This window comes from Heterocephalus glaber, unplaced genomic scaffold, assembly GCF_053883595.1.
Source record: "Heterocephalus glaber isolate CG9 unplaced genomic scaffold, H.glaber_assembly_v1.0 deba00001538, whole genome shotgun sequence".
In the NCBI taxonomy this organism is placed as follows: Eukaryota; Metazoa; Chordata; class Mammalia; order Rodentia; family Bathyergidae; genus Heterocephalus; species Heterocephalus glaber.
The window spans coordinates 35,993,234-36,137,412 of record NW_028258333.1 but is presented as its reverse complement, the minus strand read 5'-3'; the positions used below and the strand labels follow the sequence as shown (position 1 = coordinate 36,137,412).

Here is a 144,179-nt window from a genome sequence, read left to right as displayed (position 1 = left end):
CCTCCTTTCCCAACCACAGTTCCTATTCTTAGGATTGCACCAAAGAAAGGAAAACAATTGCTTATTATTACTAAATGGGATGTCCATGTGCACAGATAATGCACACAATTTTATTTATTTATTTATTTATTTTGGGGGAGTGTGGAGGATTGAATCCAGGGTCCAATGCTTATTAGGTGAGCACTCTACCACTGAGCTGTATCCCCAGCCTGAACCCAATTTTAAATTGGTTAAAATAATTACTAACATGTATATAATACCAGGCACAGATCATAGGCACTTTACATGTATTAACTCACTTAATTCTGACAACATACTGCAGCATAAAGAGGTTAAATGAATTACCCAGTATTACTTTATAGTGTAAATGGATGGGGCTTGGACTCAACACTAGGCAGACTTTGCTCTTTTAACCACTATGCCATCTGCACAAATTGAATGGCAAGGACTTCACCTAATATATTATTTTTTATCTCAAATGTAAAATTTATGATAAATTAATGGAAATCAGTGGTCAAATACATGACTTGATCAAAGTTATTGATTGACAAACAGAAATAAAATTCGTTGTAGAGCTGTAGAGTTATGGTGTGTGGCACTAACAAATGAACATGTGTCTAATCTGGAAAAGACAGAAAAAGACGGAGAATATGAGCTAAGCATGTAATGGAAAGAACTCTAATGGAAGTGCTTACATGTTGTCTATGCCCATACCACCCCAAACATGCCTGCTTTCATCTCAGAGGCGAAGCAGGGTCAGGCCTGGTTAATACTTAGAGAAGAGAAATGCTTACTTGTATGAGAATTTAGAGATGAATACTAAGACCTTTGAGGCCTGGAAAGGGACAGAGAGGCAGAACCACTTTCAAATATCTGAGAAGTCTCTTATAACTTTCTTATAAATTATTCATAAATGAAAATTATCAGTCTCTTACCCATTTTCAATAAATGTTGATATCAGAGTTCACTTTAATTAAACATCTCTTGGGATCATAAGAATGAATTTTCAGAGATGATATTACTGTCAATTTTATTAAAAGAAATTTTCAAATAATGGACATTTTTCTGGTTAATACCAATGATGAGGAATGAAGTGGGGAAGGTGGGGTAGCCTAGGCTCAGGGAGAAGGAGTAGAAAAGAGGAGATGGAAAATTCAATAAAAATAACATGATAGATAAGGTTTCAACAAAATCAAAATCAACAATTGATACAAAAGATTGTGGAGATTAAGACAAGACCGTTGATCTTACCTAGTAGGTTTTTTTTCTTTAAATAAACTCGTGTCAAAACAGTATTTGGGGAAGTGCCCTATTGTCTTAGTCACTTTCATTGTTGCTGAGACACAATACCAGACACCCACAATTTAAATGAAGAGAGGTTAATTTTGGCTCACAGTTTTTAGAAGATCCAGTCCACAGTTGGCTGGCTCTAAGGCAGGAATGACACAGTGAGGAAAGTCTAGGGGAGGAAAGATACTCACATCATGACAGCCAGGAAGAAGAGAGAGACAGAGAGAGAGAGAGACAGAGAGAGAGAGAGAGAGAGAGAGAGAGAGAGAGAGAGAGAGAGAGAGAGAGAGAAAGAGAGAGAGGGAAAAGAGGTGATCCGGGGAGGGAGATACGCCCTTCCAAGTCACACTCCACCTGCCCCCAATAATTTACCTGTTCCAACCAGGTTCCACCTCCTAACAGCACATTTATCTCTGACTTCTTCAGTGGATTAATCCACTGATTAGTATAGCTCCCCCATGATCCAATCACTTTCCAAAACTCTGTCTCTGAGAGTTTAGGTGGGAGTATATTCTGGATCTAAATCATAACACCTTACATGATTGTGTCCTATAATCTTCAAATTATGTGGGATAATTTGTGTGAAATGCCTCACTTGGTGCCTTGCTCTCTGCAGCATCTCCATGTTCTACACAGGAAGGCAGGGTCAGAACCATCTGCAAAAGAGTGGTGGTTGCAAGGAGGTTTCAGGGCTGGGCTGCAGGCATCATCCTACAACTTTAGGTGCCCACAGAGCAGAGCACCTTACAGGTACCATACACTCCTGTTTTGAGGATGCCCTATGGAGGCTTTCAAAGACCTTTATATAGTTTTCATTTCCTGAAGTGCAACAAAGACTTTTGTCCCATGAAGAGTATTCGGGAAGTGACAGGGAAAATTCAGAATCATATGGAAGAGGATGTGTTGCTGCACCTCCTTTCTCTACAGCTCATTGGCTTCTCTTCCCTTTGTAAATTCACAGATGCCAAACTGTGTGTGTGTGTGTGTGTGTGTGTGTGTGTGTGTGTGTGTGTGTGTGTGTGTATGTGTGTTTGCAGTGCAGGGAGCATTGCCTAATGTCTCCACTGAAATCAACCATACCTCAATTTCTTGCTAAATCAAAAATATTCTCTTGCATTCTCACTTCCAAAATGCTGAGTGTGTACTTCTCCTATAGCTATGTAACCAAATGGGCCACTCAGGGGGTTTTTGCAACATCAAAGAAGACAACTTGATGATAAGAGGCTGTGTCTCTGCATTGGATCTGCATGAGCGCTAGGGTCAGAAATGGAAGATGTTGATGGGGCATATGCTGCTGGTGATGCTATAGCAGTGGACGCATAGCTGCTAGCTAACCAGGTGTCAAGAGCTATGAAAACTGAGATTTTGCCCTTCCTACAAGGCAATGAGTTACTCAGCCACAGTTTCATGGATACTAGTAAAAGGTATGGGATTCCTGGGTCAGAGACAGTGGCTTTATCTCTCCCAATATAGCAGGCAGCATGAGCTTTATGTTCCCATTGATCCTCCTTGCCTCCCATGTCTCATGGGGTGACATAAAGGCCAACAGGAAGCTACGGTGCATTGCAATTGGTTTGGAACATAGGAGAGGGATGCGAAGGCTAGAGAACTTGAACATTTTGTAATGAGCTGCCAGTCAAACTGCTAAGCTTTGTCCAAAAGGGATATTATGTTTATTAGACTAGTCAATTAACAGATTTGCCCTTTACCATGGAGGGAGCTATTATCTTTATTTTCCAAACCAGTTTGCTGTATAAATACCTTTGAAATAATAGTCTAAAGCAAAGTCAATCAGCAGTTCTGCTTAAAAAATGGGCAGAAATGTGAGAGAACATGGAGAATTGTCTCCCCAAGCTAAGGCTGGACCCAGAGGCTCTTAAATCAGTGAGAGTCTGGGCTAAATTCTTGAGAACGCCTGTCCAGTGATGGTCACCTCAGAGAGTTATACATGTCCTACATGACAGCAACCAAGTGAGGGAGGCTGAAACATAATTAGAGTTCTGTTTACCAGCTCAGGAATGGTGATGCATTTGCCCCAGGAAAGGGACATGTTCTTAGAACTGACCTACTTAAAAAGGAGCCTTCTGGTACTTGTCATAGAGATATTCAGAATGCCAGCAGAGTCCTACATGAGACTCTTGAAAACTTTATCCTGAGGAGAGTCTGTTAAAATATTCAATAAGGGCAACCCTGGAGCAAGAACTTGAGATCTACCAGGAGAGTCACTGGAGGAAAGGAGAGACTAGACAGCATAAATTCTCTGAGGGAATGGGCTACACTTTAGTTTTTTGATGCCTGGTTTTTCTCCATAGCCTAGTCCTGGGCCTATTCCAATCAGTATTTGTTGAATAAAGAGGGGAAGAAGAAAAAGATAAGAGGCAGCTACAGCTTCATTCTTTAGTGATGGAGCAGAGATTTCAGGATGGGCATTGAGAATGGTTTCAAATTGGAAGAAACCACTGAACAGGCAAGGAAAATAAAATTTAATGAGCTTTTCGTTTCCTTCTCCTGGATTACAAATGAATAATGCTGATGTTCATTTAACAAGTAGGTCATGTGTACATGTATGCATATATGAGCCTCAAATCCTGCTCCTCTGCCCAAGAACCATGACTCTAATGAACCTCCTCCTAAGACATATTTTTTCGACATCTTAAAAGGTCTGCCTGAAGTTTTTGAGAAATAGAAACTCCTCCAAGAAAAAGTCAGTGTTGTCTTTGAAATTAATTTATCATTTGATGATGTCAGAAGTCATTCTGGCAGGATGTGAGGGAGAGTGAGATTTGCAGTAATTCTAGATCTTCACAGCTTATTTTGCTATTTGCTGAGAGAGAAATAAAAAAGACAACAGCAAGTGATAGCATGATAAGATTTAGCAGTGGGTTAACAGAATTCCTCAGTTATCTATAAACATTTTTGATGCAAGAAATTTCATCTTACTGCCAAAGCTGGGGTGGTGATTTAGCAAAGAAATGTCACATGGAAGAGTTTGGTTAGCATTTTTTCTCACCTACCAAGTCATAACAAAGATTATAAACTTTGTATATGTAGGCATTTTTGTCTCTTTCATTTTCTCTTACATTCTAAGCATCTGGAACAGTTCTTGCCCAAATGATACACTCTCAAAAACTAGTTTATGAATGAAATAAGAATCTGCAATTCGTTTCTACAACTTGGACTCATAAGGCCAAAGGGAAGCAAGTACCAACTTCCTTTCAATTTCCAAACTCTTAAGCTTTATGTTTCTGATTTATGGATACAAGAGCCAGGGTCCACATTCTTTGACAGGAATCAGAAAAAAGGACCAAGTGTTCAATCCAACTTAATAGACAAACCCCAATATAGATTTGTAGATATATTGTCCTGACAGTGTAGAGCAGAGAGACCCAACATGTGCAAATACAAGGACTGCTTTTCAGTATTTAAAGTTCTGCATACCCTCACGTAAGGATTTTTAACCAGTGATTGCTTTTTGCCCCAATATATTTTTTTCCCTTAAATTCTTTTATTGGTACATTTTAAGTATACAATACCTTCACATTTATCACTGGGAACTTGTACTTTTACATGATGTATCTTGGTTCTTATTTTTTCCCCATTCTCCTGCCCTCTCGTCAACTCCTCCACCCTTCCCTATTTACAAAGACTTTGTTTCCATTTTTTTCCTTTTCTCATATTTTTTCCTTTCCCTTCTTTTCTTTCCCCTACCCCTCCCACTTCCCCTAACCTTTTTGGACTTTTTCTTACTATTTCACATTATCAATTATTCATTTTAATCCTTATTTACATTTTCAGTTTCTCACACTAGTGAAACTATTCGGTATTTACACATGAGTGTCCCATTTATTTCACTTAAGCGTACGGCCTCAATATGCATCCACTTAGCTATAAATGTCTCTAGTTTCTCATTCTCTATGGCTGAGTAGTACTCCATTTTATTTAAAAAAAAAAACACATGTTCTTTATCCAGTCTTCAGTTGATGAGCACTTGGGCTGTTTCCAAGCTAGCTATAGCTATTATAAACAGTGCCACTATAAACATGGGTGAGCTTATAACACTGTGGTATGATTCTTTTAATTCTTTTGGGAAGATACCCAGCAGAGGAATAGCTGGGTCAAATGGGACCTCTAATCCTAGTTTGTTGAGTTATCTCCATATTGATTTCCACAGTGGTTGCACCAGTCTGCACTCCCACCAACAATGGACAAGGGTTCCTTTCTCCCCACAACTCCCCCAACATTTGTTATTGGTTGATTTTGTGAAATCAGCTATTCTTTCTGCAGAGAGATGGAATCTCAGTGTTGTTTTCATCTGCATCTCTCGAATTACCTGTGATGTTGAACAATTTTTCATGTTTATTGGCTACTTTTACTTCTTTGTCTGAGAAATGTCTGTTTATTTCAGATGCCCATTTTTGAATTGAGTCATTAAATTTGGAAGGGCTGATTATTTTCAGTTCTTTATATATTCTAGGTAGTAGTCCTTTGTCTGAGGTACAGCTGGTAAAAAATTTTTTCCCACATTTTAGGTTGTCTCTTCACTCTGGTGGTGGTTTCTCTTGCTGTGCAGAAGCTTTTTAGTAACAAGAGATCCCAGTTGTTGATTCTTTGTGCTAGTTCCTGTGCTACTGATATCTTGTTCATAAAGTATTTTCCTATGCCAATATCTTCAAGAGTTCTACCTAACTTATCGTCCAGCAAGTTTAGTGTTTCTGTTTTAATATATAGATCTTTAATTCACTTCGATTTTAGTTAGTGCATGGTAATAGATAGGGGTCTAGCTTTAATCTTTGGCAGGTTGAAATCCAGTTTTTCCAACACCTTTTATTGAAGAGGCTATCTTTCCTCCAATGAGGGTGGTTGGCTCCTTTGTCAAAGATGAGGTGGCTCAGTATGTCTGGAGTTGTTTCTGCATCTTCTCATCTACTCCACTGGTCCTCGGATCTGTTTATTTGCCAGTACCATGTTGTTTTTATCACAGTGGCTTTGTAGTATAGTTTCAATTTGGGGGTTATGGTACCCTCTGTCACTTCTCTCTTGCCTAGAATTGCTTTTGCTATTCTACATCTCTTCTCATTCCAAATGAATTTTTGAATCGTTTTCTCTAGATCTGTGAAATATACTGTTGGGATTTCAATCAGCATTGCATTAAATCTATATAGTAGTTTTGGAAGTATAGCCATTTTCACTATATTGGTTTTTCCTACCTAGGTACAAGGGATGTCTTTCCATTTTCTTATATCCTCTTCCATCTTTTTTTGCAGAGTGCTGTAGTTTTCAGTGTACAGGTCTTTTGCTTCCTTTGTTAGATTGATTCCTAGATATTTCTTTTTTTTTTTTTTTTTGGTCCTATTGTGAAAGGAATTGGTTCCCTAATTTCTCTCTCAGTGAGTCTGTTATTTGTGTACAAGAAAGCTATTGATTTTTGAGTGTTGACCTTGTATCCAGCTACTCTACTGAACCTGTCAATTAAGTCTAGAAGTCTTTTAGCAGTTTTTTGGGTCTTCTATGTAGAGTATCATATTGTCAGCAAATAATGACAGCTTAACTTCTTCCTTTCCTACCTTTATTCCTTTTATTTCTTTCTCTTTTCTAATTGCTGTGGCTAATGTTTCGAAAACTATATTGAACAGGAGGGGTAATAGAGGACATCACTATCACCACTTGTCTTGTTCCTGATTTTAGTGTGAAAGTTTTCAGTTTTTGACCATTTATTATGATGTTGGCTGTTGGTTTTTCATAGATAGCCTTTATCAGGTTGAGATAAAGACCTTCTATTCCAATTTTCTGTAGGGTTTTTGTCATAAATGGGTGTTGTAGTTTATCAAATGCTTTTTTTTGCATCTATTTAGATTATCATATGTTTTTTATCCTTGGCTCTGTTAATATAGTGTATTACACTTGTTGATTTATGTATGTTGAACCATCCTTGGATCCCTGGGATAAATCCAACTTGGTCAAGATGTGTGATCTTCTTGATGACCCCCTGTATCCTGTTTGCTAGAATCTTGTTAAGGATTTTTGCATCTATGTTCATTAGGGAGATTGACCTGTAGTTCTCTTTTTTGGTTGGGTCTTTCCCTGGTTTTGGAATCAAAGTAACACTTGCTTCCAGGAATGAATTTGGAACTATTGCTGCCCTTTTAATTTGATTAAAGAGTTTAAAGAGTAATGGTGATAGTTCTTCTCTAAATGCCTTGTAGAAGGCCAGAGATTTAGCTCAGTGGTTCTGCTGCCTGCTTTGCAAGCACAGGGTCCCAAGTTTGATCCCGGGTACCAAAATAAAAAAAGACTCAATGTCTTGTAGATTTCAGCAGTGAAGCCCTCAGGACCTGGGCTTTTCTTTGTTGGTAAATTTATAATTATGTTTTCAATTTCACTGATTGTAATTGGAATGTTTAGAATTTTTATATCTTCTTTGTTCAACTTTGGTAATTCATATGTATCTAGGAATCTGTCCATTTCTTCTTTTTTTTCCATTTTATTAGAGTACAGGTCTTTAAAGTAGGTATTGACGATCCTCTGAATTTCTGCTGGATCTGTTGTAACTTCACCTTTTTCATTCTTAATTGCATGGATTTGAGCCTTTTCTTTCTTTTTTTTTTGATAAGGTTGGCTAAGGGTTTATCAATTTTATTTATTCTTTCAAAAAACCAACTCTTCAATTCATTGATTTTTTTTGTATCATTCTCTTATTCTTCATTGCATTGATTTCTGCTCTAATGTTTATAATTTCTTCCCTTGTATGAGCTTTGGGCTTGTCCTGCTTTTCTTTTTCTAGGAGCTTCAGGTTCAACATTAGGTTGTTTATTTGAGCTCTCTCTGTTTTCCTAATATGGGCATTCACTGCTATGAATTTTCCTCATAGAACTGCTTTCATTGTGTCCCATAGATTCCTATATGTTGTACTGACATTATCATTTAATTGTAGAAACTATTTAATTTCTTTTTTAATTTCCTCTGTGATCCATTGCTTGTTCAGGAGAGTTATTTAATTTCTATGAGTTTGTGGAGGTTTTGAGATTTCTTATGCTATTGATCTCCAATTTTATTGCCCTATGGTCTGATAATATACAGGGGGTAACTTCAGTTCCTTTGAACTTAGTTAAACATGTCCTAGGAGCTAGCATGTGGTCTATTTTGGAGAATGACTGGTGTGCAGCTGAGAAGAATTTACATTCTGATTTTGTGGGGTGGAATACTCTGTAGACATCTATTAACTCCATTTGCTCAAAAGCTTGGTTCAGTTCTGAAGTCCCCCACTACAATTGTATTAGTGCTTATTTGGTTTTCCATGTCCATTAATATTTGTTTTGTATAGTTAGGGGCATTTGTATTTGGTGCATATATATTTATGATTGTCATCTCTTCCTCTTGGATTGGTCTCTTTACAATATGTAGTGACCTTTGTCTCTCTTAATTAATTTTAGTTTGAAATCTACTTTCTCTGAAAATAAGATAGCTACCCCTGCTTTTTGCCAAGTTCCTGTTGCATGGAGAACTGTTTTATATCCTTGGGTTTTTTTTGGTACGGGGGATTGAACTCAGGACCTTGAACTTGAAGACAGGCCGCAGAATCACTGAGCTGAATCCCTAGCCTATTTTCCATCCATATACTTTCAGTCTACAAATTTCTTTTTGAATTAAGTGTGTTTCTTGTATACAGCATATTTTTGGATTTTGCTTCTTATCCATTCTGCCAATCTATTTTTTTCTTTTTTTGGATTTTTTTAACTGGAAATTTGCACCTTTACATAATCTCTATTGGTTATTATTTTATCCCCATTCCGATGCCCTCCCTTCATCACTCCCTATTTACAAAGACTTTGTTTCCTTTTTTTCATTTTCTCTTATTAATTCCATTTCCTACTTTCCTTTCCTCTACCCCTACCATTTCCCCTTCCCCTTTGCCCTTTTTTTTCCTATTTCACATTATCTATTATATCTTTTAGTCCTTATTTACACTTTTAATTCCTCACAGTAGAGAAACTATTCAGTATTTACACATGTGTGTCCTATTTATTTCATTTAAGAGTATCACCTCAATATGCATCCATTTAGCAATAAGTGTCTCTAATTTCTCATTTTTTATGGCTGAGTAGTACTCCATTTTATTTAAAAAACACAGTTTCTTTATCCAGTCTCCAGTTGATGGTCAATTGGGCTGCTTCCAAGTTTTGGCTATTACAAATTCTGCTGCTATGAACATTGGTGCACATATATATCACTCTGATATGGTTCTCTTCATTATTTGAGGAAGATACCAAGCTGGGAATACCTGGGTCAAATGAGACTTCCAGTCCTAGTTCTAAGGTATCTCCATACTGATTTCCACAGTGGTTTCACCAGTCCACACTCCCACCAGCAGTGGAGCAGGGTTCCTCTTTCCCCACAGCCCCGCCAGCAGGTTATTGGTTGATTTCATGATAGCAGCCATTCTTTCTGGGATGAGGTGAAATCTCAGCATTGTTTTCATTTGCATCACTCAAATTCCCAGTGATGTTGAACACTTTTTCATATGTTTATTTGCTATTTCTACTTATTTGTGTGGGAAATGTCTGTTCATTTCAGATGCCCATTTCTGGATTGGGTCTTTAAATTTGGGAGGTCTGATTTTTTAAAGTTCTTTAAATATTCTAAGTAGTACATCCTTGTCTGAGGAGTAGCAGGTGAAAGTTTTTTCCCACACTGAGGGTTGTCTCTTCACACTGCTGGTGGTTTCTCTTGCTGTGCAAAAAATTTTGAATAAGAAGAGATCCCACTTGTTGATTGTGCTAGTTCATGGGCAACTGAGGTTTAGTTCATAAAATCTTTTTCTACACCAATGTCTTCAAGAGATCTACTTAACCTCTGTTCCAGCCGGTTCAGGGTTTCTGTTTTAATACTTAGATTTGTAATCCATTTCAATTTTAGTTTAGTGCATGATGAGAGATACAGGCCTAGTTTTAATCTTTGGCAAGTTGAAATCCAATTTTTCAAGCAACATTCAGTTATTAAAGAGACTATCTTTCCTCCAGTGAGGGTTCCTTTGTTAAAGATGAGGTGGCTGACTGAGTCTAGGATTCTATCTGCATCTTCTAATATGTTCCACTGGTCCTTAGGTCTATTTCTTTGCCAATACCATGTTGTTTTTAATCACAATAGCTTTGTAGTATAGTTTCAAGTTGGGAATTGTGATACCCTCTGCCATGTCTCTGTTGCCCAGAATTGCTTTTGCTATTCTAGATCTCTTCTTGTTCCAAATGAATTTTTGGATTGTTTTCTCAAGGTCCATGAAGTATGCTGCTGGGATTTCAAGTGGGAGTACACTGAATCTGTATACCAGTTTTGGAATTATGGCCATTTTCACTATGTTGATTCTTCCTACCGAGAAGCAAGGGATGTCCTCCATTTTCTGATATCATCTTCAATCTCTCTTTTCAGGGTGCTATAGTTTTCAGAGAAGAGGTCTTTGATTTCTTTTGTTAGGTTAATTCCTAGGTATTTCAGTTCTTTGGATGCTATTGTGAAAGGAACTGTTTGCCCTGTTTCTCTCTCAGTGAGTCTGTCATTTGTGTAGAGGAAAGCTATTGATTTTTGTGTGTTAACGGTGTATCCAGCTACTTTATTGAATTTGGTTATTAAGTCCAGAAGACTTTTGGTGGAGTTCTTGGGGTCTTCTATATAGAGTATCATGTCATCTGCAAATAGTGACAATTTGACTTCTTTGTTTCCTATCTATATTCCTTTTATTACTTTCTCTTGTCTAAATGCTGTGGCTAATGTTTCCAAAACTATATTGAACAGGAATGGTGATAGCAGACATCCCATTGTTCCTGATTTTAATGTGAAGGATTTCAGTTTTTGACCATTTAATATGATATTGGCTGTTGGTTTTTCATAGATGGCTTTAATCAGATTGAGGTAGAGACTATTCCAACTTTTGTAGTGTTCTTATCATAAATGAGTGTTGGATTTTGTCAAATATCTTCTGCATCTATTGAGATGATCATATGGTGTTTGTCCTTGATACAGTGTATTACATTTATTGATTTGCTTATGTTGAACCATCCCTGCATCCCTGGGATGAATCCCACTTGGTCAGGGTGTATGATCTTCTTGGTGGTCTTCTGAATTCTACTTGCCAGTATCTTATTAAGGATTTTTGCATCTATGTTCATTAGTGAGATTGGCCTATAGTTCTCTTTTTCGGTTGGGTCTTTCTTTGCTTTGGGGATCAAGGTGATGCTTGCTTCCAGGAATGAATTCAGGAGTATTACTTCCCTTTCAATTTCATTGAAGAGTTTAAACAGTAGTGGCAGTAGTTCCTCTCTAAATGTCTTGTAGAATTTAGAAGTGAAGCCATCAGGACCTGGGCTTTTTCTGTTGGTAAGTTTTTAATTACATTTTCAATTTCATTGATTGATATTGGGTCATTTAGAATTTTTAGGTCATCTTTGTTTGGCTTTGGTAATTGATACGTATCTCAGAATCTGTCCATTTCTTGTGTGTTTCCCATCTTATTGGCATATAGGTTCTGGAAGTAGGTGTTTGTGATCCTCTGAATTTCTGCTGGTCTGTTGTAATTTCACCCTTTTCATTCCTAATTGCATGGATTTGGGCCTTTTCTTTCCTTTTTTTGATAAGGTTGGCTAAGGGTTTGTCAATTTTGTTGATTCTTTCAAAGAACCAACTCTTTGCTTCATTGATTTTTTTTGTATCATTCTCTTAGTCTCCATTGCATTAATTTCTCCTCTGATCTTTATAATTTCCTCCCTTGTATGAGCTTTGAGGTTGTCCCACTCTTCTTTTTCTAGAAGCTTGAGGTTCAGCATCAGGTTGTTTAATTGGGCTCATTCTGTTTTCCTAATATGTGTATTCACTGCTATGAATTTCCCTCATAAGACTGCTTTCATTGTGTCCCATAGATTCCAATATGTTTTACTGTCATTGTCATTTAATTGTAGGAACTGTCTGATTTCTTCTTTATTTTCCTCTGTGATCCATTGGTTATTCAGAAGTGGGTCGTTCAGTTTCCATGTGTTTATGAAATTCTTGTGGTTTCTTTTACTATTGATCTCCAATTTCATTGCACTATGGTTTGATAATATACAGGGGATAAGTTCAATTCCTTTGCCCTTACTTAAACATGTTCTACGAATGAGTATGTGGTCTAATTTGGAGGATGACCTGTGTGCAGCCCAAAAGAATGTGTATTCTCTTTTTCTGGGGTGGAACACTCTGTAAACATGTTAAGTTCATTTGTTCAAGAGTTTGATTGAGTTCTAGTATTTTGTTGGGTTTTTGTCTGGTTGATCTATCTATTTGTGACAGTGAGATATTGAGATCTCCCACTACTATTGCATTAGTGCTTATTTGATTTTTCTGGTCCATTAATATTTGTTTTATATGGTTGGGTGCACTAGTGTTTGGTGCATATGTATTTATGATTGTCATCTCTTCCTCTTGTATTGTCCCCTTTACAAGGATGTAGTGTCCTTCTTTGTCTCTCTTAATCAATGCTGGTTTGAAATCCACTGGATCTGCAGAGGATAGATACTCCTGCTTTTTGGGGGGTTCCTGTTGCATGGAGTATTGTTTTCCACCATTTAACTTTCAGTCTATGAGTTTCTCTTTGAATTAAATGTTTCTTGTATGCAGCACATTGGTGGATCTTGCTTCTTGACCCATTCTGCCAGTCTATTTCTTTTGATTGGTGAATTGAGAACATTAACATTGATGGCTATAACTGATACATATTGACTTATCCTTATCACGACTTTTTATTTTTGTTGGATTCTCCTCCTTTGCATTTAATTTCGTGTTGTGCCCAATGAATTCATTCTGCTGGGCTTCCCGAGGTTGTGATTCTCATTGTCTTTTCCTAGCATATTGTCTAAAATTTTTTTGGAGTACTGGTTTGGTTTCCATGACGTTCCCAAGGTGCTTTTTGTCATGAAAGTATCTTATTTCTCCACCAATTTTGAAGGATTGTTTTGAGGGTACATCAATCTGTGTTGGAGGCTGTTTTCCTTTAGGGCTTGGAACAAATCACTCTATGCTGTCCTTACCTTGAGGGTTTTCATTGAGAAGTCTGCTGTGATTCTGATGGCCTTTTCTTTGTATGTGATTTGTTTCTTTTCTCTAACTGCTTGTTGAATTTTGTTCTTCTGTTGGGTTTCTTGGAATCTTAACTATTATATGCCTATGTGTAGATTTTTTTTTTAATCAAGGTAGTTGTAGTCCTGTATGCCTCACTTATCTGTATGTCAAGTTCTTTTCCCCTGCTTGGGAAGTTTTCTGCCATTACTTCTGTGAATAGTTTTTTTTATGTCATCTGCACTCTCTCCTGTTTCTTCATTAACTCTGATCAGTTTTATGTTATTATCCTTTGCATCATCTAGCAGCTGCTGGATTGATTTCTCATAGTACCTTACAATTTTAAAGAAATTTTTCTTTTCCTGGTCACTAATTGCAATCTTATCTTCTATATCTGAAATTCTTTCCTCAGATTGGCTCATTCTGCTTTGTAGACTTTCATTAGAGGTTTTAATCTGCTGGGAATCTGTTTAGATTTGTTTTATGGATTCCATTTGTTTCCTATGTTGGGATTCCATCATGTTCCTGAGCTCCTCTATTTTTTTATCTGTGTGCTCTCTATATTTATTAATCATGTCTTGCACTATGGGCATAATCTTTGCTGTTATCTGAGAAATTATTTCTGATTTCATTTTTTCCAGATCCTCCTTCATTGCTAGTTCAGGGAGTCCAGGTGGTTGAGTATCAGAGTGTTCCATCTTGTTTCCCTTTGGGGTTTCTGTAGGTGATCTGAAAGTCTGGTTTTGAGACTTGTTTACATGTCTTCTCATTTCGATGGGCAGGTGGGTGGGGGGGGTGGTGAGGGGTTGGTGGTGAGGGGTTGTGGCTGGCACCTGTGTGGCTCACCTCCTCTGTGCTGGTACTGGTGGTATGGCAGCCTGGAAGCCTCCTCCTCTGCACTCAGAGCAGTGCTATGGCAGCCTGGAAGCTTCCTCCTCTGGGCTGGGAGTGATGCTAAGGTGGCCCACATGGAGATTTAATAATACCCTCTTGGATGATCAATGGATCATAGAAGTAATCAGGGAATAAAGTACAAAATTTGTAGAATCAAATTACAATTGAAGGATAACATACCAGAATCTGTGAGACAAAATGAAAGCAGTTCTAAGAAGAAAATTTATAGCTATGAGTGCTACATTAGAAAAACAGGGCAATCCCAAATAAACAATCTAGCAGTGCATCTTAAGAGCCTAGAAAAACAAGAACAATCCAAATTCAAAACTATGAAAAGAAAGAAATTATAAAGGTCATAGTGGAAATTAATGAAATTAAGACAAAAAAACCCATGAGGGATCAGTGAATCAGAATCAGTTCTTTGAAAGGATAAATAAGATTAATAAACTCTCAACCTAACTTACCAAAACACTCACATCAATAAAATTCGAAATGAAAAAGGTAAAATTATAATAGATACCAATGAATTCAAGAGAGTTATTAGAAACTATTTGAAAACTTATATTCCAATACATTGAAGAATCTGGAAGAAATGAATAAATTCCTAGACACACATAGTTTATCAAAATTCAACAAAGAAGATATAAAAACCCTGAATAGATCAGTAACAAGAAATGAAATTTCTGTGTTAGTCAAAACTCTACCAACTAAGCCAGGGATTTAGCTCAGTGGTTCTGCTGCCTGCCTTGAAATTGTAATGTCCCAAGTTCGATCCACAGTACCAAAAAAAAGAGAAAAGAACCACAAAAAAAAGAACCAAAAACTCTACCAACTAAGAAAAATCAAAGACCCAATGGATTCACCACTAAATTTCACCAGAACTTTAGAGAATAACTAATGCCAATACTCCTCAAATTTTTCCATGTAATTATTTTAAAGGGAAATTTGCTTCCAATTTTTTTTTTCTGTGAAGCCAGCATAACCCTGATACCAAAACCAGATGAGGACTCAACAACAACAAAAGAAAACTACAGGCCAATATCCTTGATGAATATAGACACAATAATCCCCAATAAGATACTTGCAAATAGAACTCAACAATCATTAAAAAGATCATATACCATAACTTAGCCAGCTTCATTCCAGAGATGCAAGGATGACTCAACATGCATAAATTAATACCTGTAATACACTATATAAATAGAATCAAGGATAAAAATCATATGATCATCTCAATAGATGCAGATAAAGCCTTTAACAAAATCCAACATCCTTCACTGATAAGAATCCAGATAAAAATAGGTATAGAAGGACTTTCCCTAAAACTGATAAAAGCCATATATGACAAACTCACAACCAACTTCATACTGAATAAGGGAAGCTGAAAGCTTTCCCTAAAATCAGGAATGAGAGAAGTGTGTCCATGCTCACCACTCCTCTTTAATGTAGCACTTAAAACTGTAACCAGAGCAGTCAGGCAAAAGAAATACATAAAAGGGAAATTAAAAGGATGAGACAAATTCAAATTATCACTATTTGCAGATGATATGATCCTTTACATTCAAGACCCCAAAACAGAAGACTCTTAAGGTTGATAAACAATTTTAGCAAAGTGATAGGCTACAAAATCAACACACAAAAATCAATAATGTTCTTATACACCAGTAATGAACCCACTGAGAAACAAATTGAGAAAACAACACCATTCACAATAGCTTTAAAAAAATATAATGCCAAGGAATCAACCTAACCAAGGAGTTTTAAAATGTCTGTAATGAAAACCACAGAACTCTGAAGAGAGAAACTAAAGAGAATATAAGAAAATGGGTAGACATTCCCTGTTCATAGATGGCAGAATTAATATCATAATGGCCATGTTAACAAAAGCAATCTATAGATTTAACACAATCTCTATTTAAATGCCAACAGCCTTCACATAACTAGAAAAAAATCCTAAAAGTTATATAGAACCAGAAGAGACTCAAGATAGTCAAAGAAATCCTAACTCACAAGAGTAAAGTGGAAGGCATCACAGATTCAGACTTCAAGTTATACTATAAACCTGGAGTAATAAAAACAGCATAATTCTGGCTCTAAAATAGACATGCAGACCAACAGAAAAGAACAGAAGACACAGAGACAACCCTATGTACCATCAACCATCTGATTTTTGACAAAGAAGCCAAAAACGTATATTGAAGAAAAGATAACCTCTTTAATACGTCGTGCCAGGAAAAATGGTTATTTATGTGCAGAGGATTGAAACTAGAATTATACCTCTTATATTGTACTAAAATCAAATCAAGATGGATCAAAGATATAAAAGCAGAAACACTGAATCTGCTGAAAGAAAAATTTGGAAAAAGTCTTGAGTCTTTAAGGCACACACAAGGACTTCCTGAACAGAACTCCAATAGCACAAGAAATAATATCAAGAATCAAAAAAAAAAAAAAAAAAGAATCAACAAATGGCATTACTTCAAATTAAAAAGCTTCTGCGCAGCAAAGGAAATAATCAACAGACTGAAGAGACAACCTACAGAACGGAAAAAAATTTGTCTACTAATCTTCTGATAGAGGACTAATATCTAGAATGCATAAAGAACTAAAAAATATTAACCCCTCCAAAACAAATGACCCAATCCAAAAATGGGCAAATTGACTGTAGACACTTCTCAAAATAAGAACAAATGGCCTATAAGTATATGAAAAATGTTCCTCATTTTTATCTATTGGAGAAATGCAAATAAAAACAACTCTGAGATTCCATCTTATCTCCAGTTTCTATTATCAAAACACACACACACACACACACACACAGCAAAAAATGCTGGCAATGATGTAAGGAAAAAGGAGCCCTCCTGAATTGTTTGTGGAAATGTAAACTAGCACAAGTACTATGAAAATTAGTGTGAAGATTCCTCAAAACAACTAAAAATAGAAATTCCATCCAACCCAGTCATACTCTTTTTTTTTGTACCGGGGATTGAACTCAGGACCTTGTGCTTGTGAGACAGGTGGTGGCATCAGTTAGCTAAATCCCAGGCTCATATCCTTCTTGGGCACATTCTCAAAAGAGGTAAAGACATTGACTGTAGTGATACATGCATACCAAAATGAATGTAACTACTATGTATCGCATACACTAACAAAAAAATTAAGAATAAGGGGTAGTATTTTTTTTTAAGTTATGTATGAATGGGGTTTATGGTTGCAAAACAATGTAAATTACTTAGAGCAGTGCAATTCACAAAAGCTAAGCTCTAGAAACAGCCTAAATGCCCATCAACAGATAAATGGATAAACAAAGTGTGGTATATATACACAATGGAAATTATTCAGCTATAAGAAAGATATTGCAGAAAAATGGATTAACCTTGAGATCATAATGTTCAGTAAAATAAGTGAAATAAGCTCAGTGAAATAAGTCAAACCAAAAGTTAAATATTGCATGGTTTCTCTTATATGAGAAACCTAAAATAAATAAATAAATAAATAAGAGTAAAATAGAGAAGTGGTAGAAAAAAAGGCAGACTTTTTGGAGGTGGGGAGAGGGACCAGGAGAAGGGGGGGGGGGTTAAGGAATTGAAAAGTATTGCAATATTATATACACGTACCAATTTCCCCAGTTGAACACAACTATTTATCACATACAGTAACCAAAAAATTAGGAATAAAAGGTAATATTTTTTGAAGTTATGTATGAATGGGGTATATGGTTACATAATGATATAAATTACTTAATTTCTATGAACCGTATGCTCAAAATGGTTAAAATGATAGAAGCCACAATTTGAGAGGTAAATACTTTTTAAAGAAAATGAATTACCATTTGGCAACCAAAATGTGAGAATTGATTCAATAATTGTTTCAACTTTTGAAATGAAAAAAAAATTGTTTTCTAGACATTTTTGTGTACAAAAACAGAATAAACCAAAGGGGGTAAAGACTGGAATCTCTGGGAGATTTCTGTGGCCACCGTTCCAGGCAAGATAAAGAAAAGCTAGGAGTTAGTAGGCCAGTTTCCTAGTTTGAACTCTTCCTCATTTCCCTTAAGTTATTCCTGAAAGGGGGGATGTCTAGAAAGTCATTCCAGCAACAAATAATTAATAGGAGCATAGACTAGTCTAGAAAGAATATTATGAAAGAGGACCTGGAAAATAATACAGAGTAGAAACAGGAAACTACAGGGTAATGTAGGGGACAAAAGAGGTTTGGGCTGTAGAAACTAAGTCCTGTTCAGCATGCAGGGAAACAGTGAATGTTCTTTCTGATCCCAGAAAGGACCATCTCAGAAATTCTAGCTTTCCATTTAGGAAGCTGGCACCAGCAGGCTTAGTGCTAGCTAGAGAATGCTCAAGGGCAGCAGAAACCCAGGCAGAACTGATGTACTTAAAATATATCTCTCCTGGGGAAGTGGGCCATCAAGGGAGGATCAGCAAGCTGACACTGATAGACTTCCAGAAACCTAGAAAGTGAAAAAAGATTGTGGGTCAAATGCCAATATTGAGAAGATAAAACAGCAACAACAACAACAACCCTGAAGTTGGATGAACTAAATTTATATGGGATTCTTACTCAATCTATTTTGATCCTGATTAGAGTATAGCATGCCCAGAGAAATCAACTACCACAACTGCAAATTCAACCAAAATATAATTCTCTAGTTTCCTAAAGAAATTATCAATATTAAGAAAATTTGCATACCTGATTAAGGAAAATGTCTCAAGTGCTGAAATAAGACAGTAACTGACCTAGGTTCCTAAATAGCTTGCATCTATGTAGTCCCTCTGCTAAGGCTAAAACAAGGGTGGATAATAACCTCACCATTTCATGCCCCTGATTACTTGAAGGCTGCAATTTAGAATGGTTACAACCCTCAAAGGTCACATTCTTCTGCTGGTAGATGAAGAGCTTACTAACTAATAAACATTTCTAATACGTTAACATAGCCCAACAAATGATGCATCAGAGCACCATTATGCAAATATTTCCTTTGATTATTTGCCTAATGTTCTGATTTACATCCTAGATATCCCCCAAAATGCTCATGCACTCATAAATGGAGCTTTTGGGAGGTGATTGGATCATAGTGCCATGATACTCATCAGTGGACTAATCTATTGATGAGTTTATAGCTAAATGTGATATTGGGAAGCGAAGCCTGGTTGGAAGAGGTGGGTCACTGGAGGTGTGGCTTGCAAGAGTATATCTTCCCCATCCCTGAATCTTTTTTTGCTTCCTGGCTCCCTGGCCTGAGGAAGTCTCTTCTGTGATGCCTCACTGCCATGCTACCCTGCCTTGGAGCCAGCCCTCTGGACTGAAATCTCTACAAATTGTGAGCTAAAATATAAACCATTCCTCCTTTAACTTACAAATGATGGGTATTTTGTTCCAGCAATGAGGACTTGCTCAAGCTTTTGCTAACTGCTCCCAAACTCAATTTCTTCACATGTAAAGTTAGGGCAATGCACTGACATGTTCAGCACTTTTGAGGTTTGGTAAACCCACAGTGCTATATAAATACTAGATTAAAGCTCTCAACAAATGCAATATAGAGGTGTGTGATATCATCCAGGGCTTTACCCTAAACCATATTGTATTACTGTGGTGTGGCAATGCTGTGAAATATCAACTTGTGTTCTTTGTCTATACTTTTCTCAGTTTCAAGGAAATGTCCAAACCCTTGATATTTAAGCACTTTTGTAGGGTGGGGCACACAGAATGGTTTTGATCCTTTTTCAGTCTTTTATAAAAATTAATACCATCATGGAGATTGAAGATACTTTTGAGGTGAGATAAGTAGTATTTGGGTGACAACAATAGGGAAGAGAGATTTCTCCAGAGATCAGAAGGCCAAAAAAGAAGGACAAATTATAATCAATTGTGTGGTAGTACTCCCCCCAGGCTGTACTGTTCACTATAACAGTTACTAGCCATATGTAATTTTTAAATTTTATATTAATTAAAATAAATTTTAATTTAAAATTGAGTTCCTCCATGATACTAGCCACATTTCAGGCATTCAATAGCTTCCTATGGCTAGTAGCTATCACATTAGATGGATCAAACATTGCTAGAACATTGCCATCATTGCAGAAAGTTCTAATGGATTGTGAGAACAAGACCTCAGAGTCTATGGTGCAACAATGAAGGCTGGCTCTTCCTAGCTTCACTGGAGGCTCCTCTGATCTAGAGTGGGGATTCACAGCTGAATTAGCCAGCAAGAGGCACACAGGTAAGAGCAAAAGTCTAGTGCTTCAATGGAAACTACAATGCACAAATAGTGGCCTCCCAATGCCAGAGTGTTCAAGACCCAAGGCTCTGAGCACAACTTGGAGGACTGGAAGGAGACCCCAATGGCTGAATTTGCATATCCCCCCAACATAGCAGGATGGACATTCAGATCATTTTTAAGGAAATAAAGAGATGTAATTACTTTTGCACATTGAAATATAGAGAACTAAGATTAATATCTGGTACCTTCATATACAAATACATACACACACATGCACACACTCACTAGTCATTCTTCCTTCTTTAACTGTTTATTTTGACACTGAATTCACAACATTGAAGGGAAATTTCAACATCTCAGGCTACTCCCTTATTCCAGTAAGTGTCAATGTACAAGTAAGTCACAACCCATTATTTAGAAAGCACAGTGCCCAGCCAGGGTAACTAAGTGAGACCTTGTCTCAAAAAATAAAACTAAAAAGGGCTGAAGATGTATCTCAGTTGTAGAACACTTACCTAGCATCCACAAGGGCCTGGTTTCAAATCCCCACTACTGAAAAAAATAATAATAAAATAAAAAAGACAGCTCTGGTGAGAAAATGGGCAAAAACTATGAAGAGGCATTTCACTGAATATATACAGATGATCAATAAGCATGTGAAAAAATATTTGATATCTTCAACCATAGAAAAAGACAAATTAAAACCACATTACCACAAATTTTTAGAAAGACTAAAATAAAAATAATGACAATGCCACATGCTAGAGAGGATACAGAGGAGCTGGATCAGTCATACATTGGTGATAGAAATGTAGAATGGTACTACTCTGGAAAAGAGTTTGGCAGTTTCTTAAAAATAAATAAATGTAGTAAGTGTTGCATGAGTCAGCAGTTGTATTCCTGGGCATTTATTCCAGAGAGGTGAAAGACTATGTTCACATAAAAACCTGTACATGAAGTTCATGACTGCTTTCTTTGTAACAGCTAAAGGCTGTAATACAAAAAATCCCCTTCAGCAGCAGAAAGGTTAAATTAATTTTGGGACATACATACCATGGAATACTACTCAGAAAGGAGTGAAATACCAATACATGCAAGAACTTTGCTGAGAATCCAGGGAGTTAAGCTGCTGTAGCCATCCTGGAGTAGTTGGAAGGACTCCTACCTAAGATTTTTTTCAAATGTTGATACCAATGACGTGACATTTGTGCCAAAAGGAAAATGGAATGGTTTTTATTGGACAATTGGACTGGCTTCCCAACCAGGTCCAAAAAATGGCTTCAGAAAGCAAGAAAAAGAGACTGATTTGAGTTTTTTATTGAGGTTAAAAGCTGAGGCAGAGGTTCACATGGTTGTAATTTCCCATCAATACCAAAAGAAGAACTCAGAGTTTTTTATGAGCTTGCACAGATGTGGGACAGAAAGCAAAGAGAGAAAAAGAATGAGATTTAAAAGCTATCACCAAGTATCAAAAAATTAAGTCTGACAGATTGAGTAGAGTAGCTGTATACAAGGTCAACACTCAAAAAACAATAGCCTTCTCATACACAAATAACAGACTCACTGAGAGAGAAATTAGGGAGATAATTCCTTTTACAATAACATCCAAAAAATGAAATATATAGGAATCAATCTAACAAAGGAAGCAAAAACCTCAACATTGAAAACTACAGCACTCTGCAAAAAGCGATCAAAGAAGATATAAGAGAATGGAAAGACATCCCTTGTTCTTGGGTAGGAAGAACCAATATAGTGAAAATGACCATACTTCCAAAACTACTGTATAGATTTAATGCAATGCTGATTGAAATTCCAACAATGTACTTCACAGAACTAGAGAAAACAATACTAAAATTCATTTGGAACCAGAAGAGACCTAGAATAGCAAAAGCCATTCTAAGCAACAGAGACATGGCAGGGGGTATCACAATACCCAACTTGAAACTATACTACAAAACTACTGTGATAAAAACAGCATGACACTGGGAAAGAAACAGACCCAAGGAACAGTGGAATAGATTTGAAGATGCAGAAACAACTCCAGACATACTGAGCCACCTCATCTTTGACAAAGGAGCCAACCACCCTTATTGGAGGAAAGATAGCCTCTTCAATAACAGGTGTTGGAAAAACTGGGTTACAACCTGCCAAAGATTAAAACTAGACCCATATCTATCACCATCCACTAAATTAAGTTCAAAGTGGATTAAATATCTAAATATTAACACAGAAACACTAAACTTGCTAGAAGATAAGTTAGGTAGAACTCTTGAAGTCATTGGCATAGGAAAAGTCTGTATGAACAAATCCTCAGTAACATGGGAACTAGCACAAAGGATCAACAACTGGGATCTCATCTTATTAAAAAGCTTCTGCCCTGCAAGAGAAACCACCAACAGAGCTAACAGACAATCTACAATGTGGGAAAAAAAATTTAGCAGCTGTACCTCAGACAAAGGACTACTATCTAGAATATATAAAGAATTGAAAAAAAATCAGACCTCCCAAATTAAAAAACCCAATTCAAAAATGGGCATCTGTAATGAACAGACATTTCTCAGACAAAGAAGTAAAAGCCGTAAATAAACATATGAAAAAATGTTCAACATCACCGGTCATTCAAGAGATGCAGATGAAAATAACACTGAGATTTCACCTCACCCCAGGAAGAATGGTTGCTATCAAGAAATCAAACAATAACAAATGCTGGCAGGGGTGTGGGGAAAAAGGAACCCTTCTCCATTGTTGGTGGGAGTGTAGACTGGTGCAACCACTGTGGAAATCAGTATGGAGATACCTCAAAGAACTAGGACAAGAGGTCCCATTTGACCCAGCTATTCCCCTGCTGGGTGTCTTTCCAAACGAATTAAAAGAATAATACCACAGCGATATATGTGTACCCATGTTTATAGCGGCACAGTTCATAATAGCTAAAGCTTGGATACAGACCCAGTGCCCATCAACTGGAAACTGGATAAAGAAGATGTGGATTTTTTTTATAAAATGGAGTGCTACTCATCCATAAAGAATGAGGAACTAGAGACATTCATAGCTAAATGGATGCATATTGAGGCCATCCTCTTAAGTGAAATAAATAGGACACACATGTGTAAATACCGAATAGTTTCTCTAGTGTGAGAAACTGAAACTGTAAATGAGAATTAAAATGATTAAAATGAATAATTGATAATTTGAAATAGGAAGAGAAGGTCCAAAGGGGTAGGGGAAGTGGGAGGGGAAGGGGAAAGGAAAGAAGGGAAAGGAAACATTATGAGAAAAGAAAAAAATGGAACAAAGTCTATGTAAATAAGGAAGGGTGGATGAGGTGAAGGGCGCACAGGGCATGGGGAAAAAATAAGAACCAAGATACATCATGTACAGGTACAAGCACCCAATGATAAATGTAAACGTATTGTGTACCTAAAATGTACCAATAAAAGAATTTAAGCAAGAAATAAATAAATAAATAAATAACAAAAAAATTAATTCAGATTTTATTATGTATGGTGAGCAAAAAAGGCTTATCTCACAAGGATACATACGGTATGCAACCATTTATGTATCATTTTTACAATGACAAAACTTCAGAAATGCAGCACACGTGTGTTACGTAGTAGTAACAGCTAGAGGGTAGCGATGGAATGGGGAGGAGATGAGGGACATGACTGTGGTTATAGTGAGCACTGTGAGAGATCCTAGTGGTGCTGGAACTGTCAGTACCTTGACTGTGGTGGTAGATACGCTATCCTATACACATGATAAAATCACATAGAACTTTATGCACATGTGCACACACATGATGTGTTAGTAACTTTTCTTATTGCTGAGATAAAATACCCACCACCCAAAGTTAAAAGAGAAAAGTTTTATTTCAGCTCAGTTTGTAGAGGTTTCAGTCCATAATTGGCTTGCTTCTAGGCAGGGTGGCATGGCAAGAAGGACACTGGAGAAGAGAAAAGTTCATGGCAGGAAGAAGACAACAAAAGCCAGCAAGAAGCCAGCCACTTTCTGTCCCTTGTATTTTATCCAGGCCACCTTAGGTGGGTAGCACTCACACCCTTAATCCTAGCAACACACCATGAATCAATCCCAGCATCACACACTCTAGATCCAGCCACCTCTGAAAAAGCCCCACCTATGACCACATGCGGCTTTGGGGAGACATCTAGATGTAATCCATAACACATGAGTACAAATAAATTGAGAAATGTGAGGAAATATGGAAGGATTTTATCAATGTCCTGGTTATAATATTATACCATAGTTTTGACACTGGGAAGAACTGGGTTTAAAAAGTACTTAGTCTCTCTCTGTATTATTTCTTTAAAATGCATGTAAAAGTCTAGGCACTGTTGCTAATGCTTGTAATCCTAGCACTCAGAAGGCTAAGGCAAGAGGATTTGAGGCCAACCTGGGCTACATAGCATGTTAAGGTCAACCTGGATTACATAGCAAAACACTGTCTCAAAAAAAAAAAACAAACTTGTGAAAATACAAACTGTCTAAATTAAAATCTCTAACTTAAAAAATACTTAAATCAGGAAAGGGGAATTTATTCTGTATTGCAAAACACCATGGGATGGCAAAAGGGGAAAGAGTAAGTGAATGACTCTGAACTGAGCTAACTGACTCATTGTCAGTACAAGGTTTCATGAAGTCATCATCAATAATATAAAGGTCAGCCATGAGTCAGACATCATAATTCTCATAAGGACCAAAAGCTTGGTAAATTTTGAAAATTTTCAGAAAAAGCCTTCTAATAATTTGAAAACTGACCATGTTTATGATATATGAATCAATAGCAAAGAAGGTTCACATAGGAATCATCTAATAACTGTCTATTTAGGGATGTCATCTACAACTCAGTCATTCTTAAACTTTTTCATTTAAATGTTCCCTAATAAAGATTAAAGTATACTAGCTATAGATATAAATTATGGAATTTTGGCATGCAGCAAGAGGCAGCTATCCAAAACCTAAAAAATCTATACAAATGCTGCAGTATACTCTATAATACATCTATATGTATGGCAATATAAAAGTATTGTTTCCAAATGGTAAATTTTATGAGTATTTTACTAGAATTCAAAAGAAGAAAAAGGGGAAGAGGACAATGAGGAAGAGGAGGAAGAAGAGGAAGGGAGGGAGAAAATGAGGAGATGACTTAAAGTGATGGAATAAAAAGGTCAAAAATAACAAAAAATCAGTTTTCATACTGATTACATGTTAAAATGATAGAATTCTAGATATCTTTGGTTAAAGAAATAGTAGTCTTTAAAAAATATTATTTGCAGAAAAAATAGTTAAAATTCTGTGAAAAAGTTACGTGATTTGAGCAAACTGACCTCCAGGAAAAAGACTACTGTGTGGTTCATTGTCCCTACTACATAGCACTCTACTGTGAGAAGCATAGCTATGCATTTTCTAAGACCTTAAAATTCAATCTTTCTTTAAAAAACAAAAAATCTAGGCCAGGCATGGTGAAACACACCTGTAATCCCAGCATTCTGGGAGGCTGAGGCAGGATGATCACAAATCCAAGTCTAGCCTGGGCAATTTAGTAACTCAGTGAGAACCTGTCTCAAAATAAAAAAGGACTGGGATGTAGCTTGGTTCAGAGGCCCTGGGTTCAGTCCCCAGTACTAGGGGAAAAAAGTCTAAACCCTTAACTCTGAGTCTTTGCTCATACTACCTCCTACCTGGAACAATTCTGCTAGCCTTCCTCCCTATGACTGTCTCTCTACTTACCAATTAAGTGCCATAAATCTGTCTTAAATTTCCATCAGAATATATGTCTTCCTTTTCTGCCTTTTAAACTTACCTCTATTTGAATCACCGTCTTCTCACTTAAGTGTGTAAACCTGAGATGGAATGTGTGGTAAGGTGCAGTGGTGCATGCCTATAATTCCAGTTACTCCAGGGCTGAGGTAAGATGGTGGCAAGGTCAAGGCCAGTCTGGGCAACCTGGGAAGAACCTGGCTCAAAATTTTAAAAATAAAATAAAATGAAAGGGCTGGGCCACTTTGTGAGGCCTTACTTCAAACTTGTCCCACCCTCTTGACTTCTCAGTCAAGTATGTCATGATCTACCCCTTTGCTCCAGTCTGAAACACTGAGAGGATATCCTAGTGTCTTTTTCCTCCCTCTTACAGCTGTGCCACTGCTCATGTTCAGCACATTAGGAAGTCTTGTCAGTTCTTCCTCCAAATACATCCCCAATTCATTCTGGGCTCAACCACCACTACACACACTAATTTGATAGTCTTCAAACTAGTTCTAGCTTTCATTTTCTGACTTACCTATCAGTAATCTATATAGCCCCCAATGATCTTATTAATCAAATCATGTAAAGCCTCCAGTAAATTTCCATTACAGTAGAACAAAGCTCAAATCCTCACACTGACTTCAAAAAGTACCTTGCTTACATCTTAGATCTTATTTTGACCATTCATTTCCCTCACACTTCCTCCATCCCCTGGCATTTCTGTTCCTGAAGTATGCCAGCCTGTTTCTACATTCTGGTCTTCACTGCAATCATCTCATCTTCTGGGAAATTTTTTTCCTTCTGATTCATTGTTGGCTCTTTATCCTTCACATTCAGACTCGGTTTCAATGACATCTCTTCAGAAAGGCCAATCAATCTAAAATCAATATCCAGTCACCCTGTTGCCTTCTTCTACTTACCAGCATGGCATTTTTTTTGTATGTGTCTATTTGTTCTGGTAAACTATACATAACATAAAATTAACCATTTTAACCATCTTCACATATACATTTCAGTGACATTAAGTACATTTACAATGTTGCACAACCATCATCACTATGCACTCTCAGGACAGTTCGTCTGTGACAAGGTCTCACATTGTAGTTCAGGCAGACCTCAATCTCACAGAGATTCTCTTGGCTGAGCCTCCTGAGTGATGGGATTACCATTGTGCACTAAAATGCCCGGCTTTCAGGACTTTTTTAAGTCTCCCCAAATTGAAATCCTGTACTCTCTAACAAGAGTTAACTTCTTCTCGCCCCTTCCTCCAGCTCTTTGGGACCTTTATTATACATTTTATCTTTATGAATTTTTCTATTCTAAATTCCTCATGTAAGTGGAACACATACAACATTTGTCTTTTTGTGTTTGGCTTACTTCATTTAGCATAATGTTTTCAAAGTTCACCTATGTTGTAGAATTATTAAAACTTCATACCTTTTAGAATAGAACAATATCCCATTGTATGAACATGCCACATTTGTTTTATCCATTTGTGTGTCAACAGACACTTGAGTTGTTTCTAACCAAAAGGCTATCATGAATAATACTGCTGCTGTGAATATTAGTGCAAAAAAATCTGTTTGAATCCTTGCTTTTAATTCCTTGGTTATATAGCTGGAAGTGAAATTGCTGGAACATATGGTAATTCTCTGTAACTTTTTGAGAGAGCATCATACTGTTACATGGCATTTTTACAATGTATTTGTGGGCTCCACTGGAATGAACCTTCATGAGAGCAAGAACCACACCTGATAGGCAGATAGATAAAAAGAGATGGAGAGACAAGCTCGGATGGCCTGGTAAGTGTTTAACAGCCAGTTCTCAAGCAATAAAAAAGAAAAAACTTGACTTACAATGGTTACCAATTTGATTTTCATGATGTATATATTCCCACCATGGCTGTTACTGGATGCAGAGCTGTGAAGAGGTGTTCTAGCATACCACTGAATAGGATGTATGGATAGATGGTGGACGGATGGATGGTTGATGGATAACAGGAAATTGTTCATAGTTCATCTCTTTTTAATCTACTTACCTGCATCTGGTCTAGAAACTTCTATGATCATCAGTCCCAGCTTTACTAATAACCAAAAGTCTAAAAACTACTGTAGGAAAGGCAGGAAAGAGGAGCTCAGCCATTCCTAATACAAGCCCTCTCATTATTATGTTTGCTGTCTCATAAAAATTTGTTAGGAAAACGGAGTAGGCATTATCTATCTCAGTGATAGATAAGAAAACTGAGACATAACACGCACTATGTGACTCTCTACCATCACAGAACAGCCAGTCAGTGACTATGGAAGGCCTTAGAATCCAGGTCATCTGGTACCTAGTCTGGAACAGTCCCCTGAAGCTGCTTTCTATTCTCATGGTCCCAGAGCTGGCAGTGAGAGGGAGTTTCACTTCTTCACTTAGAATCTTCTAGTTGCTAAGTTGGAAATGCTCCCACTGATATGCTACCTATTGTCCTGAAGTGAACATCTGGCAATCAAATTAAACAGACAAAATCCTGGAGTCAGGAAAGGCCTTTACTTCTTTCAGCCTCTTCTAGGACCCTCCAGTAGGGGTGCTTTCTTTATTCCCAGAGTCTTTTAGTAAATGTAGTTGGGGAGACATCAGAACATTCATCCTCAGACAGGAGAACAGCTTTCATGGTGTGAGGCAATTCCTTTTTAAAGTAGGACTATGTCCTAAGGGAAGTCGTATATTATATAAATTATTTTATCCTCTTTTTCATAGGTACTTGTCATTAAATGGGGCATACCAAGATCTTGGAACAGTTGCCTCCAACACCAGTGCCAAGAGTGAGAAGGAACTTTGTAGATTAAAGGTTTTTCCAGTTGGTGGTTGTCACCCACTCTGATCATAAGGCCAGTCTAGTTCTAAGAAATGATTTGAGAAGGAGGAAAGGGAAGACACCCTGAAGATTGTTATCATGTCCATTTGATCTCTCTGACATGGATCCCTGCTGGGGAGGGAATAGATGGATAGGAGAAAAACAGTTCAAGGGAAGTCTGAGTATCTTTAACACTTTCTGAAATCAAAGCCAAAGTGGGTAACATCTAGTCAAGGGGAAAAAAAAAATGAACATGACCTTGGTATCTGATTTCTTCTGGGTTGATGCCAAGTCACAGATTCTCCTTAAGCTCTTTCAATGGTGTCTCGTTTCTTCTCCCCACATCCAGAGACTGAGGTTGCTTTTCACAGTTCTTGGCTCTTAACCAGAGCTGGTGGAATGTACAGTGCTGAGAAAAGCCCCCTGTTGGAGCTAATGCCTACACTGGGAATGGCTCCTCTCTCCCCACCCACTACCCACTTCCAACCTGAGACAAGAGTGCCAGCACCTCATCACGCCAGTGGCCAGCCTGACAATCCCCTGGTGCTTATTCCATAGGCCAATTTCCCTTGCTCTCTCTTCAAGCTGCCTCATAAGCCTTGTTATTAAAATGCTATGATTTTAGTATTGTCGTTACCAACAAATATGAGAGAGGAATAAATATTTCACTGGCACAAATTTGGCCAGCAGCTCAGTCTGTCTCACTAAATTTAAACTAGAGATTTTTCTTAGGATATTGATTTGCTAAAGCCAGGTAATTTGCCAAGTTGAAGAACTGACCTACTTATCTTCAGGATTTCAGAAGCTGTAATTCTTCGAGACACCCTTGAGTATACACTGGGGCATAGGCCAAGAATAACCTTGACTTCAAAGAAGCCCAGGAAGTCTGGCCAATCTCCCTCTGGACCTGTTCTGAACTCCTGGGTTTTCTTTCCCAGTAGCCAAAATGGCAAAACAGAGCATTTCTTTAAGTCTTTGGCAAATATCTCTTAAAACAGTAATGCCTAAATGTATGTAAAAGTCAAAGCAATAAATACGATGTCTAAGTGTGGTTAGTACAGAAGATGGGAAGGAGTAAGAGATAAGGGATTAGAAATTCTATAGTTCAGAACAGAGGCAGATGTTGAGGGTTTAGTTAAAATTATAGTGAATGAAATTTCTATGAGGGGTCAGGAAGACATGGTCTCTACCCCACTCACTGTTGTCCTTAATTGACATTACTGAGATGTTACATAAAAGACAAAATTCCCCATTTTAAGGTGAATGGGGGGAGGGGAAGCCAAGGCCATCCTTACATTCAGAAATTAACTAGAAGGACTCAACTTGGCATAAAGTTGTATTCTAAGCTAAATACTTTAGGTTCAGATGTGGTTCAGTGGCATAGTAAGGCACACAGCCACATCATAAGGGGGAAAGGAAGCGAGTGCAGACTTCCCTTTCTTTTTTCTTTTCTGCTCTTTTCTTTCTTTATCTCTTTCTCTTTCTTTATTTTTATTTATTTATTTTTTTTTGGCATGTGAAAACTCTCCTATACTCTCTCCTTCCCATGAGGAATTACACAGAGCATGCTCTTTCTCCAGTAACAAAAATGCAGCAATATGTGTGTAATGTGTAGCCCTCATGAGATGTATCTATGTCCTAATTTCTGGAATTTGTGAATATGACTGTATTTGGAAAAGGGCCTTTGTGAAGTAATTACATATCTCAAGATGAAGAGATCGTCCTGAACACACCAACTTCAAGAAGCCAGGAAAGGATAATTTTCTGTGCATCAGGAGGTAACAGAGAATATTAGTAATATCTACCACAATAGACAAAAGGAGGTATCACTTTGCATGTTCTCACCTTCAACCAAAAAAAGTGTACAAGCCTTATCTTTCCTAGCACGATGCAGTGCCCGTCACCTGGTAGCTAAAGCTCTGGGTCAAATCTACCTCAGAAGGTCACCAAGAGCGTCAAGTTTAGGTGTTTATTCCCCTTATTATAGAAGCTGGTTATGCCTCTGAAATGGGCAGAGAAAAAAGAGGACATCAAAGGAAATAAGATAAAATGAGAAGGGGGGGGAGGGTCAGGGAGGCTGAACTTACTTTGCTTACTTCTCTCTTTAGCTTTCAATAAGCCAGGGCAGTAAAGGTAGCATCTATGTCAAATGACTTACTGATCACTCACCAAGTTTCATAGGTTAAGAGACAGTTGTGACATGCTTCTGTCCTTATAGAAACCAAGATCTAGGCTGGGGATCTAGCTCAGTGGGTCCAGCGCCTGCCTTGCAAGTGCAAGGTCCCAAGTTAGATCCCCTTACCAAAACAATAAAGAAAAAAAAAAAAGAAAAAGAAAAGAGAAACCAAGATCAATATCTAGAGAGGAAGGTAGAAAAAGAAAACCAAAAAACCCCAGTGAATTAAATGTTAGTGGTGTGGATGAGATGCCACAGCAGGAGTCTCTGGGGTGGAAAAGTACTTGGATTTATAAAATATCATCATAACTTAAAAAAAACTTCGTGGGGTACTGAGGATCACATATAGGACCTCACACATGCTAAGCATGCACTCTAACATTGAGCTATGCTCCCAGCCCTTTCATTATAACCTTTTAAAAAGTGTGTGTTCTCCCTGTTTGGTATCTGCTTAGTTTTACATTTAAATAAGTGTGCATTTTTTGGGAATAAAGACCAGAGATTGGGAGTGGGGCCTACTGGCCAATGAGCAAATGCCTCACATTTACTATCTACAATCTTGCCAGTAACCTAGCCTTGAAGGCAATGATCATATGTATCCATCCTGGGAAGACAGCCTGGTCTGCTACAAATTCTCTCTCCTAAAGAAACTAACATCTAATTTATGCTTCAGTGAAAAATGCCACTGAAATAAGAGACTTGGGGAAGCGACACTGAGTAAGATTTCAGCTATTTCAGTTACTGGAAATGCTCTGCTTCCAGAACCAAATAAATGAGACCCTGCTAGACTTAGCTTCTGCACAGCAGCAGATACACCTGAAGGCATTTGAAACACACTGTTGGATGTTAATAGCCAGTATCCAGGAGGGGATAGAATTCTTGTTGCATTTCTAGCTGCACAAATGGAGGAAGCCAACTAAGGAAGACCAGGTCTAATGGACTCAAAAGAAAAGTGGTGATCACTGCAGTTTGCCTTGGGAACTGGGGAGAAAGCCTCTCTGTGGGGCTTTGACATGGTGGGGCTCTGGCTTCCTGTAAATGCAGAATTCATTGAGTGGGCACATTTTCCCCTCTGGCAGAAGAGGGGCGGAGGTGCAGCATCTCCCCTTGCAAGAGCGGCATGGAGTGGAAACATCTTCTCCAAGTTTGTGGCTGTTGGACCCTCCTAGGAGCTTGGCTTCAGGTGTTTGGCTCATCTGAAGATTCTTGTGCCCAGTTAATTCTTTCAACTGCAAATTCTTTATTATGAAATGCACCTCTTTTTAAAAAAAATATTTTATTAGGCTTGTTAATTTTAAATGAAATATTGGGTTTTGATGTGGTATTTTCATATATGCATATAACATTTTGATAGTATCCACCCCCTATTACCCCCCCAACACCTCCCTTTCTCCCCAAAATGCACCTCTTAACATGGCTTAGAGGATGCAGCCTATTTGGCACCAAAGGTTGTGCCTTGGAACCATCACTCAGTTGTTCCCCAAAGAAAATGGGTTTTTCCTCTAAGTGAAGGCAAGTTGGTGGTGACAGAAGCACAGTCACCGTGCTTCAGGCTTTTCCACATAACCTGTAGTATTTCCCATACAAGCAACCACAGCCCTTAGGGAAGGTCTCCAAGGCAAGGTACTGGACCACTAGGGCAAAGGCACTGAGGTTTCTGGAAGGGCAGGTGGCAGGGGTCATGGAAGGCAATTGCCCCAGAGCCAGGAGCTAGTGAAATGGAACAAATTACCAGGGGGAAGGGAGAAATGAGAAAAAAAAGGGAAATAACTTAGAGGAATGGCCTGCGGTAAGGGGTCAGAAGGCAACAGCAGGGCAGGAAGCAGGGGGAGGGTGTGCAAGTGTGTATGACTCAGACAAAACTGCCTAGTCACTTTTTAATTTCTTTAAGTAATCTAAACCATCTATTAGGTACAAAACTGTCTACTCTTACAAATTTTAAATTGTTGTGGGTTAAAGACAACAGAAGTTAGTTTTTCTCTTACTTAAGCGGTCCAGGGCTAATGTGGATGCCCCACAGCAGTGTTTCTCAGATGATACTCAAAGCACCACAGGGCACCCCAATAAGTGTTAAATAGTTGAAGAAAACACTGATACTTGACATTTGTCAGACAGTGAGGGAACTACTAGCTTGAGGAGTTCAGAGTTTAAACTTTAGATCTCTTGATGTTCTCTTTGGTGATATATGTTTGAAAAGCTGGTTTTGATGGTTGCTCTTCTGAGAAAATGCAAGTAAATAACAGCATTGTTTGTCCAATGTGATGCCAACGTTTGAGAAGTTATGCAGTGCCCAACAAGTGCATACACCTTACTCCTACATGTAAGAGATATGGCTACTTAAAAATGGAAATCAGTATTTTTTTTCTTAATTTATTTGTATTAATTTTTAAATGGCTTCTAAGTCATTATGGTAGAAATACATATTAAATTGTTTAAATACAACTACTTAAAAAACAGAATTTTTATGCATTACTTTGACCCAAAAACAATGAGAAAAATTACATTACAGACTCTGCACTGTGAAATGCGAACATCTGGGAACTTCTGCCCCTGGGTAAAGGAGTCAGAAATCCAGATTTTCTTGATTTTGCTGCTTGGTTTCCCTAGGGGACTCCCTCCTTCCAAGCTTCTTTTCCCATGGAAAGAGAAGGGACAAAGAGGTACCCCCCTTTGTTTCACAGACACAACTTGGTGAGTGGACTCATCATCACATCTGTTCACAAGCCATTGGCCAGAAAGTCATCAGTGTTCACATCTAACTACAAGGAAGGCATGGAAATTCAGAAAACTATTGGGGATTTTGTTATTGTTCACAAAATGGGAGAATGGATACAGGGGAGGGATGATAATTGAAGCCCCCACTACACACCATATAAATAGCAATGGTTCCTCCACTCTTAATAAGTATTTGGTGTTTGCGACAAGACTCCTACAGATTGCTAAGTGAACTGAAGGACTGTAGCAGGCTCAGAGAGTAGAGGAGGTGCAGTAAGAGGGGCAGATGAACTGCAACACCAGCAAGGACTGTACGTGGTGTGCAGATGTGCATTGTTGGTCACCATGTAACAACAGGACGTTTAACAGCTGTGGTTTTGTTTCTTGTCTTTTAGAAGTTATCAGCAATTTTCAGTCTGCAGAAGATAAAAACTTTAATCTGCTTTTGGGACACAGTCCTTCATTCTGGTAGTAGGTATTCTTTGATCCAAGGGAAGACAATAATAGATTACATCTTCTTGGCTAGGACTTATTATTTAAATACTTTTGATGTGCTCTCTAACCACTTGTTTATTTGGATTTTTTAATTTAAAAGCTAATTATTCCATTTTTGAGATGATTCAGAATTATTGAAACATACTGATTTTATAAGGTCAAGGCAAGGGCTTCTCAGATGTAAATGATTCACTGTGAGAGTAGAGATTGACAGGATCAGTGCGTCAGCTGTTCTGCCAAATTCTGGAAACCCAAGGGATCATCTCTGTCAACCTGTGAGGCTTTAACTCTGGCATCTGGAGTTGAGAATGAAAGATTTTCTCAGCAGAAGCAGGCCTGTGCAGGAAAGAATCAAAATAATTTCAGTGCTCACTTCATTCCTCAGCAAAGTTTCCTTCATCTGCCACCTTTGTGACAGATGCTTATGACTGTTCACAAGGCAGGTCATACTTCTTTATATCATATGCTCCCTCCTGCCTTGGCTTACCCTAGCTTTGCTGCTGGCTTCACAAAGAATGAAGAGCATTCAATGAATGAAGAGCTTGTGATGAGAGCAAGCTACACCCCCATGACCAGCTCTGTCCCTTATTTCTCAACATCATCACACAAGGCTACAAATGTAAATAGCTGCTGGTGAAGGATCTGGAGGTGGCTTAAAGTCATTAGAGTGTGGGAGAAAAATCTTAAAATCTGGCACTAAATCTGGCCATTTCCAGAGTCCAATGAAAAGGCAAACAAACTACATAATATATGCCACAATTTCTAATTCTGCTTCTTGTCTTAGACAGGAAACAATAGAATTGTTCCCCTTTGGGAAAAACTCATCCTCCATCTTCAGAGGTTAGACTTCCCTTGTTTAGTGGGAGAACACTGGTCCATATTACTGTGTCCTGTGCATTTTGCTGCTGGGAAGGGCACATGCAGCTTAGCAGGTCCCCAGCCAGGAGGTTCCCCATGGCCCTTGGGCCTCTGGTTATGCCCCCGCCACAGTTACTACTTCACTGCTCCTTCACTTGGAAACCCCACATAAGCCATACCCAGGAAGTCAATCATAGTGAGCTCCTAACTCCAGTTCCTTTATTCAAGGTAACAGAGACCAATGGGACAGATGACCAATAGGAGAAAGCATGTCTGTGGCTCTCAATCCACCCTACCCACCCATTTCCCAAGGCTGCTCTGGAGGTACATTTGTGTCTCCTGATGCAGGATTCTGGGCTGCCACCCCAACTTGGCCCCCATGAAGAAGGCAGGGAGTGCATCCGGACCCACAAATCATAGTAATACACTTTGACCTTCTTTTTACATTTTATCCACAGAGTAAACGGCAAAGGCTTCAGGCACAGAGTTAAAGGTATGTGCTGATCTAAAACCTTCAGTCTAAAATAATCCCAAGGCATTTATTTCCCCAGGAAGGCCAGGATAGTTCTCTGACCTCCAGGTTTGGGCTTCTTCCAAGATCACCCATCTGTGGGAGGCTGTACTTTGTCTCCCCATCCTGGTGGTTAATTATGCGAACACACACACAAAAACTTTGCAGTTTGAAAGAAGAGAAATATTCCACTTAAATCCCACAAAGTCTATAACAATTCTCCTGCTTCAATTAAGCAACATAGGACCAGTTCATATTTCTGAGCCCAGAATCATACTCCACAAACTTTTAGTGCCTATAAAGGGGACTGTTGTCAACTTTTTTGAATAACAAGGTCATGATACCCATTGATCACCCTCCAGTTACACAAAGGCCTAATTAAAATGTTCTTGCCTTGTGTCAGGTCACATTTTTAGCTGAGGTATGCTCCTATATCAGTTTCCATAAACACACTAGGTGGTCTATAGATTTATGATTCCCCTTGACCCAGAGTAACTCCAACCAGTTAGGGAAAGTTCTCTTTTAAAACTCTGAGCCTTGTAACCAGAAACAGCCTCCTCCAGACCTGAGGAACCACTGTGGGCTTGACAGTGGCTGGGAAGGGCTCTGCTTTGGATTGCCCAAACCATGGTGGGTTTAGCAACAACGTCAGGCTCTGGCAGCAGCTGAACTGCAGCAGAAGTCATCTGGGTAGGCTGGAATTCTCAGTAGGGTGGGAAGAGCTGGAACTGACCCTTGACTCTGAGTAAGCACTTCTTAGTCCCTCCAGGAAGGGCTCCATAAAGAAGGAAAGGAATATATACCTTCCTACACTGGACACGTGGACTCTCAAGGGACACACTCAGAAACAGCCCATGGAATTGCATTATATACTTACCTAACTGGGAAAGTGGGACATAGTTCTACATAACATTTTATTCCCCCCAAAATATGGTAGGAGGTAGGTACTATTTTGATTCTCATTTTATATATCAGGAAAGTAGGCTTTGGTTAAATATCTTGTCCAATCCCACGTAGCTAGTAAGTGGAAAACAGGCTTTGGGCTTGGATTTGCTGGCCTCAAAGCCCTTGTTCCTTGTTCCACTGCTATGGATAGCTGTAAACAGTGATGAACTTCATCACACCTCAGATTCTTCATGTGGCAAGCCCTGGATCATGCCGGCCCTGAGCTCTTCCTGCAGCAAGGACACAGACTAGATCTGGCTCCTGAAATGAGCCACAACTAGATGCTCAATGTTTTCATTCATTTAGTGTTTAGCAAATACCTATTGGTATATGCTCAAGAATATGCTCGGCTTTAGGAGGAAAAAAAAAAAAAGAAGTCTTAACACCTGGGTAAGGTGAATATGTCATGATGAATGATACAAGGCAATCTATAGTGAAGAACTAAGTTGCACAGTACAGACTATATAATTTTACAGTAGCTCAGCAAGGAGATGAGCATGGATTATACTGACTCAGGCAAGGCTTTATAAAGAAGGGACTTGAGCCAGACTCTCAGGAATGGGGAGGACTTGGGTAAGAGAAGAGACTTAGACACACTTACAGACCCCCTCTCCAAAAACCAATTACTGTGAACCAATTTCTTTCAAAACTAGTGATGTCATAAAATTAGCTTTTATTTTTCTTCAAATCATAGAGATTCTGTATTTAGAAAAATGATATAAACACAAAATTTTAGAAACATGTTATCATCGAAAGAAACTAACATTGTGTCATGACCTTTTGTAGTCGCTCATGGGATGTCTTAGGATTTTCTAAGAGTGTTCTGGATTGGCAACAAATAGTTTGTTTAGGATATAGGCATCTATCTCCATCTGAGAGGCTTTTAGAAATATAATAAAGGAGAAGAGATCAAAATACCCAGTTCTAGAAACCTACATTATTTCCTAAGTTTTAACAAGATGACAAGAAGCCTTTAAACTGGAAGGGCAAATTTCACCCATGAGCTACAAATGTCTTTGGATCTGATCTGGCCATTGGCAATCAGATGTTTTGCTACACCCAACAATTAACTGAACAGAGACTGAGTTCAGTAAAACAGCCTCCACCCACGCAGAGGACTTTGATAAACAGGATGGTTTGAGGGAGGCACCATCTGGATAGGGCACTAAGCAAATGATCAGCAGCCAGCAAGCCTCACTAGTCTCTGCTGCAGTTACTAAAGGGAAATCTCCTTTTGCTGGTTGTTGATTCATGGTAAACATGGAGGTACAGTGCCCCCAGAATAACAGAAGGAGAAGGAAACCTTAGAGGCAGGTGAGAGCAATCTCCTGGGGAAAAGCTGAGCCCAGGGCAAAGTCTGATGAGAGTACCAGCATCTATCCTCATTCACTCCTAAGTGAAACCTGGGGCATGGGGTATGTCCTTTTTAACATTGTTTTTGAAATCTATAACCCTAGAGCAATACCAATTCCAGCTTAATTCCTAAAATACTCATTTTTTTTCCAGACAATTGCTTCCTCACTTAGTCCTCCCCCACCTCAAGTTTCTTCCTTTTTCTAATCTTTCCTACACTGTGGAACCAGATTAATCTTCCTAAATATAACTTGGCATGCCACTATATTTGTCCAGGATTTGTTCATTTTACTTCTTCACACAGAGTGGATATAGAAGAGGACCAAGACTCAGTCATGGAATTCAAAGGTACAACTCAACTTGGCCAAACACACCCCCTCATCCCGTCTCTCACCATCTCTTGAATGGGTCTCTGCTTCCTTGGGGCTGCTGTCAGCCTGCATCCCTTCCCTCTGCCTTTCTAACTCCTGTGCGTCCTCAGGATCATGGTCCAGTCCTACCTCCGGCAGTAGGGCACTTGGGGAAACCCTGGCCCCAGGTCCACATTACTTAGGGCAGTCGTTGCTCACTTGAAAGTTTCCCCAAAGCAAAGGCTTAATATCCTAAGCTATGTCCTGCTGTGACATGTGAAATTGATTTTTTAATTTATCCAAGAAATACACCACCAATCGTTTCCATCCTGGCAAGAGTGCCTCTGCTTGTGACTTCTATGCCCTCAGAAATTGTCCTTTATTCTTCTTAGATTTTTCTCGGAAAGAATGGTGCTTAGTATGCTTTGAATGAATATTTTTAGGAAAAAGGAAAAAAGTGGCCATTTTTTTCTGACTGAACTTGTAATTTATAAACAAATGTAGTTATGCACACTTGCAAAGAACCCTGGAAACTGTATAAATTGACTTGAATTCTTACTATACTTTTTTTTTCGTACCGGGGATCAAACTCAGGACCTTGTGCGTGCAAGGCTGGCAGCAGAACTACTGATCTAAATTGCCAGCCTGCTTTTACTATATTTTTTAAAATATATTTCCTAGTCTTTAGCTAAATAGAAGGTATGTGTTTTACTTATCCATGGAATGAATAACATAAGTTAAGGCTAGAACTGCCTGGATCCTAGGAAGCTTAAAATAATGAAAGTGAACCATAAAATTGTAAAAAGAAAGCTTCTAGCAAAAAAGGAGGGGGGAAGGGAGTCTCCTTCAAAATCTAAGTCTACTTCTTTTATAATCTACACATTCCTTAATTTTTTTTTTTTTTTTGTACTGGGAATCAAACTCAGGACCCTGTGCTTGCGAGCCAGCTGACAGGATCACTGAGGTAAATCCCTGGCCCTTTTTTCTTTTCTTTCCTTTTTCTTTTGTTTTGCATTCTCTAATTTTTTAAAGTATCATCAAAACATACCTTTCAGAGTCTGGAGGGGAGCTCAGTGGTAGAGTACTTGCTTAGTATGTGCAAGTTACTGGATTCTACTTTCAATACTGCAAAAAAGCAAAACAAAATAAAAAACAAAGCAACATCCTTCAAGACATTCCTTTAAATGTGACAGTCCTCCAAACCATATATAAAATACAAATACTAATCTCAGCTTGCTAAGGGAAAATAACAAAGGCTAATTAATATTTAAAGCTGACCATCACAAAGCTGTTTTTTAAAAGTTTTTATTTTATTGATGAGCTTTCAAATCCCCAACAGGCTAGTGCCTAATTTGGAGCTATTTCTTTCTCCTTCGCCCTCCTCTCCTCTCTCTGCCTCTCTTCCCACCCCCCAAAAATGCTTAATATGTTTCAGTCATCGTAACCTGAGCCAGCCTGAATGGATTCACTAAATGTGTCTTTATGTGAACTAAAGAAAATCATTACTGAGGCAACTACGGGAAGATTCTTTCCCATATTCGATTTCTTTTCCAATAGTGCAAATTTTGCTCCTAGAGAAAATATATTTCTTTTGTTCAATTCCTAAGTTTAGAAATTGCTGTTTGTTTTTTAAGAGGAAAATTTCCTTGAAAGGAAGGAAAATACACTTCTCAATATTCCTCAGGCCAACCACACCCTCCCAGGGCCTTTCCAGGCCAGGCCTCCTGGAAGCACAGGAAGATTCTTTCCCATATTTTATTTCTTTTTCAATCGCCAGTACTTTCAGTTGCTGAACACTGCTCAGTTTCTCCAAGAGCCTCACTTGTGTCTCTTCCTCTGGATTCCTACTTTCTGAACCCTCACATCACCTTCAACTTGGGTGGCACATGAAGCTTGAACAACTCTAGAGTCTTACCAACTTCGAGTGAACAAGAATCTACCTAGGAGGGAATAAAATAAATGTACATTTATTAAATAATCGAATTGGCTCCTCATTCTACATTCACTTTCACTGCCATTTAACGACTAATTATAATATAATTATTAGCTAAAATATGTCTGGTACTGTCCACTGTCAGGAGTTATAGAAAATATATATATGATAAAGTTTTTTACATTGATACATTTTCAGTTTAGGTAGAAAGGAAAGGTTAAAAAGCTTTGAATAACTGGTTAATAAATTCCAGCCATGGTAATACGTACCTATAATCCCAGCATCTTGGGAGGCTGAGGCAGAAGGATTGCAAGTTCAAGTTCCACCTGAACTGCTTTGTGAGACCTTGCCTTCAAAAAAAATTTTTTTAAAGGGGATGAGGATGTAATACAGTGGTAGAGAGCCCCTGGGTTTGATCACCAGTGTCAAAAACAAGAGGGCAATAATTAAGTTCTTACGTGACCTGATAAGTGAAAGAGGACATTAAATAAATGCGGATGCAAGTATGTATGGGGAAATAGAAGACATGGGAAGAAAAAGGACAAAGTACCTACTGATGTCAAACACTCTTGCCTCCCTGATACCACCTAGTATTGTGCACAGTAGGCTTCTTAATTAAGAGTGTTTGGTTGCAAGACATACAAACCCCTCAAGCTTACAAAAGTGAAGAGTAATTTATCTAAGGGTCCAGGGGCATTTTTCAGGACCAGAGAGGAAAGAACAGCTAGACTCATCCAGACAACAGGAAAGCATCTGTGTTACAGTTTGGATTTGAAATATCCACCAAAGGCCTCATGTGTCAGAGGTGGGGCCTCTTTCAGAATGTGATTGGATGTGAGGGTGCTATACTCATCAGTGGATTAATTGAGTTAATAGCTGAATGTGCTGTTAGGAGGTGGGGCCTGGTTGGAAGAGGTGAGTCACTGTGAGCATGACCTAGAATGATGTATTCTTATCCCTGGTTTCTCTCTGTTTCTCTTTCATATTCTCTGTCTCTCTGTCTCTCTCTGTGTGTGTGGTGTGTATGTGTGCGCGCACGCATTCACGTGCACTCTTCCTGGCTGCCACCATGGGTTGAGCAGCTTTCCTCCACCATGCCCTTCTCCCATGCTGTTTTTGCTTTGGAGCCAGTTAGGCTCCAAGGATTAAAACCATGGGCCAAAATAAACCTCACCTCTTTTCAGTGCTGCGTGTTGGGTATTTTGTCCTCATCACAGGAATGTAAGTAATATGCTCTGTCATCATCTGTCCCTGGAACAGTGGGATCACTTGATGCTGCTCTGGATTCTTTAGGGGGTCTCTGGAGAGCAGGTCAAACTGGTTCCCTATGTCAATAGCTCTTACTTCTGGGTCTTTGTGACCTTGGGCTGAGTGTGGTTGCCTATTCCTCTGTGTAAAGCTAGGGTCCTCACGGACTGATCAGCTGCTCCCTTTGAGATAGGTCTCTAGGGCCATGGTGCCTCTGCTGCTGTAGTGTGAGCAGGCAGGATCTTCAGGCAAGGTTCTAGGCAAAGCTTGGAGACAGGGAGGAAATGATTGGCATCTCCAGCACAGAAGACACTTGGATCCTAGCTTCTGTCTTTGATTTTACCAAAGGATAATGCCTTTGTTTAGAGAAAGGTTTAATTCTCCTCTCTTCCCCAGAGGTTACTACCCTGGCATATGGGAAGTAGAAATGTTTGTGAGGGATCACATTGCACTTGGCATGTTTGTGTCAAAAGAATATTGAGTCATCAGACTTGATTAATGGGCTTTGGTTGAAGAGTGTGAGTCATGGAACTCACCTGACATCCAGAAATAGTGCACTGATTTGCTCAGGGTCTTCCCTAGCTCCAGGACAAGCCCTTGCTGAGAAGCAAGCATTACAGATGGGGGGGGGGGTGGCCCAGCCAGCCTGGGATAGAGAGGACATCCTTGGGCACAGTGAGCAACTTGCTGTGTTTTACTTTCTTTGTATCAAGCTTGGATCCAACCTGGTTCACCTCTTCAGTGTGGACTCTCATAAATCTTAGGCTTCCCAACAATCACAAGCGATATTATAGCCACTTCATCAGTTCCTGCACACACCACCTAGAATAGCAGGGACAGGAGAGGGGAGGAAATGACTGTGTGTCACTTTGGCCCACCTTTCTGCTGGCCTTTGCCTCCCAGTTTCTGCATGCCTTCAGGAGAGCTAAGCCTATAGCTTTATTGGATCCCATCCCTCCATTTGTGTTAATCTCCTGAGTCTCTTCACCCGAGTAACTTTGTTCTGCCTGAAAGAATAACAGAGATGTCAGTTAGGGCTCACCAGAGGAACAGATTATGCATATGATTCTATAAAGGATTTACTAGGTAGGACTTACAAGGGCCACCTAAGGAATCAGGAATAGAAGAATTCAAAATGGCCATCTGCACATTGGAGGGCCAAAGGATCCAGTCAAAGGTCAAAGCCCTGGAGCTTACTGCAGAGTTTAGTGCAAGTCCATGTTGGAAGGTCAAAGAATCTGTGTTAGAAGGCTGAGGAGTCTGCACTGGAAGCCTGGAGACAAGTGTCTAAAGGCAATGGCAAAGGCCAGAGCTTCTTCCAAAAAGAAAAGGGAAGACTTCCTTCTTCTTTTCCTTTTTACTCCATCCAGACTAAAAGTATATGGGTAGGTATCACCCACATCCAGAGTAGGTCATCCCGTCTCAGTTCCAAGCCTACAAGTCAGTCATCCACAGACACACCCAAAGATTTACTAATCTGTTAGGTGGTTCTTACTTGAGTCAAGTTGACATTTCACAATTAATGATCATTTACGTACTAATTCAAGCTCTGCCATGAAGTTCCAGTATGGTTGTGGTCAAGATGCTTACCCACTGTGGGCTGCAACATATTCCCTCAATAAAAAATAAGCCCCTTCTAAAAGCAAAAACCTAGACCAAGGATCCTGCTCAGTATCCCAGGACTGACTCCAGATTTTACTCTCCAGGATCCTGCAGTCTGATGGTTTATCCTAATAGCTGCCAGAGCAGTAAAGTGGGTCAAATGGGATATTTTAACACGTATTCATGAAGCATCTCTGTGACCCTCATCCTCATACTCCTGTAACATTTCCTCATAACATAGATTTTCTAATCTTATTTCACTGGTGGGAAACACTTCCTAGGGTAATAAATGACTGGACAAGCCTCCTTGGCTAGAAATTGATGGAGTTGAAGCCTTGAATGTCTAAACTCAAGCTCAAAATTTAGTCCTATACAGACTAGCACAGCCATTGGCTCCACACACAACATATATATATATATCAACCAAGGTTGCTGTGGCACTCTGGGAGGGAAGGAATGATGGTGGCAACAACCAGCCTTGGATTGAAGTTCACACTGCCATGCTAATGAATAGGATGGTGTCAGGAATATCAGTTAGAGAGGAAAACACTTAAGAAGCCAAATATCATCACTATGAAGATTCAGAGCCAAGACATTCTGTATTTGGTCCCCACCAGAACCATTAAAGCAAAGGCTCTAGAACAAAGTCTGGTGTATGCTGCAGTGGGACCCATCCATTTTGTACAGATTGGGCTTCAGAGGTGAAACACTCCATGAGAAATTCATTCCCATCAGCTGCTCTTCTGAAAGATCCCAACCATTGCCTTGAAAGAACTCTAAGCCTCTGGGAGACCTTCCACTTATACAGGCTTCATTTTCTTTGGTATCCCAGTTATTATGGTTACAGAGCAGCATAGGACAACTGTTCACTATGTTCAGGGATCACAAGGGCCAGGAATGGCACAGAGCATGGGGGAAGCTTGTCTCAGATGCATCTAGTCTGGGCCTCCCACTGGAAGGCTAGAGGTTGGATTCACCTGAAGCCACACTCATCCAGATGTCTGACATTCTGTCTAGTGCTGGGGAAAGAATAAGTTCTCTTCTCCTCTTTTAAGAGGTCTTCAGGTGGACCTAAGAATTAAACGTACATGAGAAAGATTAACAGGAAAAAAATCATACAAGTTTTATTCATTTTTGCAAACTCAAGTCCTAAAAAATGAAAAAAGCAGAAAAGCTTTTATACTTTTTAGATGAAGAAATGATAAATTTGTGAAAAAATGACAAGACAAAGGGTTTTGAGCTAGGAGCAATAAATTATGGGGAAGTCACTAGGAGATATAAGTGGGGTAAAACTAGTAGAAGATAAGGGTGGGCTTAGTAGTTTTATTTGTGAAAATCCATTGAAGAATCAATTTCCAGGCACTGGTGACAAGGGTGTTCTCATCTTGGGACAAGGAGGACAACTTTATCATGGGAAGTCTTATGGCCTGCCTTAGACAAAAAAGGCTCAGCCCTTTCTGTGCCTGTGTTTCTCAAGTGCTTTCAGCTCAAAACAACCACTATGCTAAATTGATATTTTTGGGAGTAATGTGCACTTAATTCCTTCACTAGGAATTCTCAAATACCCATTGGGGCTGCTTGGGCACCTCTTTCTTTCCTGCATGGTGGTTGTAGGGGAAGCTGGATTCCTTGTGTGATACCTCAGGACTCCGAAGGCCTGTGTCCCAGGAGAGCCAGAGCATCCCTCTCTGACCCAGCCTCAGAAGTCGCACAGTGCCTCCTTCACCACATTCTGTGTATTGATCACTCATAATGTTGGAAGGAGTGTCATAAGGTGCTGGAGAATCAAGTAGAACTAACAACCTTCTGTGGCCATTTTAAAAGCACTATAATCTGCTTTAATATTAAAATTCTTCTGAATCTGTCCCTGGGCTCTGGAAGGGTCAAATTGGTCTTGACTAATGTCTAAAACCTCAGCTAGTACCAGACTGGCCCCAGAAATGGAGTGAATATCTTGCTAGATATTTCATACTTGAACACATCCACAGCCAAACCAATCCTCACTCCTACCCCTCACCCCTACATAAATGGCAGCCCAAGTCATCTCAAGCCCTACTAATTCTTATTTTTTATTATCTCTCTCCCCCTTCCTTTCTATTTCATTACCTGCCACACTAATTCCAGCTTTAAGTCACTTGTGGTTTGTTGTCAATTGCAAAGAATGCTAATTATCCTTAGTATCCATTTTCTCATTTCTCTATGGTAATAAACCTCTTATTTTTAGCTAGGCCTCCTATCCATAAAGATTTCATTTTCCAGCCTTTGTCAATAGAGATGGTTCTAATGCTAGGTTCTGACTAATATCATGCAGGGTGGTTTCAAATCATGACCATAGAATCCTTCAATGGTCCTGCTATTGGGAAGTGAAGTTTACACCATTGAACCTGAATACAAGCTCTTTGACTACTTGGCCAAAAGTGATTCTAGGTCCATGTTGGATCTAAATCTTAGGAAATAGAGATTTTCCACTTTTTATCTCTTTCCCACTCCCCTTAGCACCCAGCTACCATACTGGGAAGAAGCCAAGTAGCCACTTGTCAGTATTTCTGACCACATCTCACAAGGTCCCAGCTGACAGCCAGCATTTACCATCAGGTGTGTGGGTGACCGAGTCTGTGTATGGTTCCACACCCCAGCTGTTGAGCCCCCACAGCCTTCAGGCTACCAAAGTGGGTGAAATAGCGAGCACAGTGAGTTGACCTCACCATGCCCTGCCTGCATTGCAGATTCATGAGGAAAACACGATTGTAACTGTGTTCAGACACTGAATTTGGGCTGTTTGTTGTCCAGCCAGCAATCATTGGAATAATTTGAAGTGGCTAAGTTTGCTGACTTCAGGCCCATTTATTGCCATCTCTTGAGTAAAGAGTAAAAGTCCTTTTGTTTAAGCTGTTCCTTTGTCGGTCACTCATAGCTGAAGTTTATCTCATTCACTACAGCAGTCTCTTACCTGCTGTTCCCATGTCTGGGTCTTACTCAGTCCCAATCTTACTTCCACATAATTGTTGGAAATCTTGGCTTTGCACAATCTCTTTGATGTTCTGTGTTCTGTGGCATATTCCACTTCTAAAGGAGTTTAGTTCTTATTCTTTACCCTGATACCCACAGGCCATGGGTATACAGCTCCACCTACCTCCTTGTCTCCTCCAACTCTTTCTGCTTCTTCCATTGGCACTTCCCAAACTGCAGTATCTGTACCCATAGAGGATGGGCAGAGTGTCAGGGATACTCAAAGCCCTAGGAAAAACAATCTACCTCTTTCTAGAGTATGAATTTTACAAATAGCAGGAGAAAGGATTTTAAGCTTTTATTTCTTCATGACAATTTCAGTATTTTTATAAATTACTACAAGCATCACTATGTTACAAAATAGAGTGCAACAGGGAAAAAATGTGAGAGGAGGAAAAAAATGGAAGCAGGGTCTTTGCAGGTAGGGAGGGGTGGGGGGCGGGGGTGAAGGGAGGGCAGGGGAAGGGGAAAAAAAAATAAGAACCAAGAGACTCATGTAGTGGTACAGGATCCCAATGATGAATGCAACTGTATTTTATACCTAAAATGTACCAATAAAGTTAATGGGGAAAATAAATAAATAAATAAATAAAAATAAATTGGCAATCCAAAAAAAAAAAAAAAAGAGTGTAACATTTATTATATTATGTGTTAAAGATAAAACATTAGGTCATTTCTTGCTGAGGGGAGGCCAATTTACCCCAGGCTACAGGTACAAAGATGGATCTCCTTTTTACTAGGTTCAGAGTACCTAGGTAATAGTACTATAGCATAAAATTTGAGATGCATTCATTTATTCCCTACAAATGCATTGAGCTTTGTGGTGATCAACAAAGTAAGAGTAATTTAAATGGCAAAAAGGAAGGAGTTAGACGGTTAAATTTCACTGATTCAGGGGCTTCCTGACATGACAGCTGGTGATTTTGAGAAGCTCTTAGCTCTTCCTTCATGCCTATGCACAGGTCTTTCTGCCTTTCCTTCCTGTTGTCACAAAATGGCTGCCATAACTCCAGAAATCAAGTCCTGAGGTAGTTTTTTTTTAAAGGATAAAGTGTTGATAGTCTCATATCCCATTTTTATTAGTCAAAGTACAAACCTTCTCCAAGCTGTTCAAAGACCTGAACATTCCCATGGGCGTGTCTCTGTAAAAAGGAAGCTCTCACCATGAATAAATCAATCACCTAGGGTTCAGCAGTCTTCTTCCCTCATTTCAAACAACACCAACACCAACAACAAAATCAGGATTCTGTTAACAAAGAGGAGGGGACTAGATTTTGGGAAGACACTGCAATGTCAGCTTGGTTTTCTGGTTGATCCTCCAGCTGACACACAGTAGGGGGCCAATAAACAATTCCTTGTGTTTTGTGTGGGAACAGAAATCAGCAATGTGCAGCATACACAGTCTCTCCACAGCCCCCATCCACACATGTGCTCTCCATGGCAAGACCTCCCACCAGCTGAGAGTCAGCACAGTCACAGGCTGAAGGCATAGCCCTGCCCACCCAGCACAGAACTCAGCTCAGGGAATGGCAAAAGCAACTCTCCACCCAAGTACCAAACACATCTCCACTCACCCAAGAGAAAAAGGGAAGTTCTGTGAAGGCAACTCTCAGGACACAGCCCCCGAATATTCAGAAAATGTGAAGATCTCCACCCAGTCCCAGTCCAACAGCTGGACTTCTGTGAGTCCCTACTCAAGCATGATTTCTTGGGGTTTCTGTACTGACATCAGAACTAAGCATTTTTTTCCATGCTCCACATAGTTGTCCAGACAGATGTGTTTAGAGCACAAGGAGACCCTGAAATTTGCAAAAGTACAGCCAGGCATCTAGAATTTAAACATGCTATATTTCCCTACAGGCACATTTTTAGGAGACTCTTGGGCCTGTAAGGCTTGAGGCCTCTTCACTGGCAGCTCTGACTTCACACCCCAAGTCAGGGAGGGGCCCCCTGGCTCCTCTCCAGGGTTACCCTCTGCCTGCTTACCCTTGGGTGTACAGGAAGTCACAAATGGGACCAAAAGAAGAAAAGAGAGACCTGAATTTGAGAAGAAAAACACAAGAGGCCTCATTCAACCCAGACATCACAAAGGAGCAACAGGAAAGATCCAAGAGCTCCAAGGCCTGTGATCCACCGAGCATGTTAGCTGCCAGGAGAGCATTTCTGAACCATTTCTTAACACTTGGCAATGAGGCATGGATGTTTTAAACTGCGCTTGTGGCTGAAGAGCTGAAAGTATTACATCTGTAAACAACAATGGACCTTAACCTTCTTGTACTCTAATGATTTTCACTTAAAATACTGGAAGTTTTAAGGAACACTCTTTGAGGCTAAAGTTTTTTACCTGTTCCTTAAGTCACCTAACAAAGCAAGTCTCCAGAAGAAACAAAATCTTCTTTAAATTCTTAATATCCTTTTTTTTTTAATGGTACTGGGAATTGAACTCAGGGTCTTCACACTGAACTACATCCCTAGCCGTTTGCTGTATTATTTATTTTGAGACAGGATCTTACTAAGTCACTAAGTGGCTGAAACTGGGCCTGAACTTCCAGTCCTCCTGCCTCAGCCTCCCAGAGTGCTGGAATTAAAGGCATGTGTAACCACACCTGGATCTTAATGTTCTTAAAATTTTGAATCCTTTGGTATTATGCCTGTATGCAATCAGCCTTTGTATTTTCTGATAAGCTCTTACATGTGGGGACACGTTAATCAATATTTACTGAATGCTAACTCTATACCAGTGCTCTTTCCAATGGAAGAAACAATGAAAGTCTATTAGAAACATCATGAGCCATCCATTTCATTGAACAGGTTATGACATCTTGCTAATTAGGGCCTCATTTCTTAGCCCTACTTAAGACTGATTACATATATGAAGATCAGCCTTCAATGGATACTGTATACCTATCGAATGATGAGGCAGATCAGTATGTTTGTTTCCTGTGGGCACTGTAACAAAGTGCTTGTCACAAACGACAACAGCTGAAAACAGCAGATGTTTATTCTCTTACAGTTCTGGAGACTAGAATTCCAAAATCAAGGTGTCACCTAGGCCATGCTTCCTCTAAGGACTCCAAGGGAGGGTTCTAACTTGGCCCTTCCATGCTTCTGGAATTGCCAGGAATCCTTGGTGTCCTCCCTTGCCTTATAGAAGTGTTCCACCAATGTTTGCCTCCATCATTACATAGTATTCTTTCTCATTGCGGGTCTGTGTCCAAATTTCTCTCTTCTAAGGGCAGCAGAGATTAGGTTATGGCCCACCCTAATCCAGAATGACTGCATTTCAAATTGATTACATCTGCAAAGACCATATTTCCAAGTATGATCACATTCACAGATACTGAGGGTTAGAAACTGAACATATCTTTTTGAAGAGATGCAATTCAATGCAGTACACTGTCCATGTTATGTAAAAAAATAATGAAATGCTGCCAGAGTTTTAAAATACACCTGCAAGTTCTTTGGCACTTCTTTTGTAGAGAGTGAAATCTTGTGTCTGCCCCTTGAATCTGGGTGTGATTGTTACTGCTTTGACCAATATAGTATGGGAGAAGTGACATTATATGGCTTTCAAGTTTCGATCATAAAAAACCACACAAGTTCAACGTTGTTGACTGAAACACACACTCTTAGATCCTTGAGGCACCATATAAGAAGACCAGGTACCCTGAGGATACCATGTTTTGAGGACACCCAAGCCACTTGAAGAGGCCAGAAACAGGCACTCCAGTGCCATTTTGGTTTTGCCAGATGAGACTCCAAACTTCATATTCTATTCTATTCTTTATATTCTATTCTAGCAGTAAACCAGACCTTTGTCCTCTAGCTCAACCTCTCACTCAGAATTCATATGATAGAATGAAATGGTTGCTCTAGGTTGGTTTTACATGGCAGCAGATAATAGACCAAGGTTTACAAAACATCATGAATAGTACAGTCACACTTTTTTAAAAAAAAGTATGAATGAGTGTGCATGCACAGGACAAGTCTAGAAGGTTTGACCCCAAACAATGAAAAATGATTATTTGGGAAGTAAGTTGGAATTAACCCTCTTCTTTACAGCTTTTTGATTTTTCTGAATTCTTTACATTGATTTCATGTTGTTTAATAATTCATTTTATATGGGGGAAAAGGTCCCACTGAAGTATGGTGCTTGTGTGTCCACAAGCAATGAAGGACCCCCCCAAAGATGACTGGACCCTTTCTGTCCTGTATCCATAATCAACATAAATGCTTTTGAAACCAAAGTTCAGGTGAGTTTACGTCAGAGGTTAAATGTGATCTCTTCAGGGGTGAGTCCAAGAAGCAAAGTAGCTAAAAAGGAGGCTCAGGAACTTTTGTACAGGAGTTTGGAAACAGGAGATGGTGGAAGGGCAATGAAAAAGGTGGGAATGTCCATTGGGGGCATAGTTGAAGGCCTCAGTGCTGTAATGCCTTTCTGCTGGCAAGGAAAGAGACAGCTTATGCATCCCCACTTGCCAAATGGGTGCCCTCTTGCCCCACAGAACTTGGCATGTGTGCCTTCGATGTCATTTCTACTACTGCTAGCAAAGTTTCTGACACAAAGTGTGTCACTGGAGCACATCTTTTTCTGTCAGGGACATAGTATTCAAAGGTTAACAACACTTTCTGCCAAGAACACAGGCACAAATCTTGGCATGACAAAGGCCCTCTTAAATGGTCACACTTTAGAAACCAGGGAGAAAGCAGGGAGAAGCAAAAAGGCCACAACTGAACTGAACAGACCTTGTGACTTCCACAGAAAAATATGCTTGAATGAAGCCAAGGGTGAGTTAAGCATTATATGCATGGTTTCCATGGAAATGCTAAATGCAAACAGAGCATCAAGGAGGAAGGCATTCATTAAACAGAGCAAAAGTTCCCAAACCCTGGGACCAGCACTTTCTTTCCCTGCAGCAGCTTTCCCCTTCTACAGAACATTCCGGACAAGGGACACCAGGCACAATAGCCGCCACAGAGCTAGAGGAAGTCCCCAGAGACCAGACAGGAAGTGGTTATAAGTGCACTTTGAGCAATACTGGGGCAACCTGAGATCCTTTGTGAGTATCCTCCAGGGTACAATCACTTCATTTATATCCCATCCTAGCCACTTCTGCTAAACTTGTGATCTTGAGTGTGCACCCATCGGCCTGTTAGTAGATCCTCTGGTTGCTTAGAGTTAACTACTTACTTGGCTTGGTGTGGTTTTTATAAGGCGCCTAAGACACACAGGTAGAAATTGCAGTCATTCCTGCCAGCTGCCTCCTTTTGTCCTTCCTATCACAAAATGAAACATCTTCAATTCCCAGCCCCTAAACCTCCCAACTTTAAGGATTATGTGATATCTTCTCTCAGAAGGGTTCATGTCCCTTCCAATTAGCCTTTGTTGTGTGCAAAGCTCTAACTAGATTTTCCATACTCTCACCCTCAACAACTCTCCTGGCTCAGAAAAATCTCCCTCTAACTCTTTACTTCATCATGCTTGTCATGATATCCAGGGCACACTACTTCCTCATCTTCACTTCCTACACACACACACACACACACACACATACACACACAGAAGTCCATTCCTATGCCCCAAATGACTATATATAAGTATGGCAGAAATTGATTGTTCATAGCACAAATTTGACAAAACTGAAGAAAGAGTGTTGGGTAGAACAGAATGCCTTCTCAAGTCCTAGAAAAGACAAGAACAAAAGAAGTTATATTTGGTCATGTTCATACAAGAGCTGGCAGGAAGGTGAGGCCCTGCTATGAACTTTGGTGGTTTCTGGAGCCATAGAGTCCAACAGAGAGACTTCCCTAAAGTGGAGATGGGGACTAGCAACAGACTTAGACTATTTCTAGTACTGCAGCAACACCAGTTGTGGAGGAGAAGGCTAGGTGTTTAACAATACCAGCCCTCTTCCTCTACAGTGAATCCTTTGATGGGAGACCTGGGAGACACCTGTTTTCAGGCATCCCTACACCTAGGTGTTGCTGTGTGCCTTAGTCCTCTATGGAAGGTAAGGGGAAATGTCTCAGTTTCAGCCCCACCCTTAAAACAAAGCACATACACTCTTCTACAATTTCCCCAAGGATCCTAGGACCCAACTTCAATCTTCAAATGAAGACAACACCCCATGACAGATGGGAAAGAAACTCCAGATTCCTGAGTGACTATGTAGAGCTAAGAACCCTGCAACCCACTCTGGACCACTCCATGAAGGAAGAACAAACTTTTGTATTCTTTAACTCTGTTCTATAAGGTCTCTTTGTTAGGGTAACAAAACTAAGCATCCGTGACAAAGCTCCCAATGTTTACTGTATCCAGCCCGCTGTAGCCCCTTGTCCACACCAGCTGAAAAGCATCATCATCAGACAATCAAGATGCCCAATACTAGCTGGCATTGAATCATTAACTGCTTTAAGTTCATCATTTCATTTACTCCACATGACATATGAGATAATTTTCATATCCTATCTCTACTGGCCAGAAAATAGAGGCTTGTGTTCATAGGTTTGTTTTCATAATAACAGTGTGGCTCATTTGATGAGTAAAAGCCAAGACAGATTTAGATTGTACAGAGTTAAAAGTAAAAAGCCACACCTCATGCTGACCAATCTCAACGTCCCATTCCCTCTTAAATGATATATAAAGTTTATATATATAGGATGATACAATTTTTACAAAGAAAATATAAACAGTATCATAGGCATTTATATTTATAAGCAAAAGATATCTATTTTTAAAAAAAATTGTTTTCTAATATTTTAACTTTATATTTAATATTTAATAATTAAATGCTTTGAAATGATAACAAATATTAAAATAAACTATTTATAATTACCTTTGTTCTAGCAATTTCACTTTTAGCCAGTTCATCTATAGAAATACTCATGTAAATGTACAAAGGGGTGTATAAATTTAAATCTGCACTAATATTTGCAAATATATCCAAATAATAATCTATCACATTATATTCCTATGAACTTTATGACTGCATTTATATATACATATATATTTTTTTGGTACTGGGGATCGAACTCTAGTCCTTGTGGCTGCACAACAGGCAGGGAAACCACTGAGCTAAACCCCTAGCCCTACCTTTATATCTTTAAGCCATTACCAACAGTGCTTATTGATATTGGTTTAATTTTGACAAATTTGACAGGTTAAAAATTCAATATCTTAGTAGATACTTTGTTAATCTCTATTGAATAAACATTTAAAAATCATATGTATTTATTTATTGTATTTCTTCCTCTATAGAATTGTCAAATAATACTGGCACATTTATGAATCAACTGGCATATCCTTTGTCTAATTTTTCTTGAGTTGTCATTTTCTTATTAAAATATAGGAGTCATTTACAAATAAAAATAGAAGGTTATTATCTACAATATATCGTAAATATTTTTCCAAGTTTCTCATTTCTTTTCAAGTCTGGTTATAGTGGTCTTGCCACACATAAAGTTTTAATTTTTAGACATTCAAAGCCATCAAACTTTTCCTTTGTGAGTCCCATGGTCATTTTGTGTGTGGAAAGACTTTTTCTTCTTCTCTTTTCCCAAGACTATACAAGATTACAATCTGTTCCCAAGACCATAAAAGTATATTCTAGCAAATTTCTTTCATAAATGTTTATGGTTTTATGTTTTGTAAATAAACCTCATATATAAGGATTACTACTTCATTGTAGAATACTAATTTTTCAAACATGGAACTAATTGGTCCTAGTTTATTCATGGATAATTACATGTTTTAATGTTCACAAATGTTTATTGTTTGAATATAAAAAACCTGAGTTGAATTTCTTTCGTAGTGAGACCTTTTTTTCCCATCACTACTATTAACTTCCAGAGCATAGTTGGAGAACACTACAGAGAGTTTCAGAAAGTATTAGATATAGTGGCAGTATAATTCTTTATACAGTAGTGAAATCTACCATATTTTACAGATTGATACTTCACATTATTAAGTTTTTCTCAGCTAGAAACAGCTAGTTTTTTTATTACAAACATATCATCCATTTTACAGGATAAACACAGTACTGAATGCTGGAGTCATGTATGTCTCTTCTAAGATTGAATTTGTTTCAGTATGCCTGTAGACACTGAAACTTTGCAGCTACCAAAAGTAGAGTTCCAATGTATTCATGCTTTTAAGTAAAAAATGAGAAAATCTCTATACAACCTATCATTCACAAAATAAAATAAAGCACAATTCATCGTGGCTTCCTTGTAAAATATAGAACTTCTAGATCAGAGGCAGTATATTTATCTTCCCACATTGATCATATTTGAAAAGCCTAAAAGGATATGTGAATAATGTGTACAGTACACTACCATTGTATAAAAAGGAGGAATACAACCTCATGTGCGCTTATATATACACAGAGCATCTCTAAGCAACATATCATCCTGGCAGCCATGGTAGCCTCTAAGGGAACTTGGAGGATATAGGTGAGTAGATTTACTTTCCACTGGGTACTCTTTGAACTCTAAATTTTCTATCATGTGCAGATATTATGTTAATAATCTCCTGAGCCAGAAAGATTTTGAAAAGTAGCAATATTCAATACTAGGGATGATGTGGTGAGAATGAGATGGGAATTCCTTAAATTTGCAAGTGGGATATAAACTGGTACAATATTTGACATGTCAGAGCCTTAAAACAGAACTTCCTTTATCTGCACCTCTGATTTTTTTCTGTAGGATGGACTCCTAGAAACAGAATTATTTTGTGTTTGACAGTATAATGGCACCCCAACTAGTCCTCTCAAGTCCTAATCCCCAGAACGTGTGAATATGTGATGTTATATAGAAAGGGAGAATTAGGTTGCATGCAATTGAGATTTCTATAATCAGGTAATGATAAGGAAATTATCCTGGATCATCCAGGTAGACCCAATATAATCACTAGGGTCCTTATAAGTCAAAGAAGAGGGCAGGAGAGTCAAGATGAGAGTAATGCAGTATGAGATGGACTTAACCAGCCATTCTGGCTTTGAAGATTCATGAGTCAAGAATGTGGGCAGCCTCAAGAAGATGGGAAAGGCAAGAGAATTTATTTTCTCCTAGGCCCTGCAGCAGGACCATGGCCCTACCAACATCTTGATTTTAACTCAGTGGGGCCTATTCCAGAATTCTGGCCTCTAAAACTGTAAGATAATCAATTTAAGCTATTTTAAGCCACTAAATCTGTAGTAATCTGTCACAAGACTAATGGAAAACTAATATACTCTGTCAAAGTACCCATCTGTGCAAGTAAAACATAGAAAAAATTAAATGTTTTTCATTGGAATAGAAAACAAATGATGGTACGTTAATATTCAGAAATATGAAATAAGTAAACGTTTGGTTTTACAATCTGTGAAATATTGATGAGGAAATATGAAGTTGAAAAAGGCAATTTAGAAGCCTGGATCTGATTCTAATTATAAACATTATACACTCATAGGAGAGAGCGAGAGAGAGAGAGAGAGAGAGAGAGAGAATCAGTTACGATTCAGCTGCAAAAAAAGCTATTTCAAACAGATAAGGAATATAAAGAATCATATCCACACCAAATCTTGGGAAAAACCATAGGAATGGGTTCTCTGAAAGAGCTGCCAGAGTTACAGCTATATATACTGGATCAAAACTGTGAAATGACAGATGGAGTCACTAAACTGAGGACATACATTGACAAGGCAGTAGAAATGAGATGGGCCCTTTCCTGACTATGCCCTCTTCACATGGTGTGGCATTAACCTTGACTGTAAACTTGATTGGATTAACAGATGCCCAGAGAGATAGACTGGGAGGGCAGTAACCTTGTCAAAGGATAAATACACTGAAAAATTCATGGAGGGATGGGCTATGAGGAGGTGAGCCTAGTTGGAGGAATTAGGTCACTGGGTGTGTGCCTTTGAGAAGCTTATCTTGTCACTGTTCTCTTCCTTTCTGGCTCTTTCCTTCTCACTCTGCTTCCTGGAAGCCATGAGTTAAGAAGCTTTCCTCTGCCATACACTTCCAACATGATATTTCTGCCTTGGAGCCAGCTGACTATGGATTGAAATCTCTGAAACCATGAGCCAAAATAATCCTTTCCTCCTTTAAGCTTTTTATGTCTGGTATTTTGTCCCATAAACACCTTAAAGGAGGAAAGGATTACTTCAATTTAAACTCACCTTAACCTTTTCCTACCATGGCCCTCCAGCAAGTCACCCCAGCACCTTCCTCATTTGCAGGGATAATGTGAGTGTTCATTCCAAGAGCTGTCTGAGCACCCAGAGAGAGAATGGAGGCCAACCTCTCAGCCAGGAGTCTCATAAAATAACCTGCCTTAGCACACAGTACCAGTTGTTTTGTGTTTTTTTAAAATCTATAACTTTATTATCATTCACTAAACACACACATATACAAAAATTAAAATTATTCAAAGAAAAACAATGCAAGGGAAAAAAACTATAATAATATTCAAATATAATAGAACTCAACCAAAGCAAAACTGAAAAGTACTTAAACATTTTTCCATATAATTTAAAAAAAAAACTCAAGCATTAACAAGGCATCAGAAGATGTGATTTATTTTAGAAAGATTTTCAAAACTAATACTAAACAAATAGTGGTTTGGAGAAAAAATTCTAATTAACTAGTAGACTCCACATAGGCCAAATTATTTTTTGATTTAAATTTCAACACAGTCATGAGACACGCGATGGAAATATAATCTGAGAAATATGTTATTAGGCAATTTCATCCATGTGTATCGCAAAGTACCACACAGAGTGCCAACTTCTAACTGCAAACTGAAAAGGTATACATCAGTCATCTGTGATGGCCCCTTGATATTATCCAAATACACAGTTAAACATGAGATACATGAGGCTACCACTGGCATAGCAGCACACTGTTTTACAGTAAACTCTTTTATATAAGTAGGATTATGCTCTAAATGATGAAAAGCACAGCATGTTATGATAAGTACCTAAAACAGTAACAGTCATTTATCACACTATCAAATACTGTGCACTGTACATAGCTGTATGTGCTTCTTCTGGAAACACATACTTCTCTCCTTTGATCTCAGTGACTCTTGCTTCCCAACCCACTGATGAGCTCCAGCCTAGTCTCTGCATCTCTTCTTATAGTTTTAAGCACAATCTACATATGGATTCTTTCCAGATTCCAGCCTGTACCTCTGATCTCTCCCCTTCCCCTCCTGCCTCCCCTACTCCTTTGAATATTTTCTCATATTTCAAATTATCCATTATTCATTTTAATCATTTTAATCCTTAATTACACTTTCAGTTTCTCACACTAGAGAAACTATTCGGTATTTACACATGTGTGTCCTATTTATTTCACTTAAGAGGATGGCCTCAATATGCATCCATTTAGCTATAAATGTCTCTAGTTTCTCCTTCTTTATGGCTGAGTAGCACTCCATTTTATAAAAAAAGAAATCTTCTTTATCCAGTCTCCATTTGATGGGCACTTGGGTTGTTTCCAAGCTTTAGCTATTACAAACTGTGTCACTATAAACGTGGGTGCACATATATCACTGTGGTATGATTCTTTTAATTCTTTTGGGAAGATACCCAGCAGGGGAATAGCTGGGTCCAATGGGACCTCTAGTCCTAGTTCTTTGAGGTATCTCCATACTGATTTCCACAGTGGTTGCACCAGTCTGCACTCCTACCAACAATGGAGAAGGGTTTCTTTCTCCCCACAGCCCCGCCAGAATTTGTTATTGGATGATTTCTTTATAACAGCCATTCTTTCTGGGGTGAGGTGGAATTTTAGTGTTTCATCTGCATCTCTTAAATTACCAAATAACATTTTTTTATACATTTACTTGTTGCTTTTACTTCTTTTTCTGAGAAATGTCTGTTCATTTCAGATGCCCATTTTTGAATTGGGTCTTTGAATTTAGGGGGTCTGATTTTTTTTCAGTTCTTTATATATTCTAGATAGTAGTCCTTTGTCTAAGGTGCAGCTGCTGAAAATTTTTTCCCACATTGTAGGTAGTCTTTTAGCTCTGTTGGTGGTTTCTCTTGCAGTGCAGAAGCTTTTTAATAAGATGAGATCCCAATTGTTGATTCTTTGTGCTAGTTCCCCTGCTACTGAGGTTTTGTTCATAAAGTATTTTCCTATGCCAATGTCCTAAAGAGTTCTACTTAACTTATCTTCCAGCAAATTTAATTTTTGTCTTAATATTTAGATCTTTGATCCACTTCGATCTTAGTGTAGTGCATGGTGATAGGTATGGGTCTAGTTTTAATCTTTGGCAGGTTGAAATCCAGTTTTTCCAACACCATTTATTAAATAGGCTATCTTTCCTCCAGTGAGGGTTGTTGGCTCCTTTGTCAAAGATGAGGTGGGTGAGTATGTCTGGAGTTGCTTCTGCATCTTCTAATGTATTCCACTGATCCTCGGGTCTGTTCCTTTGCCAGTACCATGTTTTTATCACAGTAGCTTTGTAGTATAGTTTCAAGTTGGGGCTTGTAATATCCCCAGCCATATCTCTGTTGCCTAGAATTTCTAGGCATTAGAGACAGTAGCACTTGTTTTTAAAACACTCTCTTGTACTTGTCAGATATTATGTATCATATAGTAGTCTTCTCATCAGAATAACAAGTCTTCATTGTGAAACATTATTGTTTTCATTGTCCCATACTGCACAGGGCATCTGCTTCAAAGTGCCATCCAAAGTTCATAACGACAACTACCCTTTTTAATCTGTTTTGAGATTTCCAAACTGATTCCAGTTTTACTTATTTCAAATCTTCAGCAAGTTTGTGGGTTGGAAATACACTCAACAGAAAAGAACAGTCAGTAAACCATGACTTCACTCAAGTTCAGCTTAGCACATTTTATGACTTGTTCATTTTCTACATCAAACAACTTTTTAGTCCCCAGGGAAAGAAAAATCATCCAAGTACATGACCTTTAAGGAACCTAAGTATAAATCTCAATAGGAAGTGATTTTACTTTTATTCTTAAATACCATACACACAAGCAAAGGAAGTAAGACCATTAATTCAGTTAGCAGTAGAGATAAGGAGCAAGCAGGAAATGATTTTTTATATGATGTCACTGAGGACCACGCCAGAGGAGAAGTAGGTGGGGCATGTCCTTTGTCTGATCTCTTGCAGACTTTTCCCTGTTCTCGGAATGGAAGAATGGCATGGTCAGGAGTGAATTTAATTGTTACTTTAACATGGATTGTACTGCTGTGTGACTGTAATTTAAACAATCCTCTTGTATTGAAGGAACGAAGGAAAGAGAAATGGGTAAAGAGACAGAAAGTTGAAGAGAGGAAGGAAAACTCTAGTTATTTAGTAAGATAAAGTTCAACTTTGGAAGTTGGTGAATATTATCGGAATTTTATAGGTAAATAGTCCTGTCCTATCATTTTTAGTTAATATTCCATAAATCTTAGCTCTTTATTTTATAACCATTTATCATTTTTAATATGGTAATTTCTACTTTAGAGAATATGTGGGAAAATAGTTGTAAATTACTTTGATTTCACTTGCACATCTTTTAATTACTAGGCATGAAAATATAAGAAAAAGGTAAATTGAGCTGGAATCCCACTTTGCGTTATTCTGGGCAAGTTATGGAGTCTTTTTCACCTGCAAAACAGTCAATTAAGACCTAACTCAGGAGGTTGTTGGAAGGATTAAAAAAGACCATCCATGGAACTGCCCCACAGAGCTGGATCTCAAGTGTTTGCAGTAACCTCCTTCTATGAGCACTTAGAAGATAACTGTCTTTAAAGATTTTTTTAATTTGTGGTAAAATATTCATACATAAATTTTACTATATCATTTCAATGATTTTTAATCATATAGCTCAATAACATTAAGTACATTCACTTGTGCAACTGACTGACCTCCTGAACTCTTTTCTTCTCATAAAACTGAAACTGAAAATCCATATTCATTAAACAACTCCTATTCTCCCCTCCTCCACCCATGGCAATAATCATTTTAACTTCTGTCCCTAATAGTTTGTCCATTCTAGATATCTCATGTAAGTGGAATCATACAGCATTTATTTTTCTTTTTGTAATCGGGCTTGAGCACATTTTAGATGATCAGTTTTTAGAGTATTCTTTAAGGCTTGACATATTTTTGCACAGTGGTTTTGGCAACCATTATGTTATACTGAATGAATATCTAACCAGTTAAAAACATGAACTTTTCCAAAACAAAGTCACTGTAACAAGTTAGATCACATAAATTTCAAAAGATGGATTTTACACAAGTGTAGTCAATTTTTAATTTACCTGTTGCATTCTTGTTTTAGGGACAAATACCCAACACCCACAACTTAAAGGAGGAAAGATTTGTTTTGGATCATGTTTCAGAAATTGCAATCTATGTTCAGCAGGGTCAAATGCAGAAAATAGCATGGTGGAAGGGCCTGCCAAAGAGGAAAACATCATGGTGTCCAGGAAGTAGAGAGAAAACGGAGGAGCTGGGGAGGGAGACAGACCTTTCCAGGCCATGCCCCTAGTGACCTGCCTCTTCTGACTAGACCCCACCTCCCAATAGCAAGTGAACTATACTGGCCCTGTGATTCAGTCACCTTCCAAAAGCCTCACTTATGAATTCCTGAGGGCTTTGGGGGACATTCTTGATCTTAACCAGAACATCCGCTATGTATTAGCACCTATGTCTTATCCCTTCTACTGCTTTGTAAATTCCTGGAGGTTGGAACATTCATTAGATGTATGATAAACACCAAAGAGCAAATTAATAAACTAATAAATCAGTGGATTCAGAGTCTACTTTATGAATTGCTAGCAGGTAAAGATCCATCACAATTTATTTTACTTGCCACTGATTCTGTGCCTTATAGTTACTCATCAACTTATGGTGCTTACAGAATGAAAAATTATTTAAATGTTAACCTGAGCAAAATACAGTTTGAAAGGAAAAGCAGATGAAAAATATTGTATAAGTCCTTTGAAAGGCAAACCAAGTCAGGCATGGTAGCCCATTTTTGTAATCCCAGCTACTCAGAAGGCTGAGGAGGGAAGAACACAAGTTCAAGGCCAGCTAGTCAACTTAGCAGAATCCTGACTCAGAAACATATAAATAAACTAAAAGCGCCTGGGAATGTAGCTCAACACTCTCTGGGTTCAATCCTCGGACCTCAAAAAAACAAAAAGGCAAATTCAATTGACATGCTGGACCATGGATAGGTACTTCTACGTCCTATCACCATGGTACTGTAAGTGAACATATCAGGCTTGTTTAGTTTTCGAATTCTGGAATACTGACTGACATTTATTTATTAGGTTGCTTGTTTGCTTGTTTGTTGTTTGTTTTGCTATATGGGGATGAGCCCAGAGCTTTTGAATTGAACTACACCCTCAATATTTTTCTACTTACTTATTTTGTTAAAAGGTCTGGGCTCGAATTCGGGATCATCATGCCTCAGCTTCTGAGCATGCTGGGATTACAAGTATGCACCACTATGCACTACAGGAATACTAACTTGTTTTTAACAGTAAGATTGGCAGTGATCCAACACTTTGAAATAGTCAGGCTGGTTAGGTTGAGTAAAATAGAGGCTCACATTTAGGGAAGGTAGAAATCTAAACTTTAATGAAGGTAACTGAAGTTTTTGTACACACTCTCCATAATCCTGCAAGTTCATTTCAAGGTAATTTATTCCACAGAGATAAGCATACAAACATTCAAAGACATGTGACCATGGTAAAACAAAGAAAGACCCCTCTTGAAGATGTTCATATACTAATCCCCTAAAGCTGAGGATCCATGAGTATATATGTTCATTGCAGAGGTGAATTAAGGTTGCTAATCAGCTGGCCTTACTATAAGAGTCTCCTACCTTACACCTAGTAGGCCCAGTGTAATTCCAAGGGTCCTTCCAGTGTAGACAAGAAAGGCAGAAGAGCATGTGTCAGAGTGATTCAGTGTGGGAAAGACTGGACCAGCCTTTGAAGGAAGGGACCAGAAGTTGAGGAGCAAAGGTGGGCTCATGATGCTGGAAAGGACAAGAAAATGGATTCTTCCTTAAAAATCTCCAAAGACAAACATATCCCTGTGAGATATTAATCTTTAGCTCACTAAATCTCTTGGATTTCTGACCTCTTTAATTATAAGGTAATAAATTCATGTTATTTTAAACCACTGAGTTTGTGGTAATTTGTAATAGCAACAATAAGCAATTTATATAATGACTAAAAATGCTCATTGCAGTATCATTTGTAACAAAAAAATGTGAACAACTATATTACCATGTTTCCCTGAAAATAAGACCTAACCAAAAAATAATCAGCCTGGAAACTAGAGATCAAAAATGCCAGTTCCAATCGCCTTGCTTTACCTATTACAGAGTAGCCACCAAGTAAGAGAATAGTGAGGTATAATCTAATGCACGACACTGCTCATCACTATGGTAATGACCAGGGCTTATTTTCTGGTTCAGCCTTACTTTCAAGGAAACACAGTAGTCAGTTTTCTGTTGCTAAAACAAAATACTTGAGGGGTACTTTTACAGAAAAAAAGGGGTTATTTGGCTCACAATTTTGGACTCTGGTGAAGGCTTCATGGCTAATGGCATCACAAATGCAGGAACATGTGCAGAAGAAATCATTTGGTGAAACAGGAAGCCAGAGAGAAAAAGATTCAGAAGCCAGGCTTACTCTTTTTCTAATAACTAATTCTCCTGAGAACTAATTGGAATGTCCAAGAGCTACATTAATTCCTTCCAAGGGCAGCACTCTCAGTGACTTAAGGATTACTGTGGATGCTGAAGATCTTAGGCTTCCACCAAAGAGAGAGCTTATGGGGTTAACCTTTCTTTCTGATTTTTTCTAGTGCTTCCCAAACAAATTAAAAGAGAAGGTAGGGAAACTATAGCAAAGAAATTCATCAAAGTAAGCTGTGCTGCTTGTAAACACACACCAAATATACCACAACAGTGAAACTGTATTACTTGTAAGCCAATCTTGATTTCATTCTTATTATAAATCCATAAATATGCCAGGAAGAAGCCACCTGAATGGTGGAGGAAAAGAAGAGAGCCAGAGAGTTATAAGTACAAACATCAAGACAGAGGAAAGCCAAAGATATAGAGACATGGGGAAGGACACCTGAGCAACACAGGGTGGGCAGGCAGGACCGGGACATCTGCCAGTGGGAGGTAATGCCTGAACCCAGTCCCAAAGGACAAACAGAATTCAGTCAAAGAAGACTGGAAACCCAAACCAGCAGAGGGAACAGTCTGCAAAAGGCCAGTTGGCCAATGTGGGTATGTGGGTGGGGTGGCATGAGAAGGCCAGGAAACTCTGAAATGCTACACAGAGGATTAACTCCATTAAGTTCTCTGACCCTCAGTTTCCCTACATTTGTAATAGGAAAATCACAGAACCTTCCCTTCAGGGAGGATTTAGAGAACTTTCCACAGTCTCAGGGCCAGAAAAGGACAAGACAGCTCTGGAAATCCCTACCCTGTTCTTCCTCCTGGCCACAGCTGCTCCTCAAAAAGACCCTCTGCCCCAGCAGGCTGGGGCTGCCTCTGGGATTTTAAGTCCCACTACCTTAAATGAAAAACATTCTGTGACATATTTTAATCATTCATATTTAACAAGTCATCACTTCTAACACATACAAAATACAATGTCATAGAAGGTGCTATTTAACATAGATTATAGACTAAGACTATATTAGTTTGTAGTTCACTGTAAGTCACGTATTCTGGTAGTGGAACAGAGTTAAATTTATATAATGAACGTTTTCTTCTTCTATGCCTTCACTGACTGTCTGTGAGTCTCTGTAAGGGCTCCCTTAGAGAGAACCTTTAAGCCCCATGGTGAAAGAGAAGCCTAAACAGTCTGTAGTGCCAGGCTCTGTTTATATTTACTCTAAGAAAGAAAGTGAAATTGTACACCAGAATCATCTAGGAAGCTTTGAAAACATGCTAAAGCCTGGGTCCCACCCTCCAGATACTGGTTCAATTGGTCTGAACTGGTGTCCAGGCATCATATTTTTTAAAGCTTTCTGGGTGATGCTAATGTAAAACTAGGGTCCAAAAATGCCACAACCAAAAGTAAGAGAGATTGAGAAAACAATCCTTTATAGTTTTACCAGCTATTTGCTAGAAGAAATGTGATGGTAAAAATAGATAAATGGTACAAAAGGAAGATGAAAGGCAGACCTCACCAAGGACAATCTGGTGTTAAGAAGCAGAGGGGCCCTGAAAGACCAGAGCAAGAGTTCAATGGAGGCCCTGCCATGAAAAGCAAGGAGTTCAGTGTGTAAGAATCCACAAGAGCTTGCTGATTCAGTTTGCAAACATCATGTCGCAGCATCATGATGAGGCAATTAGGAAGTTCTCATGGGAAGGCCTTCACTTGACCCCTGCATTGCAGATCCCAGAACTGATCAGAGCTAATGTCTCCCCTATGGAGCTGGATTGACATAACTGGATTTAAAGACAGGGATCTCAGGGGACTGGGATGCCCAATCTGCTGCTGAAATACAGGTGCATGCACCTGGCAATCTAGAAAGCAATTTTCTGTTTCTGGTCTCCAGTCAGGGGGAAGTGAAGTGGCTCCAAGAATTTATAAATAAAATAACTCTCTAGGAACTAACACAATGAGTACTTAATAGATCATGTCTAAGGAAAATACATAAGTCAGGGACAATGATTACTAAACTACAAAGAAGTCACCAATCAAAAGGTGGTGGCCGTCAGCAATGGAAGCAAAAATTACATGGGAGGAAACTGTTCCAGTGCTTGCCAAGGTCTGTAGTGGGGACATGATGCCTTGGTCAAAGGACTCAGCTCAACCTTCCTGTTTCTACTGCCACCACCCTGGTATGGGCCAGCACTATGTGTGGATGATCACAAAACCTTCTAACTGCTCTGTTTCTGCACTTCTTGTCCACTCCCTCGGAGCAGCCAAAGTGCTCCTATCACAACATGAAGATCATAATCCCTCCCAAACTCCACAAGGATTCCCCATCTCACTCAGAGAGAAAACACAAGTCCTAACAGACTGTGTTAGCCTATGTTAGTCCTAACAGCCTATGATCTGGACTCTTTCCCCGCTCATTTCTTGGCTCATCTCTTACTCAGCTTTGCAGCAGGGCCACTGTCCCTATTCCCACCACATCCACCCTTCTCCACTCCAGCCACACAAAGTGTGCTCCTGCCTCAGGGTCTTTGTACCTGCTGTTCATGCTCTGCAATGTTCTTTCTCTGATTATTGACGTGACTTGCTATCAAATCCTTCAGATCTTTTCCTCAGGTTGGGAGTCTGGTATTGACCGCTTCATTTAAAATAACAGATTCAGGGGTGAGCTGCCAGAGTGTGATGCGGTGGAGTCCTAGCCATGCTACTCTTCGGCCTGGGGTTGTGGGAATGGGCTGATCGTGGAGGAGGGGCAGCGCTGTCACCACTTTGCCTGCAACACTTGCCCCTACATGCACAACATCACCCGCAAGGTAACAAACCGGAAGTATCCAAAGCTGAAAGAAGTGGATGATGTACTTGGAGGATCAGCAGCCTGGGAGAATGTTGACTCTACTGCAGAACCATGTCTCAGATTCGAACATCCTCGTGCCTACTTCATGCAACTTCAGACCCGCTCTGCAGATGAGCTAATGACCACCTTCTACAAGTGCTGCAATGCCCAGTGCGGACACCGCTGGAGGGATTAGGCTGGTGCAGCTGCCTCAGTATCTGCTGGGAGTGGGAACTGTTTGTCCTGGGGGTGTTTATCGGTATAGTGAGAAGCTGACCCTTTTGGGATGAGGGCCAGCCTGTCAGGAAATGTAATCATCTGCCAATTAGAGTGAGTGAAGTCATTAATGTCCAGGGAGTTTTTGTGTGTCGGGAGGAGACCTGAAAAGAAGTACACTCAGGGGCCAGGGATTTAGCTCAGTGGTTTTGCCACCTGCTACGCAAGCGCAAGGACCTGAGTTTGATCCCCGGTACCAAAACAAAAAAGTACACTCAGTTTAAAGTCCTGTTCCTTCATCTTTTAGATTTACTGGGAGGTTGACATTTCTTTACCACCATCCAACAGTCTGCACTGTTGCACACTAAATAGCCCTAAATATTTAACTTATTTAATCAAAATTTATTCTGAGCGTAGGGTCCCGGGTTCGATCCCCAGTACCAAAAAAAAAAATTTATTCTGAATATTTCATAAAAATTGAAAGCTAATACTGTTGTTTCATTGTTGTTGTTGTTATTGTTGTTTTAAGTCCTGGGGATTAAACTCAGAGACACTGTTGCACTGAGCTATATACACCCAGCCTGTTTTTAATTTTGAGTCTAGGTGAGGCTCAAAATTATAGTCCTTCTGTGTTGGCCTCCCAGATTGCTAGGATTATAGGAATGGGCCACCATGCCAAGCTAGCATCACTACTCTTGGGTTTGGGGGCTCTTATTGAGTAAAATAGGGATCGCTTGAACACAGGCATAGGGACACCAGGACAGTTGTTCTGATAACTGAGACAGCAGCTGAGTTACTCATGGGTGAGAGTAGTGTAAAACATGACATTCTGGATGGGGAACATTCACATCCCAGGCAGGATGGAGGGGACACCATAAGATTTCATCACACAATTCAAATGGTGTGCAATTTAAAACCTATGAATTGTTTTGGGTGTGGTGGCACATTCCTATAACCCCCAGCTCCATGGGAGGGTGAGGTAGGAGAATCCCAAGTTCAAGGTCAGCCTGGGCAACTTTGAGAGACCCTATCCTAAGACAAATAATAACAACAAAAATAACTCCTGAATTGTTTATTTTTAGGATTTTCTATTTAATATTTTCCAAGCATGAAATCTTGGAAAACAAAACTGTAAATAGTTGGAAGACTACTGTATGTGGATTTTAAAACTGCTAAGAGTAAACTTGGAATGTTCTCACCACAAAAAATGGTAAATATTTCAGTTGATGGATATTTTAAATAGCCTCATTTAATCATTCCATTTTATAAATCATAACATCACCTTATATTCCATAAATATATACAATTATACTTTGTCATTTTATAGTTAAACCATATTCCAACTATGGACTGGCAAGAGAGTTCCTTGGTCTTTGTGTTCTTTTTTAAATGTATGCAGTACATTTCATTGGAAATCTTGGGTTCTTGAAGAAAGAATTCGGTTCAGACAAAAAAGCATTGTAAAAACAAAGGCAGAATTTCCTGGAAAGTGCAAATAGCACAAGGCGAAAAGGCAGGCAAGAGCCAAGGTGGCTGTTGCAGAGTGGCAGTTTGGATTTCTTTTTCTACACAGGACACTTCAGGAGCTTCGGGGAGCTATAATGATTATTGTTTCAATGGTGATCATGCTGATCAATAGTTTACCTTAGAAGTTACCTTGGAATGTCTTAGCTTTTACTGTTGCAAAATGTATTCTCTCCAGGTAATGTTTTCTTTGAAGTGTACTATATTGTCCTAGGGGATTTAATCTTTTTGTTTGTTTGTTTGTTTGTTTGTTTTGAGACTGGGTCTTGCTATGTAGTTCAGTCTGGCCTTGAACTATGTAGCCCAGGCTGGCCTCGAACTCTCAGGGATCCTCCTGCCTTACCCTCCTGAGTGCTGGGATTACAGGCGTGAGCCACCACACCCAGCTAATCATATATATATATATTTTTTGGTACCGGAGATTGAACTCGGGTCCTTGCGCTTGTGCAGCAGGCGGCGAAACCACTGAGCTAAATCCCCGGCCCCCAGCTAATCATATTTTTAAAAGAAACCTAAATGAAAAAATGTTTAATCTAGGTCATTTTAGTGTAAGCCACAGGTAGCTCCTGAAATATTACTTTTGTGCTTGTTTGTGTTATCAATGGGCATTGGTTGTAGCAGCCATGAATGCTAAAGGTCAACGACCCTGAAATCTTGGCTGATCATGCAGTGCAGCTTGGCACAGCTCTGATCTAAAGGTTGCATCATGATATGCAGGGATAATTTTTCTCTGAGACCTAATAGATGATTATGTTATTATACCCTGAGGTCTTTATTTCTGTTTTTTAATTTACCTGTCATTTGCAAAGCATATTGTTTTAATACTCTTTGTCCCTCAGGCTTGCTAATCCCTAATACAGCCATGTTCTATTTACAGGAATTAAGATCTAAAGACAAAAATTAGATGAAAGTGAAAAGATGGGGAAGACATGCCCTGTAGTAGCCAGAAGAGAACAGAGGTGGCTATGTGTAAACCCAGTCATAAAATTAGGGATCTCACTGATATGAGGAACCTAGAGTAGTGAAGTTTGTAGAGACAGAAAGTAGAAGGGTAGACACCAAATATTTGTCAGGTTGGGTAAGGGGGGAACAGTGAAGTATCTTAGTGGGTATGTAGTTTTAAGTTAAGTATATTTTAGCACAATAAAAAATATTTATTGACAACTATCCGGCCAGGGATTTAGCTCAGTGGTTCTGCCGCCTGCCTTGCAAGTGCAAGGTCCTGAGTTCAATCCCTGGTATAAAAAACAAAAACAAAAACCCCAAATCTCCAGGTGCAGTGGCATATTCCCTTAATCCCAGCTTTTTAGGAGGCAGGAAGAGTGCAAGTTCAAGGCCAGCAGGGCAATTTAGTGAAACCCTGTCTCACAATAAGATGAAAAGGCGGGTGAAGGTGGGAATGTACCTCAGTGCTCCCTTGGTTCAATTCTCAGTACTGCAAATCAAACAGAAAAAAAGCCAAATGAAACAAAATAGAAAGAAGGCAAAATGCCACCACCACCACTCCCCGCAATTGTTTGAAATTTATATTATTTTCATGTATCTCACAATCCATGAAAAAAATTTTAGTGGGCCTGAGGGTGTAGCCCAGTGCTAGGGTTTGCCTAGCAAGCATGAGGCTCTGGGTTCAATTCTCAGCACTGTTAGAAAAAAAATGTACAATCCATTCTAAAGTCACTGGTTTTAAAAATTGTGGTCTGTGTTTGACCTGTGTATTTTGCTGACCCCCTTCAACCTCATAAGAGTTGTGACAATTTTATGTAGTTAAGCATATATTAAATCCTTATATATCTGTCATTTTGCTGGGTTTTGTTTTTGTTGTTTTGAGACTGGATTTTGTTGTGTAGTTCAGGCCGGCCTTAAACTCACTATGGCCTAGGCTGACCTTAAACTTGGGGCAATCTTCCTGTCTCAGCTTCCCAAGTGGTAGGATTATAGGCATGCACCACTATGCCTGCCTTGTGCTGGTTTTCTGCAGGTATCTGGTTGTGTACTCTTTGGTGGTTTCTCATCTGTGGATGTTGTCTGTTTCTGTCTCCCCTACACACACTTTTTTAAAGTGTGGTGCTGGAGATTGAAGCCAGGGAGCATTGAGCTACATTTCCAGTATCCCCCTCATTCTTTTTTGAGTTTTGAGACAGGGTCTTGCTAAGTGGCACTAGTGGCTGTGAACTTGTCATCCTGCTTCAGCCTATCAGGTGGCTGGGATTACAGGCATGTGCCACCTCATCTGGCTGGATGTTGGTTTTTTATGTATCTATCATGGGAGAAGGGCAGGAACATCAGGCAGGGTGTTCTGTTAGTGCATTTTTTTTTCTTTCTCATCTTCCAACAGTTTATTAGAACATAGACATTTAAAACTGTCATAAACATAAATTGAGGATTTTCAACCAGGGTATAAACTGAATCAAAAAACAAAAAATCCAATTGTATAGTAACTTTTTTTTTTTTACTCATTTGTCATACTGACAGTGCAAATTCAAATCTGGCCTAAATGTACAGGCTAAATTAACAACATACAGTTTTCTTCCTCTATACTGAGAGATGTAAAAGCTTAGAGGCCAAATAATGTCTAAAATTTGGTTACCTTTCCCTAGGCTGAAAGTTTCCTGCCATGTCAGTAACTATGTTATAAAGTAAAGGAGACTTAGGTGAAATGTTCTTCCTCATCACAACTGCTCTATCAGTTGCCTAGGACCTCGGCAGCTTCGTGGAAGCCTGGGAAATGTTCATACAAGAAGATACTGCTTTAGCTGATTTAAATTGCACTATAAAATGGTATATTTTCAACCCCATCTCAGTGTGAAAAAGATTACTCAGAGGTGAAATTTAGTTCAGTCACTGAGAGGCTCAGAGGGGCTGATTCCAAAGACTCAGGAAAACAGTGAGCTGAGACCTCTGTGGTTATTTATTTGTAACTCAAGCCGGGGATTTATCTCAGTGGTTTCGCCACCTGCTGCACAAGTGCAAGGACCCGAGTTCGATCCCTGGTTCCAAGAAAAATAAAATAAAAGTGACAATATTTGTAACTCAAGGACATGAGAACAAAGATATAGAAGGGAAGCATCTGCGACATACTGTATTGTGTAAGAGTTTTTATCAGTGACAGAATGGCCAGAATGGGATGGTTTGTTGTATGACACATCTCAGCTTAGTTTGGGCAGTCTTATTGGGGCAGAGGGGACAAAATGGCCAAAGCAAACATCTCTGAGAACAAACTGCTTTTAATTATGCTGACTCTTGTCCTGTATATTCTGCTCTATACTCTAACCATGCATTCTGGGAGCATGGGAACTGTTCCAGTGCCTCTTCCTTATCACACTAAGGAAGTCACTCCTTTGGCCAAAGTCTCCCCACACAACCCTTAGTGAAGTCTTAAATAAGCAGGTTTAGCTAGATGTGGTTGCATATGCCTGTAGACCCAGCACCAGGGAGGCTGAAGCAGGAGGATCACCATGAGTTCAAGGCTAGCCTGAACTACAAAGCAAGACTCTGTCTCAAAAAGGGGGGCGGGTGGCAAAAGAGGCAAATATAGCATCTACTTTTTAGAGTTATTAACTCAGGAATTCATTTCAATTGTGAAATCTTACAGAGAAGTGTTCGTTTTTGTTTTGTACCTCAGATCAAACTCAGGACCTTGTGCTTGTAAGGCAGGTGCAGTGCTACTGAGCTAAATCCCCAGCCCGAGAAGTTATTTTTATTTCTCAAAATCCAGGTGATGACATACCAGTGTTAGTTACTTTTCTCTCATTGCTGAGGCAAAATACCTGACACCCAGAGTTAAAGGGGACGAGTTTATGGGCCAGGGATTTAGCTCAGTGGTTTCGCCACCTGCCTCGCAAGTGCAAGGTCCTGAGTTCGATCTCTGGTACCAAAAAAAAAAAGAAAAAAGAAAGGGGGGATGAGTTTAATTTGGCTTACAGTTCATAGAGGTTTCAGTCCATAATCAGCCTGCTCCAAGGCAGGGACTGCAGAGGAGAAAACACTGGTGTGCATAAGGTAGCAACAAGGGAGCTTTAGTTCATGGCACTGGAAGATGGCAAAAGCATCAAGAGAGAGCTTCATCATATCATTCTGCCTCTTATCCCATCCAGACTACCAGGAGTAGGACGGTGCTAAATCACTCCTGTGTAGTAGTTTAGTAATCACACTCCCTGAATCCCAGATTCAGCTCCCTCTGACCGAATGAGGCTTTGGGGGGACATCCAGACCCAAACCATAACAATACCTTATCCCAGGTCTAGCATTTTTTTCATCATCGCTGCCTTGTAAATCATCCTCTGCTCCATCTACTTCTGGTCAGTATACATGCTCATCACCACCTAGGGTGTTCATCTCAGAGAAATGATCAAAATATATGTGTTCATTGGATTTAGTCCTACTCTTTCAGTTATTGAAGTCCCACTAAGCTAATTAAGCTTTGCTCTTTTGTTAACCTAGGCCAATGATGATGAACTTTTTAGAGCTTTCAGGGGTTACAAACAGCTGGCCGTGACACACATGCCATAGGTTCACTACCACTGATGGGCCATGGCTGGCCAGATCCTCCCTTTTGTCAACAACATAAAATTGATCTGTCCGTTCTTTTATGCTTAGAATCATTTAGATCAATACAATGAAAAAGATTAATTTCATTTAAATGTCTAAAATTACCACTTCTTCCAAGACAATTTAAAGTAAATTTGGATTTTTCAAAATTTATGTTAACATCTTTACTGTCTTCAACACAAAATTCAATAAAGACAGTGAAGAGCTGGGGATTTAGCTCAGTGGCACCGAGCCTGCCTTGCAAGTGCAAGGTCCTGAGTTGGATCCCGGTACCAGAAAAAAAAAGAAAAGACAGTGCCTTTGGCCATGTCACTTTGCAATCACAGGCTGCCTGGTAGTGGCAAGCCTCTGGTGGTGGCTGTTAGGGACGCAACTCGTGTGTGTGTGTGTGGCGGCCTCAACCTGGACCCCAAGGGTGCACTGAGAGAGCAGGCTCTGCTCTAGAAGTGGAAGGGTAGGAAAGGGGCACAAGGACCAGGAATTCATCCTCAGTGGGAAGGGGCGCTGACCTTGGTCTAAGCAGCTGGCCTGTGGGTGGATTCCTAGGTGTGGCAGGTGCAGAGTCAGTTGGAATGAGCTGGGCGGCTTGGCTGCTGTGAATGCAGGGCTTCTACCAATCCTGCCCACTATCTAGGACTCTACTGAGCTCCTCTTGCCCAGGGAAGATACTGTGGCAGCTCTCACAGACATCCTCTCTGGTGTTTTCGGATGTGGATTCCTTTGACTACCCAGCCAAATCTCGATTGCCTGCCTACCTGCCTTTAGGGGATTCCATATAGTCAGTGCTTCATTTTGTTTTACGTAATGTTATGATTTATTACTTTTATTTAAAATGTATTTTCTCTTACATTCCTTCTGGCTAATTTTTTTATAGTTTTTATTTCTCTGAGATTTCATATTCATTGGGTGTATATTTTCCTTTAGCATAGTTAGAGTAACTGCTTTAAAACCATTTCTATTTCTGCTGGGCACGGTGGTGCATACTTGTAATCCCAGCATTCGGGAGGCTGAAGCAGGAGGAACTCTGCAAGTTGGAGGCCAGCCTGTGTTGTACAGTGACTTCAAATCCAGTCTGAACTGCAAGATACCCTGTCTCAAAAGCAACAACAACAAAAAAAACCCCTTTTCTATTTCCAGCAACTTGATTCTGGGAGTCTCTATTGTTATTCTTCTTAAATATGGTAACATAGTTCTGTTTCTTCATATGTTTAATAATTATGTATTTATCTTGGAATTTGAGAATGATAAACATTGTTGAAACTGTGGATTTTGCAATGTTAAAAAAAAAAATAACAGATTCACCCATTCTCCCCTACTATTCATATTCCCCCCCTTCTTCCCTCATTCTTTTTTTCCTCACAGCATTTATCACTTTCTAACTGCCACCTTTCACTAACACATTTAGTATGTCTCCACACACACTCATATAACTAGAATGTAAATTTTCAATGCTGCATTCCCAGTGCCTAGAATATCACAGGCATATTTAATAAATATTTGTTGAATGAATAAAGGAATCTTTCCATCAGTATCCAGGATATCTCTAATGTGCTTCAGCAAGATTGCAAAGCTGAGGCCCTACCGAGGTCCTGAGTCATGCAGAAGACGCCAAATCAGCCCACTGCAGACAGGCAGGTCTGCCCACCCCCTACCGAGGTCCCCAGTTGCACGGAACATGCCAAATCAGCCCGCTGCAGACAGGCAGCCACCTGGTTCCAAACAACAAAGACGCACAGGACACCAGACCACCAGACCAAGGTACTGAGTCCCACTGCTCCCAGCCCAGAGGTAGGGGCTTCTGAGCCGCCGTCCCACTGCTCCAGGTCCACAGGAAGGGGTTTCCTGGTCACCATCCCTCCTGCTGCTCCCAGCCCAGAGGAAAGGGCTTTTGGGACACCTTCTGTCCTGCTGATCCTGGCCCAGAGGAAGGGGCTTCCAGGCCACCATCCCTCCAACTGCTCCCAGCCCACAGGAAAGGGCTTTTGGGTCACCATCCCTACAGATGCTTGCGGCCCCTGTCCCATCTTTCCCAGCTCAGAGGAGGTAATCTGTGCAGGCGCTAACAGCCCCCCACCCCAGTCCAAATGAGAAAACATGTAAATAAGTCTCAAAACCAGACTTCCAGATCACCTACAGCAACCCCAAATGGAAATGAGATGGAACACTCTGATACTCAACCACCTGGACCCACTGAACTGGCAACAAAAGGGGATCTGGAAAAAATGAAATCAGAAATAATTTCTCAGATAACAGCAAAGATTGTGCCCCTAGTGCAAGACATGATTAATAAATCTAGAGAGGAGCTCAAGAATATGATGGAATCCCAACATAAACAAATGGAATCCATAAAACAGATGCAAATAGATTTCCAGGACATGAAAAACTCCATTGAAAGTCTACACAGCAGAATGAGCCAATGTGAGGACAGAATTTCAGATAGAGAAGATAAGATCGCAATTAGTGACCAGGAAAAGAAAAATTGCTTCAAAATTATAAGGGAACATGAGAAATCAATCCAGCAGCTGCTAGATGATGCAGAGAAGAATAACATAAGACTGATTGGGCTCAATGAAGAAACACGAGAGAGTGGAGATGACATAAAAAATCTCTTCACAGAAATAATGGCAGAAAATTTCCCAAGCAGGGGAAAAGAGCCTGACATACAGATAAGTGAGGCATATAGGACTCCAAATAGCCTTGATCAAAAAAAATCTACACATAGGCATATAATTGTTAAGATTCCAGAAACACAACAGAAGAACAAAGTTCTCCAAGCAGTCAGAGCAAAGAAACAAATCACATACAAAGGAAAGTCCATCAGAATCACAGCAGACTTCTCAACACAAACCATCAAGGCAAGAAGAGCTTGGAGTGACATATTCCAAGCCCTAAAAGAAAACAGCTTCCAACCCAGATTGATGTATCCTGCAAAACTATCTTTCAAAATGGATGGAGAAATAAGATACTTTCATGACAAAGAGCACCTTAGGAACTTCGTGAATACCAAACCAGCACTCCAAAGAATTTTACACAACATCCTAGGAACAGACATTGAGGATCACAACCCCAGGAAGCAAAGCAGAAGGAACTCATCTGGCATGACAAGGAATTAAATGTAAAGGGGGAGAACCCAACAAAAAGAAAAAGTCATGGCAATGACAAGTCAATATGTTTCAGTTATACCATCAATGTTGATGGTCTCAATTCACCAATCAAAAGAAATAGATTAGCAGAATGTGTCAAGAAGCAAAATTCAACAATATGATACATACAAGAAACACACTTAATTTGAAAGGAAACTCATAGACTGAAAGTTAAAGGGTGGAAAACAATACTCCATGTGACAGGAACCCGAAAAAAAGCAGGGGTAGCTATCCTCTTTGCACATCAAGTACATTTCAAATCAACACTGATTAAGAGAGATGAAGAAGGACAATACATCCTTGTAAAGGGAAGAATCCAAGAGGAAGAGATGGCAATCATAAATATTTATGCACCAAACACTAGTGCGCCCAACTATATAAAACAAATACTAACAGACATGAAAAGTCATATATGCACTAATACAATTGTAGTGGGGGACCTCAACACCCCACTGTCACAAATAGGTAGATCAACTAGACAAATAATAAGTAATGAAATAATAGAACTCAATCGAACTCTTGAACAAATGAACTTAACAGATGTTTACAGAGTATTCCACAACACAAAATCAGAATACACATTCTTCTCAGCTGCACATGGGTCATTCTCAAAAATAGACCACATACTCACACACAGAACATGTTTAAGGAAGTGCAAAGGAATTGAAGTTATCCCCTGTATATTATCAGACCATAGTGGTATGAAATTGGAGATCCATAGCAAAAGAAACTCAAAAAATTTCATAAACATGTGGAAATTGAACAACACACTTCTGAATAACCAATAGGTCACAGAGGAAATTAAAGAAGAAATCAGACAGTTCCTTCAATTAAATGACAATGGCAATACAACATATTGGAATCTATGGGACACAATGAAAGCAGTCTTATGAGGGAAATTCATAGCAGTGAATACACATATTAGGAAAACAGAACGAGCCCAATTAAACAACCTGATGCTGAACCTCAAGCTTCTAGAAAAAGAAGAGTGGGACAACCCCAAAGCTCATACAAGGGAGGAAATTATAAAGATCAGAAGAGAAATCAATGCAATGGAGACTAAGAGAACCATACAAAAAAAATCAATGAAGCCAAGAGTTGGTTCTTTGAAAGAATCAACAAAATTGACAAACCTTTAGCCAACCTTGTGAGAAAAAGGAAAGAAAAGGCCCAAATCTATGCAATTAGGAATGAAAAGGGTGAAATGACAACAGACCCAGCAGAAATCCATAGGATCATCAATACCTACTTCCAGAACCTATACACCACTAAGATGGAGAACACAGAAGAAATGGACAGATTCCTAGATACATATGAATTACCAAAGTTGAACAAAGAAGACCTAAAAATTCTGAACAACCCAATATCAACCAATGAAATTGAAAATGTAATTAAAAACTTATCAACTAAGAAAAGCCCAGGCCCTGATGGCTTCACTGCTGAATTCTACAAGACATTTAGAGAGGAACTGCTGCCACTACTGTTGAAACTCTTCAATGAAATTGAAAGGGAACCAATACTCCCAAATTCATTCCTGGAAGCAAGCATCACCTTGATCCACAAAGCAGAGAAAGACCCAACTGAAAAGAACAACTATAGGCCAATCTCACTCATGAACATAGATGCAAAAATCCTTAAGATAATGGCAAACAGAATGCAGAAGATCATAAAGAAGATCATACACTCTGATCAAGTGGGATTCATTCCAGGGATGCAGGGATGGTTCAATATATGCAAATCCATCAATGTAATACACTACATCAATAGAGCAAAGGACAAAAACCATATGATTATCTCCATAGACGCAGAAAAAGCATTTGACAAAATCCAACATGCATTTAGGATAAAAACCCTACAAAAAATTGGAATAGATGGTCTCTACCTCAAACTGATAGAAGCCATCTATGAAAAACCAACAGCCAATATCATACTAAATGGTCAAAAACTGAAATCCTTCACACTCAAATCAGGAACAAGACAAGGATGTCCACTATCACCACTCTTGTTCAATAGAGTTCTGGAAACATTAGCCATGGCAATTAGACAAGAGAAAGAAATAAAAGGAATAAAGATAGGAAATGAAGAAGTCAAACTGTCATTATATGCAGATGACATGATACTCTATATAGAAGACCCCAAGAACTCCACCAAAAGTCTTCTAGACTTAATAACCAAATTCAGTCAAGTAGCTGGTTACAAGGTCAACACACAAAAATCAATAGCTTTCCTCTACACCAATGACAGACTCACTGAGAGAGAAATAGGCCAAATCATTCCTTTCACAATAGCATCCAAAAAACTGAAATACCTAGGAATCATCCTAACAAAAGAAATCAAAGATCTCTTCTCTGAAAACTACGGCACTCTGAAAAGAGAGATTGAAGATGATATCAGAAAATGGACAGACATCCCCTGCTCCTGGGTAGGAAGGATTAATAGAGTGAAAATGGCCATACTTCCAAAACTGCTATATAGATTTAATGCAATTCCAATTGAGATCCCACCAGCATACTTCATGGACCTTGAGAAAACAATGCAAAAATTCATTTGGAGCAAGAAGAGACCCAGAATAGCAAAAGCAATTCTAGGTAACAGAGACATGGCAGGGGGTATCACAATCCCCAACCTGCAACTCTACTACAAAGCTACTGTGATAAAAACAGCATGGTACTGGCAAAGAAACACATTTGAGGACCAGTGAAACAGATTAGAAGATGCAGAAACAATGCCAGACATACTCAGCCATCTCATCTTCGATAAAGGAGCCAAACAGCCTCACTGGAGGAAAGATAGCCTCTTTAATAAATGGTGCTGGAAAAACTGGGCTTCAACTTGCCAAAGATTAAAGCTAGACCTGTATCTCTCACCATGCACTAAACTAAAATCAAAATGGATTAACGATCTAAATATTAAAATAGAAACTCTGAACCAGTTGTAACAGAGGTTAGGTAGAACCCTTGAAGACATCGGTGTAGGAAAAGATTTTATGACCAAAACCTCAGTTGCCCGTGAACTAGCACAAACAATCAACAAGTGGGATATCTTCTTATTAAAAGGCTTCTGCACAGCAAGAGAAACCACCAGCAGTATGAAGAGACAACCCACAATGTGGGAAAAAATCTTCACCTGCTCTTCATCAGACAAAGGTCTACTATCTCGAATCTATAAAGAACTGAAAAAAATCAGACCTCCCAAATTTAAAGACCCAATCCAAAAATGGGCATCTGAAATGAACAGACATTTCTCAGACAAAGAAGTAGAAATAGCAAATAAACATATGAAAAAATGTTCCACATCACTGGTCATTCAAGAGATGCAAATGAAAACAACGTTGAGATTCCACTTCACTCCAGAAAGAATGGCTGCTATCATGAAATCAACCAATAACAAATGCTGGCACGGCTGTGGGGAAAGAGGAACCCTGCTCCACTGCTGGTGGGAGTGTAGACTGGTGCAACCACTGTGGAAATCAGTATGGAGATACCTCAAAGAACTAGGACTGGAAGTCCCATTGGACTGCGCTATTCCACTGCTGGGGATCTTCCCCAAAGAATTCAAAGAATCATACCACAGTGATATATGTGCACCCATGTTCATAATAGCACAGTTTGTAATAGCTAAAACTTGGAAATAGCCCAAATGCCCATCAACTGGAGACTGGATAAAGAAAATGTGTTTTTTTTATAAAATGGAGTACTACTCAGCCATAAAACATGAGAAATTAGAGACATTTATAGCTAAGTGGATGCACATTGAGGCAATACTCTTAAGTGAAATCAATAGGACACACATGAATAAATATCGAATAGTTTCTCTGGTGTGAGAAACTGAAAGTGTAAATAAGGATTAAATGTATAATAGGTAATGTGAAATAGGAAGAAAAGAGGCAAAGGGGAAGGAAGTGGGAGGGCTAGGGGAAAGGATAGAAGGGAATGGGATTAATATGAGAAAATGGAAAAACAGGAACAAAATCTTTGTCAATAGGGAGGACTGGAGGGGTTGAAGGGAGGGCTGGGCAAGGCTGAAAAATAAGAACCAAGAAAGACTATGTAAAGGTGCAAATTTCCAATGATGAATGTCATTATATTGTATACCTAAAATGTACCAATGATTAGAATGAATAATCAATAATGTAAAATAGGAAGAAAAGGTCCAAAGGGGTAGGGGTAGTGGGAGGGGCAGGGGAAAGGAAAGAAGGGAAAGGAAAAATGATGAGAAATGGAAAAAATGGAAACAAAGTCTTTGTAAATAGGGAAGGGTGGAGGGGGTGAAGGGAGAGCTAGGAATGGGGAAAAAAATAAGAACCAAGATGCGTCATGTAAAGGTACAATTCCCAATGAGAAATGTAATTGTGTTGTATACCTACAATGTACCAATAAAAGAATTTAATAAAAAAAAAAGATTGCAAAGCTGAATTATTCAACTGTGTATTTCCATCAGGGTAACTGCCTTTTCACAGCAACTCTTTGATGAAGATGATTTGGTTTTTCACAGAATTTGTTCACAGCAGAGAACAGCTGGTCAGAAGTCTGGTCTCATGGGAAGTTTCTATTGAAGGAGTAAAAGAGTCAGAATAGCAAGTGAGTGTTTTTTCATGGCATTTAGAGCTTCAGACTCCAAAAGCTTTGAGGGTGATGAGTTCCCCAGTCTTGACCTCTTGTGAGACTCCTCAGCCACCCAGCTTTCCTCTTGATTTCTGGAGTAGGATATGAGCCTTTCTTCCAAACTCTACTAGCTTCCTTCAGGAAGAACAAACAGCAGAGACTTGGCATACATGAATTTGACAGTCAAAACGACAGGCAATCCCAAGAGCTCAGAAGGGTGTGATGTGTGATACCAGGTCAGGTCACCAAGGCACAAATTTGCATCCCCCAGGCTGGTTCGCAGAGGCAGGGCCCTGCTGAACAAAGCTGCACTGTGGCTGCTGGCTCCTCCTTTCACTGCCCAGCCAGCCACTCTCCTGGAACCAGAACAGAGGTCTGTCTTTGTGAAAAGCTCCCCTCATAGGAAGGCAACTGCCTGGGCTGGTGATGCCAACATGGAGGGTTCACATTTCATTTTATTTCTTTCATAAAGTTCAATTTATTATTCACAAACCTGGTGAGTCACAAAGGTCTTCTGTTTTTAAAACCACATTTGTCGTGTATTTACTGCCTCGTGCCTGGTATGAAGCTGGGGCTCCCAGGGAAAGTGTAAGATAGGAATGGGCCTTGTCCTCAAGGAGAGAACCTCATAACCTACTGATCATGTCATGTGTGTTCACCTGGTGTTCTCAAGTAAGTGGAAAAGAATAGGAGCTGTGGAGTCAGGCAGTCCTGGGACCAGGTGACCTGCATTCTAATCCTAGCTTTGCCACTTTTGTCTACATGACCATTAGGCCTCAGTTTCCTTGCTTGCAAAATGGACTAGTAGGGGAGGTCTGTAGATAAAATAATAGAAGTGATGGCAGGAAATGGCACTGTACCTATAATAAACATTTCATATATAAATAGTAAGACAAAGAAAATGTTATAAGCTCTAGATCTATAGGTAATTAGTTGCTAAATGCCATCACAAAAATGAAGGAGTACAGAGAAGGGACAAGATACTGGGGAAACAGTATTGTGAAAGCTTTCACAGGACAGGGAGGAAGAGAAAGGTTTTTGATTTAGAAGACAAAAGAATAATTTGTGTCATAAAACAACAAACCATGGTCTGGTCATATGTGTTTTTACAGACTATTGTAAACATCTTATAAATAGTACACTCCTAATGTTCAGTTTCAACAAAGATAACACAATGAAGACCAATTTGGTCACTACTCAGAGTCCATTGTTCCTGTGCCTTGTACAGTTTGCTTCCAAATCTCAAAGGGGTTGCCATAGGGCTATAGCTCCACCCATCTTTTGACTCCTTGTAAATTTTTCTAGACCTTCCATTAATTTCAAATTTTAACTTCAGCTGTTTCGTAAATAGCAAATACATTCAATCACTGAAATATAAGATGTAATAGTGCAAGCCATGAAGTCTTCCAGCCACCCTCTCCATCCCCATTTCCAGCTTCAGAAGCAAACAAGGCTGTCTTATTGCCACTTTTGATATTCAGTTTCTGAAATAATCTACATAAATGTAAGCAAATATTGATTTTGTTTTACTCAAAGGGTAGCTTTATGAAACATTGCTCTGCCCCATTTTTCACTCACAACTTAAAGGAGAGGTTTAATTTGGCTGCAACAACCGATACCTATACCTATAGCTTTCAATCTTTTAGATAACTGTGAAATTTGTTATGAGACTATCTGTCAACATAAATACCTCAAAGGTCAACTTTTCTTTCCATGGAATCTACAATAAGATCCATTCAAAAGTAGCATTTGTCAGCAAAACTCCTTTTCTTTAAAATTACAGGATTTACTTTTTTTGAAGGTACTGTGGATCACATAATACAGATCTGTGGACTGGACACTTACACTGTTACAGCCTGCTACTAAATATGGCCTTAGTACATAGCTGCCCCAGTAGGCTTAAACAAGAGACTACACAGGCAGCAGCCAGGTGATTTTTTTACAAAAGTGATTAAAAGTAGATGTGACTCCCAGAATAACTATCAGTTTTAAGCTGAGCCTAATTTGCTAAATCCTAAAATGCACTCCAATGTTTTAAAAGGTTTTTTCTCAAGGGAACTCTCTGAATCAAAAACTGAGACTGTATTTTCTAAAATGATTAGGTTGAACAAAAGTAAAACAAACAAGTTGTGTTTCTAATCTGCTCTATACCAGTATTTTGATTGAAGGCATTGGTTTCTCCCAAGGCCACTCATAGCACCGAATTAAACTTCATAGAACGGTTTCAAAACACCTACATGCAGCATGAGGTCAGAGCTAAGATAATGACCTTGACCAGGCTGTCCTTCATTCTAGGTTGCAAGCTCATAGTTTTAAGGTGTGAAACAATTCAATACAATCACTATTAATTTGGTGAAGCACAACAGAATTCTGAGCTGTCTTCAGATATTCCTACTACAGGAAAACTTCCTAAATATATTGGCTCTTAGCTCTTGAAGGCCAGGGGAGGTCTAACTTTTAGGGATTGTCTCAGGAGACCTGAGCCTCTCCATTCTCTCAGGAGGAGACTAACAAGCAGTGGGGGATTGGGCTTCCAGGAAGAATCTAGAAAGTGGCTATCCTAACAGCTTTGCTGTTGCTGGAACACAAAATCCAACACCCACAACTTAAAGGAGGAGAGGTTTAACTTGGCTCACATTTAAAAAGCAAATTCAGTTTGCGGTAGGCTGGCTCCAAGGCAGGAACATCACGGCATAAGGGCATGGAAAAGATGCTTAGTTCATGATGGTTGAAAAGCAGGAAAAGGGGAAAGGGATCAGATACAAACCCCAAGACCATGCCTCCATGACCCGCCCAGAAGTGTGCTCGACCAATCCCCGGGGAGGACTCCAGAGCCAATCAAGTCCATAGACCACCCTACCACCACAGCTGTGGTTCTAGGTGGCAGGAAATTACAATGGGGGTTGGTGTTGCAGCCTGGCTGGCAAGGCAGGACTAACGCAGGACCAGGATACAAGTATGGGTTCCTTAATTTTCCATGGCTGAGCTGACTTGCTGTTCTCATTAGTTAAATCCTTCATCTCATCCCTTCTCACGTAATCACAGGGCATCTTTATAGTGTCCCTAGTCTTCTCATGCTTTGGGTTCAGGGCTTTTCATCTGCCACTTAATTCTCATAAATGGGATACTATATCCCATTACAAATGAGAAAACTGACTGAGAGGTTAAAGCAACTAGTCCAAGGGCACTCAAAGTTCAGGATCATAGCTATCAAGTATTCAATACCTAACTGGAAGTTTTATCTTTTTGCATGCTTGTCAGGGAGTATTGCTAAATGGTTAAGGACTTTTAAATGATGGTTAAGCTAATGCCCTCAACCTACCCCATATAATGGAGGAAACTAAAGCACAGAGATAAGTCATACACAGTGAGGAAATTAGGATCTGACCCAGGTTTCTGGTTCCAAAGTGTTGCTTTTCTCACTAACATGCTGGCTCAACTTGCACAGCCTATCAACTCAGCAATTACTAAGTTCTGAGAGTCATTTCCTGTAGTGACTGAAAATGTAAACCACAGGGAAAACAAGGGCTGACATGTCTGACTGCTTGAAACTTGAGATCATTTCTGGGAAAACTGGCAGGACACACAGCAATAAAAGCCAGAGATTTTGAGTGTTTGTAAGCCCTTTTGAAGGTAACTTCATATGGACAACTGGCCTTATCCTCGGCACACTACTGGAATATGTTCACTCAATGAAGTTAGACTGATCGTCTTTTTTTGGTACCGGGGATCGAACTTGGGACCTTGTGCTTGCTAGGGAGGCGGCAGAACCACTGAACTAAATCCCTGGCCCCAGACTGACCGTCTTTTAGAACAGGAAAGGCAATGTGGCATTTTTGGAAGCTCCACATCTGCCACAGGAATGATGTGATTAGGACATCAAGGGATGAGGACCAAGTGAGAAGAATTTGTGATCACTAGAGCCATGAGCCAATCCTGGATTAACTACTTCTCACCTCAGAAGCCCGGGACAGGGTGGGGAGGCCTGGCTTTCACTGTTGGGTTTTTCTGGATTCTTGCCCCTGGAGCCCAAGCACAGCAGCACCCTCTACAGCCCCCACCATTGCTTCTCAGACTCCCAAGAGCTTACCAGTTTGGAACTCTCTAAAGGTCCCACCTGTGACCAAGTGGTACTCATCACAACATGTAGTTGAGTTGACCAAAGGCATTTTTATGGTAACTGAAATGTGCTTATATTTGCATGGAGGTGGGAGCTGAACAATACCACACAGTCCCACATGACAAGCTTCCCAGTCTATGTTAGGCTGAAGTCATCCCTTTCCGCTAAGAGGCAAAGCAGCATAGCTCAGACCCTTATCTTTCCCAACAGAAATGGGTACAAAGAACAGACTGTACCTTCATGTTCAGTGTCCAAAGAATGATAAAAATCCTATCAATCCAGCAGACTTGGGAAGGTTTAGCCATTTCTAAAATGAAAAAAAAATGGCATCCAGTGCAGTCTAGGCTTGAGTCAATTTGAATCTCAGCTCCATCACTTAGCTTGTATGATCTTGGGCAAAAGACATGAAACCTCTCTGGTTTTTTAAAAATTCATCTATTAACTAGAGATGGAGTCTTCCTCAGAGGCTTGTTTCATGGACCATTAGGTAAAGCTCATATTGAGAGGAACTATTTCTTTTCTTCCCTGGCACACCCTTCTCAGACTATAGAGTATTTGTCCATCTTGAGATAGTGTCCACCACTGGTCCAAACAGACCTGTGAACCAAGAGATGGCAAAGCCACTATGGACACTGGAAGATGCTAGGAAAGCCAAGCCACAAAGAGAAAGGAGGATGGGAAGGGGAGGAAGAGGGAGAAGAAAACAGATCTGCAAAGATAAGCAGATAGCAGATAAAATCCCCACAAAGTGGGGAAGCTTCATTCCAGGGACTTTGGTCACCTGTGGGATACTGGAGGTCTCTGTGCCATTATCTGTTGCTCAGGCAGGTCTGAGGTGGCAGCCAACAGAGACGGCACGTGAAGTACCTAAGGACCCACTCTGGGTCAGGTCCTGACACATGGTAGCTATTTTTTCAAAACATCTTACAATTACTATGTACTTAAATACTGATGTTACTAATAGCAGCAAATACTGTGTGGGACTACTTGAAAGGTCTATGGTTTTAAATACAATTAGGTCCAGGGTGTAGCTCAGTGATGCCACACCTGCCTGGCAAGCACGAAGTCCTGAGTTCAATCCCTGGTATGGTGTGGGGGGGATATTAATACAAGTAGCTACAGTTTCAAAAACAATTTACATCACAACTATAGACAAAAGCTTAATTCACAACATATAAGCTTCCATTTCTCTGTGTAAATCTCACACTAAATAAATTCATCCTTAATGGAGAAACAATCATTATAATATTCCATTGAAGCTGAAAAATAAAGCAACATTTGTTATTTTTAAAAAGATAAACATGGCTGATCTGAACTAATCATAACATTTTGAAGGAATTAAAACAATATTCAACATTTCTAGTGTTCAAATAAATACTGTTTTACTTCTTCTGTTAACCAAAGATAAAGCTGGAAATGAAAAACTGAATAATGTTTATGGATTTAAAGATATCAGACTCAGACATGGTATTTGATTCTGAGAAAATAAAGACAAATGAGAAAAAGGGGCTATAGCGATGAACTTAGTAAAGAATGACATGTGAAAATACATACATAAACTTTACATGCTTGACTTGATAAAAACATTTTTGAAGTCCTTAATTTATCAGCAGAAAAACTTAAAACAACTAAAAATCAGCATTTAAGAATCTGAATTGTTATAAATAAATACAACCTATAAGTGAAGCCCAAGAAAATTCCAACCACTACACTAATGCTAGCCAACATGTACTAGTTTGTTTCACTTTTAAATGTGTTCCTTCATCCTGGGTGTAAACTGTACCCTCAGATACAAAAGCCTGGAAGGATAATGGGATGACAGTGTTTGGCTGCAGAACCAGCTTCACAATGTTACAGCTACGGCACATGAACAATGCTGCAAAGAGCAAAACCAGGCTCAGGTGTACACCCCTCATGTTAGGAACACATCACATAACAGAATTAACAGATTCTAGAAATAAAGACAAATGATGGCTTCAAGGGCATGATAGTTTATTTTTTAAAAAACTGTACCACACTGATCATGATGACCAGTATACACATAATAATGGCTTTTCTCTTGGATATTAACATTGCAGTATTTTTTATATACTGAAATGTTTCAATAGGACCAAGAACATTAGAGAATAAAGATCTTGGATGAAAATGGACACTAATATTTCTGGTATTCTAACCCACAGAATTAATTTAAACCCCCTATGTATCAGTGGCATAATGTTAATCAGTTATGAAGAACATATGTTCTCTTAGAAGTAGGCAGCATGAATTTATACTTCTTTGTACTTTAATCTTTAGTTTTTAAAATTTAAGCTATGTCCACCCTGGCTAAAGCACAATCATACAAGACACCTCAGATAACTTCCATGCTACCATTGCACAAGTTTAGTGATTTTACTTAAAAAAAAAAAATCAAACCATCATCAAAATAAAGAGGCAAGTAAACGTGACTTTAAAATCATTTGAAAAGCATAGTGCTTATTTGTCCAATACAGACTCAAACTTAAATGCTATAATTATAACCTCCAAACTTCTGCAATAAAATTAGTATTTCATATATATGGGCTTTGTTTATAAACAGTACTTTGCAATCAAGAGAAAGTTATTTTTTAGAGAATAATGTATTTGGAGATATTCTACATATCTGTGGTAGAAACAAAGCCACATGGTGTAAATCTGGCTCTATTTACTCTAAGGTACCAATTTTTTTTTTTAAGGTACCAAGTTTTGACCAAAGATTAAAATTATGAAAATTTGCTCTTAAAAATTCAACCCATATGAGATTACTTTTTACAGAGTAACTGTGCTGTTGGGTAATTATTCCAATAACCTTTTCTTATGACTTTCTGCAAACAGACCCTTTTCTTTAAATATTGTGACTCACCACTACTTCAAACTGACCTCTCTGTTTCCATGTTACCATTTTAGTACCTATGGATTTCTGAGGCAGTATAAGTTTGACTTCTTAAAAACAGTAGACACTTTTCGCTTTTAACCTTTCAGTGACAGTTTTTAAATCTGTGAACACAAGTATCACATTATTTAGCTCAGCGACTATAAAAACATTGAGATTTCAGCACTTCAAGCTAGAACCTCTTTGTGCTTTTTAAAGGAAGCTGCTTTTGAAACTTTTTGGTATGTTTTAGGCATACGTATTTCCCATATAATAATAAAAGAATATATTTAAAATAATTTTTAAGATTAAGTGGCCTTAGGGTGGGCTTTATCAATATTTTCTTTTTTTAAAACACAGTATAAATCAATAATTCCTTCAGTACTGGAATAGTAGAAATTATTTCTGGTCCCTCCTTAGATCAACCAACACCACTTTCATCACGTATAACACTGAAATTTACAGACATCCCTGAAAAGTTTTTGATTACGTAAACGAGTGAATCACAGTGGAGTCTCAATCAGTTAACAGTGTAGATCCATTTAAAAACAAAACACTGAGTATTAAAAAAAAATCTTCAAGCTAAAAGAAAATCCTCTTAAGAACTAAAATAGAGTTTGTGCGGTTGATTCTGTACTTGTATCCCCTGACTGATCAGACTCCTACTTCTCCACATAAGACATGTTTGCTAAAATCCTCACACCTAGTTTTCAGTACACCTGTGTGAAGAGGCTATGCTACTGTAGCATCTAAGAGAATATAGTGCACCATCTCTTACCCAATAGACTTCATATCCAAGGATGAGAATGAGTCTCACTCTTCTCCATTCACCAGCATCTTACCAGGAGATAATACTTGCTGTGCAAACTGATGATGACTGATCCTCGCCCTACCCCAGCCCCAACAATATGAGGCTATCATCAGTTTGTCATCATATGCACTGGCCTTTCATTCTTTCGATCAGAAAAGCTGGGGCTTACTTAAAAGAGGGGCAGGAGCAGAAATAAAAAACCAAGAGTCTAAAGGCACAAAGTCGCATAGCTGCTCTAGTTGGAGTTTGTAAACACAGAATAGGTTGAATTTAGGTAATCCCAATCTATGAGAGTAAAAAGGCATCCATAGCAGGCTTTTATCCAGCCAGCTTCTTTGAGACCCTTTGTGGGTTTTGAGGTCTACAAAGTATGCACTAAAATACCCATACTTCAAAAAGCAATAAGGCAAATAGTATAATCATTATTCCAAAAGTTACAATGGTAGTGTAGGCATACATAGTATAATTTAGTTACAATGTGTGGTACTGTTTCTATTATATAACCATATTAACTGTTTCTCTTCTACATAATTATATATTCAGTTGGGTTTCAGTTGAACACAAAACCATCCTTGTACCACCACTGATAGTTGGCAACAGTTCTTTGATAGCAGTTTTTATTCTGCTGTAGAAATTATCCTTGAATTGAAAAAAGTCCACAATCCAATGTCCAGTTATTAAACACTATCATATTTGTGAAGAGCTTCCTCCAACTTCTGGGTTACTTTTTGGAAAAATATTATTTGTTGTTGTAAGAAATGCTGCATCTGTGATTTAAAGTCTCTTACTCGAATTTGATGGAAATGGTGAATTTCAGCCAAAGTGGCAAAAGAAATAGTGTTACAGCGATCTTGAATGCCATCAGCCTTTTGGACCTCCATCTTCCCTTCTTCCACATGTCGCCTACTCTCCTTTACTTTCGTAAGAGCTCCTGTAGTTAAAAATAATAATTATTAATTAAAATATATGTACATATCTTAATGATATAGCCACATATTACACAGAATCTTGAGTACGTAAAGACTTGCCTATTTTAAACAGGTAGAATTGGAATTTTTAAAGTGGTGACTATAATCACTCATTTAAAAACATAAGGAATTTGATAGTGTTTCTGAAAGCATTTCCACTGCTACAATTTCACTTTATCAAATACTAGTATTTGCCATATTGGCCAAATATTTATAATTTTCTTGGGAAATGTTACTCTTAACAAATAATAAACTACAAAGAATTCTCCTTAAAAAGACAAACCAAGGGCCAGGGATTTAGCTCAGTGGCACTGTGTCTGCCTTGCAAGTGTCAAGGTCCTGAGTTCGAACGCCAGTACTGAAAAAATAAATAAAAATAACAAAAATTAAAATTTAAAGACAAACCAAGAAACTAACCAGTTTTCACATGCTTAAAATGTGTGAGACCATTATATTGACACATTAAAAGATTTATATATAAAAACAATACCCCAGAAAATATGCAAACCTGATTCTTCAAAAGTAGAATTATTGTGTAAGATTTTAGAACCAGTCTCTGAATTGTTAGTACCAACTCTGGTTGTCTTTTGGAAATGATGCTGGGTGGTGGAGGGTGCTTAGCAAAGCTGCTAGTGTAAAATTAAAGGCTGCCCTCACTAGGGCTGGCCTAGCCAATCCTGGTTCATCCTGTGTAGATACTGAGCTCAAGTACCTAGCAAGGAGGGGTGAATTATGCACACATGCCTGGTCCTGAACTCATCTATAAGGACACCCACACCTGGAATGCTAGGGACTTGAACAACTAAAATTCATTTTATTTTAGGGATGACAGAGATAGTCTGCCCTAATATGACTTCAAAAGGATGCCAGAGGGGCTGTAGCTTCTCCTCAAGAACTGTTACCAGAGGGTGCTGCAGGAGTGAAGGTGGGAGACTGGTCATATGGCAGGTGCCACATGTGGGAGAACCTTTCCCAGGAAACATAATTGTCTTATGAATACACAAAAGGCTGGGATATTTGGCAGTAGGCAATTCAAAGGTCTCTGGGAATGAGTTATGATAAAGCTCAGATTGCCTGAACACAACCAGCTTAAGAATTCAGATTTTTTTTTTTTTGGTACCGGGGATCGAACTCAGGACCTTGCGCTTGCAAGGCAGGCGCTGGAACCACTGAGCCAAATCCCTGGCCCGAATTCAGATTTCTTGATTGCATCTAGTATTCATTATACTAAGGCATTTTGAAAGACAAGCTAGAAACTCAGAGAAACTGCCAGGACATGACCTGGCAGTCTGGGAAGAGGTACTCCAGAGTGAAAAAGGCTGCCAGTTTAGGAAGTAAGGAAGCAAACAGACTTTGCTTTACAAATGTTGTTTTACCTATGGTAACATATATAAAGGAAGCTGCCCTATATCTAAATGTCCTCAAATCTCTTGCAAAAATAATACAGAATGAACAAGTATTAAAAAAAATTATAGGTAAAATGATGTGCTTTTTTTGCACTGTTCAAAGATCTGAGAAATAGTATGGTGTGGTGGTGCAAGCCTGTAATCCCAGCACTGAGGCAGGTGGATGGCTTCCAGTGAGACCCTGTCTCAAAAACAAAGACCTAAGAAATTTAAAACTACTGATGATAAATTGTATACAGATAAGCACATATTTGTATAGCAATGTACACAACCATACATTTTTGTCATGTACTTATTCTAAATGAGATCTTCTGTGAAGAGGAACAGACCTGGGGCAGGGAGGGCATGACCACAGGGCAAGGACACAAATACCTCGCATATAGTACCTCCCACCTTGCCCATGGACAGAAGTGTGCCCTGCCAGTCAGAGGGGATCTATTTAGGCCACAGGGCTCTAGGGAAACCCCTGCCTTAAAGGCTACGAAAATGTCATTATCAAGGTACAGCACTTTTAGCATTTCTTCTGTGGCTGACAGTAACAATGAAGCACTGAAATCTGCCTACTCTGTATTTTTGAAAAAGGACTTTTCCCAACAACAACAATAAAAATTCTTGTAACACATAATCTGTTATATTTGTTAAGTTTCACATTTTATATATAGAAATTGAAATTGGAAAGACCAGGAGACTTATAGGAGGTGGAATGTAAGGAAAAAAATGTTTTTAAAAGACAGTGAGAAGAAAATTAGAAAGGAAATGTCTCAGGCAATTTGTCTCTTTTTTTCATCTGATTTCGATCCAGGTACCTGAGGAAGGCACAGAAAAGGTTCAAACACCAAGGACAAGCACACAGGGTGCCACCCTGCTCAGATGCTGAGATGTATAACACCTGTAACCTGCACTGTCCTATTGTGGAAGTATGACTTGCTGAGGTTATTAGAGTTGGGCTTTCACTACAAAGAACACTGTCCAGCAGCAAGATACTCTGAAACCTGGCCAGGAGTTGTGTCAATGTCAACTAAATTGCAGCTTGTCAAACACCAAATTAGATCACAGTATTTTTAGAAACTACATTCCACTATATAGTCTTGTAGATATAAATCTGAAACAACTAATTTAACAAATAAACCAGTTTGAGGTTTTCACAACTTATATCAGCAGCCATTTTCAAAACAAGTATTAAAATGTCTCAGGCCCCAGGACCTTTTGGCATTTAGTTCTTTTAAGTTTTCTAAGTGTAGATACTAAAGAACAAAGGAAAAATTTAAGATTCATTTTACTGCCTAGTATAAATCTATTAAGTAAATAACACAATACCACTATTTTTAAAGCCCTAAAAAGGTTGGGCTCTGGGGCAAGAGTTTTAACTCATTTAAAGAACATTCATGGTGGGCCTAACATGTATAGAGCACATTGACAGCACGAGAACAATTAGATGTGTATATGAGGATGCGGCTCCACCCTCTATAAATTCATGAGGAAGTCACATGACAAGACACACTCAAAACAAGGGTACCACCTGGATACAACATAAAGTAGGACCACAAAGTACATAATTCTGCATGTGTTGCTTTCCCCAAAATAACACATGAATTGTGTCCTAATAGGAAAACGAATGTTCAGAGGGCCTGCTATACTGTGCTAAAGATAGTAGAGAGCTGGGGGAGTAGGGAAGAGGCACAGGGAACAGCAATATACAAACAGTAACAGTAGCTGGCAAAAGCAGTGATCTATGTTGGGTGTGGTGGTACACATCTGTAATCCTAACACTCTGGGAAGCTGAAAAAGGTAGATCTCAACTTCAAATCCAGCCTGGGCAACTTAGCACCTTAGTAAGATCCTGCCCCAAAATTTTAAAAAAGGGCTGGTGATATAGCTTAGTACAAAGGCCCTGGGTTCAATCCCCAGTATCATGGCAAGAAAAAAAAAGTCATGATATATGCTAGATACTTTCCATGGAGCATCTCTAACCCTTACCAGAATTCACCATAAACATTATTCCTATTTGTACTATGAGGAAGTTACTCTATCTCTTCGAGCCTGAAAGTCATCCAGGTAACCCAGTAAGAGGACGAGATGATTTGAATGCCTGACTACAAAGCAAATACTACAAATATATGAAAAAGAAACTGATGCCTGAACAGGCAAGAAAGTAAAGGGTAGAAGGGTGCTATGATGCAAGGTCAAGTACCTGCTGCTGCCTGTCCTCTGCCACCTGTGCCCCCCACGCCTTTCTCACATTCCTTACAACTTTCCTATTTTTAAACAAGTAATTCGTAAGGCACTGTGAATGTGAAAAAGAAACTAGATTTGAAAATTTCCCTCTAGCATCTCACTAATCTCATTCAATTCACTATCTGCATGTTGTAGAATGCTGTAATATTTATAAGATACACAATTTTCTTATCTTTTTAGTAATATGAGTAAGGTGCCATAAACAAAATATTATAAAAGCAGCAGCATGCTTCATTATTTTGAAAATCTGAGCCCAAATGTATGGCTAAGGAAGGAGTTCCCTCTTTCTCTTTTCTTCTTTTTGCTCTCTTTCCTCCCTCATCCCTTCCTTCCTTCCATCTATCTACTTCTTCTTGGAAGATGAAATAAACTGTGAACTACCCAAAAATATAACATACAATTCCTTTAGGATATACGGGCTTTGTCCCAATTTTTGTGTGGCTAGACATCCCAGCAAAAAAATTATTTATTTTGTAAAATTAGGAAGAACATAACTAAGCACCCCAAAAATAATTTCAGTTTGACTCACTTAATGCAATTCACATCTAATAAGGTGATGTGTCAGGACTGCAGTGGCAGGGTGATGAAGGGACCATATGCATTTGAAAAAGAGAGAAGGCCCCTGTTTAAGGGGCCTGACTCATTCTCTGAGGTGATGAGGTATACCTGCCCGAAACAATTAAGAACCTATATAAACCAGGCATGATGGCTCAAGCCTGTAATCCCAGCACTTGGGAGGCAGGAGGATCACCAAGAGTTCAAGGCCAGCCTGGATTAAACAGCAAATCTTATCTCAAAAAAAAAAAAAAAAAAAAAAGAAAGAAAGAAAGAAAGAAAGAATCTATATAAAACAGCACATTATATTAAATAAGTTCTGCAAATATAAAAAGTCCTAGGATAGTAAGAGTTGTGTTTAATGGAATATAATGTCTCCATAAAATTGCACCCACAATTTACAGCAAAAATTTTTAAAAGAAGACCTCCTTTAACTGAAATTAGCTAACCTGACTTTCTCCCAGATCCACCTTCAAAAGAAAGCAAGATACTATATGTACGTATTTTGTACAAAAAAAAGGCCATTTTTCAAAAAAATTCATTTTAGAATCCTTCAATTACATAGTTTTTCCTAAAAATATTCTAATAAATAGTAAGCATATAACATGTTGTCCTACCTATAAAAAAGATATTATGGAAGTTTACTCATGGGGAATAAACAAATGAACGTGACATCTTTTAAAGAGCTGAGCTAAGCACACTGGCAATATCAAAGATACAAGGTATGGTGCATAAATTACTGGGGCTGACACACAGCCACTTTTCAGGGTTCCCAGGAAGCTTCTCTCTGCCCATCTCTACCTACTCACCGCTAATGAGTTCACACCAGAGCAAAGTGGAAATATATCTTTCCAACAGAAATAATACAAGTGTTGGTAAGAAGTGAAATACTATTATTATTAATACTTGAGTTTGGGTCTTGTTGCAAATACGAAGTTGTTTTCTCACAGTTAATCTGGTAATTCTCAAGCAGGCATTCATCTTATACATTTCCACACTTCATATCTTTTCATATTTAAAAATGTAAATACAACAAGAAAGTCAGAGGTTGCAACATTTTCAGTAAGGTCTAGCAATGAAAGGAGTAAAAACTATTAGGGGAAAATAGCCACTTCTAGGATAGCTTTAAAAATTAATTTGTAGTGGCTTCAGAACAACTGCAGAGGTATAATACAACCAGCCGCAGGGCTACAACACAACATTACAGTGGCTGTGGAGCATTCTCTCAGCTAAACTGCATTTTTAAACCAAACCCAAGAGGAGAATAAAATAAAAGCTAAAAACATTGCCCAGAATCTAAACAACAAAAGGGGTCACACATTTTTATCATGGAATCAATATAAAAAAAGGCAAAGGTTTCAAAAGTGGTTCTTTGTAAGTGCCTAATTTAGAAGGAACTAGCCTCCTGCCAGTCCCCCTCCCCTCACAAACATCATTATTGCAATACTGCTTTCAAAATTGAAAAGAGAAATGAAAGAATAAGGAGGAAAAATTAAACAATGAAGTCCAAGGTCTAAAAGATACACTGTAAGAATAAACAAAAGATCCCATGATGCTCATGGTTAGGGCAATATTTTTAAAAATAATAATAATATACAGGAATGATCAGAGAGAAAAATATTTTATAAAAGGGATGTAAGAATACAACTATGGCATTGTATTTTGGGCTAACAGGCATTACCTAGTTGCATCTGGAATATGATAGGCAGATGGAGATTTTATTATCAAGTAAGAGCAGTGTGAATATATTCTTTTTTTTTTTTTAAGGTAGAAACATTTCTGGTTCAGAAGAAAATACTACTTCCAAGAAGATAACACCAAGTTCTGCAGCCACCCCAAGTTATACAACTGGAAACAAATTCTTGACATGTACTTGAAGTACAGGAAAAGATATTACTCAAAATGAAGCAATATACTTCAGCCACAGCCGCAACAGGCAAAAGAATGGCAGGCTGCCCTACAGGACACCAGGCCAGCCTCTACAACACGCCAAGTGTTCCTCCCCGGGAATCTCTGTGAAGGGGACAAAAGGGACAGAGATAAAGCCTCTCATTAAGTTTACGAAACATTTCAGTTGAGCATTCAATTTAATTATTAAATTAGCTTGGTGAAGTATTAGGATTCTTCCACAGAACAGCAAGTTATCCAACCAAGAAATGGATAACCCTGAAATTACCCTGAAAGGAGAGGGAGCCCTGAGTATTCAGTGGCTTCCAACCTGACAAGAAACCCTACAGCTGATCCTCAGGTGAGAAGGGTACATCCAGAGCCCAGAGGCATTTATTTTAAGCTGAAAGAGCCTCTAAACAGTTTTTGGTACAATTCTTGGAATCTTACAAACAAGACACTAAGTTATTTGTCCAAAGTCCCACAGCTAATCTGTGGCAAAGAACCCACTGGCCCCACCTACCTACCAATCCTTTGGCCCTTTTGCATAAGATGTCTACAGTGTTGACAGGGTCTCTTCTCTTTTCACATAGGCAAACATAAAAGGAAAACTAAACCCATGTTTTTACTTTGCTTTCGGACCTGTCACTAGCAAAATTTCCTAGGTCCAATGCAGATTCTGTCCTCACAAAATTCCTAACATGGTTCATTTTCATAGTTACTGGAACTGCCCAGGCTCAAAGACACTTAGCTCCATTTCTCCATCACCAAACCCAGCTCCACAAAAATCTAAGATCCTAAATTTCCTTCACCCCTCTCCTACCTTTTCTCTGTCTCTTAGCAGTGTAAGTCATCTCGAATAGCTTTACAGGCTGGAAGGAGTAAAGCAAGAAATAATTGTCTTTGTTTATAATACATATGTACTCAATTTTAGGTGGATTATACAAACCATCCTCACAGTGCGTAAAAAACAATTAAGACAAAATAATCTGACAAAATTCATTAATATTACTACCTTAAAAGGCTCAAATTTAAAAAAAAACTCATTTTATTAATTATGATCCAGGAAGTCAGATCCATTGGCAAAAGTATCACATTATTTACACAGCATGTCACTAAATTATTTCCATCAATAAAAACTAATGTTTAAGAAGCATTTCAATGCTTCTTATTTTCAATAACTCTCTTATTTTGTTTTGTTTTTCCCTAAAATGAAAGCAGTGGTGCTCTGCTGTCATCTAGCCCCTTCACCCATATTGAAAACCCACTGCAGGCTAAATAAACAAGCATTCCAGCAAATGCACTTGCACTCTACTGAACTGTACTGTTCCATGTTCCTCTACTTCTGATGTGCAGGGAAAAACAACTTTCCTGGCAAGTTCTGATCCAGCAAAACGAGACAGAGAAAAAAAATTCCCACATGCTGTACTGCTTCAGGCATTTTAACCAGGGCAGCCTCACATTCCTTTTAAGAAAGTTGCTTGTCCTTTCCAATTTTTCTTCTTAATGCACAGCCGGGCTTCTGTGCTCCAAGTGCTGCTAGCCCCACTGGATCAGCTTCTGCACCTCAACTCAGCCTTCCTTTGCTCACCCACATCTCTTCTTCTCAATGTGTTTTGTCCCTCCCAAAATCATTTACACAAAAGGCCCAGTCACTAAGCAACATGGATCCAAAGACTATGTTTGCTCCCTTTAAAAAAGCACCTTATTTATTTCTGAAATTATGAACGTGCCAAGAACATTAGGTAGATTTTCATTCTCTCTAGGACCTTTCCCCAGAAAAACCAAAGCCCTGGAGTGAGGGACATTCAGGAGACAAGTTGAAGGGCACAGGGACAGCTGGGTGGCAATTGCTTGTCTTGAGTGTAGCCTGCTTTTCTTCATTCACATGCACAAGTGCAATGTAGAAAGTAAATGCTAATTTGGTCAGTGTGGCCTAATTCATTCTTACCCTCTTATCACAATATCCATACCTTCAAAGTCCCTGCTAGCTCCCTATTAACTCCCCCACCTATCTTCCCTTTCCTTCCTCCTTTTTGGTCTCCACCCAACTGTTGATAACCTCTTCCCCCCTCTACCACAGTATTTACTTTGTGACAGTCTTTTGAGTAAAAAGTCTCAAAAAACACAGGTCAACATCCACTCAGCTCAAAGAAGTGAGATGGTGGTGTTCCCAGGCAGCAGTCACACAGAAACACCTACTTTGTACACACCAGTCCCTTGTACTTTACACGTCTCATTTTTTTCTCTTTGACCCCAAAAGGGAAGCAATCGTCACCCTCGTTTTTCAGAGGCAGAAAATAATGGTCAGCTGGATGCAAACCTGATATGCCCAACTTAGGCAGTTTCCTTGAACTTGGCCCAACGGGGACAGCCTGGCCCACAGAGAACTCAAACTCCGGAATTAGGCCTCAACAAACAGCATATGCCAGGCCTATCAGTAGCCCCCATCTCAGGGAAACATGACCCCAAATCCCTTCTGCGTCCTGAGAATTCTATCCCTGCACCAAGCTGTACTAAGTGGGCTCCGGGGGAGGACCATACTAACAAATACGGAAGAGTGCAAATATTAATATTGACCTCCAGCCAGTGAAAGCAATGTTTTGAAAGGAAAAAAAGCCCCTAAAGCCAAGAACTATCAAAGATAAATTAAAAAACTTTACTTTCAATTCATAACTGTAACAAATGACTGAGAACTTAGGAGCCATTTTAAAAAGAAAGGAAAAGGGTCAAGACAAGGAAAATAAACTACAAAAAAACCCCTGGTGGCTTCTTGATGAAAAACATAAATCATTTAAAGAATTCAGGTCTCTATGCTTGATTTGGTCCTGAAGATACAGTTAGTTTGATTTAGGTAAAAGCTTTGCTATATCCTGGGTAAGTAACTCTTACAGCTTCATTCAACAACCACCTAATTAATGTCTAAGAACAGAATGACATTCAGTATGAGTGAAAACATTCACAAGTATACATGTCTTAAAACATGATTATTTTTATTCACTATGCCTATATATCCACATAGTTCACCTTGTTCCAAAAATGAAAAACCAAATCATATATCTCATGTAGCTTATCTGGTAAAACAAATTGTTCATCATGGAAATTAATAAATATACATATATTATATATATTTATATATGTATATGATGGTTCTTGTGTTGCAGCTTATTTTATAATAAATATCAAATGTTTTGGGAGTGCACTTTACTGGTAGAGCCCAAACTTAGCATGCAAAAGGCTGTACATTGAATTCCCAGCACCAAAAAAAGAAACAAATTAAGTGTTATAAAATTACTATGGTGATAGTTTTAAGACACAATGTGTTTGGATACAATGGTGAACATGCTGACTCTCCTACAGCTAAGTAAATATAGATGACAACTTTAAATTGAAACCCAAGCATAGGAAAACAAAGGCAAATATTAGTCCTTAAATATTTTATACTCATGGAATCTTAATGAAGGAGCATCACATGTTTGTAACCTGCCAGCATTCTGGGTTTAAATCAACCTTTTATCTATAACATAGTTATTCCAAAGACAAGAGTGAACTTTGGAAACTACTTTTAACAAGGTAGAACCTTCATTTCTTTTGTTGTAGGAAAATAAAGGAAAGTCTAGGCAAAAACAGAAACAAAATACCTAAATACAAGCTTGGAAAAAGAACCCGACCCTCCTCACTCCACCCAACCCAGGCAGAGTAGGAAAAAGGCACCAGCTCTTGACAAGAGCTACCAGGAGCATGCCATCGGGCCCACGCCTTCCAAGAGTAGGGGTCATTGAAGGCTTCTTTCTGAGATGACTGTGTTTTAAGAATAATTCCAAAGAATATATTTCTTGCTTTCAAGCACTTTTCCCAAATAACATCTACTTTGTAAGTAAAATTCTAATCTCAAGCTATGGGAGTACCAAGTGGCAGGGAGCTCAAGTGTTCTTGTTTCCTTAGGGCTGCCCATTGTGTCATGCTGGCTGGCATCTCACCTTACTTGATGATCCTAGGCTTTGGAGATAATTCCTCAATTAGCTGTTTTAAATTTAAGGCCTCTCTCCCCTGGGTTTTTTCCTGCTTCCTGTAGCTGGAGTGGACCAGGTATCCAGTAGCTGTGAGTCCTTTACTCTGGCTACATCCAGACTTCCTTAAATGCAATCATAAACATAACCAACTAAAGATAAAACAAACCACCTAGAAACACATCAAGTTTTAAAATACGTGAAAAATATGAGTCTTAAAACATAAAAATTTAGAGATGACCCACACTGACAACTGTTAGTGTTTAAAATGTCTTGCTGCAGACCTCGGGTATTTAAGTTACAAGTCCTTGAAGGACCTGGCTGGGGGCATACAGCTCACAGCTCCCTGGTGGCTCTTGTCAAGAGCTGTTGTCACTTCATGCTCTGCCCCTGCCCTGTGTGGAGGGGCTTCTCCATTCAGCAGCTTCTATTTAACAGATTTATTTTAGCCTGGGCATCCTTGTACTTTCCTAGAACAAGGAAACAAAGGTTTTACTTTAATTAAAAACAATAAAAAGCCCAGAAAATAGGATTTCCTAAAACCCCCTTCAGCATTAGTTCCTCTCTCTCTAATCCTACTCCTCTTTTTATCCTGCCTACTCCCTATTACTGGCTTTACTATTTTCTATCACCCAAACCTAAAACCCAAAAGTAACACTAGATTCCTTCAGACAGCCAACATCTCACCAAGTCCTGCCATTCTATCTAGCAGGTGTCTCAAATTCACCTGCTCCTTTCTGAAGTCACCCTCTTGCCTGCACTACTCTAACAGCCTCCTCCTGTCTGCATTTACCCAGTAGGAGGACCTTCCTAAAGTCCTTCCTTGGGAGTCAGACCACACACCCCAGAGGATGCCACCAAGAACTCCAGGCTTAAGATTCTGTAGCTTAGCTCCTGTCTGCAAAGCAGGCATAGTAAGGGTACTTACTTCAAAAGCTCCCAGAAGGTTTAAGTAAATATAATATAAAACATGAAGCACCATACATGGTACATAGTAAGACCTCCAAATATATTGGCTATTTTGGATATAATTAAGATATCACACTTAAGTTTAACACCTTTAGTGACTGTTGACTTCCTACAGAAAAAAAGTAATTCTTCCACAAGCATGTTACTTACTGCAGTGTAAGAAGCACCAGTCCTAAGTCTCAAAGCCTGCCTCTTCTTATTAGCTGTGATCCTAGAAATCACCTAACTTCCCTCAGCCACCAAATGGGGATAATATCCCTTTTGGGAAAGTTAATAACTGTACTAGGTTGAATAGTATCCCCCTAGATTGATATCTGCTTGGAATCTGTGGCTATACCTTTATTTTTGAAACAGAATCACTGTATAATCAATTAGTTGAGGTGAGGCCATATTGGATTTGGGGTAGGCCCTAAATCTAATGTGATGGGTGTTCTTAAAAAAAAGAAGGCATAGAGCCAGACACACAGGGAAAATGCTGTGGGACAACAGAGACACAGGTTGAAGAGATACACCTACAGACCAGGTAACTCCAAGGATGGCCAGCAATTCGCAGGACCTGGAAGTGGTAAAAGAGAGCTCTCCTAAAACATCTGGGGTAACCATGGCCCTGCCAACACTTTCATTTTGGACTGCTAAACTCCAGAACCTTTAAGTGAATAAATCTTTTGCTTTAAACCACTTAGTTTGTGGTAATTGGCTACAGCAGTACTAGGAAACCAATACTAATAGCTAATAACTCAAGTTTTAACAAACACTTGGCATTAAAACCAAAAAAAAAAAAAAAAAAAGTTATTCCACATTACACAGAAGAAACTGAGGCTGAAAGAAGTCCATAAGCAAAGCTGACAGGAATGCAAACCCACACGGTTTTTGTCCATTCTCAAAAACCACTCTGCTGTCATACTCATTACTGCATAGGATCAAGACAATAGTTATAATGTAACTATTGTGCCTGGGATATTGATGAGCACATAGCAAGTGCTCAATAATGAATGGCCACTCCTACTGCCACTAACCATCCCACTAACCTGCCTGTCCTCCAATTCAGTCAGCAAACATTTTCTTTAAGGACCAGATAGTAAATACTTAGGCTATGCAGATCAACAGACAAAAATCAAGGCTATTATGTAGGTACTTACATAATTTTTTTTTTTTGGTACCAGGAATCAAACTCAGGACCTTGCGCTTGCCAGGCAGGTGCTGCGCCACTGAGCTACATTCCCTGCCCTACATAATTGTTTTAAAAACAGAATTGTTTTAAAATATAAAAACCATCCTTAGCTCAAGTGCCACAAACAGGTTGCCTAGGTGGATCTGGTCTTCAAAGTATTGTTTGCAGACTGTTGTTTCAAACCATCTCCGAGCATGTTCACTGGTGGTCTACAGTCCCTTTTCTGCAGGTCATTTAATACTCCAGTACAACAAAAGCACATGAAGTACTCTTTTGAAAACCACCAACATCGTGGCAACATAATCCTGACATTCAGTTTCACCATATCCAGCATGAACTCCAATTTATATTTGTAATCACTCAGCAGCTGATTCTGAGAAGCAGCCAGAATTGAGCCTTTGACTTCTGTACACATTTCAAACTGGAATGCCCTGTCCAAAATTCTACAAGCAGTTAGAGAAAAGAAACAAATCACATACAAAGGAAAGCCCATCAGAATCACAGCAGACTTCTCAATGCAAACCCTTAAGGCAAGAAGAGCTTGGAGTGATGTATTTCAAGCCCTAAAAGAAAACAGCCTCCAACCCAAATTGATGTAACCTGCAAAACTATCTTTCAAAACTGATGGAGAAATAAGATACTTGCATGACAAAGAACACCTCAGGAACTTCGTGAATACCAAACCAGCACTCCAAAAACTTTTAGACAATATCCTAGGAAAAGACAACGAGGATCACAACCCCAGGAAGCACAGGAGAATGAATCCATCAGGCACGACAAGAAATTAAACTCAAAGGGGGAAAATCCAACAAAAAGAAAAAATCATGACAAGGATAAGTCAACACGCATCAGTTATAATCATCCATGTTAATGGTCTCAATTCACCAATCAAAAGAAATACACTGGCAGAATGGGTCAAGAGGCAAGATCCAACAATATGCTGCATACAAGAAACACACTTAATTCAAAAAGAAAACTCATAGACTGAAAGTTAAAGGGTGGAAAACAATACTCCATGTAACAGGAACCTGAAAAAAATCAGGAGTAGCTATCCTCTTTGCAGTTCAAGTGGATTTCAAACCAAAATCTGAAACACTTCTGGTCCCAAGAATTTCAGATAAGGGATAGTCAACTTGCATGTAGAAATCTATTGTGAACATATTCTTTCATCTCTCTTAAGTAAAAACTTAAGAACAGAACTGTTGGTTCTTAACAGTAATACAAGAAATTACTATATTGTTTTCCAAAATGGTTTTATCATTTTACATTCACATTAAATGCAGTAATAAAAAGTTCTAACTCGTTCACACCTAAGCTGACATTTGTTCTTTTAAAATTTTTAACTTAATCTCCCTAATGAGTGTATAATACTATCTTGTTATTGTACTGATTAGTATTTTCTGATTCTAATGTTATACACATTGCCTTGTGTTGTGCTGGCTATTTATCATCTTCTTGTGTCTACTTTTTAATTGGGTTTTCTATTAATGAGTTGTAAGAGTTCTTTATATATTCTGGTCATAGGTTATATGTATTATAAATATGTTCTGTTTAAGGACTACTTTTCATTTTCTTAATGATGTCTTTTAAGGTTCTAAATTTTAATGGAATCTCATTTATCAATTTTTTTCTTTTATACATCATGTTTTTTTATCCTAGGAAATTCTTGCCTACCCTAAATTCATGAACATTTTCCCTTATAATTTCTTCTTAAAGTTTTATAGTTTTAGTCTTTCATATTTAGGTTCATAGATCCTCACAAGTTATTTTTAATGTATGGAAATAAAGAGTTGAGGTTAATTTTTTACATATGGATACCAGGTGTTGTAGTACCATTTGTTGAAAACACTACCTTTCTCTCTGCTCTTGAATTGAGTTTATGTTCTATAAAATGTTAATGTTAAATAATCTTTCAGAAACCAGTGGACCATATACATGTAGTTCTATTTCTAGATTCTCTGTTTTATTCCATTGATCTGTATGTCTTTCCTTATGCCAACACTGCCTTGATTACTGTAGCTTTAGAGGAAGTCTTAAAATCAAGTAATAAATGTCTTCCAACACTGTTATTTTTTTTCTTTTTACTTTTCTAGGTCTTTTACTCCTACATAACTTTTAAATTTCAATATCCAATTCTTCATTTATAGCAAGTATACATAGACCTGAATTTTTATATATACTTTGTGTTTTCTAATCCTGCTAAATTCAAATACAAGTTCTAGGGGCTCCTAGAGATTTCTTAGTATTTTCTCTGTAGATGATCATTTCATCTACCCACAAAGATTTTACTTCTACCTTGCCAATCCTACACTATTTGTTTCTTTTTATTGCCAGACTATTTTGGTTTGGGCCTATGTTTCAAAATTTAATGGACAGATGAAGAGTAGGCATATCTGCCCTTGTTCCCCACCTTAGGGAAAAAGCACTGTAACTTTTCCATTCATATAAGGCATTTTGGCTGTAAGCATGGAGTACATATCTTTTATCTGTTGAGAAGGTTCTGTTCTACTTCTAGACTCCTGATAGCTTTTACCATGAATGGCTGTAGAATTTAGTCCAATACTTTTTCTCCAACTACTGACAGGCTTTTTAAAGAAAGGCTTTTTCCTTTCTTCTGTTAAAATGATGACTTCTGGGGGGTGGATCTTCCAATGCTGAACCAACACTGCCATCCCTATAATAAAACCATTTTCTTCATACTGCCAAACCTGACTTCTAACAGTTTGTTTTGTTAAACAAATTTTTATCTAAGGTCATACTTTTTTCTTCTATTAACCTTTATCCAGTTTTATTTAGTATTAGCACAATGCTGATTTCCTAAAATGAGGGGAGAAGTGTTCCTTCTTTTTTTTTGCTTTAAATTTTTGATACAATTCATCAGTTAAAATGCATATGAACCTGTTGTTGTCATATAGGCAGGTTTTTTTTGTTTTATTTTGTTTTTGTGTTTTTTAAATTTTTTTTTGGTACCAGGGATTGAACTCGGGTCCTTGCGCTTGCAAGGCAAGCGACGGAACTACTGAGCTAAATCCCCGGCCCAATAGGCAGGTTTTGAAGCTAGGAATATACTTTATTTAATAGGTGCGATTCAAATTTTGTATTTCTTCCAGAGTCAGTTTCATTAATTTGCTTTCGAAGGTACTTCATAGAAGTTGTCAAACTTATTTCAAAAAAGATTTTTGTTACACGCTTTCTATATCCTTTTAAATTCTATAAAATCTGTGGTAATGTCCTCTAAATCTTGATATTGTAATTTAAAAAATATATAATTGATATTGTGTAATAGGAAGAAAAGGTCTAAAGGAGTAGGGGAAGTGGGAGCGGTAGGGGAAAGGAAAGAAGGGAAAAGAAAAAATATGAGAAAAGGAAAAAAATGGAAACAGTCTTTGTAAATAGGGAAGGGTGGAGGGGGTGAAGGGAGGGCAGGGGAATGGGGGAAAAAACAAGAACCAAGATACATCATGTAAAGGTACAAGATCCCAATGATGAATGTAACTGTACTGTATACCTAAAATGTACCAATAAACTTAATGGGGAAAAAAGGTATCATAAGACATGTAAGATTAATTTTGTGGCACATAAAACATTTTCAAACTTTCCCTCCCCTCTGCAATGAATTTTGGAAAGTCACTTCACATGTTAAGTCTAAGACTTTTAAATCACTCACATATTAATGGCTTCATCCATAAAATATATCCAGATCCTATCCTTACTTCCTGTATACGTTTAAATTGCTATTCATCACCATAAAAAATAGAAAAGCCAAAGTATAGTATAAATCACTGAAGACAACTATTTCAAAATCAAACCATGAAGTTACTAAGTGCCTACTTCATTAATTCAACAGCATTCATTACGTACTTACTATGCATGTATAAATTAATATAACTATATAGTGCAGATCACAAAAACATGACCCACACACACTAACCAATGACCAAACACTGCATATGTATACCTGGAAAAGGACCAGGCTCCAAGTGGGACACCTGCAGGAGAGGATGTGATCTGGGATCTGGCTGTTGTGCTTATGTTGGGTTGTAGGGGATGCAGTTGAGAATGCAGGAGCCCAATCTATCTAAGAGGACTAAATTAACATCCTGGTTGTCCATCCCACTTTTGTAACTAGCAATTTTTATTGCTGGTCAGGCCAAAAACTGTGGAGTCATCTTTAATGACTCCTTTCTCTTACAGGTCACATCCAGTCCCTCAGAAAACCCTGACTGCACCTTTACCATATATTCAGGATGGGACCCTTCCTCACACCTCCACTGTCTTCATCTCAGCTCTCACCCGGATTACCGGAGGGAGGAGTCTCCTATTGGCTCCCTGCTCACATCCGCTCTGTCCCCCACTCATTCTATTCTCATACAGCATGGAGGTAGTCATTAAAATGTGCAGTGGGATGTTATCTCTTGGCTCAAAATCCTGCAATATCTTCTGTCTCACTTGTACTTTTATTCTAAGTCCTAACAATGACCCACAAAGCCTTAGAAATTAACTTTCTATGACCTCCTCTTCCTCCTAGAATCTCCTTAGATCCAACCACAGTAATTGCTTGCTGTTTCTCAACCTGGCATGCCCACCCCCACCCCAGGGCTTAGCTCTGGCTGTACTTCTGCCTGAAAAGCTCTCTTCCCAGATACCTGTTTGGATAACTCCATCAGTCCTTCAAGTCAGCCTAAAATCTCATCTTCTGAACAAGATCTATTTTGACCAAACTTTGTATTACTTCATCCTGCCTCCCAAGCCCCCTTTTTTTCCTGCTCCACTTTATTTTCCCTAAACACACCCCACACTCCAATATACATTATAATTTACTTACTGTGCTGGTTTTTCATTTTGTGTCCCTTCCCTGTTAGATCGCAAGCTCAAGGGTGGTGATCTTTATGTGGGCCACTGATACAGCCCTAGAAGCTTTAGTGCTGTCTGGATTATGAAGGGCATTTAAATATTTCTTCAATAAAATCAAGTTTAAATCTATGAATAGATTATTTATAAGTCTAATGATTTTTAGCATCCCTCCCTAACCAGTCTTGCTTTCTGCTAAATAATAAAATCTTTTAGCAGAAAAGGAAAAGTCAAATCACAAGGAGAGATAAAAACTTCTAAGAAAAAGACAAAGCTGACACTAAAACTTATTCACACTAAAGTTTAATCAAGCATATATATAAAATGAACCAGATTATTTTTACTTTGGAGAGGAGACAGCATTTAGAACTCAAAATGAAGCTCACTTTGCAAGAGGAAAAAAAATCAATAATGTATCTTTTTTGGTGGCCTTATTAATTCCATCCCCCACATAGGTCACAGAAGGTACTCCAGCTGTCCACTGCAGTGTAGCTCAAAACACCTGGGGACCCTCAGCAGCAGCAGGAGGCAGGGTATTAATCACTGTCACACTGGAACCACCTAGGCCAGTAAGTCATGTTTGCTGAAATGAACTAGAACTTTGTAAATGTTCTTTTACATCACTTGATAGAGGATTTTCAAACTTCCAGCTTACAGTCACATACACAGACAAAACACTATTGAAATCAGCCTGAAACAATGTCCAAATATTGACTGCATACTTAAAGAGTTATTTTATTTCAATGTAGAAATGATGCTATTAAAAAAATTAACCAACAAAATAGTATCTAGGAAAGCACGAACCTCGTATTTACACATGATGAAAATAAAGATCAGAAATGTTGAACTGATGTGCCCCAGAACAGAAGTAACTTAGAGGAACAGGAAGGCTGGCAAGAATTTACATAAATTCTTTAATGTGAGCAACAACAAAGTGATCACTCCACAACACCTGTATTTATCCCTCTGTTACCATTAATTATTTCTTGCATGCAATATAGGACAACCTGACTAAAACTATAGTATCTCACTGCTATACTAATGATTCCTTGGGCCTTTGTACTTTTGCCTGAAATTCTGGGGGTAAGAGGTTGCTGGTGGGATAAGATTACCGGAGTCATCTTTTAATGGAAGATACCTCCCATTTTAAAAGCACCTTTATACCTTATAAAATTAAACACTTACTGACTAGTGACTATGAATCACATTTAATCCTCATAAGGACCTTGTGAAGAAGTGTTCCCACTTAGCCAATAAGAGAACTGAACCTTATAGAGGTTAGAATAACCAATTAGAAGTTCTTCCACTCTACCATCCATGTACTGGACCACCAGACCTTTGCTGGTCCACAGATGGGCCCTGCTCCTACAGAGAGGACACTATGCACACCAGACTTCTTGGCTAACTCAGCTCTTTTGTCAAATCCAAGCCACCCATCTCCCCTGGGAAGCACAGGATCGCCAAGAGCAGACTGTCCCCCACCTCTGGCTCTCAACAACATGGCACACATTACCATGGCACTAGTCCAAGGACTTACTGAGGCTCAAAGAAAGTGCCAGCTACCCCTCCAGAATCTAGTGTGTGCTGTCAAAATGTGAGGTAGCAAGTTATACAGGTCTGTCTTCTAGATATAATCTCACCAAACAGAGCTAAGTATTACTGTCCCATTTTATTGGTAGTAATCATTTAATGATATGACTGGAGCTTCACAAATAGATAGCACATTAAATCTTATTTGGTATTAAACTTTAATTTACACATGCTTACAGATAATTGATTTTTATTCTGCCCAAAGAAAAGGAACATAGTTTAAGGGAAGTGTCATACTTTTAAGTGAATCACAGAATTTCTCAAATCTCTGGATTCCACCATCATGCATGGAAATCCCAAGATAGTCAGGAATGACATTTCTCAATAAAAAGGAAAGTCCAATGGAGGCCACTGGGTGCCAAAGTTCCTGAGAGAGCTGGGGTGGAAGCGCAAATCTGTTTCTGCCTCCTTTCAGCTCTGCTGCAATCAGTTTATCAGTCTGGGCTTCCAGTTTCATTTGGAGAAGGGACGCATGGCTCAAAAAAGAAATCTAGACACCACTATCAAGACACCCACCTAGCTTCCTCACCAAGACTGCCCCGGCCAGTCACATTTAACCAAGAAAGTGAGTCCTCTATTTCAAAAGCCCCAAAAGTTACCTTGGTTCCACTGAGAAAATACAAATGTGACCAAAGGTTACAGCTGGAGGCAAGTCTCGGAGTACACAGGAAGCCTCCTTGCAACCCTGCCTTACCTTGGGTGCCTGACAGGGACACTGGCTATCTTTAATTAATGTCTGAGGGAAAGAGCACAATGGTGAAATTCTACCCCACAGGACTGACAGGCCCACTACTGGTGTACCATTCCTGAGGTCCTGGGGCTACTTTCTGGCTGAAAGGTGCTCCATCTGGAACATTTAGAGAGCAAAGAAATAGATTCTATATGCTTAATTTAAGAGTACAGAAAACAGAACTGCCTGTTTATTTACCTAGTCCTGCCCCCATTTCACATGGCTCAAACTAGGTAGGCTTTACCAGCAAATCAATTAACATGACTGTATATCCTTACTTTGGAATAAAGCAATTTGACTTTAGGTGACTCATTCCAGCCATCTAGCCCATATTTATAAACAAGGATGAAAAGTATTTCTTATAAACAACTTTTATAGTCTTTCCCCTTTACAATATTTCCCAAGAGAGAAATGTAAAACTTTTAAATCATAATGATTTGCTGCCATCCATATTTAGCTTTACTAAACTTTAGAAACTAATCGTATGTTTGGAAACAGAACTGAATATCCTATGAAATTGATAGTGAAAAATATTCTATATATTATCCTACACTCAGGAGCAACAGTGTTGTAAAGATACACTGTAAGTGGTTTAGCCGCCTGCTGTGCAAGTGCAAGGACCCGAGTTCGATCCCCGGTACCAAAAAAAAAAAAAAGATACACTGTAGGCCATGGTAATAAAAAGTGAAAAGATAAAATGCTACCATTTCAATAAAAGAAAATTGAAACCAAAGGGGTTCCAGATCCGTGACAGACCTGTGCATACTGCATACTCCCAGATCAATGAGCTACCTATAAACAAAAAATTTAAGGAACTATTAGGTCAAAGCAAAATACACATAAAAATTCAAATAAATTCTGAATTCTCATCTAATGTACTACAGACTAGAACAAAAATGTTCTTCCCCACTCTACTCTATTAATATAAACAAGCCTGTTTATCTAGGACTCCATTAGTTGGTTTTAAAAAAACAGAACTCTAGACTTCTCTTTTCACTGAAGGAACCATATGGCTTTCTTCACTTTTGCTGAATACTGCACTAAACCCTGAGATGGTTTCAGTATTGAGTAGAGCTGCAAAAAACCCAGCCTACCTCACCAAGAGTATGTAGGTTTTCTACCCTCGTGCTGTGGCTGGGTCCCCACCAGGATGGCCTCAGAAGTCCACCATGGACCAGTGTGTTTTCTGAGACAAGAGTTTGGGCCACAGACAGATGGACACGCTGACAATGATGACCTCTGCTCCTGTGGCAAGTGCCCCTGAAGTTCTGCAAGAAGGGATCCAGCAGAAACTGCTCTTCCTAGCCCACCCGTTTTTACTGATTAAGTCTATGTGGGAGAGAAGAGATGGTGTGAGATGAGCAGGAATGCACAATAAAAGATAACCCATTTGCTGGAGAAAGTTAAAGCAGGGTTGACCTCTGAACTATAGCCAACTGTCTAAAGCAGTGCTGTCCAACACAACTTTGAGCAACACCGGAAATGTTCCCCACCTCTGTTGTCTAACATGCCTGCCACTGGCTATTTAAGTACTTGATATATGGCCAGTGTGACTGAGGAACTGAATTTTTCATCCTTTTTAATTTAACTTACCACATGGGGCTCATGGATACAGCACTGAATACCAAGGGTCTAGAACACTTTAAAAACTAACCACAGCAGGCCTCTGATAAGAAATAGACTCAGAGGAGCCTAATGTTGCTTTCCTTTCCTCTAAGAATTAAAGAAAAAAGTCTAATTAACTTTCCTTAATTGCTTTAGTAAATAAAAGGCACTTTAGAATCATGTTCTATTTCAGTACAGGCCCAATTATGATCACAACTTATAAAATGTCAAAGCAGTGAAAAATTACTTTTCTCTTAAATTTCTTTTTCTCTTAAGCCCTGAGAGGTAAAATAATGATTTTGAACATTTTTTGAATTTTAAAAATTTTCCCTAAATTGAAATATGGACCAAATACAACAAAAGACTGGTAAAACTGCTGAAAGATTTTTATTTGTCCTTTTTGTTGTTGCTATCTTCTCAAAAGTCACAGTCAAGACTTCTGGTAGAACTGTACTTTTGAGACTTTAGAGGAAGAAAAAAAATCACCAGTAAACAAACTCGCAAGTGCTTAGACTGAAAATGAGCCATTCCAACAGCAACTGCATAGTTGAGTTAGGGGGAGGGGGAAAGTCAAGCTGCTCTTCAAACCCACAAGTCCTGAACATGCACAAAGAGCTTTACCCAGGCTTATGGTACTCACCTCCTGTGCACTCCTAAAAATTGCCAAACCAGCATCCTTAATAAATACTAGCTGTGAGCAAATCTTTCAGCCTTATGTATCACACACTTTAGCTTTAAATGGTAGTACATTCTAAAGACAAGTCATCTAGGGACACAGCTCCCTGTACATTACACACCAAGGCGACAGCAGAAACAAACTATATTGCATATCAACGGGTGTTCTAGTTCCTGCAGATTATGTTTAGTGCCCTTGAGTCCGTTTAAACAACATAAAATGACACTGGTATTAATAAAGAATGTTTTCCAAATCCCAAGCAACTGGAGACAATTCTCCTGCTAGGATTAAAAAAATAAAATGGATGGTTTCAGGCTCAGTAAAGTATAAGTCCTTAGGATAAACACCGTGATACAGCAGCAGGGCAATAGACAAAAGCTGAGTAGGAGGCACGAATCACAATAATAGGAAGCTGGGAGACAGATCTTTTTCCAAATGGGAGGGAGATCAAGAGACCAAGTAGAGGGCAAGGACAGGAGGAAAAGGGGATGAAAAGACCAATAGGGACGTGTGTACATGTACCAACTCTACACAGGGAATGGAAACATTGTGTACTGCAAGGAAAAAAAAAAGGATGGTGGAATAAGTTTAATAAAATAAGTAAATATCAGATTTTTAAAAATAGTGAATAAACTGATGCCCACTTGAAGTAGATAGCTCACCTGCATGGGGGCTGCAAGAGCCTTTATTTGGTTCTGCCCTCTGTCTAACAATTTGCATAAACTCAGAAATAGGTAAACAGGCAGCAAGCATGAGTCCAGAAGGATGTAATTCAAAGGAATTTTAATGTTAAGGCTCTCCACTAGAAACTCAAAAAGTCTGTTTCTCCAGCACCAGCCAAAAAGTCAAGGACTCATAGCTTTGGCAAAACAGTTAAAAATATAAGGAATGTAGACGCAAGCTGAATATAGGCCAGCAGCAATTATTACTGCTCAAAAAATCTAATTCAATCTTAGCATGCATCTATGAATTGTAAATTGCCAAGTTACTATTGTCTATTAAAATTAGTCCAGGGCCAGGGATTTAGCTCAGTGGTTCCGGCGCCTGCCTTGCAAGAGCAAGGTCCCGAGTTCGATCCCCAGTACCAATAAAATAAAATAAAATAAGTCCATGTAGATGTTCAGGGTACTGCAATTTGACATCAGCAAGAATAGATCCAAGACATTTGGAACACATCCCCTCCCACCCCCACTAAGAGTTAGAGTCCTAGTCACACTTGAAAGGAGGAGGGAAGCAGAAAGGAACGAAGTGAAAAAGACTGTTGGCTGCAAATGTCTGAAGGCCTGACGTGTCCAGGAACAGATTTACTCTGTGTGGTTCCAAGGAACAGAAAGATAACCAAGGGACAAATGTTAGGTCAATACAAGAAAGAACAGGTCAAAGATCAGGACTCTTCATAAATGGACTGGCCCACGTGGAAAGACATGAGAACCACATCACAAATGCCAGACCTGGTAATCCAAGGAGGTGTCCACCAGCAGGATGCTAAGTTAGCTGACTCCCTTCCAACCCTTCCCCCATGCCAGGCTTTCACCTCCTCATTCTCTCAATCAACTAAAGCATTGTATCAGAATGCACATTAGTGACTAATGGTAGGTCAGACTTTACTGCTGTAATTGTTCAAAAAAAACCCCCTTGCAATTCCAGTGTTTTACCAAAAGATGGGAACACTAAGAATACTAAAAACTACTACAACATACTCTGATAATGGGATAGCTGAGGTAACAGAAACCTGCTCTCAGACCCAACATTCAGGTACTCTGCATTCATATTCCCTACACTATTTTTGTAAACAACATTCTTATTTCAGATTCCAAACTAAAAATGATGACACTCCTGGAAGTTGAGTGGGCCTTTTATCTTATTTTACAAAGGCTGCATACTAGAAGTCTATATAGGAAGTTGTTATACTGCCTCAGTTCAGAGAAATGATCCCAATTATCTTACTAAAGCAGAGACTGAGGTGTGGAGGGTGGATGTAGAGGGTTTACCTTTATTGGCAGACATCCGGTCTTCCCCATTATTTCCTCCCAACACTAGAGACAATGCAGTGTTCAAACAGATGCCAAACATGATTTGAGACCCTTAATTCTAACCCTAGTCACAAGCAGATCTGTGCAGCTCATTACCCAGGCATTCAAATTCTAAAATGATAGCATAGTCATAAAAAGTACCTTCAGACACTTTTCTGAAGAGCACTCATTCCCTGCCTGGAAGGTATGATAAAGAGGAAGCTACCTGTCCAAGGATCCACTGTACACTCTAAGGCGAGGCCTAGCCATCCATATGCCTCCCTGCCTAATTCCTGGACCTGGGGAATAAAGCGAAGCCCTGCCAAAGTTATTACTTCCAGCCTGAACAACAAATTCCATACCACCTGCTCTGCAGGCCAGGGTTTACCTTTCTGAACATGGATGATGTCCGGGAAGTTGGCCAGGTGCCCCTGATACAGCGCTAACAGGTCCATGACGGGGTCCAGGTCCTGCCTGGGCTGCTCTGCGAAGAGCTCGCCAATGGCATCGTAGGCATCTCCGGTGAAGGCGATGGCCTGGTTCAGGCCCACGGAGAAGGCCTGCTGGTCCAGCTCAAAGGCCTGGCTAAGGCCGCGGAAGGACTGGCCCACCTTCTGATACTCCTTCTTAAAGCCTGTCACTTGCTTGCGCGCGAACTCGTTGGCCGTGTGGTTGAGTTGCAGTGCGCTATCGTCCATCTTCTTGGTGAAGCACTTGAAGCCGTCGATCTTGCTCTCCACCTCCTGCAAATCCAGGGCGGCAGCAGGGGGCGTGCTCAGGGTCAGGAAGAAGTTGGCACCCACCATCTCATCCTTCTCAGCCTTCCTCTTGCCCTGTTTCCAGGCCTTCTCATCAGTGCTGCTGGGGCACGTCAAGAAATGCTGGAAAACGTCGCACTGGGCCAGCACCGGATGGCTGGCCATGTGGTTCATCCACCAGATCAGGCCCTTCCTGCGCTTGGAGATGAAGTCCTCCTCAAAGCGGCCTGTGGCCTGCTTTTCGGGCAGATGGGGCACCGAAATGACCGGGAACTTCTCAGCCAGGCGCGCGTACAGCCAGTCGAAGTGCTTGTAGCGCCGGTGCACCGGCACCTGGGTGTGCGTGGGCACCAGCTTGTAGGAGATATAGCTCTTCATGCCCTTGAACTTGGTCTGTTTGGTGGGGTCGTCGATGGTGCACTGGAACGGGTAAGGGTTCTCCTGCCACTCGGGGCCATAGGGCCCCAGGACCACGCACAGCTTGTCCCCATCCTTCACGAAGCCTGACGCCTCACCCAGAACGAAGGCCTCCCCACCAGACTTGACGAAGGTGGAGAATCGGTTGAGGTTGCGGCTCACGGTGGCCGAGCTCTTGGCCCCCGACGGGGGGTGCTGCGGGGCCGCCGCGACACCTCTGGAGCCCAGCGACAGGTCGGAGCGTGTAGAGAGGCGGTAGCGCCCCGCCGCGACGCCCGCCGCCGCCGCCGCCGAGCCTTCGAGGTCGGGGTACGCGCCGCTGCCCAGCGCGCCTGGCTCGTCGGCCACCGTGGAGCTGTCGTCCCACTCGTCGTCCCAGTCGTCGTCGCTGCCCTGGCTGGCCTGGTAGCCGCCGTAGAGTTGCTGGGGCGCCGGCTGCAGGGCGGCCCCGCCGTATGGGAAGCCCGCGGCCGGCGGCTGGAAGGTGCTCGGCGGCGGCTGGAAGGCGGAGGCGGGCGGCGCGGCGGGCAGCGGCTCGAAGCCCCCGGGCGGCACGTTAGCGTAGCGGGCAGGGGCGCCGTCGCCCGGGGGGCCGGGCTCGGGGGCGCGGATCACCTGCACGTACGAGGCCGGGAAGAGGCCGCGGTCGCCGCGGCTGTTGACCCCTTCAAGCCAGCCCTCGATGTCCTGCTCGCTGCACAGACTCAGCACCTCGTGCTCCCGCAGGGAGATCTCGCCCGGGTTCTCCGACCTGAAGTCGTACAGCGCCCGGGCGCGCAGCGCCATGGTCCCGGCGCCCAGAGCCCGGGGCTCGTCCGAGCGGTCCGCGGTGCTACCCGAACCCTGGCGCGCAGTCTGGAGCTCCAAGGCAGCGCGGAGCCGCCCGCCGGTCGCGCCCTCCGCGCCGCGCCGCTCGCAGCCGCCCGACTGCCGCGCTGGGCCGCCGCCGCCGCCACCGGCCGCGGGCGGGGCCCGGGCCTCCCACGTCCCCAGCTGCGCTAGTCCACGGCCGAGAGCCGCGTGCCAGACGAGAGCAAGCGATGGCCGAGCTTCCGCTCCCTACGCTCGGCCACTCCGCGGCCGCCGCTGCCTCCTGGTGGCCGGTGCTGAGGTGTGTGGCGCCAGGGCTAGAGCGCGGCGGATGATGGATTGTTGAGAAGTGAATTATCTGAAGAATTTTTAGGCTTTTAAGTTTCCTAGAAAGTAAATTAGTATTTGCATGCCTCATAAACGTTCGCAGTCTGAGCGCTCAGTGAATGCTTCTAGAATGACAACCCACACAGGTAAGAAAGGCCTCTGCAAAGATGAGAGACTGCACTGACGAGGGTGTGCTTGCCAATGGGCTGGTCCATGGTGCTGCATCTTCCTTCTCCTGCTCTCTGCGAAGCTTTTTGGAAAGGAAGGTGCAATACTGACAAGAGCAAGGCAAGGATTAGGGAAGGTGATGTTTGACAAAATAAGAGTCAAAGGGTGGTGTGAAAAGAGCTGGAGAGTTTCCAATACTGTAAATATGACAGAGATTTTAGCATTTTGCACGTGTCCCCTCATCTCTCCAAGACATAAGTGCAGTGAATAAAAGCTCAGGCTTCACAGCCAAGCTTCCCTGTTCCACTCTGTGTCTGATACGAAGTGTGTGACTTTGAGCAAGTCACATTGTACTGACCTCCTAAGGTTGTGGAGATTCAGTCATAACGTAATCCATACTGTACAGATGAGGAAAATAAAACGTTACTATATGACAGGCATCGTGGCTGGTAAGCACAGTAAAAGTGTTTGCTTTTGCTATTATTTGGGAAAGCAAAATCCCTGGGTTCTTTCATAAAGAGAGTAAAGGTCTTAAAATTGCGATTGCAGGGTGTATGCACCAGGACAGGTCCCAGCATTTTCATTCCACCTTCTCATCTGAGGTCAGTGACCGTGGCTTTCCAGTCATCTCTCCGTCTCACTAAAATATTATTTTTAAGCTAATAGATAAATCATTTCCTGAAATAGTAATCAATTTCAATCTCCTACAGTTGCCTTGTTTCGTATCTTCTTTTCCTTCAGTGTATAATTTGCCCAAAGCTTTTGCTTCTCAATATCCCCTCTTATTAAGTTTAACCTAATTATTCCTTTGAAGACAACTCTAATTGGCATTCAACATTCATGTGTCATTAATTTCAGCCTGTCCCCTGACCCTTTTCAAGCAAATCTGGGAAACAAGCCAAAAAAATTACACCGTTATTGTAAGAGTGGTGGTATCATAAACATCCTGCACAAAACCACCACAGTAGCATAGCAGAATTACTCCCACAGTGTGTATCCTAAAGCAATACAAAACCTTAACTCAATTCAGTGGGCAAATTCTGAATTATAACATTTTCAGCTAAAAACTGAGCATGACTATTCACACAGTGAGAAATAGGGGTCATTGAATTTCAATGTTAACATTTTATGTAGGCAAAAACATGAAGTCAGTGTTCACTAAACCTCTCTCATACAATTTATTCATGAGAAATTAATCTAGAATAGAATAAACATGTAGTTTCACCTATTGGTAATTATTTTTAGATTGAAGAGTTAATTACAATAAACTAAGCACATTTTTGCCTCAGATTTTGCTTTTGCTGTTTTATATGCCTGAAACGATCTTTCTCCAGAGATACACCAGAGATACACGCTGAATCTCCACTTCATTCAAAATCATCTGGCTTCCCCAAGCCTCCTTTCTTCTATCTTGGAGAAAGCAGAAGGTGGAAGGATCCTGGATAGTTGGGTCCCTGAGTCACCAACCTCAATCACATTTTGTAAGAGAAAAATCCTATGTTGGGCTAAGCCCTTGAAATTGCAGAGTTTGTTTGTTAAGACAGCTGGCATTAATTATCCTAATACAGTCTCCCTCTCTCCATCCTGCTGTCTATTGCCTAGTTTCATTTTTCTTTGTTGAACTTAAGACCTAATATAAACATCTCTGTACATTAATTATCTCACCCTGTTAGAATGTAAACCTCTTCAGGGCAATGAGTTTGTTCTGGCACCAAGGATATAGCAATGAAGAAAAAGGACATGGTAGGCAAGCAGTAAATATTTGTTCAATGAATAAATGAAAGAATGCCCACTTATTTCCTCCCCAGATGATGTCAGCTCTCAAAAGTGGCTCTTACTGTGTCTGGTCTCTTGCCCTGGGTCATCTCCTGCCAGCTGTAACTAAGTGTTTCTAGCGGTAACTCAACCCATACTTCCCTTTAAACCAACAACCTTAAAGCTAAGTCAATCACCCAAAATACCACTGCAGATTTTCTGAGATTACTAGAAATTTCACCATTGCTGAGTGAGTCTTTATTTTTAAAATAATTATTGTTTGCTACTTGAAAACCATTCATATGTGTCAAGAATCACACAAATGTGTACATATGATTTTATACACAATTCCATCCTTATTGTGTTATAGCATGCTGTGTTTTCACAGCAGCTTCTCCATGCACAGAGGAGACATTGTAACTCCAGAGGGCTCGTCTGCTGAGGTCACACAGCCGGTGAGTGGCCCAAGAACTACTCAGCTGCCCCAAGAACTTCCATCCACTGAGTCATAGGTCTGCACCCTGCTAGTTCCTCTGTCATTATTAAAGAGCATTGCCCACTTCTTAGAAACAGTAGTTAAAGCTTAATGGGAGATTTAGATTCAGGAACAGTGTTGTGTCTGAAATAAAAGCTATTGACTATGTCCTGGAGCTGACTCGGTTAAGCCTGAGCTTTGAACTCCACAAAGGCAGGCGTTTTTGCCTGCTTTGTTCACTATTCTCTGTACTCAGCATTCTAAATTAAATATTTATCAAATGGGCAAGTAATGGGTGAAGCTTTCCATACCGTGGTCTACAAAATGGGAATAATCGTCTACCTCATAGGGTCATGTTGGGATTTAATGAAGTGGTACATTCACATGGTGTTTTATAGTGCTCAAGTGAAAAGTAATTTTAATATGATTAAAAACATAGTCTAGTTCTTAATTAAAATCAGATTTCCAAATTCCATAATTCATTCTCAAGGTGAATTTTTTGTTGTTGTTGTTTTTGTTTTTTTGTTTTTATGGTACTGGGGATCCAACTCAGGACCTTGTACTTTTGAGGCAGGCGGCGGCACCACTGAACTAAATTCCCGGCCCTTCTCAAGATGAATTTTTGAGGCATTGATGTCGTTGAATTTTCATATTTGGATTCTGTGATGTTAGCTTCTTCTGCAGCAATATTTATAGTTGAAAATATACAAGTACCTAAAAGATTATCTAGCAGTATCAAAGAAATCTCTCATTTTTCATTGCTGGAACTCTTTTATACACATTTCCCATTTCTGCTCCAAAATCAAAATCAGGACCAGATTCAATATTCATTGCCTGACAGCTCCCTTTATAAATTTTTCTCCTTCCTCAAAATATGCTTCACTAACAGCTCAGCTATTGACTGATGATAGTAGATACATTTGTAGATATATTTCCTTATTTGCTGTTTAACTCCCATCTCGAATTGTGGCCTCCATTTTTCTTCCCATGGTCAGTATATCCACATTTTCATAGTTTATAAGGCAACATTACTCAGTGCTTTGTATCAAAAGTCACAAATTGTCAAACTAAGGCTTGAATCTGGCCTAATGTTTGCTTTGATTGGCATTTAAACTACAGATGTTGGGACTGAGGAGGCAGGGGCTGAGACAGAGGCAGCTGGGTGGGCTTTATAGCCGAGATCACCACCATCAAGGCGGTGAAGTGAAAGGTCCAGGTTCTTCAGCACCAAGCCAGTGATGCAGAGGAGAGGGCCAAACACCTCCAGCAGGAGGTGGAGGGAGAAAGGTGGGCTCCGGAGCAGGCTGAGGCAGAGGTGGCCTCCTTGAACCGTGCGATCCAGCTGGTTGACGAGCTGGACCGTGCACAGGAGCACCTGGCCACTGCCCTGCAAAAGCTGGTGGAAGCTGAGAAAGCTGCAGATGAGAGTGAGAGAGGTATAAGGTTATGGAAAACTGGGCCCTACAAGATGAAGAAAAGACGGAAATCCAACTTAAAGAAGCTAAACATATTGCAGAAGAGGCAGGTAGGAAGTATGAAGAGGTGGCTCGTAAGCTGGTGATTATCGAAGGAGACTTGGAACGCACAGAGGAACAAGCTGAGCTGGCAGAGTCCCATTGCTGGGAGATGGATGAGCAGATCAGACTGATGGACCAGAACCTGAAGTGCCTGAGTGCTACCGAAGAAAAGTACTCCCAAAAAGAAGACAAATATGAGGAAGAGATAATGATTCTTACTGATAAACTCAAGGAGGCGGAGACTCGGGCTGAGTTTGCTGAGAGATCAGAAGCCAAACTGGAAAAGACAACTGATGACTTGGAAGATAAGCTGAAATGCACCAAAGAGAAGCACCTCTGTACACAAAGGATGCAGGACCAGACTCTGCTTGGCCTGAATAAGATGTAGAGCTCCCCAGTCCTGCCCTGCCACTGCTCCTCCCTCTGACCCCTACACTGCCTGGGGCTGGCCTGCCCGAGGCTGACCTCAAAACTGAGGGCTGATCTTTAACTGGAAGGCTATTTTCTCCTTTCTACATTCTCTCTCCCCACCCTACCTCACCCTACGCCCCTTGTCTTTTCATCGAACTGTCTCTGCCTCTTCTCAGAGATTCCAGCTGGGCTACAGGCTGAGCAACTTTGGGAACAACATTTAAGGGAATGAGAGCACAGTGTGAAGTGTCTTTAAAAAAGCATGTTGTGATGTACACATTTGTAATAACTTTTTCTGTTGTAGCAAACGTTTGTAAAACATTCCAAATAATTTCACAGCTCCAAAGCAGCAGTCTAATTCCTTTCTCACTTTGGAAGGTAACTTTTCAGCCTAATTTATAGTGCCTTCTCCACAGAAGAGAAGGTATGGGAAAAGAGGTATGGGCATCTACCTTACCAAGAGCCTAACAGCCCAGGCAAAGACTCCACTGTAGGAAACCTACTGCTCTGCACCAAATACCAGCCAAACCAGGAAGGTGATCCCAGGAGGAGTTAGCCAAAAATAAAAACCGTGCTGCTCAGATTTTGAGCTTTAAGGTATCTTTGGACAACTTTATTTTGATTTGTAACTTTTTTTCATCAGAAGTGAGCAAATTAAGATGGTGAGACCTCTGAGACTTTTTTTTTTTCTGGTGAGCTGGGGATTGAACCCAGGGAGGGCCTCATCCATGTTAGGCAAGAGCCCTTCCACTGAGCCCATCCCCAGCCCTGAGACCAAATTTTTGTCCCATTTCTACCCCCTTCCCAGCTGCTCACTAAATAGATCATGTGTCCCTCCCTTAATGTTGAGGTGACTGATTAATTGCTCTCCTGCCTCCTTGAAAGAAAAAAAAAATGATATTTTTGCCACTGATTCAGCCATATGAAATTCATCTCGCCCTTTTCTGGGTCTGAAGCTGCTCCCTCTGAAAGTGCCATCTCATTGTGCTTTGTATCAGTCGGTGCTGGAGAAATCTTGAATAGCTCATGTACAAAATTTTTTAAATTTTATATTATTTTGAAATTTTGCTTTAGGGATGAAGTGCACAGCTACCCCATCTGGCTGTGAGAGTTCGCTAGAGTCTGTGGGCTGGCAGTGTGCTGATCTTCTGAAGTTTTTTCCACACCCACTTTTAGGTGAGGTTTCTGTGAGGTCTGTTGGGTGTACATCCTGCAGCTTATTGGCTTAAAATGTATACTCCTTTGTTGCGGTCTCTCTTTGGGGCCAGTCAGGAGAAAGAAGGACCAGTAGTGCAACTGTTTTGATACTGAATATTATTTATATTTATTTTGAAATAAAGAACCAGTCCCTCTAAAAATAAATAAATAAATAAAATACAGATGTTCCCTTAGAATGATTTGACTTACAACTTTTCAGTGATCCAAAAATTATATGCATTCAGTCAGCACCATGCTTTGAATTTTGAATTTTATCTTTTCTAATATGTGGTGTGACATTATCTTATGATATTGGGCAGCAGGGGGCTGCAGCTACCAGTCAGCCATGTGATCATGAGGAGAAAAAACTGATGTTGTACTCTGAGCTTGCTGTGTTATGATGTTCCATAAGGGGTATTAAATGTGTTTTCCCATTCACAGCGAGTTTATCATGTGAAGCCCTATTGTAAGTTGAGGAGCATCTGCGTTGTAGATTTCTCATTCACAAATAAGAGTTCTGACTTTTTTTGGTGGAAAAAACATCAGTTCTGGTCACACTAAGCCAGCATTTCTGCGTAGCAATTATTACCTTTTTTTTTTTAGATAGGGCATACACACCAGAGTCCCCCCATTCTTTGGTGTCATACCCAAGACACCTATCCCTGCCCCTTTAAGCGTTGAACAGTTTGCACTTCACACATCTTCTGTTGTAGTCAGGGTTTGCAAGGGACTAGATTTAACACAGAACACATAATTTATAGGATTATTTTATAATAGTCACCCAAAAAGTCAAATGCAGAGGAGTGCAAGAGATCTGTCCAAGTGCTGGAGACCCAAAGAATTCAGCTGAGGGCTTGGACCCCACAACAATGGTTCCCGTGAGTCCAGCCAAAGCCCATAGCAATGTCTCATGAAAGTCTGTGTCGAGGATCTGTACCGGGAAGGCCCAAGGGCCAGTGGTGGAAGCTAAAAAGTCTGTGCCAGTGGAGGTGGGGGGTAGAGGGGTGGAGGGTGAAGTGTCTGTGCCTCCAGGCTGAGGGATCTGCACTGGAGCCAGGAAGTGATGCTCTAGGCGAAGACCAGAGATCCATGGACAAGCGCAGCAGCCATCCCCAGCACCAGTGAGGACCTATGCTTCTCTGACGATGCAAACAGCTGAGTTTGTATCAAGAAAACCAGCCATGGCAAGCTTCTCCAGGAAAATCAACAGCAAACAATCTTCCCCTCCAGTTCTCCTCTTATCCCATCAGCAACAATTCTCATGTGGGTCTTCCACACCCAGAACCACCATGCTGATTCAGTTCAGCTGGTTGTCCCAAGTTGACCATTAGTTAATCCACCACATCTTCCAAGGCAAGAGAAGTCACCCCCATGGCATCTCCATGAACAATTCACATCCCTTTCTGACACAGCTCTCTTCTGTACTCTGCATTCCTTTTCAAATATTTTCTGGACACTGCACACAGAATATCTGCCCTTCTTTCCACTGAACAAGTAGTCACCAGAATATAAAAACAACATCTGGTTCCTTCCTCAAGGAACTGGTAAGTAAATTTGATGTCGAGACCATACCCCATGGCAGTGATGGTGAATCTTTTAGAGACCAAGTGCCCAAACTGCAACCCAAAACCCACTTATGTATCCCAAAGTGCCAACACTGCAACTAAACCTGAATACTGATGTTTTAGTTTGGAAAAAAGCCCATACATTAACATCTTTTGTCTTAAAAGAAAAATACAATAACAGAGCTTTCAGTGATACAAATGGCTTTTTATTGAAAGGTAAAGGTTTGCATTTGACATGCTTTTGCACAATTAATGTGATCTTAGCTGTTTTATGGATGCTGATAATTTTCAAACCTCAGCTGGGGCAACTTGGCTCACATGCTGACGGAGAGGGCTCTGTGCACCCACTGTACCACTCATGCCATAGATTTGCCACCACTGCTTTACAGTGTGGTTAAAGTGTGTGCAGGTAATTATAAGAATCAACAGACCAGGGAAGGAGGACAGGTAGTGGTCAGGAAAAGCTTTCTGAAGCAAATGGTGCCTAATTTGATTAATTTAGGCTACAGTGGGATGGGCAAAGGGTTGACGTTGACTTACATTCCATGAGGGTTGACAAACACCAGGACCCTATGGGCCTATTCTGCTTCTTTTGCTCATTGCACCAGTGTTTGAGTGTCTGCTATGTGTATGGCACACGCTGTGCTTGACATGACCCTACCTGGAATGGTCCTGCACTCACAGGAGTTAGGAGACCAGAGGAGTCAGGGTGCTCAGTGAACGAAGGGGTCATTTGCTGAGCGAGTGCACATGAGAAGAAGAAAGTGAGTACAGTTTTGGATTGAGGAACCTACATGATACTAGGAGGAAATGTGCACTAGCCAGTTGCACAGAAACTGGAACTGATGGGTGAGATGTAGGGTGAAACTTGGAGTTAGAAATCATGAGTCCGTAGCCAGTAAATGAAGATCTGTGAGGTTGGAAATTACCAGAAATGAGAGAGCATAGGGCCAAAACCAGAAACTGCCTTTTATTTCTCCTTTTCCTCCATACTCCAGGAAGGAAAGGAGGGACGTGATAAGTAAGAGGAAATTTAGAAGAGTGGTATCTTGCTGTAGAAAACAAAAGCTGCTTTTCCTCTACTCTCACGTCACAATAATTAACACAGAAGCCATCAGTGACCTCAAGAGGTGTGGGGATTATTCCCCACTAGCAACTAAGCAATTAATTATGCAGCAGCAGATAGCAACCGATGTCCTTTAATTCAATTATAATCAGACACTAACTGCCTGGAAATAGCATCAGATTCCACAGTTTGAGGACTCAGTGCCTAAGATTGCTCCACACTTCAGAAGGCAACCACAAACCCCAGGGTGTGACTTGTGCTTCCAGCAAGCTATAAATTAAGGTAGCCATAATTCTCTCCTTGGGTTTGATTAATTTGCTAGACTGTCTCACAGAACTCAGGGACACACTGATGTTTGCTGTTTTGTTACAAAGGATACAGATGAAGAGTTCCACAAAGCAGGGTACAAGAGCATGGAGGCAGGCCTTCTATGCCCTCTCTGGCTTACTGCCCTCCAGAGTCCTCCATGTGTTAGCACTCAGAAGTTCTCTGGCCTCTGTCCTTTTGGGGTTTTATGAAGGCTTTGGCTCTGGATGGGGTTTAAGAAGCTCCCCCAAGAGGAGATGGGAACCTCAATTCATCTCCCCCATGGAGTAGTTTGTCAACTTTTGTCACAGAAAATCATTTCAGGACACATGAGTGAGAGGCACAGGCAGATTGATTACACACAATAAAATAAAAATATACTCAGAAAGGAGGGCAGGGGCTCCAAGGTGAGGTACATTATGATCTGGTATTGAGAATTACTTGTGTGTTCCTGGGGACATCCTCAAGACAGATGATCTAGGATATGAGTATCCATCCTTTTGACTTGCCTAGTCCACCCTTTTGACTTGCCTAGTCCACACTGAGTGAAGAGGAATTGTCTTGGGATGCATATAAAATATACTATAGTTAATGTATGTGTACAAAACTTTCTTTTTCAGTATTTATTATGACACTTTAAAAGGAGGATGACATAAACATAAAACTGGTGAGATATTTGACCTTGTATCATGAAGCTAATACAGCAATATCTGTTTTGATGAAAGTGGTTGCCCAACTTTAATAATTAAGTGAGAAAGCTTACATGTCTGCTTAGTAATAGTAAATGCTTGTCTTCATAGACACACACATGTAGGTGGGGTGAGATACTACTATCCATACTTGCAAGAGGCCTTCGGCTGGACTGTGTGGCAGGCCGTGGGAGGCAGAGTCAGCATTGTACTGTGCCTTCCCCTCAGTGACAGTGTTCCTTTGTTACCTACAAACTCCCTGCTGAAGCACCACACAATAAGGTCATGAAAAACATTGCTAAAAATCACATAATCATGTTAAAAGTTTACAATCTTGTGGGCCACATTTTAGCTGTCAAGGGCCACATGTTGGGCCACAGGCTGGAGATATATTCCTCATGTCTGTTAGATTACCCATTAGTTAGTGTCTTAGCTACTTTTCTCATTGCTGAGACGAAATACCAAACAACAAAAGTTAAAAAAGGAAAGGTTTATTTGGTTCACATTTCATAGAGGTTTCAGACCATAGTTGGCTGGTTCTAAAGCAGAGTGGCACATGGCAGAGGAGCAGAACAGTGAGAAACAGTTCATTGCATGCAGAAGACAGCAAAAGCAACAAGGGACCTTGACATTGTTTTTCGGCCCCTTTTATCTTATCTAGACTACTTAGGGGAAGTAGCACTCACACCCTTAATCCTAGTGCCCTTGAGCCTACCAGTGTACCATGAATCAACTCTAGGATCACACACTCTAGATCCAGCCACCTCTGAAAAAGCCCCACCTATGACCACATGAGGCCTTGTGGGGACATCTAGACCCAAGCCATAACCCTTAGACAGTTAGCTAGGTTAAAATACAAACACTTACATGGCTTTGAAGTTTAGAAATATGGTACCCAATTAGTAATACTCTTTCCTCAGGGATGCAGGTCTGTAGAATTCACAGAACTATAGTAGTAGAAGAAAAGTACAGGCTCAATTTACAGACCTATTGAATCTTCAGAATTCTTAGGAATTTAAAAATAAGAAGACTGGACAAGGGTAAAAAAAGGCATTACAGCCATGAGTAACTTTGTGTCTTGAAGCTACAGGGGTTTTTAAAGAGTATATTTTAAAAATTATAATTTCATTGTCTTTCTCTTACCTTTCTGAGTTCCTCTCTTCTATTGCAGCTTCATTACATAGGCATAATTGATAAAGCCATTGGCCTTTGGTGATCAATTTGACTTTTAGCCCTTCTCCCCTCCCCAGAGGTTAGGGGACAGAGGTGAAAGTTCAGCCCTCTAATCTTGCCTGGTCTTCCCTGTGACCAGCCCCCATCCTGGAGCTACCTAAAGGGCTGCTGGCTATCAGTTGTCTTCCAAGCATAGAAGAAAGACACTTAGCACTTTTTTTTTGTATTAAATTCTTTTATTGGTACATTGTAGGTATACAACACAATTACATTTCTCATTGGGAATTGTACCTTTACATGATGCATCTTGGTTCTTATTTTTGCCCCATTCCTAGCCCTCCCTTCACACCCTCCACCCTTCCCTATTTACAAAGACTTTATTTCCATTTTGTCCATTTCTCAGCATTTTTCCTTTCCCTTCTTCCCTTTCCCCTGCCCCTCCCACTACCCCTACCCCTTTGGACCTTTTCTTCCTATTTTACATTATCGATTATTCATTCTAATCATTGGTACATTTTAGGTATACAATATAATGACATTCATCATTGGAAATTTGCACCTTTACATAGTCTCTCTTGGTTCTTATTTTTCACCCTTGCCCAGCCCTCCCTTCAACCCCTCCAGTCCTCCCTATTTACAAAGATTTTGTTCCTGTTTTTCCATTTTCTCATATGAATCCCATTCCCTTCTATCCTTTCCCCTAGCCCTCCCACTTCCTTCCCCTTTGCCTCTTTTCTTCCTATTTCACATTACCTATTATACATTTAATCCTTATTTACACTTTCAGTTTCTCACACCAGAGAAACTATTCGGTATTTACACATCTGTGTCCTATTTATTTCATTTAAGAGTATCGCCTCAATGTGCATCCACTTAGCTATAAATGTCTCTAATTTCTCATTTTTGATGGCTGAGTAGTACTCCATTTTATTAAAAAACCACATTTTCTTTATCCAGTCTCCAGTTGATGGTCATTTGGGCTGTTTCCAAGTTTTAGCTATTACAAACTGTGCTACTATGAACATGGGTGCACATATATCACTGTGGTATGATTCTTTGAATTCTTTGGGGAAGATCCCCAGCAGTGGAATAGCGGGGTCAAATGGGAATTCCAGTCCTAGTTCTTTGAGGTATCTCCATACTGATTTCCACAGTGGTTGCACCAGTCTACACTCCCACCAGCAGTGGAGCAGGGTTCCTCTTTCCCCACAGCCCCGCCAGCATTTGTTATTGGTTGATTTCATGATAGCAGCCATTCTTTCTGGAGTGAAGTGGAATCTCAGCATTGTTTTCATTTGCATCTCTCGAATGACCAGTGATGTAGAACATTTTTTCATGTATTTATTTGCTATTTCTACTTCTTTGTCTGAGAAATGTCTGTTCATTTCAGATGCCCATTTTTTGATTGGGTCTTTAAATTTGGGAGGTCTGATCTTTTTAAGTTCTTTATAGATTCGAGATAGTAGACCTTTGTCTGATGAAGAGCAGGTGAAGATTTTTTCCCACATTGTGGATTGTCTCTTCACACTGCTGGTGGTTTCTCTTGCTGTGCACAAGCTTTTTAATAAGAAGAGATCTCATTTGTTGATTGTTTGTGCTAGTTCACGAGCAACTGAGGTTTTGTTCATAAAATCTTTACCTACACCGATGTCTTCAAGGGTTCTACCTAACCTCTGTTCCAACTGGCTCAGAGTTTCTATTTTAATATTTAGATCTTTAATCCATTTTGATTGTAGTTTAGTGCATGGTGAGAGATATAGGCCTAGTTTTAATCTTTGGCAAGTTGAAGCCCAATTTTTCCAGCACCATTTATTAAAGAGGCTATCTTTCCTCCAGTGAGGCTGTTTGGCTCCTTTATCGAAGATGAGATGGCTGAGTGTGTCTGGCATTGTTTCTGCCTCTTCTAATCTGTTCCACTGGTCCTCAAGTGTGTTTCTTTGCCAGTACCATGCTGTTTCATCACAGTAGCTTTGTAGTAGAGTTGCAGGTTGGGGATTGTGATACCCCCTGCCATGTCCCTATTACCTAGAATTGCTTTTGCTATTCTGGGTCTCTTATTGCTCCAAATGAATTTTTGGATTGTTTTCTCGAGGTCTATGAAGTATGCTGGTGGGATCTCAATTGGAATTGCATTAAATCTATATAGCAGTTTTGGAAGTATGGCCATTTTCACTCTATTAATCCTTCCTACCCAGGAGCAGGGGATGTCTGTCCATTTTCTGATATCATCTTCAATCTCTCTTTTCAGAATGCCATAGTTTTCAGAGACGAGGTCTTTGATTTCTTTCGTTAGGATGATTCCTAGGTATTTCAGTTTTTTGGATGCTATTGTGAACGGAATTATTTGCCCCATTTCTCTCTCAGTGAGTCTGTCATTGGTGTAGAGGAAAGCTGTTGATTTTTGTGTGTTGACCTTGTAACCAGCTACTTGACTGAATTTGGTTATTAAGTCTAGAAGACTTTTGGTGGAATTCTTGGAGTCTTCTATATAGAGTATCATGTCATCTGCAAATAATGACAGTTTGACTTCTTCATTTCCTATCTTTATTCCTTTTATTTCTTTCTCTTGTCTAATTGCTGTGGCTAAAGTTTCCAGAACTATATTGAAGAAGAGTGGTGATAGTGGACATCCTTGTCTTGTTCCTGATTTGAGTGTGAAGGATTTCAGTTTTTGACCATTTAGTATGATATTGGCTGTTGGTTTTTCATAGATGGTTTCTATCAGTTTGAGGTAGAGACCATCTATTCCAATTTTTTGCAGGGATTTTATCCTAAATGCATGTTAGATTTTGTCAAATGCTTTTTCTGCATCTATGGAGATAATCATATGGTTTTTGTCCTTGGCTCTATTGATATAGTGTATTACATTAATTGATTTTCGTATATTGAACCATCCCTGCATCCCTGGGATGAATCCCACTTGATCAGGGTGTATGATCTTCTTTATGATCTTCTGAATTCTGTTTGCCATTATCTTATGAAGGATTTTTGCATCTATGTTCATTAGTGAGATTGGCCTATAGTTCTCTTTTTCAGTTGGGTCTTTCTCTGCTTTGTGGATCAAGGTGATGCTTGCTTCCAGGAATGAATTTGGGAGTATTGGTTCCCTTTCAATTTCATTGAAGAGTTTCAACAGTAGTGGCAGCAGTTCCTCTCTAAATGTCTTGTAGAATTCAGCAGTGAAGCCATCAGGGCCCGAGCTTTTCTTAGTTGATAAGACACTTAGCACTTTGAAGAGTGCCCAGATTTTAGAGGATATATGGCCAGAAATTGGAAGATAACCCAATATGTATTTCCGAATATCATACTTGGCAACTAAGAGAAAAGAGAATGTCAAGGAAGAGAAGAAGGTGGTCATATCAGAAAAAGGTAAAGAGCATTTATTTGGGTTTAGCCAAAGGTCATTCAGTAGACTCTGCTGGCTGACCTCAGATTTGCTGCCTGCTAGGTTTTCCTTTTCTGATAATTATGTTAGCACACAGCAATTCTCCCAGGTGGAAACCTCAGTTGCCCTAGCTGCTGCCAGCCCCTCATTTCCCACTTGAACCTGCATTAGTCCCTTTCTCCCTCCCTTCTGCCACCACCTGAGTTTAGTCAGCATTTCTTACAATAATGGGTTACTGCAGATGCCTGATATTATTTACTTTCTGCTTAGGCTACACTGCCATTCCCAGCATTTTCTCAACTGCCGACATGGCTGTCAAGACTTGGTACTGTTACATATGCTCTTTCCTCTGCCTAGAGTACCCACTTCGCTTTCTGTGCTGGGAAAAGGTATTGTCATCTTCTAGACCTTGTTCCTCTTCTCCCTAGAATTTGCTCTTGGAAATCCTGCAGAACAGTTTATTCCTCCTCTTTGTGTCTTCATTGTATTTCCTTCATATCTGTTTTGTGGCATCTGTCCCACTGTGTTATAGGAACTTATTACGAGTCTGTAAGGCTGCTCCTATTTACGTGGTTTTCAAGTGTGAAAGACACAGGACTTTGAAGGGAGAGATTTTAAAGACCAAGAAGAAGGCCCTTAGTTCTTATCCTGTACCCTCTGCAGCTCTGTGGGCAGGGAAGTACTTCAATACTTCATGTTGGAATGATCACATATATACTAGTATAGGAAACAGGCATATTATTGATATGGATATTAGGTAAATTTGGGGGAAAGAATGGAAGGAAATGTTTGGGTAAAAATTTGGTGAGTTTTAATTTCCAGATATGAAAGTAGAATCTTCTGTTCTCATCTTTTAATTCAGAAAAGAAGAAAAAGAAGTTTGTGAAGACAGAATGTGAGAAGCCAGGTATGGAAGAAAAAAACAGGAGGGAGGGGGAGAGGGAGGGGGAGGGAGGGAGGGAGGGAGGAAGGGAGAGAGAGAGAGAGAGAGAGGTTGGGGAGGAGATCCTTGTTGCGCCAAGAAAATAAAAGAACCTAGTAAGGCCTTTTACTGTCCCTCACGGCTGATGATGACTGCTCTCCCCAGAGGGCTGTGTCAGCTGCCTCCTGTTCAGATTGGAATGAGGTCTTCTCTCAATAATGTAGCAGAACTCCACGTATCCACTTTTGCCTGAAGGTCAGAAACTGAGAGAATGGCAGGGGATGGTGGTGCATGCCTGTAATCAATCCTAGCACTCAGGAGGCTGAGACAGGAGGATTCCTGTGAGTTCAATGGCAGCCGGGGGTACATAGTGAGACCCTGTCTATAAATAAATAAATAAATAAATAAATAAATAAATAAATAGAACCTGAGAGAATCTGAAATTCAGAGAAGTAAATCAACAAACCAATCTGAAAAAAACTAAACAAAACTCAAATAAAAGTTTACTAAAGATTGCTTTTCACAATATATTGACACCTCCTCTAAGATGCCTTTCAAGTTTCAAGTAACTACTCTCTCTAAAACTAGGAAATGGTTTGGAAGATAAAATATATGTACACAATATGGAGACTATAACATGAAGAACTTAAGGAACCTAACACCTAAGAGAGTATTACTGGCTAGAAAACAAGATTTTATAAGAACAGCACTGTTTACAAATTCAACAATCCAACCTACTTGAAATGAGTACCAACTGAACAATTATTTAAATATGAGAGAAAATAGCATTGTAAAGAAGCTGTTTATTCAAATGCCTGTGTGAAATAGGCAGGTAACGTGTAGGTCCAGTGGAGGATAGGGCCGGGGGTCTTCAGTGACTGAGAATTCTCCCCATCTAAAGGAGGTGCTGGAACACAGCCCCTGCCCCTTAGGGAAATGCAGGAATGTGGACCTATATTGCTATGTGGCTTTATTTTTCTGATAAGCCAGAAATTGTGCTTTATATGCTTTTTTTAAAGTCCTGACTTTGTAGCGTCATGTAGGCCAAATGTGGATCTGATGGCAAGATTTACCTTACCGGCTTCCAGTGGGCAACACCATTTTGAAAGTCCAAGTTATTTCTTATCTGCCTTAATCCTGGCTGGAGAAAGATTATCTGAGATCTGCCAGACAACCTTGTGTGGCATGCATTGTATTTTGGAAAATGCTTAAAAACTTTCCAGGAGTTCAGACTATAGGAGTGGCAGAAACCTAGAGGAAGAACACCCATTTCCAATAAAATGATGTCATGGATTTTCCCCCAGCAGCTGTGGACAAGCCCCTCCTTTAAAGAAAACTCTCTTTAACACAAATTCAGATGCCCCCTATCATAACAGGAAAAGACATACTGCTTGTGATTGAACATTTTCCCTATCTTGCTCCATACACATTGGCCAAACTAAGAGGACATGTTTATAAAAATTAGAGGAGCAGTGGAGGAAAGGAGGAATGGATCGGATGACTTTTCAGTGGCAGATAGCACTGTCAGCAAATTTCACATATCCACTAAGTGTCATTGTCAGTTTTTCCAGCTGACTAAAAAATATACCTAGAAAAGAAAGAATAATCCAAGATCTCTCTTTATCTCTCTCTCTCTTGCACTGTTGGATTTATATAAAATAAATTAATAAGATTAAAATTTAGTTAAAATACTTTAACAAACATGGGCAGTTTCTTTGTTTTGAAAATCTTATTATGAATATATTCATTAGTAAAGAAAATGTAAGGGGAAAGGTAGGTTAGGAGCTGGTAGCAACACCTAATGCTTTGCTGCTTTAGTGTACAGAAGGAGGCGGCATTAGTACTGCCTGGCAATGGATGCTAGAGCTGACCTCTCAGGCACAAGAGATTTTGCCTTATGAAGATAATCAAGTTCTACTCTATATGGCAGTTAAGCTCATCAAATTGGTTGGCTTAGGAGCCATCTCAGGGATTGGTAAGCACACTTCTGGGTATAACTGGATGGGTCACGATGTGACTTTTGGAGTCTGTATCTAGCTCCTCACCCTTTTCTCCCTGGCACTGATCTGCTTCCCAGTCATCATGAGCTAAATAGCTTTGCTCCACCATGGCTTTCTGTATGACATTCCTGCTTTGGAGCTAGCTGACCATGTACTGAACCCTCTGAAACCATGAGTCAAATAAACCATTTCCTCCATTGAGTCACGGGTATCAGTAATTTGGTCTCAGCAACAGGAAAGCTCACTAATACACTGTACTCCAAAGAGCTCTCAGTAGTCTTAGCTTCAATGTTAAGCCAAATCACTACTGGAGGGAGGTGAGGCGCAGAAGCAGGATCACTAAGGTGAGTCCACAGAGAGCTCTTAACTTTGTCTACTTGTGCTATTTATTAAAATTCAGGCTCCCAGGCCGGGGATTTAGTTCCGTGGTACCACTCCTGCCTCACAAGTGCAAGGTCCTGAGTTCAATCCCTGATACAAAAAAAAAAAAAAATTCTAGGTTCTCACAAAATATAAGCCAACTATGAGCAGCAAATGCCTGTGTAGTTTCTATGTGAAGGCTCACAAATTCAAATACTTGGAGGAACTGCTTGGTGGGCAGAGCACTGATAAGGCCAACTCAGCCACAGAATTTGTCCTTTAGTCAACTTTCAACTGTGTCTCAGAAAAGATTCTCCAACTTGGGCTCAGATTGATCCATAAATACTTTTCTGGTCTTCATGTGGGGAAGAGGAAGGGAGAGAAGTAGCTTATAATCCTATCAACCTTTGGAATTTGAATGACTTAATTGAAAGGTTTTAGAATGTTACTGTTTTGGGGTCCCCCCACCCTGTTCAGATGCTCTTAAGAACTGGCCATACTTAGTTTATCAACAATTTAACAAACATTTTTGAGTAATTACAATGTGGCAGTATTAGAGAGATATACATGAATAAATTATAGGAGCCTACTGTCTGGGAATGGGAGGAGAGAGAGTTGGGTATTTAAGTAGACAGAGAGAAACAAATCATCTGATCATTTCGATACAGTATTAATCATATGCACACATATATTCATATGAATTTGTTAGGAATGTAGATGAATGTCCATGTATATAGATCACTGTTAGTTTTAGAAAAAGCACTGTGTTAACCACATTACAAAAATTATCATATTTAATATTCACCCAGAAGTATTTTAAGGATGGTCATTTCCAAATGACAGAGGATGAATTGAGACTCAGAAAATATGTAAGAGCTAGTAGGTGGTGGTCTGGATTAAGATGTGTCAGATTCCAAGCCTTTGCTCCTAGACATCATGGCCTCTCCTCTCTGATGGAGGAGGCAGAATATGACACATACTTCAAAACTCAACAACATAAGGCAGACCATGGAAAGCATTGCTCCAGCTCTGCCAACTCTAAACTTCTTTTTATTTTTTTATTTGAAATACAGTCTCATTCAAGTTACCCAGGTTGGCCTCAAATTCACAGTCCTTCCACCTTTGGCTCATAAGTAACTGGGATCACAGGCATGTGCTACTACCTGGTCTCTGTCCACTCTACTTACAGCTTTCTCTACTATCCCATCCTAAAGCACTTTTGTAGTTTCCTGTTATCTTTAAAGAGTTTCTGTATGGAAATGTATTTATCCTAAGACATAAATAATACTAGTGTGAATGACATGAGGTGAGATATAGAAAGAATTGAGGCAAAATGGCAAAACACTGTAAAGAAATTGGGCAGAATAGGAATGAGAGACATTTCAAATGAGGGAAATGAAAACCTCAGGCAGTAATGACAGATTCATCCATGAGTGGTAAACCTGAAGCTAGAAACTCCCTTAAGGATCTGGAAATGATTCCAGATAAAACATGGTAAGATAAACAGTGTCATTAGGGAGGTTGACAAGAGGATGTAAGCACAATCCTGCAGTCCCCACTTCTGAATAAGAGATACTTCCAAGGCCCTCAGTGGATGCCTGGAAACTAGGGATGATTCCAAACCCTACTTATACTATTTTTTTCTCTAAAAATGCATATGATAAAGCTTAATTTATAAATTAAGCATAGTTAATGAGATTAACAATAACTAAAAGTCAGAACAATTATAAAAACATTGTGATAAACTTCATGTGAATAGGTTCTCTGTGATTATTTTGGGGCCATTATTGTTTTACAGTTTGCCTCTAACAATTCCAGTATCTAGATTTCTTGTGGACCTGTTTATGTTGTCTATCATTTCTTTTGGCTCTTATTCAGAATTTTACTTCCCTTGGGGGCCAGGGATTTAGCTCAGTGGTTCTGCCACCTGCCTTGGAAGCACAAGGTCATGAGTTTGATCCCTGGTACCAGAATTTTATTGCCCTAGATATTTGGCTATTATATGGAAGTTCAAACTTTCCCTCTGAAGGTTCAATAATTGAGTCTGCTGAAACAAATGAAAAATAGACAAATTAACAAGAGGGTATATTTATTAGCAAAAGCTGATGTGTTAGTGCATACCTGTAGTTCCAGCTACTTGGCAGGCTAAGGCAGTAGGATCCAGGGTTCTAGGCCAGCCTGCACAACATAATGAGACTCCCATTTCAAAAAACAAAACAAATTTATTAACATTCATATTTTCATAGGAGCCGTACAAAATATGAAACTCAAGGAGGAGCTAGATGGTTGAGGTTTGATATCCTCTTCATAGGGAAAGGGAAGTGGGTAGAGGGGACTACGCACAATTTTAGATATGTAGTGATTTTTTAAGAAAGAGAATGAGCCCAGAGAATACACAATGGCCTGGAGAAAGTTTCTTCTGGGCTCTGGGTATGATACTTGATTTTCAGTTTCTTCCTCTGGGATGAGTTTAATCTGCCTTGGTTAATAATCTGCTTCAGTAAAAGCTGCGAAGGCAATGGTGGTGATCCTCTTTGGCCGATCTGGTTTGGAGGTAGATAGGATGACTTCAGAAAAGGCCTTCCCTTGCATTTGCTGCTTTCCAGGGACTCTCTATTTAAAAGTCCCAGGTGGCATATTTGGGGGTATTATTCTCTGAGCCCCAACACTGTCACTGAGCGTTGGTGCTGTATTTGAAAAATAATTTCAGGTAATAAGGTTGGGATAACATAGTATCTTTTCTGATTCATGAGAATGTAGTAGTGAAGGCATGTACCTTGAGATGATCTTGCTGAGAATCAAACTCTTTCACCCTAAAACCTGTGTCAGCCGAGCTGATTTCTTCTGAGGCTTCTGTCCTTGGCTTGCAGATAGTCACCTTTTTTGCTGGGTCCTCAAGTGCTCATTCTCCTGTGTGTGTGTGAGTGTTGTTTCTCTGTGCATCCAAATTTTCTCTTTGTATAAGGGTACCATGCAGATTGGAGTAGGTCCTATCCTGACAGCCTCCCTCCTGCTTATCACCTTCTGAAAGGCCTGTCTTAGAATGTTCAGGGTGCTAAAATAAAATACCATAAACTGGGTAGCTTATACAGAACACATATTCTTCAAACTTCTGCAAGCTGAGAAGTCCAAGACCAAGGCACATATCAAGGTTGTTATCTGGCTAAGGCCTGGTTCCTGGTTCGTAGATGGTGCGGTCCTTCTATGTCTTCACAATGTGAAAGGGGTGAGGCAGCTCTCCAAGGCCTCATTTAGAGAGACTTTAATCCCATTTGTGAGGATGCTACCCATGTGACCTGATCACATTCTCTAAGTCCTACCTCCCAATACCATTGCATACTGTCTATTAGGGATTAGAACATAGCAGTTATCTCCAAATACAATCATACCCTGAGCAACAAGGGGTTAGGGCTTTAATATGTAAATTTAGAGGGGAACAGTTCAGCCTGTAACAGAGCCTGACTACTCTTAGCTGCATTTCTGCTAAGCAGAGCCTTCCACCCACCCACCCAGTGCCGAGGAGGTGAGCTGTGTGGGTGCCAGCAGCACCACTCTCCCCCCACCTGCGTGGCTGTGCTGAGACAGTATTTGGATCCACAGCACAGAGGCACAGGGGGTCATAAAGGACATTGTTCTGAGCTCCAGAAGATAGAGCAGAAGTGAGCAACAGAAAGAGGGCCTTTCCCAGGCTCCTTGATGAAAATGGAAGCCCATTGGAAAAGTGAAGAAAATCTCTGCAATAAAGGAACAACAGACCACTGTAGTTGCACACTGAATCAGGCAGGATGGTGTGTGACTGCAGTCCCCGCACTCTGGACAGCTGAGCTAAGAAGGTCACATGGTGGAGTCCAGCCCGACAATTTGGTGAGTTAGTGAGATCCCTAGTGGGTATCTGAAGTAAAATATCTGAGGATATAGTTCACAGAGAAGATGCAAAGTACAAGCCCCAGTAATACAAAAGTAAAAAACTAACAGATAGATGATAAATAGATAAAAATATTCATAGATACTTAGATAAAAATAAAGTAAGTGGCCACTGATTTATTTAGTATGAAGAAAAAATGGCTGTCATGGGCGGAGACAGGGGGAGAGTCCCCACAGTCCTGGGCCTGACTCTCTTGACAACGCAGAAGGTTGTGGAAAAATCGGATAGAGACCAAAAGTGTAGAAGCGAAGTTGTACTTTTATTCAGCAAGCATGCAAGAGTACAGCTGCCTTCTCACAGAGAGACACGCAGGGGTGCCCAAAACGGAGACACAATTACAGGGGGGCTCAAAATGCTGGTTTTGTAGTAATTGGGGCCTATCCTGCCTCTGGGCTGAGGACGCCCATACTTGATTGGTTAATGATTAACTTAGCTCATTACTAGGGATAACAGGGAAGGGTCTTTTCAGGGGCCCTTTACATCTTAGGGCCAAGGTTCTTTTTCCTTTTGATCTTAGCAAACCAAGCTTTGCAGGGTACAGCGTGAAGAGGAGGTGCAACCTCAGCAGACTGTCAGCTTTTTATGGGTGGTTAAGCCTGTTATGCCAGCTATCTGAACTCCTTTGGGGAGGGGCTCATCTCTCCTTGCCTAGGGGGTCTCTATCCCTATAGGGCTATAGGCTTTTCTATTACATGGAGACTCAGGTTATGGAACCCCAAGACATGAGCTCACTTCCTTGGCAACATCTCCAAACAGAACTTGGAACCCTTGTTAATGGGTGTCACAATCTAGTAACAGCCATCTCCCAAGCTCACTTGGCTGGAGACAGTCAACAGCGAACATGCTGAGCTGCTTCTCCACTTCAAGAGGCCGCAGCCTCAGGACCCCAGGCAGAGAAAGTATCTGTGAAAGATTAAGAAGCTAGATGATTCCATCCAGACGCTGCATGACTGTCACAGACACCCCAGGGACGGACTCTCTGGGAATGACCACCAGTGACCTACCAAAATCAAGGTACCCCAGTGAAGTCTCCCTAAGCCCAAATACCAATGGCACAGAAACCAGGAAGAGCACGGGTCAAGTATCACCAGGCCCAGAAACACCCAGTAGCTCTGGGCAGGTCTCCCCAGAGCTGGGCACAGAAAACCTAGAGAGTCAAAGTCCAGGGGGGGAGACTGAAGTCACAGCCACCGGCTCCCGAGAGACACTGAGAAGCCTGGTGTACATCCATTCAGGCCTGGCCACCAATATTGGAAACAACTTCACAGAGAGCCTTGCAGAATCCCAGCCAGTGTGGTCCCGTCAGGCAGCTCTCATTCTCTGAGCCCTGCCTGCCTGTTTTCCTGGGCAGCCAACCCGTCTATGGTCCCTTCTTCCCAGGCACCTCCACCACCCACACCTCTACCTGATCGGCCCTGATTTTGGGAAGAGACATCATGACAAGATCTCTTGAGAATTCCATCCACTTTGAGGGCCTGTGTGATAAAGATCAAGATGTGTGGTGTTTGGACAATAAACAGATTTTCACCACACACTGGGTAGAGGAGGAAGGAGACCCATATACTGTGTCACCTCAGTTGGAGTTAGAAGAGGGCATTAGGTTTTCTGAGCTAAAGAAAGATTCTGAGCTCTTCATTCATTCATCACCTTGTATACCAGAACATCCTAAACTGCCTTGTCCAGGAGGAGAGAAATCCATCCACCACAGGGCTGCAGGCCACTGGAGAAAGCTGTATTATGTGAATGGCCACACTTTTCAGGCCAAATGCTTCAGCAGGCGAGTTCACTGTGCTGTCTGCACAGATTGTGTAGGGGGACTTGGCTGCCAGGTGTATAAATGCACCAACTGCAAACTCTCAGTTCACAAGAAGTTCCACAAACTTGTTACAATTGAATGTGGGCAGCATTCTTTACCATCAGAGCCCATGGTGCCAGTTGATCCATCATCCACGGCTTCAGACCCTGCACACACAGCAATCCCACATAACCTTTCAACTCATGAGGCTTTAGAACAAGTTGATGAAGAGATGAGGCAGGAAACACCGGCAAAGGTGGCAAAGCTTCATCTTGTCTAAGTCTTGAGGACTTTGACTTGCTCTGCATGATGGGCAGAGGAAGTTATGGGAAAATACTGTGAGTCCAACTGAAAAAATCAGATTGTATGTATGCCGTGAAAGCAGTGAAAAAAGAGCATTTCTACATGCATCGGGTACAGAGAGAGAGGCGGATTCTACAGCAGACATTCAATTGTCCTTTTCTAGTTGCATTGCATTCTTGCTTCCAGACAGAAAGCAGACTGTTCCTTGTTCTAGACTATGTCAGTGGGGGAGATCTACTGTTTCATATACAGCAACAAAGCACACTTCCTGAAGAACATGCCAGGTTTTACTCTGCAGAAATCAGTTTAGTAGTCGACTATCTTCACCAGCAAAAAATAATTCACAGAAATTTAAAAATGGAAAATGTATTACTGGACTCAGAAGGGCACATTAAACTCACTGATTATTGCTTGAGTAAGGAAGGCTTACAGCCAGGAGACATGACCCACACGTTCTGTGGCTCCAGAAATTATAAGAGAGGAAGATTACAGTTTCGGTGTGGACTGGTGGGCTCTTGGAGTGCTGATATATATGATGATGATCGGAGAGTCTCCATTCCATCTGGATGAGTGCTCTGATATCCCTTATGAAGACTCAATCAAGAATCTCTTCCAAGTAATTTTGGAAAGAGACATTGTCATAACTCGTTGTCTGTACAAACTGCAAGTATCCTAGAGGATTTTCTGAATGGGGATCCAAAAGAACAACTGCGTTGTCATCCTCACAGGGGCTTTGCTGATGTTCAGGAGCATCCATTCTTTCAAAATGTGGACTGGGACATAATGGAGGAAAAGCAGGTGGTGCCTCCATTTAAACCAAATATCTCTGAAGGATTCGGTTTGGACAGCTTTGATCCTGAATTGACTAACCAACCTGTCCTGCTCACCCCAGATGATAATGACATTGTGAGGAAGCTTGATGGATATGAATTTGCAGGTTTTGAGTATATCAATCAACTTATGATGTATGAAGAAGAAGGGGGCCTGATCCTCATTTTTCAACTATGCGTTTTGTTTATATTGGCATTTAATGCTTGGAAAAATTTATTACCAGCCTGGATAGAATTAACCATTTCAGAGTTGTTTGGAAGCTAATTTTAATTTATTGTTTTGAAGTTATACTTAGACATAATACTTGATTCTTATAGTCTATAGTAGGGAATATGGAATTTTTTGTTCATAGATTAGATTTTTATGAACTGATTTAAATAACAATGAGGCAATCGCTTGTTAACCACACTTGTATATACATTCCATTTGTTGAGTGGGACATAATGCCTGACATTTTTTCTTTTTACTTATGATACAAGAAAACAATTTGTCTTTTCAGTAAAATATCTTACCTATGCTAGTTTCTCTCCAACCACACTTTTGAAACTGACCACCTTTTGGGGTCAGTCTATGTAGTCTTCAGGAAAATCCAAACAATACCAATAATTGTGAATAAAAACACATATACTTGTATCTTTTTTATATGAAGAAAATACAATATATGACTACAAGCTTTGGAAAGGTAATAGTTCTCATGAAACGGGGCATCTGAAAAAGATTAAAAGATATTTTATTAAATGTTTATAAATTTTAAATTGTTCTAAATTTAAAACTAGATCATTAACTAGATCATGTATATTTCTCTTAATGCCTGGAACTTGTTTTAAAACAAAAAGCAGTATTCACAACATAAACTTATAGAGAATTCTAACATGTCAGAAATATGTTTAGGATCTTGCTTTTAAGTGTTGCTCTTTTCCGTAGGGCATTTCAGAATGTAAAATAATCACACAGAGTGTTTGTTTACCATGTTTATTACTGAGACTACATTAGAATTCTTTTGGGCTTTTGAACCTCATTTTGAGAAACACTTTCTTCAAGATATTCTTTTGTCCTCCAGTTAAATAGTAGAAAGTGTGTTCATGGTATAATATTTTAAGATGAAATTTACAACTTTATGAACATTTTTGCACAAATTCTACATAAATGACTTCATTAGATACCTTCCTTGTTCCCCTCAACAAAATCTTATCTGTTTTCTGCCAATGATATCCAAATGATGAGCATTTTTCTTTGTTGAGTTTTTCACCATTATTCAGGGTGGTCTTTTGCTTTTTAATTTTTTAAGTAATAAGATTAACTGTATATTTTATAAAGAACTGCATTACAAATATGTTTTCAACTATTTTCGTAGTATTTAAGTGTTATGCCAGTTCTTTTCATGTCATATAGAAATTGTCTCAAAATACTCTTTAGGGGAATAAGTCAGTTTATAGTCAGAATGGTTGACATTCTGGTGTTCTAAAACAAATTATTTTGCATAATCCTATAGTCAGATCACTTTATGCATATGTAGCTTGGGTTAAATTTCAGGTACTGTGTTCAGCACTGGTATATTTACTGAATACATTTGTTTTGATTTTTGTCATGTAGAACACTGACTTGGTCATCATAATATAATCTGTGCTGTGTTCTTCTTTTTTCATGTTACAGCCTTTAAATAAAACATTTAATATAAATTCAAAACAAAAAAAACCAAAATCAAATAAAACAAATCTTTAACTTATATTTTGACCTTAACATGTAGCAAGTAAAGAAATTTGGAAACTTTTGATCATTATAAGGCCCGTATTTTACCATGTATGAAATTTTGATTTAATGTAATTATCATTATATTAAAAAACAGTAATGTGTCAGTAAAAAAAAGAAACAAATAAAAATGGCTCACATATGATTGACCCCCCAAAAAGATTTCTGATTTCTTTTATTGCTTGTGTGATTAAACTGCAATTTTTGTACAATAGAAAAATAAGGTTTTCCTTTATGTGTTTTATAGGAAAGCATAATGGTTAAAATGCTATCCAAATATTATTATATCTGATCTCATAACCTTATATTTCATTTCTGTGATGAATTACAGAGTGAATTCTAAGTAGTAAGAAAGGGCGGTGGCGGGGGGGGGGGCATTTCGTTGTTTTGTATGTTTACCATTAGAGGGCACTGTCTTGTTTTATAACTATAAAAGCCAAGCCTTGAGTGTTGTATTCTCCAAGCATTTGTTAGAGATACATGGGGCCTGAATGGCAGTTCCGTTCTGTCTAAGGCTCATTATTATGAAATCTAAAGAAGAAAGAAGTTTCAGATCAAGCTTATTGATCCACTGTATTTGAGGGAACTACTACTGATTTAGGGCCTATGATGGGTTAGTTTTGTCTTTTGCTTTATGTACAATTATCTCTGAATTCGACATTACCCTCCTTTCATAGGTGAGAAATTGAAGCTCAGGAAAATCATACAACTTCCTTAACATCACACAACTGCCCAACAAAGATAAATTCAGGCTGTGAATTTAGGTCAGGATAGATGTATAAAAAAGGGAAATTTCCAATGATGTCACTAGCTGATTTCCGACCCAAGAAGAGGCTCAGAGGAATTTATTCCACTAGATAGGACATTTGACAGTTCACTTTGATGATGGGAACTTAAAAGGAGCCAAAGATAAATAATTGCAACAAATCTGAATGAAATCTATGCATAGATTCTAGCAAAACAGCTATCTAGATGTGCTATGAACTTTGTCTTAAGTTCCTCTGAATCTAATTCGTTCCACCCTTTTTACTTGTATATAATTAATGGGATCATTTAAGGAGCCAGATATAACAAGACAGCTTTTTCAATGAGGGAGCTGTGTTTCAGCCTTAGATCTTCATCAACCAACTTTTCTTGTGTGATCAAGATATACAAGAATATGCCTAGGAAAGCAGCTAATTTTACATATAATTTCTAGGGTCTTGATAATATTTCTGGTACAAAGTTGTGCTATAATGACTTCCCATCTTTCCATAAACATGATTATATTTGGCAGTGATGTGTATTCCACTTATCCCACACACTAACGGTTTCACTGAAGCTATTTAGGGATAAACTGTATATCATCAATACTAATATCAGTTCTAATATTGATCTAAATCTGAACCTGTTCACTATGACTATCCAAAGCTTAGAATTACTCATTATATTCCACTTAGTCCCTAGCATAGTGCTGCTTATTAAGCTGTTGATATTTACATATAAGACGGAAAAATAAAATTCCAATCCTCACTGTACTAATTACATGTAAAAAAAAAAGGCATTCAGATTCATTTTACATGAAACACATTCTACCGCAAAACAAAACTACTTAAACAGTAATTTTCAAGGATATGAATAAAAAATACATTGTCTATCAGTGAAAGTTTTATATATGAGATTAAAAGGCATATTTGTCTGTAGCTTTAGCCTTCCAAGCCATTTCTTCATTAAGATGGTGAAAGTGATGGATAGAGCTAAAAGACAAAATAATCAGGGGCGGGGGGAGAGAACATGAGAACTTTGTGCATTTTACACATATTCCATAGACTCATTTTTATTTAATTAGCCATGAAGTATTTTCAGTCCAGAAATATCTTTGATTGCCATTAGGTAATTTAATTCCTCCTCTTCCTCTGGGATCTTGGAGCAGCTGTTGTTTCCCCAAAGAGCCTGTTAAGGTAGATTTATCTTTATAATTAATAATTAATAATTCTATTGACCAATAAACTAGTTATTTCCATTAATTGAAAAGCTTCTACAAAAGCAACAGCATACAGGAATTTCAAAAATCTGTCAGTAGAACATTGCCCATCGTGTTGAACAGTTCTATCACCATATTAGTACAAGCAGTAAACCCCCGCACAACACACGTGACAGGCAGAACTATGGTTTATTTGTTTACTGGCTTTCCAAGGTCTCAGACTTCTCTCCTTGACCTTGAATTTATTCTTCCTTATTCAAGCCATCAATCACTGTATTTGACAGAAGATTCAAGTTATGGCAGATCAGGTGACTCAAGCTTTTGTCCTGATAAGATTATAATACAAACTAGCCTTGTTTTTCTGGGCAACTCTGTTTTCATTGTTAAAGCCTCCAATTCAATTATCAAAAGTGTGGAGAGGACATAAAATTTTACCTCTAGCCTCTTAAGAGTTTTTCAGTTGGACCTAAGACTTAAATCAACATAAGGCAGATTAACAGGAGAAAAGCATATAAAAGCAATATGAGTTTTACATGGCATGGGAGCCTGCTAAGAAATGAAAGACCCAAAGATGCAGTTAGAGCTGAATACTTATGTACTAAATTGGGCAATTGTACTAAAATGTAGCAAAGCAAGGGCAAGTATTTAGCTCAGTGGCACCTTGCCTGGCTGGCAAGTGCAAGGTCCTGAGTTTGATTCCCAGAATGGCGGGGGGGGGGGGGGGGGGGTGTCCAAAAATGTGACAAAGCAGACTCTTGGGCCAAGATAGGCATCTGAATAAATAAGTAACTAGGCAGATAGGGGTTAGTTTAACAAGAGGTGTTTGCACAGATTTCCTCTGCCTTAACTCCACATCCATAAGTACAATACTTCCCCTGTGGAATAAGAATATCTTTCATGTGAAAATTTCATCTGCTGCTTTTAAGAAACAAGTCAGAGTGATCTTGTGTTTATTTTTTAGGTGCCTTTATCTCAACATAGCCAATACATTAGAGCAGCATATTTTGGGGTGTCACATTCTGACTCCTTCAAATGGAATAAGTAAATATAATTTTAATTATTTATCTTTAGATGACTGTAGATTCACATGCAATGATAAGAAATAAAAGATAGCCTTTACCTAGCTATCCTCAACAATAATATCCTGCAAAGTTGTAGTACAATTTTACAACTAGGACATTAACATTGATGCTGTCAATGAATATAATTTCCCAGGAAAATAATACTCTATTGAATCAAATCAGTGGTCTTTAGCTAGGATATATCAGTGGCACCAAGAACTCTTATGGAAGAGGAGAGTAGTAGTTTCTTTGATACCATACTTAAAATTCAGTACTATACCCAAACAACTACAAATGTATTTTAAATTACTAAGAGGGAAACCAATTGTGAGTATTTCTAATTCTTTTCTGCTGAATGGCTTTCATTTTCACCCTTGAAGTTCCATTTTCCATGTCTTCCACTCCATGCTGTGCTCCAGTAAGATGACTTGTACAGGCTACATGGTCCTCGGGTACCTCTGAAGGCCATGGCTTCTGACAGTCAGCTTTCTCCATAGAGTCTGCTGTTTCCAAGTTGCTGGCACCTACTCCCTAACCTCATCCCTTCAGGCCTGAGGTGGGGGGTAATGCACAGATCCTGTGGGTGTTCCTCACCCCTGACCACAATTCTGTACAGTCCCCTTGTTAGTCAAGTGTGGCAGTGCACACCTGTAATCCCAGCAATCTGGGAGGCTTAAGCAGGACGATTGTTAGTTAAGTTCTAGCCCAGCCTAGGCAAATAAGCAATTTATTAAGACCCTGTCGAAGGGGAAGGAGAAGGAGAAGAAAAAAAGAAGAATCTTTTTGTTAAGCTGGTTTCTGTAACTTCCTTCAAGGATACATTCAGTAAAAACTAACTGACCACAACCTTTTTCATAATACCCTCTTCTTCCTTGATTTTTATGGGTACTTTTATCCCTAGATTTTCTTCTCACACATGGAGGAGGAAGTCAAGGATGAAACCCTG

The 144,179-nt window shown here is 39.7% G+C and overlaps 2 protein-coding genes and 1 pseudogene across 9 annotated transcripts; 2 read left to right on the top strand and 1 right to left on the bottom strand.

Moving 5' to 3' along the window:
* Positions 1–32,675: 32,675 nt before the first annotated feature.
* Snx18 (sorting nexin 18) lies at positions 32,676–114,416 on the bottom strand. Of its 8 annotated transcripts, none has more exons than XR_015442277.1 (5): positions 112,694–114,416; positions 40,708–42,693; positions 40,328–40,445; positions 39,554–39,630; positions 32,683–34,824 (listed from the first exon to the last, which is right to left on the bottom strand). XR_015442277.1 is itself a non-coding variant. In XM_004848524.3 (2 exons), exons 1-2 carry the CDS (start codon positions 114,264–114,266, stop codon positions 88,318–88,320), a joined length of 1,827 nt encoding a protein of 608 aa, XP_004848581.1. In that variant the 5' UTR covers positions 114,267–114,416; the 3' UTR covers positions 85,915–88,317. The 8 variants fall into 8 exon arrangements, 1 of the variants encoding a protein (XP_004848581.1); XR_015442278.1 differs by having other exon boundaries at positions 32,684–34,824; positions 40,421–40,445; XR_015442275.1 differs by having other exon boundaries at positions 32,678–34,824; positions 39,554–40,445.
* LOC101708534 (DNA-directed RNA polymerase III subunit RPC10 pseudogene) lies at positions 45,633–66,723 on the top strand (annotated as a pseudogene).
* A 21-nt stretch (positions 114,417–114,437) lies between the features above and the next one.
* Positions 114,438–119,924, top strand: LOC147824559 (tropomyosin-like). The gene has a single exon (XM_087189373.1). The coding sequence runs from the start codon at positions 118,462–118,464 to the stop codon at positions 118,918–118,920; it is 459 nt and encodes a 152-aa protein (XP_087045499.1). The 5' UTR covers positions 114,438–118,461; the 3' UTR covers positions 118,921–119,924.
* The last annotated feature ends 24,255 nt before the right edge of the window (positions 119,925–144,179 follow it).

What these genes read in the sequence shown, in the direction of transcription:
- Snx18 (XM_004848524.3), bottom strand. Translation starts at nt 114,266, where the DNA reads ATGGCGCTGCGCGCCCGGGCGCTGTACGACTTCAGGTCGGAGAACCCG. An exon ending in CATCATCCATGTTCAGAAAG is followed by an intron (nt 88,572 to 112,693) that starts GTAAACCCTGGC and finishes TTTTAACTACAG; the next exon opens with GAGCTCTTACGAAAGTAAAG.
- LOC147824559 (XM_087189373.1), top strand. Translation starts at nt 118,462, where the DNA reads ATGGAAAACTGGGCCCTACAAGATGAAGAAAAGACGGAAATCCAACTT.